The sequence below is a fragment of the Manis javanica genome, chromosome 7 (assembly GCF_040802235.1).
Source record: "Manis javanica isolate MJ-LG chromosome 7, MJ_LKY, whole genome shotgun sequence".
In the NCBI taxonomy this organism is placed as follows: Eukaryota; Metazoa; Chordata; class Mammalia; order Pholidota; family Manidae; genus Manis; species Manis javanica.
The window spans coordinates 13,525,823-13,670,001 of record NC_133162.1 but is presented as its reverse complement, the minus strand read 5'-3'; the positions used below and the strand labels follow the sequence as shown (position 1 = coordinate 13,670,001).

Below are 144,179 nucleotides of genomic sequence, written 5' to 3'. Positions count from 1 at the left end.
GCAACTTATGAAGTTATGCCATGAATAACTGGCAAATAAATAATATAATAACTTTCTTTCTTAATTAAAAGGTTGACACCAAGCAACTTCAACTATATAAGCCTAAGTATAAACTCAAAATTCTTGATTTTTTCATTTTTAAAAAGTTGTGATTACTTTTAATGTCTCTGTGTAATTCTGTAACAAAAGCTTTATCACATTTGTCATGAATAATTATCTTAAGTGTGGAAGTAGACAAAAGAGGTCATCATGTCTTTTGAATAGATCACTAGGCATTTTCTGTGGGGTAACCTGATTTTCTAGGGTCAGGTACCTTTGTAATGGGTTATTTTGTTCTTGAATATTCCAACTATTCTTGGACCTAAGGGCCTTGCACTTGTTGAATCCTCTGCCAGAAGTACTTTTTCCCGCAGCTACTAGTATTTTGCGTCTGCTCACTCCTTTTAGGTCTCTTCCAGAAGGGTTGTCAACCATTCTACTAGAATGTAAGACTTTGAGGTCTAACATCAGGACAGTCCCAAATAAATCTTGATGGGTACCTTAGGTTGCTGCTCAGTTACCACTGTGAAAGTCAGTTAAGGAAGTCTTACTGACATGGTGTTGGGAGGCCTGCAGGGGAAGCTCTCTTGCCTACCCACTCCTCATAAATCTCAGACCCCATACTGTTTAGCTACCTTTGTCCCCAGCAGGAGGAAGAAAGGCTTCTACCTTCTCCTTGCAAAGGCCCAGCCAATGAGAGACTGACTGTCACAACTCTGACAGTGATAAGCCATGATACATAGGACTCCCAGTTCACTCCAAGGGACTTCTTGCTTAGAAAAGACTTCCCAACTTTGCCCATTTCTCTATAAAAAAGCATTGCTCTCTTTTGTTCTCCAGATGTGCTTATGATTGTGTTGTAGCTTGTGTGTTCCAGATTGCAATTTTCTGTTATTTCTGAATAAACCGTTTTTGCTAGTAAAATAACTGACTTTTATTTTTAAGGTTAATAACATTTTAGAGTTGTGGTTCTCAAAGCTTGATCTGCAAATCCATAGGAGTCCCCAGACTGTTTCATAAGGTCATACTGTTTTCTTAATAATGCGAAGGCATTATTTGCCATATGCACATTGATGGTACAAGGCAGTGGTGACTGAAACTGTTGGTGTGTAAGCACAAATCAAGGCAGGGGCAGGAGACTGTGCTTGTAGTCATTGTATTCTTCACTCTCATGAACTCTCAGTAAAAACAAAACCCACCAGTTTCATTGTATGTCGTTGATTACAGTGTAAAAAGTGTTGTTTTGAAGCTGACTATCATGTATATGTATTTCTAATGTTGTGTAAAGAAATGGGAAGTTCACATAAAGTACTTCTATATTCCAGAGTACAATGATTTTCTCAAGGGAGTGCACTTGTGTCATTGATGGAATTGCAGTATGAACTAGTTATTCTTTTTCTGGAACACTGTTTTTACTAGAATAACTGACAGTCAAACTAGTTATTTAGACTTGAGTATTTGGCAAAATTCCCTCAAAAATGAGTGAAGTGACCCAGACATTTCAGGGCAACAACTGATATTATTATAATCACTACTACGATTACTATTGTTTTGCCAGCAATAATGTTCAACCTTTCAAACAAAAATTAGAGATTTGGAAGACTCAGATCTATCACTGTAAACTTGAGAGTTTCCCAATAGGTAAAAGATTTTTCTGATGAATTAGTTGATGATATTAATAAATGTTATTTTTTAAATGTCATTTTATGAAATGTATCAACATTTGGAGGATCTGAATTATTCAGCTAAGGAGTATTTTCCAAATGACCATTACAAAACCGTGCATGGATAAAAGATCCATTCAAAGCACAAGATAGACCAATGGATTTTTTTGTAACAGAGGATGAAAAGTTCATTGAAATTTAGTTTCAAATTCCACATTGCAACTAATCTTTAAGAACTACCACTTGCTGAGTTTGGGTACAGTATCAAAGAATACTCATAATCATTTGAAAAGGGTATTAAAGTACCACTCCCATTTCCAATTACGTATATGTATGAAACCAGGTTTTCTTCTAATACTTCAACCAAAAAACACATTGCAAAAGATTGAATGAAGAAGCAGAAATGAGACTCTAGCTGTGTTCTATTAAGCTAGACATTAAATAGATTTGCAAAACATGTGAGTGCAATAATTACTTTTTTTTATTGTTTTGAAAAATATTTTTTCATAAAAATAGATTTAACGTGCAATGGGTTTATTGTTATCCTTAAATGAATTAAATGTTCTTTAAAAAGTTTCCCAGTTTTCATCTTTGATAACAAAAAATATTGATAGATATAACACAAACACAATCCAACATAAAAGTCCTCAATAATTTTTAATATGAAATCTTTATGACTGAAAAGTTTGTGAATGGCTGTGGTAGAGGACCCTGCCTGACCTCTATAAATTAAATGGTATCAGTTCATCCCATCGATCTCTATGCTTAACACTGCTTTATTTTTCTTTGTAGCACTTACTGCCTCTGAACTATTTTATGTTGATCTGTTTATTATTTGTCTCCCCCTAGTGGAAGGTAAGCTCCACAGGATACAAATTCATCTATTTTGTTCACTCTGTTATTCCCAATAAGTAGAACAGGACCTGAATCACATAGGTATCAAATAAATGTAGTTGAATGAATAAATTAATGTAAAAATTCTCATATAGAATTCTGTTTTCCTCTTCTGTGACTTTTGCTTGTTTCATCTGATGGCTTTCTTACTAGTGGTCTATTTTCTTATGAGCTTTAAAATTTTTTAGTAAATTTATCTTTAGCAGGGATTATCTTTCCTAGGAGTACCACATATTCCTGTGGTAAAAAAGATGTCCCTTTGAAGCAGTTTCACCCCTGCTTCCACGACCTTACAGATTTCACCTGTTCAGGCCAGGTTTTTATAGTAATTTCTGAGCTCAGCATTTCTGCACTCACTTCATGGATGAGACTGAAATCTCACGTCCATGAACAGCTCAAGCTTGGGATTGGGGTTTCTTAGGTATGACTGCTCTTCCGTTCATGGTTCAGTGGAGGCAGCTTACATGCTGTATCTCTAAGCCAGTGGACAGAGTGTTGGTACTTGACTTGCCCAGCTGGCATTGACACTCCTTGTTCTTGACTTTATTTGGTGTTCCAGCTCCCTTTGGCCTAGATTTTTGGTCTCATTTGGACATAAAACCCCAGCTCCTAATGCCTGTATCCAATTTCAGAGATACCCTTGGGTCTGAATTCTAGCACACCATCCTTACCCCGATACCTCTGTTTCTGGCATGATGATTTCTTTGTCTTGCTTTCAGCTTAGCTATGTAAATGATACATATTTTTAATGTAGTTATATTATATCCAGCATTTCTCTATATTGAGTAGAAAGTGGGTCTTTTGCATATTTGTTTAGAGTGCTGTATTAACCAGAATTCTTCATTTTAAAATTCCTTAATGCCCTGACTTCCTCATTCTTGAGTTCTTACTTTTGATTTATCTTTTGGTGAGTTTATGTAATTATTAAAGTAATTTTTCAGGAAGAATATGTGCGTGGTAAATTTCCTAAGCCCTTAATATCTTAAATTTCTATTGTTTTCATACTTGAATGAAAATTTGTCTGTATATAGAATTCTTGACTCAAACCTGAGTTTTGAAAATTTTGTAGATCTAACACTATTGTCTTCTGAAATTTATTAATGCAGAAAAGAAGTATTGAAGTCAGCCTGGTTTTTAAAAACCCTTTTTAGGTAATTTAAGTTTTTCTTCCCTGTTTGCTTATAGAAATTGATTTTGTTTTTCTTATAATTCCAAAATTATGCACAGGTGTATCTATTCATTTTATCTGGGACATGAGTGAGCCTCCTATTACAACCTTACTTATTACCTTCTGGTTTCTTTTTCAAGTACCCCTAATTCTTATAGCTTAGGTCTTTGTGCTCTGCTCTGTGAATCTGTTTTCCTTTGGTATTTGCTAGTTCTCAGCAGTCTTACAGCATTCTTTATATTTTACATCACTGATTCCATCTTTTGCAGTGTCAGTTCTGCTATTTAATACCCTTCAGATTTTAATTGTGTTGCCTTCCTTTTGTTTTTACATTTTTCTGTCTATCTCAGCTTATATTTTTATCTTACTGTGTTATATCTGTAATTACTCCTGTTTTTTAGTGAACGTATCTTTGCATTCTTTTGAGGACATCACATAATAGATTTAACAACCTTTTTTTTTTTGTGCCCTGTAGTAATATATAATAGAGATACACAGGACTCTTTCTCTGTAATATTTTGGGTAATTCTCTTTTTCTTTTCTAATACAACATTTTTTGGAAGGGTTTATGCTGTTATTCTATGCAAACTATTCAGACTTACAGGTTTGACAACAGATGCAATATATAAATTGTTCTTTGTCCCATTTTTGTTTTCTGGAGTTCTTGAAGAAAGAACTGTCCTCCTAAAGTCAAACCTGCTGGTTGACAAGTTGATGTGAATATCCATCCCCAACCCAATTTCTAGTATTCTTGTAGTATACTTGACTGAGGTATGCTCTTTCCCTGCGTAGGTGTCAAGTTTTCTTATTATGAGGATGAAAATGTATGTTTTAAAGAATCTATGACATTTTGTAGTTCTGCCATTAAAGGCAGTACATGAACAATCACTGCCCTTAACAGTCCACTGTCTTATATCCTGACAGAACAGGAAGATGTAGTGATAAGTAAAATAAGGTACTTCCCCCTGAGTTGTCAAATAGCACAGCAGTCACCTTATTGAAAGTATCTCCCCAGCAAAAGTCTTTCAGATTTAAAGTATCATTGAATGTTCCTGACCTATCAGTATTTGTGCTTTTTATGGCTCTCGATTAATATCTAGCTGAATCAGCAGTTCTCTGGGAATGAGAGTGTTATTTGAGGAAAAGGGGAAGAATAATTTTGGAGCATGGGGTTATTTTGAGAAGGGTAGATTTAGGTTGGCTGTGGACTTTGAAATACCGGTTGGTTAAAAAAAAAGGTGAATAGAAGAGGTCAAAGTCAAACTGGCTACTTAGAGCTATGCCTGTGATCTTGATGTTGATGGAAAGAATTTATCATACAGTCTTTGGTGCTTTTATGGTCTTATGAATTGTTATTACCTGAGTTAATATTTCAAGGCAAGTTGAAAGGCTGCCTACCTCAGTTTCTTTGTTTTCAGACTAGTTGCAGGGCTTTAAATATAGTCCAGTTTCTCTTGGTTAAAATTCTAATTGATTCCTCCTGAGAGAAGACAGAAAAGAGGAAGGTATAGGAGATATGTGGCTGCCACAATAGGAAAATAAATCAGATTGTTACTCTAAAATGGTCCTTTTCTCTTTATTATAAGCTCCTGCTCCTCTCCGTCTGTATTAGAAACACTTGCTTATGTCTCTAGTGGAAGAATGGGATAATTTCTCAGGAAATTCTGAAGTCCTTCTACCATTATATTTGATGAACATGCAGTAGACTTTTCTGTGTGTGCCAGTTTGAATTAGCTTTATTGTTTTAACTCTTCATAAAAATAATACATGCTCATTGCAGATTAGCAGAGTGAAAACCACCCAGAGTGAAAACCATTCCACTGTATTGTTAATATTTTAATAGGTTTTCTTTCTGAATGTTTAAGTGCATGTAGTTTTTCTTAAATGATTTGTTCTTTTCCATTTACTATATTCTCTCAGTAAATTTATATCTAAATAAGCAATTTTTTAATGATTGCATGGTATTATTCCATTATATATGGAATATACTATATATGGCTATACCATATTTTAGTTAACCTCTTTCCTACTGATAAATATTTACTATTATTAATCAATACTATTATTCATATCACTATAAGACAATATTGTACATAAAGTATTGTGTACTTTTTTAGGATAAAGTCCTAGAAATCAGTTTGCTTTGTCATGGGTATATACTTTTAAGCCCATTATTTTATTTTATATACATTAATGTATTTATATACATTAAGCCTGGAGGATAATTTCCAAATTTTCCTCCAGAGAAGATGTTCTAGTTTATGTTCTCACAGTTTCACACTTATGCAACATTTATTTTTCTGCAAATATAGGAAAAGTGGAATATTTTTATAGTTTTAAGTTGAAATTTTTTGTTTACTTATATTTTTTCATTTTTCATAGATTGTTCATGTTTACTTTGTGTTTTATCTATTCATATCCTTTCCTTGTCTTTTTCTTAATTAACTTCTAGCTTTTTATGTTACAGATAGTAACCTTTCTTTGTCATTTGTTACAAACTTACAGCTTAGTTTTTTATGACATTCTTTTTAGTGAAAGTTTAGAATATTTGTGTTGCTAGAATTTTGTATACTTGTTTGTTTCTGAAATCCATTCCAGGCATAGGAAAACCTGCCCAACTTCAAGGTTTCAAACATTTTATTTTCCTGTACTTCTATAGTATCTTTTTTCTTTCATATTTTAAGTAAAAATGACTTTCCGACTTTCCATTTTCACCTGGGTAAATGTCAGATGTTCCCCATGGACTACATCTTTGAGATAATAATACATACATGATTTCTATCTGTTCCTATGTATTCTATACTAGCCTATTAATCTATTTGTTGTGATACCAGTTATCTGGAAGGACAGTTTCTGTTTCAGAATTCTTCTGTTTCTTTTCATAGTTTTTCTAGATAAATTTGAAAGTTTTGTCAAATTCCAACAAACCAAAACAAAATTACTAGGAGTTTATTTAAGATTAGACTAAATTCATGTGGTAATTTGGGAATAATTGATGTATTTATAACCCTGAGTCTTCACATTCAAGAACAAAGCACATCTTTCTATTTATTTGAATCTTCTTTTATGTTCCTCAGTGTATGTTTCTTAATAAAGGTCTCAGGTATTTCTAAAGTTTGTGTTTTGTTTATTTGGTTTTTGCTGTTTATGAATGAAATTTTGTCCACACTTTTCTTCTTATTTATTGTTGATGACTATAGAAAAGACACTTCATTTTTTGTGTTTATTTTGTTACTCGCCTGTTTACTGAACTTTTTGATTTCTAAGAGTCAGTAGACTTTCTTGAATTTATAGGTATATAATAAAGGCATTTGCCCAAGTAAACAAAAGAGGGAGAGAGTTGTGTGTCAGCTCTTTTGTTAATTGTGTATCTTTTTCCTTTTTCTTGCCATATTGCATTAAGGACTTCCAGACAAACTTAAGTAGTAGTAGTCTTATTAGGCATCCTGACAACCTTCAGTGAAAAGGTGAGAGATGAGCAAAGACTTGACTGAAGTAAAGGAGTGAGTCAACATAAAGAATCTGGGGAAAGAGACCTTGTACACAGACCTTGAGGAGAGAAGTGTGCCTGTTGTGGTTGAAGAATGCCAAGGAGGCCTGCATAGTTAGAGAGGAGTGAATGGAGAGGAGGCTGGTAGAATGAGGTTGGGGAGGGAATAAGGGAGTGCAGATTATGTAAAGCCTTATAAGCCATTGTAAGGACTGATTGTCTAATAACGAACCTTCCTTGCTTACTTTACCAGGATTACTGTGTTGCAGGGAGGTACTGTTTAAGCATCATGTCTACGGTTAAAAAATGTACTTAACAAAAAATATACTTAAAAAAACTTACTATCTGCTATTGATTCAATATTCATTGATGTACTCTAGTGTTTAAAATATATCTTACTATAGTCATAATAAACATATTCTTCCCTTCAGTTGCTGTATTAATTCTCTACTAACTCTCTGTGCTTTCTTAGGTAAACTTGCCTATTATTACACTGCTAGGCAGAACATTTAATTAGCAAATTGTCAGTTCTTAAAGGCTGAGATTATTTTAAGCAACAGCAACCACAACAAAGAGGAGCTTTGTGCCTTTCTTAGTTGGACCCAAACATTAATTTAAAAATTTTCAATTTTCAAGTTCTGGTAGAAAAACACCTAAAGGCATCCAGGCAGCAAGAGAAGTGAAAGCCACAAATCATGACTTTGCTAAAAACTGACCAGGTTGACCAGGTAAGTCAGCTAAGTGGGAAAATTATAAGCTCTGTTGAAAAATCAAATATCCCAAGAGGAATAAAATGGAAAGAAAAAAATAATTATTGCTGAGAGGATCAGAATTAACCGGAGTTTCGCACTGCTATAAAATACAATTTTCCGGAACAGCAAAAAATTTTCTGACAAAGCTTAATCCTAGAATGTAACTTTAAGGATGAATGTAAATATTTTCTCTTTGTAGTGAGAGGAAGGAGAGGTGAGAAAGAAATTTGTATCACTGCTATTAGGAACCTTCCACCCTTCTGTAGGTGCACCCCAGCTAGTGGGTGTGCCCCAGCTCTGTGCTCTCCTGCTGCCTTTCTGAAGCCAGTGCACGCCCCAGCCCTGTGCTCCCTAATTGCCTTGCTAAAGATTTAGTCCTGATCAGGCCAAGTTGTCGAGAAGGTGCTAATACCTTTCAGCAGGCATGCCCCAACCCTGTGCTTTCTCACTGCTTCTCTAAAGCTGGAGGGTGTGTGCAGTCCACAAAATCCCTTGATTGCCTGGCTTTGGTAGCCAGGGGATTATGTCTTTCTGGGTCCCCTGAGACTGAAACAATTGGAGAGACAATACTTGGCAGGCTACCACCTCCAGGGCACTGCACAGACAGACTGAAATACACACCTTTTCTTCTGTGAAAAAGGCCTATTTACTTGTCCTGCAGTGTCAGCTCACAGGGCAGTCTTCAGCTTTGCTAGTTACACATCTAGAGATTACAGAGATGCTCTCAGAGAGAATATAGGGTAAGGGGCACCATCTTTGCACTCTCCTTTGGCCTCTGCAGCTTGCTGGTACTTCCCAGAAAGGAACTTGTATATTCACCTGGAGCTCCAGTGTTTGCAAATGTTGTCCAGGGATACCTCCATATCTGTTAATCTGGAGGCCAGCAGAGTTTATGATTGCAGTCCCCCAAGACCTATACGTATTTGTATACTTTCAGAGCTTCTGCTTGAGAGTCTAACTTCCAGTCAGCCTGAAACTAGGGGCTGACAGATCCTCCTTTTGGAATATTGACAGCTCTTGGCACACCCTCAACAATTTGGACTAGTTAAGAATAAATCAGGTTGCTTATTCATTTACAATAGTTGGAGTCATTTAAGAGCTAGAGAAAGGTTAAATGACAAGGTTTATCTCCTATACGAGGTCATTTCTTTGAGTCTGGGAAAGGTACCTGTTTTGCCTATAACTTAAAAACACCAAGAGTCGAACTGAGGAAACAGGGGAACGTTAAAACAAAAGATTAAAAACTCAGAAAAAAAACCCAAAGAAACAGAGCAATTTATCTGATTAAGAGTTCAAGGTAATGGTCATAAAGATGCTCATAAAGTTGATTGCTGAACTTGTAAGAAGAATGTATGAACATACAACTTCAACAAAGAGAAAATATGAGAGTACCGAACAGCAGTCACATATCTGAAGACTGTAATAACTGAATTGAAAAATACACTGAGGGGTTCTACAACAGACTAGATGAAGTACAAGAATGGATTAGTGATCTGGAAGACAAGACAATGGAATTCACCCAAACGGAGCAGCAAAAACAAAAAAAGAATTTTAAAAAGGGAAGATAACTTAAGGGACCTATCAGACAATATTAAGCCAAATAATACTCACATAAAAGGTGTCCCAGATAGACAAGAGAGGAGAGGAAAGGACTGAAAACTTATTTGAAGAAATAACACTTAAATCTTTCATAACCTGGGAAGGGAAACGGACATCAAGATCCAGGAGACCTAGAGCATTCCAAAAAAGACAAAACCAAAGAGAACCACACCAAGACACATTATAATTAAAATGTGAAAAGTTAAAGAATCATAAAAGCACCAAGAAAAAACAACTTGTTATATGCAAGGGAATCCCCAGAAGACTAACAGCATATTTGTCAGCAGAAACCTTGCAGGGCAGAAGGGAGTGACATAATATATCCAAATTGCTGAAAGGAAAAACATTACTACTGGAAATACTCTGCTCAGCAAGATTAGCATTCAGAGTTGGAGGAGCGATAAAGAGTTTTCCAGAAAAGTGAGAGCTGAAAGAGTTCACCACTAAACTAGCATTACAAGAAAAGTTAAAGGGACTTCTTTAAGCTGAAAAGAAAAGGCACTTCTTAGTAATAAGAAAGCAAATATCTCACTGGTAGAGGCAATTATGTAGTAAAGATAGTGCATTAATCACCTATAGAGCTAGTATGAAGGTTAAAAAACAAAAGTAGTAAAAATAGCCATATAATTACATAACCAGATAGCTACAACTATTAGTTAATGGATACACAAAATAAAAAGATGTAACAAAATATTGCGGGTGGGAGGATTAAAGTGTAAACTTTTAGTATGCATTCAAATTTAATGTACTATCAACTTAAAATACTGATATATATATATATTATTATATATACTATTATATGTAAGTCTCATGGTGCAAAGCCTATAGTGTATACAAGATAATGAGAAAAGAATCTAAGCATATCACTAAGGAAAGTAATCAAACCACAAGTTATGATAGCAGGAGAAGAAGAGAGGAAGATTGAGGATCTGCAAAACAGGCAAAAAATAATTAACATCATGGCAATAATTACATACCTGTCAGTAATTATATTAAATGTAAATGGACTAAATTCTTCAGTCAAAAGATACTGTGACTGATGGATAAAAAAGCAAGACTATCTGGTGACTACAAGAAACTCACTTTAGATGTAAAGAGAAGGGATGGGAAAATATTTTTCATGCAAATGAAAACCAAAAGAAAGCTGGAATAGCTATACTTAAAAGTGAAGAACACTTTAAAACAAAGACTGTAATAAAAGACAAAAATGGGCATTAGATAATGATAAAAGGGTCAGTCGAGCAAGATAAGTTTTTTAATGTTTATGCACCCAACATAGCACATAAATATGTAAAGCAAATACAGACCTAAAGGGATAAATTGACAGCAATATAAAAATAGTAGGGGATTTTAATAGGCCATACAAAACAGTACAGTTTTGGTGTAAAAACAGATACACAGATCAATGGAACAGAGAGCCCAGAAAAGCCCATGCATATTAATTATGCAGTTAATTTATGACAAAGGAAGCAAGAATATACAATGGGAAAAGGACAATCTTTTCAATAAATGGTGTTGGGAAAACTGGACAGCCACATGAAAAATAATGAAACTGTGGAGTATTGTTTTACATATACACAAAAATTAAATCAAAATGGATTAAAGACTTGAATGTAAGACATGAATCTATGAAACTTGCAGAAGAAAACACAGGCAGTAAGCGACTTTACATCAGTCTGCAGTGGTTTTTTTGATTGACTCAAAAATCAGACAAAAGCAAAAGTAAGTGAAACTATGTTAAACTAAAAGCTTCTACATAGCAATGGAAACCATCAACAAAATGAAAAGACAACCTGCTGAAGAGGAGAAAATATTTGCAAGTCATATATCTAATAAAGGATTAATATCCAAAATATATAAAGAACTCATACAACTCAATAACAAAAAAACAATGTGACTAAACATGGACAATGGATATGAATAGACATTTTCCAAAAGAAGACATGAGCAATAGACATGAAAAGATGCTCAACGTCACTAATAGCCAGGGAAATGCAAATCAAAACCACAATGAGGTATCACCTCATACCTTATAGAATGGCTGTTATTAACAAGAAGTAACAAGTGTTGGTGAGGATATGGAGTAAAGAGAAAGGGAACCTTTGTGTATTGTTGGTGAGAAGGTAGAATGGTACAGCGCTATGGAAAACAGTGTGGAGGGTTCTCAAAAAGTAAAAGTAGAAATATCATATCCACTAGTTCTCCCTCTGGATATTTATCCAAAGAAAATGAAAACAAAATTCAAAAAGATATATTCACTCCTATGTTCATTGCAGCATTATCTGTAATAGCCAAAATATGTATAGAAACAACCTAAGTGACCATTGATGATAGATGAAAGATGATGTGTGTGCGGGTGCGCGCACGCACACACACACACACACACACACACACGGAATATTACTCAACCATAAAAAGGAATGAAATCTTGCTGTTTGTAACAACATGGATTGACCTTGAGAGTGTTCGCCTAAGTGAAATAAGTCAAAGACAAATACTAGATGATACCATTTATATGTAAAAATCTAAAAAAACATAATGAACAATGACAACAAAAAACTTGCAGAGAACAGACTGATGATTGCCAGAGGGGCAAAATATTGCAGGTGGGCAAAATTGGTGAAGAGGTCAAGAGGTACAAATTTCTAGTTATAAAATTAAATTTAAAACATGGGAATGTATTGTTCAGCATGGTGCCTATAGTCAATAATGTATATTTGAAAGTTGCTAGAAGTTCTCATTACAAGAAAAAAATTTTGTAACTTTGGTGACACATGGTGACTAGACTTACTGTGGTGATCATTTTTCAGTGCATACAAATATCAAATTATGTTGTACCCCTACAACTAACATAATTTTATTTATCAATTATGTCTCAATTTTAAAAGATATTTTTGAGTCATAATTTTACATCTCTTTTAGTATCTCCCCAATTCTGATCCTTACATTCCCTTATGACAAGTTGTGTTTCTGATGATAATTTGTTTTGTAAAATGACTTCATCTTGTGATATCAATATGGTCAGGGCTTTATTTAGGATAATAGTATAATTTTCTATAATAGTAGGTCTGGTTTTCAAACACAAGAATGTGAAAAATAATTTAAGAAATTGTGATAACAGAAAGAATAAAAGTTACAATGAGAAAAGCATTCTGCAGATAGATGGCGTTGAAAAGCTAGTTTAGTTTGTAAAAGTAACATGCTTGGTAGAGAAGATCTGGGTAGATCAAAAGTTTTTGTTCTTTTATTTCCATTAAAATATAAAGGTTTTTGTATTTCACTCTGTTATATATGTATGTTATATATATATTACTTTTATATATACATTATATATATATATTACTCTGTTACTATTAGAACTGTGTAGCTTCCACAACTCTACTTATTACTGTCTTCAACATGTGAATCAGCATATTGTAGTTATCTATTCTTACTTGACCTTCTTGACTTGAGATTTCCTAAACTCCTGCCTCTTTTTGTTATGCTGTTTCCCCTACTCGTAAATTCTTTTTTGTTTTGTTTTCATCACGGATTATAAGTGTTTAAAAAATTAATATTATTGTAATTTTTGTGTAGTTACTGACTGATTTTTTTATGTTGATTAATAAAAGGAAAATGTGGGAGCAAAAGTAAAGATAGAGTGTAAACAGAAAGTGGGAATGAAGAGGAGTAGATTAGTAATAGTAATAAAAGATGTAGAAAAGACCTCAACATGATAATTTACATAGAAGTTTAGGGAAGGAGGAAATTTATAAATATACCCTTCTTGTAAGTCTTGAATAGTTGTCTACTTTTCAGTTTTGACTATGTTTTATTTTTAGGTTATGCTAAAATATTCCAATTAAATGCCAATATATCTAATAGCTCTCTTAAAAAAATTTTTTTTTCCTTTTAAAGGAGGACATGAGTTCAGTGGTAATTTAAATCTTAGTTAGTGATAGCTGGAATGGAACACCTTAATTTCTGAACATGAATAATAAATTTGCTTAAGTCTTATTTGAAAATTCCTTAGTTTAGTAACTAATATTTTCTCCATTTTTAGTTTTGACAAGTCTTTTACAACAGGTAAGTGGTAGAAACAGAATCAGAATTTAGAAATTTTGACTCTGGAAAGCAAATACATGAAATTCTTTATTGGGTTAAACCAAAATTTATACAGCCTGCATTTGTCTCAAAGCATTCTTACTGGCTTCCTGACTTTCCTTTCCATTCATGGTCTCAAGAGATGCTTTCTTTACAGCCCAAATGAAATAGCAGTTATGTATCTAATATTAATGTTTATTATATCTTTTGCTAGTTAGATCCAAATGAGGTGTGAAATAAAAAAATGAGTTCTCAAACCTATTTGAAGACTTTAGCAGATTTGTGTTTTATTTAGTATAACTATAGTCATGGGACCAGGTTTTTGCCTGCAGTATGTAGAATTTATCTCATCATTTTATTAGTCATAATGTATACATGTTTAATTCATCTGTATCTTCCTTATAAGTGATGAGAATAGAAACTTGTTCTTTAAACAAGCTGTCTTGAAGCAGATTTTATTGTGTGTAATCGAAAAGCTTTAATACCTAAGCTTAGAAATGTGCTGGGTATTGGAAAGGAAAAAACACATTCTCTGCCCTTGAAGAGCCTGTAGTCTTGTTGAGAGAAGAGTTTATAAAAATTATAATTATAAAGCACTTACAAAATAATATATGATAGTACATATAATATGTTTTAATGTTACTTTTTTATTTTGCATTTTAAAGATTAATACAGAGATGTTTTACATTGTACAGATCTGTTCTATTAACTAACGCACCCTAAAATACCTAATTAATTGTGTCAATCTGATTTGTTTTTAACTTTATAAAGGTTCAGCAGCTTTCTGAAAAAGACTTCCTCTTACAGCTTTTGAGAACTTACGAAAATGCCTTAAAAAGACAGTGCAGTGAAATTACAAACCAAAGGAATATGCTTCTCCAAACTTTTGTAAGTTTCCAGCCAGTTAGAAAAATCTATTTCACTTAACTGTGTCAAAAAGTATAGGTATATATATACACACACACACACACACACACACACACACACACACACACACACACACATACATACTTACGTGTACTTTTAGAAAGTTATCCTATGCATATTGGCAGATATTCCTGTTCAGATATGGAAAAATATTAAGTGCTATTTAAAACCAGTTGGTAGAGTAATGTAGTTTGAAATAATTATATTGGCACGGATGCAATATAGAAACTATTTGCAATTGTAATAAGTGTAAAAGAAACAGTGAATCTGATTTGAATTGCTCAGTCTTTGAGAACTTGGTTTTAATGCTTTTGAAAGAGAGAGAGGGTCACACTTTATGCATGTTTATGGCTGTGAGGGAAAGAATGAAAAAAAACATTTTGTTTACCTTTCAGTAATAAGTGAGAATCAATAGAAAGAGTAGTTTCAAATGACAGGGCCAATTTAGGAATATGACTTGACTTGTAATTAATTGACATTTGAAAGAAAATACATTTTAAAATATTAATATATATATCTAAAGTGGAATCAGTAAACTTGGTGATTATGAATAACATAGCCAGTTTCTAAATGTAGTTCATAATTAGTTGATGTTTCTTAGAAAAATAGAAAAATACAGTAATGTTTAAGTTCTGGCAGTGTCAAAAAATTTTAAGTTCTAGCATTGTCAAGAGATTATGGAAATCCCTATTTCTTCTCCATGTGGATATTTCATAAAATGAAAACTGTTACTTAGAATTGAATTTGAAATAAATGTATAATTTTATCTTCCTTGTCTAGATTTTAAAAAGTATCCTTGGATTTCCTTATTTTTCTTTCTTTTTTTTAAATAATGCAATAATTCCCAGGAGTATAGATTTTCATTTTTAAGTTTGGTCATTTTTTATCACACAATTTTATATTGTGATGACAAAATAGTGCTATGGTTATAAGTTTACTACACAAACTCAGATATAGTGATGAGAAATAGAATTTCTACACTGGTAATTCTCCCAAAATATTAAGGATAAATTTTTCACATTAAATTGTGGGTGGTTGTTATATAATAGCTTCAGCTTTTTACTGATATTGCTGGAGAAGTAAAGCATTTTTGTGATAATACTGGGAAGTATAATTTTATGTTTTTGTTAATAACTCTGAATGATTGCATTTTAAATCACTAAGGAAAAATATTATTACAATTAACACCTGTGTTTTATCTTTTATTTCTGTTTTTCAGGATACTACAAAGAAAAAAATGACAGAGGAAGAGGAAAAATTTATTAAGGAAATTACAGACTTCAATAATGAGTATGCCATAACAAAGAAAAGAGAACTTTTGATGAAACAAAATGTCGAGATTGAAATATCTGACTTAGAAAACCAGGCAAACATTTTGAAAAAGGGTATGAGTACATATTACCACACCTAGCATTAAGGAAAATAATTATTTTGAATCAGTGGGTTTTCCAAGAATTTAACTTTTTTATAAACAAATTATAGATTACTGCAAAGCTATCCTTTTATCTTACTTGTCTTAATGGCAATGTATCTTTTATTGTGAGCATTTTCAAATTCTTTAGAAGTAGGTGTGACATGATCATTTGGCCATTTATTCAATAAGCAAATATCTACTTTTTTATGTGATAGACACTGCTCTAAATCCAGGAGATATAAAACTAAAAAGTGGAGGAATTAACTATGTAAGCAGATACTTACAGTACAATGTAAAAGAAGCTGTTAAAGGGGTAGTATTGGTGCTGTGATCCCCTTTTTACCATCAATACAGTTTAAATTACAAAACAAGGTTCCAGAGTGGGGTGGGAAGGATTTCATCTCGGGAACAGTAGTTTACAGGTTATTGTAATCTGTGATAAGATTCTGAACTCAAGAAATTGCTTAAGAGAGGAGAGGGTGAGTTAAAGAGATGTATAGGAAAAATGACAGGACTTTATCCCTGATTAATGTGGACAGAAATAAAGTCAAAGATGAATCACTATTTTCAGACTTAAGAGATTGGACAGAATGAGGTACCAGGAGGAAGAGCAGAAATGGAGAAGCCTGTCTGAGCTATATCCTTTTCTAAACAAAAAGGACTCTGTTTTGTTTCACTTAGTTTTATTTGGAGATGTCTATGGGATATACAAGTAGAGATTCCCAGGCAGTAGGTGGAAATTTGGTTGTGAGGCTGGTAAGGGAGATCAGAGCTAAAGTATTAAGTGCGGGACCAAATCCAGAGTTGTTGGTGACATCATTCAGAGGAAACATAGAAGGGGAACAAAGACCAGAGACAGAAACTGGGAAAGCATAGCTTTAAGGAAAGGAAGAAAAGAAAAATGAGACAGAGTAGGCAGAGGGCAAGAAGAGAACCGGCAGAGAGTAATGTTGAAGAGTAAAAATGTTTCACTCAAATGAGTGGGAATTGAAATCAGACATTAATTTGACAATCAGAAAATGTCAAGAGCAGTATCGTAAAGTGATAAAAGAAGACTGGTAGTAATAGATTGAGGAGTCAGTTGGACTTGAAGTATAGAATGAAAACATGAATATTAAATGGAAAATGCGTTTTTAATGGAAGCCTTTCTAAATTATATTGATACTTGGATGGCTTTAATAAATCGAGAATAAACATTGAACTTTTTATTGACTTGGAGCTATCTGTATGAATAATTTACTGGGTTTTTTTTACATATGAATTGTTATTATAATTATTAGGTAATATTTATTAGGCTTATACCATATAACAGCTACCATCTTGAAGATTATAAATGCTAAACTTAGGTTTATTTAATTTAAATCTTAATTTCACCTTTTAATAGCTGTGCAATTTGGGGCAAGGTGGTTAACTTTTCTTTGCCTCAATTTCCTCATCTGTAAGGATGAGGAGTAATAATAATGACCTTAACAAGGGTGTTGTGAGGATTCAATGAAATAATATTTAAGCACATAGAATGCTACTTGGTATATAAGTAAGCCCTCAAAAATATGAGGATTATACATTCTAATTATACTCATTTTACCAATGAAGGAAATAAGGTTCTTAAAGATTAATTGCTTGGGTAGAGTATTTACTTTGGGTAGAAGTACTTCACCATATGCACATCTGGGAACCTTTAAAAAAAATGATAAATGCTGAGTCTCTTCCCAAACCGACTGAATCAGAATCTCTAGGTAAATATAGGAAATATATATGTTTTAAAAGTTCCTTAGGTGATGCTGATGTGTACTTCTGTTTAATAACTATAAGTGTAGAATACAAAGTGAAAAAAGTACTAACCTGAGGAGATACTCTAAGTGAAACTAACTTCTTTAAAAAGTCATGGATATCACCACTTCTATTCAACATGCTATTGAAAATTTAGACAAATCAGTCAGGCAACAAAGAGAAATAAAAGGCATCCAAATTGGAAAGGATGAAATAAAATTATCTGCTACCTGATGACATAATCTTGTATGTAGAGCAGCTAAAGATTACACACACACACAAACACACAAAAAAACTGCTAAACCTAATAAATAAATATGACACCTAATACTTAAAGAGTGGAGGAGAAAGAAGAAGGAGAAAAGAAACCAAAAGAACCCTTAGATTCTGTATGAAATAGTGTAATAAGTGAGGTAAACTAGACTGTTAGATAGTAAGAAAGCTGTCCTTGAACCCTTGGTAACCATGAATCTGACACCTGCAATGGCAATAGTACATATTGATCGATAATCACCATAAATGTCAGTGGACTGAATGCACCAATCAAAACACATAGAGTTACTAAGTGGATACAAAAACAAGACCCCTCTCTTTGCTGCCTACAAGAGACTCACTTCAAACTCAAAGACATACATAGGTGAAAAGTGAAGGGATGGAAAAGATATTTCATGCAACTAATAGGGAGAAAAAAGCAGGAGTTGCAGTACTTGTATCAGAAAATATAGACTTCAAAACAAAGAAAGTCACAAGAGTCAAAGAGGACATTACATAATGATAAAGAGGTCAGACCAACAAGAGGATATAACCATTCTAAATATATATGCACCCAACACAGGAGCACCTACATATGTGAAACAAATACTAACAGAATTAAAGGGGGAAGTAGAATGCAATGCATTCATTTTAGGAGACTTCAACATACCACTCCAAAGGACAGCTCAACCAGATAGAAAATAAGTATGGAGATAGAGGCACTGAACAACACATTGGAACAGATGGACCTAACAGACATCTACAGAACACTCCACCCAAAAGTAGCAGAATATACATTCTTCTCAAGTGCACATGAACATTTTCAAGAATACATCAAATATTAGGCCACAAAAAGCCTCAGTAAATTCAGAAGGATTGAAATTGTACCAACCAGCTTCTCAGACCACAAAGGTATGAAACTAGAAATAACTTATGCAGAGAAAATAAAAAGGCCCACAGACACATGGAGGTTAACAACATGCTCCTAAATAATCAGTGGATCAACGACTAAATAAAACAGATCAGTATATGGAGACAAATGAAAACAACTCAACACCACAAAAAATCTGTGGACGCAGCAAAGGCCATGCTAAGACGAAGTATATCAAAATACATGTGTACTTCAGGAAAGAACAATCCCATATGATCAGTCTAAACTCACAGTTAAATTAGAAAAAGAACAAGTGAAGCCCAAAGTCAGTAGAAGAAGGGACATAATAAAGATCACAGCAGAAAAACAACAATCAAAGAAACCAGGAGCTTGTTCTTGGAGAAAATTAACAAAATAGATAAACCCCTAGCCACACTTACCAAGAAAAGAGAGTCTACACACATAAACAAAATCAGAAATGAGAAAGGAAAAATCACTATGGACACCACAGAAATACAAAGGATTATTAGAGAATGCTGTGAAAAATTATATGCTAACAAATTGGATAACCTAGATGAAATGGAAAAATTTCTAGAAAAATACAACCTTCCAAGGCTGACTCAGGAAGAAACAGAAAATCTGAATAGACAATTACCAGCAACAAAATTGAATTGGTAATCAAAAAACTACCTAAGACCAAAACCCCTGGACCACATGGCTTTACCACTGAATTTTATCAAATACTTACTGAAGATCTAGTACCCATCCTCCTTAAGCTTTCTAAAAAGTAGAAAAGGAGGGAATACTTCCAAACTCATTCTATGAGGCCTGCATCACTCTAATACCAAAACCAGGTAAAGACACCACACAAAAAAAATTACGGACCAATATCCCTGATGAACATAGATGCAAAAATAGTCAACAAAATATTAGCAAACCGAATTAAAAAATACATCAAAAAGCATCCATCATGATCAAATAGGATTTATTCTAGGGTTGCAAGAATGGTACAATATTCAAAAATCCATCAACATCATCCACGACCACAACAAAAAGGACATAAACCACCACATAATCATCTCCATAGATGCTGAAAAAGTATTTGACAAAATTCAAAATCTGTTTATGATAAGAACTCTCAACAAAATGGTACAGAGGGCAAGTACCTCAACATAATAAAGGCCATATGTGACAAAACCATAGCCAACATCATACTTAACAGTGAAAAGCTTCCTGCTCTCACCACTTTTATTCAACATAGTACGGGAGGCCCTAACAATGGCAATCAGACAGCACAAAGAACTAAAAGGCATTCACATTGTTAAAGAACAAGTTAAACTCTCACTGATTGCAGTTGACATGAAATTGTACATAAAAAAATCCGAAAGAATCCACCCCAAAACTACTAGAACTAATAGCTGAATTCAGTGAAGTTGCAAGGCACAAAATCAATACACAGAAACCTGTTGCATTCCTATACATTAATGATGAGCTAGCAGAAAGAGAAATCAGGAAAACAATTCCATCAAAAAGAATAAAATATTTAGGAAGAAACCTAACTGAGGAGGTAAAAGACCTGTACCTTGAGAACTACAAGACTCTCATGAGAGAAATTAAAGAAGACACTCAAAAATGGAAATATTACCCATGCTCATGGGTAGGAAGAATTAATATTGTCAAAATGGCCATCCTGCCTAAACCAATCTACAGATTCAGTACAATCCCTATCAAGATACCAATGGCATTCTTCAATGAACTAGAACAAATAGTTCTAAAATTTATACTGGACCACAAAAGATCCTGAATAGCCAAGACAATCCTGAGAACGAAGAATAATGCGGGGGGATTACACTCCCTGACTTCAAGCTCTACAAAGCCACAGTAATCAAGACAGTTTGGTACTGGCACAACAAAAGTCCCATAGACCAATGGAACAGACTAGAGAGCCCAGATATAAACCAAAGCATATATGGTCAATTAATATGTGACAAAGGAGCCATGGATATAAAATGGGGAAATGACAGCCTCTTCAACAACTGGTGTTGGCAAAACTGGACAGCTACATGTAAGAGAATGAAGGTGGATTACTGTCTAATTCCATACACAAAAATAAACTTGAAAGGGATCAAAGACATCAATGTAAGTCATGAAACCATAAAACTCATAGAGGGAAACTTAGTCAAAAATCTTTTGAATATAAACATGAGCAACTTTTTCCTGAACACATCTCCTCGGACAAGGGAAACAAAAGCAAAAATGAAAAAATGGTGCTACCACAAACTCAAAAGCTTCTGTACAGCAAAGAACACTATCAGAACAAAAAGTCATCCTACACTATGGGAGAATATATTCTTAAATGACATCCAACAGGGGGTTAACATAAAAAATACAGAAAAAACTCAGATGCCTCAACACTGAAGAAGCAAATAACCCGATCAAAAAGTGAGTGGAGATAGTAGGGATGGGATTAAAGATGGCGGCGTGAGAGGAGAGACAGAGGCTTCCTCCTAAAACTGGATACAATTAGAAAATTTAATTGGCATAACTAATCCTGAGAGAGCAGCAGGAAAGAGGATGGCGCCAGACTGCACACACCTGGAGAAAAGAGCAGACCTCACCAAACGGGGAAATGTACCAGAGCTGTGGCTCCGTGGGACCCGAGCCCCTCTCCCACCCCAGCTCACTGGTGGGAGGAAGAGAAATGGAACAGGGAGGGAGTGGAAGTCTTGGGACTGCTGAATACCTAGCTCCAGAGATCTGTGCTGGGAGTACAAACCTACATTTCATGGTGCGTTCATGAGACTCGCATGACTACCAGGTTGGAAAGTTAATACAGGCAGAGTTCCTGGGAAGACTGGGATTCCAGCTGCTTGTGGAAAGCAGGGATCCATATCCGGCTGCTCTGGGACAAAAGCATACCTGTGTGCCCGGCCCACTGGCTCAGGTAGTGGAGACAGGCATTGCAGCCGGGAGATGGGGAACAACTCTTTCCTCCCCCGAGGCACCAGTACCTCTCTGCTGTGACATCTGACATTGCTTCAGGGGCTGAGCAGCTCCAGAATAGAGCTTCTGGACACTAGAGGGCACCATATACAAACATGAAACGCCAAAGGAACCTTGTCAAGAGTAAAATTGTTAATACAACTCCCAAGAAAGATTTAAATGATATGGACCTCATGACTCTTCCTGAAAGGGAGTTCAAAATAAAAATCATCAACATTCTAATGGAGGTACGGAAAGACATCCAAAAACACAGGACTGAATTCAGGTCAGAGATCCAATCATTGAAGAGCATGATGGAGGGTATTAAAAGCATGTTGGATATGGTAGAGGAGACAATAAATGAAATAGAAACTAGAGAAGAGGAATACAAAGAAGCTGAGGTGCAGAGAGAAAAAAGGATCTCTAAAAATGAAAGAATATTGAGAGGACTGTGTGACCAATCCAAGCGGAATAATATTCGCATTATAGGGATACCAGAAGAAGAAGAGAGAGAGAAAGGGACAGAAAGCATCTTTGAGGAGGTAGTTGCTGAAAACGTCCCCAATCTGGGGAAGGAGGTAGTCTCAGGCCATGGAGATCCACAGATCTCCCAACACAAGGGACCCAAGGAAGAAAACACCAAGACACATAGTAATTAAAATGGGAAAGATCAAGGATAAGGACAGCCTGTTAAAAGCAGCCAGAGGCAGAAATAAGATCACATACAAAGGAAAGCCCATCAGGCTAACATCAGACTTTTCAGCAGAAACCTTACAGGCCAGAAGGGAGTGGCATGATGCAGAAGGGCCTGGAACCAAGATTTCTTTATCCAGCAAGATTATCATTTAAATTTGAAGGAGGGATTAAACAATTTCCAGATAAGCAAAAGCTGAGAGAGTTTACTTCCCACAAACCATCTCTGCAGTCTATTTTGGAGGGACTACTATAGATGGAAGTGTTCCTAGGGTTGGATAGCTGTCACAGGAGCTAGTAAAACCATGGTAGAGAGGGTGGAGCAGCTGATTGCGAGGCAAATGCAAACTTAAATTGACTATCCCCAAAGACAATCAAGGGATAGACAAAAATTATAAAATTTGATACCTAATATATAAAGAATGAAGGAGGAAGAAAAAGGAGGAGAAATAGAAAAGAACCTTTAGATTTTGTTTGTAATAGCATGCTGAGTTAAGTTAGACTCTTAGATAGTAACGAAAGTAACCTGGAACCTTTGTTAACCATGAATATAAAGCCTGAAATGGCAATAAGTACATACCTATTGATAATCACCCTAAATGTAAATGGACTGAATGCACCAATCAAAAGACATAGAGTCACTGAATGGATAAGAAAACAAGACCCATCTATATGCTGCTTACAAGAGACTCACCTCAAACCCAAAGACATGCACAGACTAAAAGTCAAGAGATGGAAAAAGATATTTCATGCAAACAGGGAGAAGAAAGCAGGTGTTGCAGTACTAGTATCAGACAAAATCAACTTCAAAACAAAGAAAGTAACATGAGATAAAGAAGGACATTACATAATGATAAAGGGCTCAGTCCAACAAGAGGATATAACTATTCTAAAAATATATGTACCCAACACAGGAGCACCAGCATATGTGGAACAAATACCAACAGAACTAAAGGAGGAAATAGAATGCAATTCATTCATTTTAGGAGACTTCAAAACACCACTCACTCCAAAGGACAGATCCACCAGACAGAAAACAAGTAAGGACACAGACACTGAACAACACACTAGAACAGATGAACCTAAGAGACATCTATAGAACTCTACACTTTTCTATAGAAAAGCAACAGGATACACATTCTTCTCAAGTGCACATGGAACATTCTCCAGAATAGACCACATACTAGGCCACAAAAAGAGCCTTGGTAAATTCAAAAAGATTGAAATCCTACCAACCAACTTTTCAGACGACAAAGATATAAGACTAGAAATAAATTGTACAAAGAAAGCAAAAAGGCTCACAAACACACAGAGGCTTAACAACACGCTTCTAAATAGTCAATGGATCAATGACCAAATTAAAATGGAGATCCAGCAATATATGGAAACAAATGACAACAACAACACAAAGCCCCAACTTTGTGTGGGACGCAGCGAAAGCAGTCTTAAGAGGAAAGTATATAGCAACCCAGGCATATTTAAAGAAGGTAGAACAATCCCAAGTGAATAGTCTAACATCACAATTATCAAAATTGGAAAAAGAAGAACAAATGAGGCCTAAAGACAGCAGAAGGAGGGACATAATAAAGATCAGAGAAGAAATAAACAAAATTGAGAAGAATAAAACAATAGCAAAATTCAATGAAACCAAGAGCTGGTTCTTTGAGAAAATAAACAAAATAGATAAGCCTCTAACCAGACTTATTAAGAGAAAAAGAGAATCAACACATCAACAGAATCAGAAACGAGAAAGGAAACATCACAACGGACCCAACAGAAATACAAAGAATTATTAGAGACTACTATGAAAACTTATGTGCTAAGAAGCTGGAAAACCTAGAAGAAATCCTAGAAAAATACAACCTTCCAAGACTGCCAAGGAAGAAACACAAAATCTAAACAAACCAAGTGCCAGCAAAGAAATTGAAGTGGTAAACAAAAAAGTACCCAAGGAAAAAAACCCTGGGTCAGATGGATTTACCTTGGAATTTTATCAGACATACAGGGAAGATACAATACCCATTCTCCTTAAAGTTTTCCAAAAAACAGAAGAGGAGTGAATACTCCCAAACTCATTCTGTGAAGCCAACATCACCCTAATACCAAAACCAGGCAAAGACCCAACCAAAAAAGGAAATTATAGACCAATATCCCTGATGAATGTAGATGCAGAAATACTCAATAAAATATTAGCAAACTGAATTCAAAAATATATCAAAAGGATCATACACCACGACCAAGTGGGATTCATCCCAGGAATGCAAGGATGGTACAACATTCCAAAATCCATCAACATCATCCACCACATAAACAAAAAGAAAGACAAAAACCACATGATCATCTCCATAGATGCTGAAAAAGCATTCAACATAATTCAACATTCATTCATGATAAAAACTCAGCAAAATGGGAATAGAGGGCAAGTACCTCAACATAATAAAGGCCATATATGATAAACCCACAGCCAACATTATACTGAAGAGCGAGAAGTTGAAAGCTTTTCCTCTGAGATTGGGAACAAGACAAGGATGCCCACTCTCCCCACTGTTATTTGACATAGTACTGGAGGTCCTAGCCACGGCAATTAGACAAAACAAAGAAATACAAGGAATCCAGATTGGTAAAGAAGTCAAACTGTCACTATTTGCAGATGACATGATATTATACATAAAAAAACCCTAAAAGACTCCACTCCAAAACTACTAGAACTGATATCGGAATACAGCAAAGTTGCAGGATACAAAATTAACACACAGAAATCTGTGGCTTTCCTATACACTAACAATGAACTAATAGAAAGAGAAATCAGGAAAACAATTCCATTCACAATCGCATCAAAAAGAATAAAATACCTAGAAATAAATCTAGCCAAAGAAGTGAAAGACCTATACCCTGAAAACTATAAGACACTCTTAAGAGAAATTAAAGAGGACACTAACAAATGGAAACTCATCCCATGCTCTTGGCTAGGAAGAATTAATACTGTCAAAATGGCCATCCTGCCCAAAGAAATATATAGATTCGATGCAATCCCTATCAAATTACCAACAACATTCTTCAACGAACTGGAACAAATAGTTCAAAAATTCATATGGAAACACCAAAGACCCTGAATAGCCAAAGCAATCCTGAGAAGGAAGAATAAAGTGGGGGGAATCTCATTCCCCAACTTCTAGCTGTACTACAAAGCCATAGTAATCAAGACAATTTGGTACTGGCACAAGAACAGAGCCACAGACCAGTGGAACAGATTAGAGACTCCAGACATTAACCCAAACATATATGGCCAATTAATATTCGATAAAGGAGCCATGGACATACAATGGGGAAATGACCATCTCTTCAACAGATGGTGCTGGCAAAACTGGACAGCTACATGTAGGAGAATGAAACTGGATCACTGTCTAACCCCATACACGAAAGTAAATTCAAAATGGATCAAAGACCTGAATGTAAGTCATGAAACCATAAAATTCATTGAAAGAAACATAGGCAAAAATCTCTTGGACATAAACATTAGTGACTTCTTCATGAACATATCTCCCTGGGCAAGAAAAACAAAAGCAAAAAATGAACAAGTGGGGAGATGGGATTAAAGATGGTGGGGTGAGAAGAGAGACAGAGGCTTTCTCCTAAAACTGGATACAATTAGAAAATTTAATTGATGCAACTAATCCTGAGAGAGCAACAGGAAAGAGGACGGCATCAGACTGCACACACCTGGAGAAAAGAGCAGACCTCAGCGAATGGGGTAACGTTCCAGAGCTGTGGCTCCACAGGACCCGATCCCCTCCCGCACCCCAGCTCACTGGTGGGAGGAAGACAAATGGAGCAGGGAGGGAGTGGAAGGCTTGGGACTGCTGAATACCTAGCTCTGGAGATCTGCTCTGGGAGCACAAACCTATATTTCATGGGGCTTTCGTGAGACTTGCATGACTACCGGGTTGGAAATTTAATACAGACAGAGTTCCTGGGGAGATTGGGATTCTGGCTGCTTGTGGAAAGCAGGGATCTATATCTGGCTGCTCTGGGACAAAAACTTTTACCTGTGTGACCGGCCTACTGGCTCAGGCAGTGGAGACAGGCACAGCAGCCAGGAGGTGGGGAACAGCTCTTTCCTACCCCCAGGCACCAGTACCGCTACCCTGTGACCCCCGACATTGCTTCAGGAGCTGAGCAGCTCCAGAATAGAGCTTCTGGACACTAGAGGGCGCCATATACAAACATGAAATGGCAAAGGAACCTTGTCCAGAGTAAAATTGTTAATACAACTCCTGAGAAAGATTTAAATGATATGGACCTCATGACTCTTACTGAAAAATGAACAAGTGTGACTATATCAAGCTGAAAAGCTTCTGTACAGCAAAGGACACCATCAATAGAACAAAAAGGTACCCTACAGTATGGGAGAATATATTCGTAAATGACAGATCCGTTAAAGGCTTGACATCCAAAATACATAAAGAGCTCATGTACCTCAACAAACAAAAAGCAAATAATCCAATTAAAAAATGGTCAGAGGAGCTGAGCAGACAGTTCTCCAAAGAAGAAATTCAGATGGCCAACAGACACATGAAAAGATGCTCCACATCACTAGTTATCAGAGAAATGCAAATTAAAACCACAATGAGATATCACCTCACACCTCACAATGAGATATGACTACCATCCAAAAGACAAACAACAACAAATGTTGGTGAGGTTGTGGAGAAAGGGGAACCCTCCTACACTGCTGGTGGGAATGTAAATTAGTTCAACCATTGTGGAAAGCAGTGTGGAGGTTCCTCAGAATGCTCAAAATAGAAATACCATTTGACCCAGGAATTCCACTCCTAAGAATTTACCCAAAGAATGCAGTAGCCCAGTTTGAAAAAAACATATGCACCCCTATGTTTATCGCAGCACTGTTTACAGTAGCCAAGAAATGGAAGCAAACCAAGTGTCCATCAGTAGATGAATGGATAAAGAAGAGGTGGTACATACACACAAGGGACTAATACTCAGCCATAAGAAAAAAACAGATCCTACCATTCGCAGCAACATGGATGGTGCTAGAGGGTATTATGCTCAGTGAAATAAGCCAAGCAGAGAAAGACAAATACCAAATGCTTTCACTCATCTGTGGAAAATAAGAACAAAGGAAAAACTGAGGGAGCAAAACAGCAGCAGACTCACAGAACCCAAGAATGGACTAACAGTTACCAAAGGGAAAGAGACTGGGGAGGATGGGAGGGTAGGGAGGGATAAGGGCAGAGAAGAAGAAAGGGGTATTACGATTAGCATGTATAATGTGGGGGCTGTGGGAAAGCAGAGGGCTGTGCAACACAGAGAAGACAAGTAGTGATTCTACAACATCTTATAATGCTGATGGACAGTGACTGTAATGGTGTTTGTGGGGGGAACTTGGGGTAGGGGAGAGCCTAGTAAACATAGTGTTCTTCATGTAATTGTAGATTAATAACAAAATTTTTAAAAAAGTAAAAAAAAGTGATTGGAGGATATGAATAGACACTTCTCCAAAGAAGAAATTCAGGTGGCCAACAGGCACATGAAAAAATGCTCCACATCACTAATCATCAGGGAAATGCAAATTAAAACCACAATGATTTATCACCTCACACTAGTTAGTATGGCCAACTTCCAAAAGACAAGAAACAACAAATGCTGGCAAGGATGCGAAGAAAGGGGAACCCTTCTACGATGTTGGTGGGAATGTAAATTAGTTACCATCGTGGAAAGCAATATGGAGGTTCCTCAAAAACTAAAAATAGAAATACCATTTGACACAGGAATTCTACTCCTAGGAATTTACCTGAAGAAAACAAGATCCCAGATTTAAAAAGACATATGCACCCCTATGTTTATCGCAGTACTATTTAGCCAAGATATGGAAGCAGCCTAAGTGTCCATCAGTAGATAAATGGATAAAGAAGGTGTGGTACATATACACAATGGAATATTATTCAGCTATAAGAAGAAAACAAATCCTGCCATTTGCAACAACATGGATGGAGCTAGTGGGTATTAAGCTCAGTGAAATAAGCCAGGCGGAGAAAGGCAAGTATCAAATGATTTCACTCATTTGTGGAGTACAACAAAACAAAATTCAGTGAACAAAACAGCAGGAGACTCACAGATTCCAAGAAGGGTCTAACAGTTACCAAAGGCGAGAGGTAGAGAAGGGTAGGTGGGGAAGGAGGGAGAAGGGGTTTGAAGGGCATTATGATTGGCACACATGGTATGTGTGTGGGTTCATGGGGAAGACAATGTAGCACAGAGAAAAGTAGTGACTCTGTGGCATTTTACTATGCTGATGGACAGTGACTGTCATGGGGTGTGGGAGGACTTGATAATATGGGTGAATGTAGTAACCACAATGTTGATCATGTGAAACCTTTATAAGAGTGTACATCAATGATAACCTTAATTTTTAAAAACTACATTTCATTGTACACACTATATATATGGCTATAAGCTTCTACAATATTGATAATATTGTTTCCTCTACCTAGAATGCCATTCGTCCCTTTATTTCTACAACAAACTCCAACTTGGCCCTCTTTTTGGGGTTTTGGTTTGTACCAGATTCTTTTGATGTTTCTTATTTGTAATGAATAATATGGAATAATAACATTGTGCAGGTGGTGCTCTCTAGTGCTCAATAGCTTTACTGTCTGGAGTTGCTCAGCACCTGAAATGATGGTGAGGGTTACATTCCAGTGGTCCTGGTGCCACCAGGAGGAATAATCTCTTTCCTGGTTCTCGGTTGCAGTCTCTCCCTCAACGGCTCTGGCCAGTGAGCCAACTGCACAGGGAGCAGCCTCTATGCTATGCCCCTGTAGCTGCTGTAAGTGGGGCCACCCTCTGGCTGTCCTGGCACAATGGTGGGCCAGCAGGTTTGCAAGCTGGTGCTGACTGGGAGGAAGGAGTGACTGGCTGCTTATTTCAGTGGGGGCGGCATCAGGTTGCATTGCCAGCTAGGGGGATGGAGCGCCTGTAGCTCCTGAAAGTTCACAACCTGCTGGGCTGAGTGTGCTGGGACAATTTTGTCCACCTGTCTTTTCTCCTCAGCAGCAAGCTTTGTGCAATCCTTGCCCCTTTAACATCCCTCTCATTGGGAAGTCTCTCAGAGTGCCTGCCTTTCTTTTGTCCCAAAGTGGCTGGTTGTGGGTACCTGTTCTCCACAAGCAGCTGGAATCTAGGTCTCTCTGAGTATTCTGCCTGTCTTTGCTTTCCAGCCCCACTAATCTCCACAGCACCATGAAATGTAACTTTGTACTCCCAGAGCAGATCTCCAGGGCTGGGTGTCCAGCAGTCTTAGGTCTCCCCTTCCTCTCTCTCCCTGCTCCGTTTCTCTTCCTCCTGCTGGTGAGCTGGGGTGGAGGAAGGGCTGGGGTCTCGCCAGATTATGGCTTTGCTACTTTACCCTTTTCCATGAGATCTTCTCTTTTCTCCAGATGTAGGCAGTCTGTTGTAGTCTTCTTTCCTGTTGCTCTTTCAGGATTAGTTTTATTTATATTTTCGTACTATATGTGGTTTTGGGAGGAGGTTTCTGTCTCACTTCTCATGCTGTCATCTTTATAAGTCTAAAGTGTATACAATGTAATTTTAAATATTCTTTTGTTATGAAGGCTGGAGTTTTCTTATCTCATTGAGGAACATGTTTTACTTAGTGATACTACATTATTTTGAATTCTTTTTGGTAGTCTGTCAACTGACATACATGTTTGTGTGCAGTTGTTACTTAATGAATCCTGGTCTGTTATTACAAACAGTTCCTAGATGAACAAAGGAAGATTGTTGGGGCTTAAAATTGATGGTATGCTGCTTAAATTTTTACTACACAAGAAAAAATTTATAATTGCTGACATATTTAAGGCAAAGCCTAAATAAATAAAGTATGTTTTTATTTGTCTATTTGTTTCTAGAAATGAAGTCAATGGAACATGAAAGTGGCCAGTTAAATGAACTTCAAAAAGAAAAGAGTGAATTAATAGAAGAATTATTTACTCTGCAGAAAAAACTTAAAGGTATGATCTTTGTGAATTAGTTTTATTTTGCTGATGAATATAGTTACATACACATGATTGGGTTGTGTTATTCTTTCAACATGTATTCACATATGTGGCTATAGTGCTATTATTGGTATAAAAAAGAAATAGGTAAAACACTGAATTGAAACGTTAAATCTGACATTTTTAACGTTACAAATTTTATTATCTTTTCTTGTGCTCTTAATTGCTATATTAGAGTAGGAAAATAAAAATCATTGGTACATACATTTTGCATTAAGTGCCACAAATTAGAGCATTATTTTTGTGAATGAATAAAGATAACTTTTATATTTTTAGAAGATTATAAAAGTTTTCTTAATTGTTTAGTTTTTGAAGATAAAAAGAATGAAGCCATTTGTACTACCAAATACCTAGAGGCAGAAAAAATAAAAATCAATGAAAAGCCTCAAAATGATGCTGAATGCTTAAGGTAAGAATTGCCTATTATACTTTGATAAAATCTGATAATTTTTCTAGTTGTCATAGATTTCAACATAAAGCTGAATGCAATAGTTTTTTTTTTTTAACTTCCAGATGAAAACATTATGTCTTTCCATGTGTATTCTCAAACATACTAATAAGCAAATGCTTCACTGGCTAGAAATCATGACCCATGGGTTTCATTATGTATCAGGTTGATAATACTGAAATCAGTTTTATCTTTTCTTCTACCTCATGGACTCAGTGTTATTCATAATCCTAGTAGATGAAGACAGAGTATTGGTTCCATAATTCTCCTTTCTCTTATTCCTTTTTTATAAAAATGGTTGAAACTGCTTTTTATCTTTCTAGATTTCAGGGGGAATAATAATAATCTATTTTACTTGAAATTTATTATTCTGGTTTTGTGCCTAAAGAATGGAAATGAATTTTCTTTATGAAATAATTTAGTTATGTATTTGGATATGAAGTATTTCTTATGTATTTGGGTAATGGAAAAATGGCTGATGTTAGAAATGACATAGTCATACACACAAGAAGAACCCCCCAGTTGATTAATTTTGCTATTTATTAATAATTCAATGTTACATTTTGCTGGCTTAATTTTAAAAAAGTTCTTTTATTTTCTTCACTTAATATAAGGAAAGAAACCTCATTACCAAATCTGTGAAGAAGGAAATTAAACCTTCTTTCACATAAATCATATAGAAATATGTCCAGTAGAGCTGAACAAATGCTTCATATTAGCAGTGTATTGCTTTAGGCCATAATTATAGAAGATTGTTAGAAAATATTTGCAATTTAATTTTGTGTTAAGTTTTATAAGCATGAAATATCAATCTCTTGGGTGATATGTGTGATGCAGATCGAGTTTTTATAATAACAATCTGCTCATTTTGTTTTTTACACTTTTATAAGTGGTAATGCCCACTGGTATCATTATAGTTAGTAATGTAAGGGCTTCCAATATGAACTCCATTTTTGTGGGTTTATCACTCAGTCATAAAAATTTGCCCTGGGTTAAAATTAAACACACAAAGTCTGTTAAAGAATGCTTTTTCCTTCAGAGATGGTAGCAGATTAAATTTGGATAGAAAGAAACATCAGTCTATATACCTAGCCAATTCTTTGCATTTTAGCAGCTATTAAATGAAATGCCATTATTTGTCAATTCCCACCTGAAATTCTTTGATATGTGTAGCTTGATTTCCTATTGTAAGTTTATGATATGTTCCATGGAAGTTATTTCAAGTATGAAGAACAGTAAAAAACACTGAGTATAAATATTTTAGGAAAGAGGGTCATTAGTCTTATAATTAATGCAATACCAAGAAGCTAATGATAGCAATAAATGATAATGTCACTTAGTCAACATCATGAAAGCCAAAATTATGTTGGTTTTATCCCTAACTTCTGGAGTAGTCTTTTTCATCTGTGCATTCAAATGTACTGAATTCTGTAATAGTTGCCTTTTTCTTAGATTTTCAGGTTTAACTGCTCTTTGGAGTGGATGCTATTTTTGCTATCATTAATGTACAATTCCATGAACAACATTATGGTTACTAGACTCCCCTTTATTATCAAGTCCCCACCACATACCCCATTACAGTCACTGTCCATCAGCATAGTAAGATGCTATAGAATCACTACTTATCTTCTCTGTGTTATACTGCCTTCCCCATGTCCCCGCTACCCACATTATATGTGCTAATCATAATGCCCCTTTTTCCCCCTTATCCCTCCCTTCCCACCCATCCTCCCCAATCCCTTTCCCTTTGGTAACTGTTAGTCCCTTCTTGGGTTCTGTGAATCTTCTGCTATTTTGTTCCTTCAGTTTTTTCTTTGTTCTTATACTCCACAGATTAGTGAAATCATTTGATACTTGTCTTTCTCCACCTGGCTTATTTCACTGAGCATAATACCCTTTAGCTCCATCCATGTTGTTGCAAATGGTGGGATTTGTTTTCTTCTTATGGCTGAATAATATTCTGTTGTGTATATTTACCACATCTCTATCCATCTACTGATGGACACTTAGGTTGTTTCCATTTCTTGGCAATTGTAAATAGTGCTGTGATAAGTATAGGGGTGCATATGTCTTTTTGAATCTGGGATCTTGTTTTCTTCAGGTAAATTCTTAGGAGTGGAATTCCTGGGTCAAATGGTATTTCTATTTTGAGTTTTTTGAGGAACCTCCATACTCCTTTCCACAATGGTTGAACTATTTTACATTTCCACCAGCAGGAGGGTTCCCCTTTCTCCACATCCTCTCCAACATATGCTGTTGTTTGTCTTTTGGATGTTGGCCATCCTAACTGGTGTGTGGTGATATCTTATTGTGGTTTTAATTTGCATTTCTCTGATGATTAAGGATGTGGAGCATCTTTTCATGTGCCTGTTGGCTATCTGAATTTCTTCTTTGGAGAAGTGTCTGTTCAGATCCTCTGCCCATTTTTTAATTGGATTATTTGCTTTTTCTTTGTTGAGGTGCATGAGCTCTTTATATAATTTGGATGTCAACCCCTTATTGGATATGTCATTTATGAATATATTCTCCCACACTGTAGGATGTCTTTTTGTTCTACTGATGGTGTCCATTGCTGTACAGAAGCTTTTTAGTTTGATATAGTCCCACTTGTTCATTTTTGCTTTTGTTTCCTTTGCCCAGGGAGATATGCTCATGAAGAAGTTGCTCATGTTTATGTCCAAGAGATTTTTTCCTGTGTTTTTTTCTAAGAGTTTTATGGTTTCATGATTTATGTTCAGGTCTTTGATCCATTTTGAGTTTACTTTTGTGTATGGGGTTAGACAGTAATTCAGTTTCATGCTCTTACATGTAGCTGTCCAGTTTTGCCAACACCAGTTATTGAAGAGGCTGTTCATTTCCCCATTGTATATCCATGGCTCCTTTATCGTATATTAATTGACCATGTATACTTGGGTTTATATCTAGGCTCTCTAGTCTGTTCCATTGGTCTATGGGTCTTTTCTTGTGCCAGTACCAAATTTTCTTGATTACTGTGGCTTTGTAGTAGAAGTTGAAGTCAGGGAGCGAAATACCCCCACTTTATTCTTCCTTCTCAGGATTGCTTTGGCTATTTGCTGTCTTCTGTGATTCCATATGAATTTTTGAACTATTTGTTCCAGTTAATTGAAGAATGCTGTTGGTAATTTGATAGGGATTGCATTGAATCTGTATATTGCTTTGCGCAGGATGGCCATTTTGATGATATTAATTCTTCCTAGCCAGGAGCATGGGATGAGTTTCCATTTGTTAGTGTCCTCTTTAGTTTCTCTTAAGAGTGTCTTATAGTTTTCAGGGTATAGGTCTTTCACTTCCTTGGTTAGGTTTATTCCTAGGTATTTTAATCTTTCTGATGCAATTGTGAATGGAATTGTTTTCCTGATTTCTCTTTCTATTTAGTTCATTGTTACTGTATAGGAAAGCTGCAGATTTCTGTGTGTTAATTTTGTATGCTGCTACTTTGCTGGATTCCAGTATTCTAGTAGTTTTGAAGTGGAGTCTTTAGGGTTTTTTATGTACAATAGCATGTCATCTGCTAATAGTGACAGTTTAACTTCTTTACCAATCTGGATTCCTTGTATTTCTTTGTTTTGTCTAATTGCCATGGCTAGGACCTCCAGTACTATGTTGAATAACAGTGGGGAGAGTGGGCATCCCTGTCTTGTTCCCCATCTCAGAGGAAAAGCTTTCAGCCTCTCGCTGTTCAGTATGATGTTGGCTGTGGGTTTATCATATATGGCCTTTATTATGTTGAGGTACTTGCCCTCTATTCCCATTTTGTTGAGAGTTTTTATCATAAGTGGTTGTTCAATTTCATCTAATGCTTTTTCAGCATCTATGGAGATGATCATGTGGTTTTTGTCCTTTTTGTTGATGTGGTGGATGATGTTGATAGATTTTGGAATGTTGTACCATCCTTGCATCCCTGGAATGAATCCCACTTGGTCATGGTGTTTGATCCTCTTGATGTATTTTTGAATTCAGTTTGCTAATATTTTGTTGAGTATTTTTGCATCAATATTCATCAGGGATATTGGTCTGTAGTTTTTCTTTTTTGGTGGGGTCTTTGCCTGGTTTTGGAATTAGGGTGATGTTGGCTTCATAGAATGAGTTTGGGAGTATTCCCTCCTCTTCTGTTTTTGGAAAGGAGAATGGGTATTATGTCTTCTCTGTATGTATGATAAAATTCCGAGGTAAATCCATCTGGCCCCAGGGTTTTGTTCTTGGGTAGTTTTTTTATTACTGATTCAATTTCGTTGCTGGTAATTGGTCTGTTTAGATTTTCTGTTTCTTTCTGGATCAGTCTTGGAAGATTGTATTTTTCTAGGAAGTTGTCCATTTCTCCTAGGTTTTCCAGCTTGTTAGCATATAGGTTTTCATAGTATTCTCTAATAATTTTTTGTATTTCTGTGGGGTCTGTCGTGATATTTCCTTTCTTATTTCTGATTCTGTTGATGTGTGTTGACTCTCTTTTTCTTTTAATAAGTCTGGTTAGAGGCTTATCTATTTTGTTTATTTTCTCAAAGAACCAGCTCTTGGTTTCATTGATTTTTGCTATTGTTTTATTCTTCTCAATTTTATTTATTTCTTCTCTGATCTTTATTATGTCCCTCTGTCTGCTTAGGCCTCATTTGTTCTTCTTTTTCCAATTTTGATAATTGTGACATTAGACTATTCATTTGGGATTGTTCTTCCTTCTTTAAATATGCCTGGGTTGCTGTATACTTTCCTCTTAAGACTGCTTTCGCTGCATCCCACAGAAGTTGGGGCTTTGTGTTGTTGTTGTCATTTGTTTCCATATATTGCTGGATCTCCATTTTAATTTGGTCATTCATCCATTGATTATTTAGGAGCATGTTGTTAAGCCTCCATGTGTTTGTGAGCCTTTTTGCTTTCTTTGTACAGTTTATTTCTTGTTTTATAACTTTGTGGTCTGAAAAGTTGGTTGGTAGGATTTCAATCTTTTTTAATTTACTGAGGCTCTTTTTGTGGCCTAGTATGTGGTCTATTCTGGAGAATGTTCCATGTGCACTTGAAAAGAATGTGTATCCTGTTGCCTTTGGATGTAGAGTTCTATAGATGTCTATTAGGTCCATCTGTTCTATGGGTGTTGTTTAGTGCCTCTGTGTCCTTACTTATTTTCTGTCTGGTGGATCTGTCCTTTGGAGTGAGTGGTGTGTTAATGTCTCCCAAAATGAATGCATTGCATTCTATTACCTCCTTTAATTCTGTTAGTATTTGTTTCACATATATTGGTGCTCCTGTATTGGGAGCATGTATGTTTATAATGGTTATATCCTCTTGTTGGACTGAGCCCTTTCTCATTATGTAATGTCCTTCTTTATCTCGTGATACTTTCTTTGTTTTGAAGTTGATTTTGTCTGATACTAGTACTGCAACACTTGCTTTCTTCTCCCTGTTGTTTGCATGAAATATCTTTTTCCATCTCTTGACTTTTAGTCTTTGCATGTCTTTGGGTTTGAGGTGAGTCTCTTGTAAGCAGCATATAGATGGGTATTGCTTTTTTATCCATTCTATTACTCTGTGTCTTTTGATTGGTGCAGTCAGTCCATTTACATTTAGGGTGATAATTGAAAGATATGTACTTATTGCCATTGCAGGCTTTAGATTCGTGGTTACCAAAGGTTCAAGGTTAGCTTGTGTACTACCTTACTGTCTAACTTAACTCGCTTATTGAGCTATTATAAACACAGTCTGATGGTTATTTCTCTCCCTTCTTATTCCTCTTCCTCCATTCTTCATATGTTGGGTGTTCTGTTCTGTGCTCTTTTTAGGAGTGCTCCCATCTAGAGCAGTCCCTCTAAGATACCCTGTAGAGGTGGTTTGTGGGAGGCAAATTCCCTCAACTTTTGCTAGTCTGGGAATTGTTTAATCCCCCTTCATATTTAAATGATAATTGTGCTGGATACAGTATCATTGGTTCAAGGCCCTTCTGTTTCATTGCATTAAATATATCATGCCATTCTCTTCTGTCCTGTAAGGTTTCTGTTGAGAAGTCTGATGATAGCCTGATGGCTTTTCCTTTGTAGGTGACCTTTTTTCTCTCTATGGCTGCCTTTAATACTCTGTCCTTGTCCTTGATTTTTGCCATTTTAATTATTATGTGTCTTGGTGTTGTCCTCTTTGGGTCCTGTCTCTCAGGAGTTCTGTGTGCCTCCGTAGTCTGAGCAACTATTTCCTCCCCCAGTTTGGGGAAGTTCTCAGCAATTATTTCTTCAAAGACACTTTCTATCCCTTTTTCTCTCTCTTCTTCTTCTGGTACCCCTATAATGTGGATATTGTTTCCCTTTTGGATTGGTCACACAGTTCTCTTAATATTGTTTCATTCCTGGAGATCCTTTTATCTCTCTCTGTGTCAGCTTCTATGCGTTCCTGTTCTCTGGTTTCTATTCCATCAGTGGCCTCTTGCATCTTATCCATTTTGCTTATAAATCCTTCCAGAGTTTGTTTCACTTCTGTAATGTCCCTCTGGACATCTGTAATCTCCCTCTGGACATCATCCCTTAGCTCTTGCATATTTCTGTGCAGCTCTGTCAGCATGTTTATGTTTTTTATTTTGAATTCTTTTTCAGGGAGACTGGTTAGGTCTGTCTCTGCAGATCCTCTCTCAGGTGTTGTCTGAACTATCTTGGACTGGACTAAAGTTTTTTGCTTTTTCATGGTGATAGCGGTGGCTGTAGGCAGGTTGCGGGTGTGTCAGCTCGGAGAAGAAAGTCCTTTCCTGCTTGCTGGATGCCTTGCCCTTCTCCACTGCCTGTGTCGGTTACCCGCACTCCTGGAGCAGCCACCGTGTTGGTCCCCGAAGCTGCTGTGGACGGGGTGTCTGTCAGAGCAGCACAGAGTCCTGCAGGGAGTTGCAGGCATGCCAGGTGCACTCTTCTGTGATAGTGGCGCCCCTGCTGGGCAGCTGTGCATTGAACTGGGATTCCGGTCTGCTGCTGGGAGCGCCCCTGCTCCCTCTGGCTCCGCTGCAGGTGTGCACGGGGCTCTCCCGCACAGGCCTCTACCGGGCTCCTCTGACTCCACTGCCACTGGTGCGTGTGAGCCGCACCCAGGCTGTTCAGTCGCGGCCACTGCGGGCTCGCACCAGCCTCTCCTGGTCCCCTCTGGCGCCATTGGGACACGCGATCTGCTCCTGGTCCCTTCTGGCGTCGTCAACCCTGGCATGCGCTGCCACTCTCCCTCTACTGGGCCAGTGTGTCGGAGTCCGCGCCAGTTGAAGGAACAACTGGCAGGCTGCTTAGTGCCATGACACACTTCAGAGCTGCGCTGCCTCCCTAGGGTTTAGTGCGCCTAAGGTTCCCCAGGATTCCCAGCTGCTGGCTAAGTGTGCTGGGACAACTTCGTCCAGCTATGGGTTCCCTGTCTCTTTAAGACTTGCAGAAAGCACTCGCTTTTCTTTTGTCTTGGGCGCCGGTTGAGGGCACCTGCCCACAGGTTTTGCTTTTCCATTTCTCTAATATACAGCACCCTGTGCACCTTGTGTCTACGCTCTGGGTGTGGATTTCTAGAGCTTGTTGTTTAGCAGTCCTGGGCCTTCACTCCCTCCCCGTTCCGACTCCTTTCTTCCCACCAGTTTCTGGGGTGGGGGAGCATTAGAGTCCCGCCTGGCTGCAGCTTGTATCTTACCTCTTTCCTGTGATGTTGAGTTCTCGCAGATGTAGATGTATCCTGGCTGTTGTACTGCATCCACTGGTGTCTCTTTTAGGAATAGTTGTATTTATTGTATTTTCATAAATATATATGTTTTGGGGAGGAGATTTCCTCTGAATTACTCACACCGCCATCTTCCCGTGATCCTCTGTCAAATTTTAAAAGATGTTCTTAAATGACATCAAAACTAGAAAGGATGTGGTACAGAGATAATTTATTCATTGCTGTGCAATATACACTGCATATATTTGGAATGTAACTTAACATATATGAACAATTGTATGCACCTTGAAAATGTTTATGCCATTTGACCCATTAGTTTTCTCCTTTGAGTTGTATCCCAAGGAAAATAAGTACAGAAGGAGCCTTATGCACAAAGGTGTTCGTAGAATGTTATTTATGGTAGAAAACAAGTAGAAACAACTTAAATACTGTGCCATAAATAAATGATTAAATTAACTCTGGGTAACCACTGTTCTACCTTTTTATGTTAAATGGTATTAATTGGCATATATAATTAACTGGAGGAAATGTGTATGATAGCACTAAGCAAAAGAAAAAACTAGGAGGCAAATTTACATAATCTGTATCATATGGAACAAAAGACCACAATGAAATATACTTAAATGTTAATATCACTTGAGTTTGTGTACTAGGACTTCAAGTGAAAATTTCCTTCTTTCTATTGAAATAGTACTCTACTTAAACTATACACTTAAAGTTACAGTTTTCTAGGTAAAAGAGTGTTCTTTCAGTTAACGCTTTGCTATGTATGGCACTTAAAGGTAACTGGAAAAAATTTGGAATGGTGAAGGAAATCATAAAATACATGGAGTGTAAATTTTGTGAAGTCAACTAGCTGTGTTACCCCTTCCTCATCATCATTTGGTGATTCAGAAAAGGGTGACAATAACCAGTATGAACTGCCCTTAGTTACTGTACAGTAGGTGAAGTAAGTCTTTCTTGATTTCTGTAGGCAGTCAGTCTATACATTGAAGCATGATATCTGCTTATCATATAGCTTTGGCTAGCTGCAAATGTATTAATATTGATTATCACCTTGCCTCTAAAGCTAGCAACAGCAATCTTTAAGTGCAGATCTAAATTCTGCAGCTTGATTATATGCTGAATAGTGAAATACTTCCTGTAATTCCCTCTAAATGCCCTCCTTAATTTCAGTAGTCTCTCATTCTTATTGTTCTCTAACTAAAAGGGAAAGTGGTCACTGCCCAGTTCTAATGGGCATACAAGATCCTACAGAACCTGCAATCCATTTGAACTGAGAAGGGGAAGGGGCAAGTATTGATGGTATAATAGGAAGAAAGAGCCCTACTATTCTATTTTTGAAAATACATATACTAAAATGAAGTCTTAAGAACAATGTACAGAAGCATCCCCAGTCCATTGTAACTCTCCATTTAACTTTCAACTTACTCTTTAAAAATATTTATTCCAAGGGGTTTTATCCTTGTGTAAACATCTAATGCTTAAACTTAGTAACTTGTTCAGTCTTTCCTACTTGAATATTCCTTCAGAATTCCTATCTACTAGTAAATTCCCAAAGTTTGTTTGCTATTAAATTCTCAAAGTTTAGAACACAATGAACTTCACATATTTGGGTTGTTATTTCCCCATCTATACCTGTGACTATTATGTTTTTCTTCAACTAACTGTATGTAACTTCTAAAGTGTAATAATATAATGAGCATCTATGAACTAAACTAGAAAATTACCAATAACTTGCATTAGCTATGGGCTCCTCCTTAATCCCATAACCGCTACCCTGCCTACCCCGTGCCTTATCCCAGATGTAATTGCTGCCCTACATAATTGTGTTTCATTTGTCCGTATATGTGTGTGTGTGTTAACTGATGAGTTTTCTTGCTTATATATAACTTTGTCACATTATGACTTATTTAAAATTCATGCCGTATATACATTATATATATACACACACACACATACACACACACACATATAATAGTCTACCTGCCATATATATGCATGCCAAAACAATATGTTGCTTATTTTTGCTTGAGTTATGTAAAAATGGTATTTTTTTTCTCTTTAAGATTTTTTTATTCAACTTTGTGTTTCTAAAATTCACCCATGTTGTTGAGTATAGAAGAGTGAATATGCTATAATTTTTTAAATCTTTTTAATTCACAGTTAGGTTGTTTCCTGTTTTTGTTATCACAAACAATGCTGTTATGATCATCCTGGTGCACATGCACAAGAATTTCTCTAGGATATATGCTTGGTGGAATTGCTGGAGTATAAGGCAAATGAATGTTGAACCTTATAAGATAATGACAAACTGTTTTCCAAAGTGATTAAACTGATTTATACTTTCAGCAACACATTACAAAAATTTTCATTGATGTCCATCCTCTTCAGTATTTTTTTCAGACTTACTAATTTTTGCCAGTCTTGTGGACATAAGATGTTATTTTGTGGTCTTAATGTACATTGCCCTCACTACCTATGTGATTATCTTTTCACCTGTTTACAGTCCATATGTTCCCTTTTCTATAAAATGCCTCTTAATTAATTTTCTACTGGGTTGTTTGGGCAATTTGTCCTTGTCTTACTGATTGCTTGAAGTTTTTTTGTTTAGTCTCTTAATAATTCTGGATTTTGTCTATTACACGTTGAAAATACCTAATCCCAGTTTATGAGATTTTTTTTTGTGTGTGTTCTTTTATGTTGTTGTGCTTGAACAGAGTTCCTACTTTTAGTGGTTGAAATTATCAGTCATTTCCGTTTACAGTTAGCATTTTTGTGTCTTGTTCTGAAACTCTTTCTCCACCCAAGATCAGAGGGATATTCTGTGTTTTCTCTAATAACTTCTAAGGTTTGCCTTTCACATTTAAGTCTTTAATTTATCTGGAATTGATTTTTTTTATATGTACAGGATCCATTTTAATTTTTTCCACAGGGACAACCAGTTGCCCCAGCAGCACTTATTGAACGGTTTCTCCTTCCTCTAGTGATCTGTGATGTCACATCTTTTATTAAAAATAATAACATATTTGGGGATCTATTTCTGGATTCTATTTTCTATTCTGTTTCAGTAGTCCATTCATTTCTGTTCAAAACTGCCTTAATTATTACTAAATGCATACTATTCAGTTGTAACTATTTAAGTACTGTAACGTTACAAGGGGTCTTGGTATAAGGTGGGACACCCCCCTTGTCCTATCTTCATCCAGAGTGTCTTGGCTATACTTGACCGTTTGCTTTTCACATACATTTCTGAGTCAGCTTGTTATATCCATGAAAATCTGTTGTGATTTTGATTACAATTCCACTCATTCTGTAGTCATTTTTGAAAGATTTAACATCTTTATTAAACTAAGACTTCCTATCTATGAATTTAGGATATCACAATGTCTGTCATTCTTAATATCTGTTAATAAAACTTATAATTTTCTGTTTGTCAATCTTGCACATGTTTTGTTAATTTTAATTTTAGATACCTTGTAGTTTTAGATAATGTGTAAATAGTGGTTTTTTGATGACATGTTCTGTTTATTGATGATGCATGGAACTACAGCATATTTTTTGTGTGCTGACTTTACAACCACGATCTTTGCTAAACTCTGTTTCTTACAAAAACTATTATAGAAGGTGTAAAGCACATACAAAAATTAAAAAAATATGAATACAATGAATCCCATGTACTCATTCAAAGGTTATCAACTTATTGCCAGTCTTGTTTCATCTGTATGTCCATTCATTTTTCTTGTGTAATACTTGAAGCGAATCATACACATCGTATCATTATCTTAAGACACCTCTCTAAAAACTAAGAACTTTTAAAAACAGAGTCCATTGTTACACAGAAAATTATTAACAGCAATTAGCTATTACAAATATCCAATCAGTGTTCAAATTTCCAATTTTTCATGTGTCATTTTATATTTATTGGAAGTAAATTCCAAATAAGTCCACACATGACAATCAGCTGACATCTTTCAAATTTCTTTTAATCTACAAGCTCTCCTCTTCTGATTTTTTTTAACCTGTAAGATATATATATATGTTGAAGAAATTAAGTTTTTTATCCTGTTTGGATAATTGGATCTAGAGGCTTGTTCAAAACAGGGTTGAAATTTTTTGGCAATTCTGTATCATAGGTGGTGCTGTGCTCTTCCATCTGAGGCTTATAATTCTTATTACCTCTTGTTTTTTGGATTGTTAGTGTCCTTTGATGCCCAATTCCTAATGAGTTTCTAATCATTCTTAATATTTTTTCTGTGGCTTAAACTAAATTATGCTTTAGAAGCAAATAACCCCCAAATTTTACAGCAGGTGTTTATTTCTTGCTCACACTACATATGCATTGGGAATCAGCCACATGGATCTTCATTCTTGACCAAGGCTTAAGGAGCAGCCCCTATTGGGATACAGTCGGTTTCATGACAAAGTAAAGGAGATCATGAGGAAGCATGTGTCTGCTCTTAAAGCTTCTGCTCAGAAGAGATACAGATTACATTTGCTCACATTTTATTTGCAAAAACAAGTCCCATTGCCAAGCCTTATATCAGTGGTGCAGAAATGTGAGATCCTATAGGAAAGGAACACTTTATGTAGGTGAACAGCAAACCATTATAGATTTTGTATGACTCTGTAAGTAACAGTTTTGTTCTTTCTTTGTAGTCATTATGCCTTCGACTTCTTGTCCTCTTCTGGTGGATTGGGGCTCCAGTACTGTGTTAAATAAAAACAGTGATAGGGAGCATCCGTGTCTTATTCTTGATTTTAAAGGGAAAGCTTCTTATTTTTTTCCCTATTAGGAATATTTTGTGGAGAAATTTTAAGTCATAAATAGGTGTCAAATTTTAATCAAAATTTTTTCTGCTTATATTGAGAAAATCTTACGTATTTTTCTTTAATCTGCTAATGTGGTGAGTGACATTTGCAAATATACAAATATTAAACTATGCATACATTCCTGGGATAGCTCAGCTTGGTCATAGTGTGTATTTTTTAACGTACTGCTGTTTTACTTTGCTAGTATTTTAAGATTTTGCATTTATATTTATGAGTGAGACTTTATGTACTATTGTTGCATGGTTTCAGTATCAAGTCTATAACAGGCCCCATAAAATGATATGGAAGATTATTTCTTTTTCAGTTCTCTGGAAGATTTAGTACAAGATTAGAATGATCTGTTTCCTGAAATTTTGATATTTATTAGAACTTGCTTCTAAGCCACCTGAGCCTAGTGTTTTCTTTGGAGCAACTTTTGGACCAGTTATTTGATTTTCCTTGAGGTATAGTACAGTTCAGTCTTTCTATGTCTTCTGGAATAAATTTTGAAAATTATCTTTTTTTCTAAAATTTGTCCATTTCACCTAAATTTGCAAATTCATGACATAAAATTTTTCATTGTATTTTCTCATTTTGGGAGAAGGGCACTTTTTTATCCCTTTTCTTTTAATTTAATTTTTTCAGATTTAATGCAGAGCTCAATGCACACCTGTAAATCCTTTATTCATCTATCTATCTGTCATTTATGTATTTATCTTGCTGCATCATTTTAGATTAAGTTGCAGATTTAACAGCACTTCATGTATCTCCTGAGAACTTGGTTATTCTTCTACATCACCACAGGATAATTAACACACTTAAGAAATTTAACACTGGTACAATACTGTTAATCTAAGATACAATCTACATTAGTAGTTCTCCTTTTATTGTAAGAGTGTTCTTTACAGTTACCTTTCCTTTTTAAGAGTCTGGGCCAGTTTTTTTGTAGAATGTCTCTCAGATAAATTTGAATTATCTGTTCCTTTGAGATTTGATGCAAGTTAAACACTTTTTGGCAAGAATAATGTATAAATGATATTGTGTCCTCAGAGCATTACATCAGGAGGCATATAATGTCTTCCTGTTTCATTTGGGGTAATGTTAGGTTTGATCCCTTAGTTAAGATTGTGTCTGCCAGATTTCTCCAGTTTGAAAGTACTCTTTTTCCAGTGATCATTAATAAGTGATTTAGGGGATGACTCTGAGACCTTGTGCAGGTAGCCTTTCCCCAGTCACCTTTTGCTCAGTCATTTTAGTTAACATCCACTAGTGATTTTTCTCTGAATCACTTATTACAATAGTGGTTGAAAAATGGTAATTTTCTAATAATGAGTTCCTTCTTTATTTATTAGTTGGTAAAATTCTGGTTTTTTAAAAAAGGAGAGGTTCCCTTCTCCCCACAGACACTTTTAATTCCTCTCTTTTAAGATTTTGTATGAACTCATGGATTTCTATTTTACTTTATGTGTTATAATCCATTCCTATTGTTATTTTTGATGCTGAAATTGTCCCAAATTTGGCCAGAGGCTGTCCCCTTGAACTCAATATCTGTGTTTTTTGACACATTCCCATCAGTTTTGGATCACTTTCTTTCTTGTGCAACTAGGTGTTTTAGACTCACCTAATATATTGTCTACCTTGGCCTAGGGATCACTTATTTCTTCAAAGAGGCCTAGTATCTTTTATTTGGGAATGGTATTTAGAAACTAAGATTAGCATGCTAGGTGTGCTCATTGCTACTGGATGTCATTGCTTCTGCACACTTCATATAGACAAAAATAAAAATACCATTTTTTAAAATCAGAAATTTATACTGATCCCTTCCAATTCAAATCCAAAATGACAGGATTTGTTTTCTTCTCCCTCCATTCTATGTGTATGTCTTCCTTCAAGTAAAAACTCTGGTTCTTAACAGCATCAGTGTAATTATACATTTCGCAAATCCTATAGTATTGCAAAAACATTTAGAATTAATAGCTGTGTACCCTCACTAGCAGCAGGTACTAAATAAACTTTAAGATACCTTGGTAATTCTTATTGCCTAACTACATATCCCACTGTGTTTGAAAATTACTTGAATTAATTCCTTTTTACTTTTCTCTGTGATTGTAAGTTTGAAATGCAGTTAGGTTTTTTATTTGTTCCTGTTTGTGTTTAATCCAATGTTATTTTATGTCAAACTTATTTTCCCTTCAACTTTATTGATTTAATTTTATTTGTTGAATATGTCAACCATCAGCATGACTCAAAAGTCAAAAGTATATAAAAGACGTACCCAGAAGAGTTTCATTTCATTCCATATCTATTCCACTGCATTTTCATTTATTGCTGTAGGTAACCATTTTCACTAGTTTCTGGTATATCTCTCATGTCACTTTTTTGCAAAAATAAATATATATTCTTATATCCCGTTTTCTTTTTCACATATGTTAACACACTACATCTTGCTGTTTTTCAATTAACAATATATCCTGAATTCACTGCATATTAGTTGAAATCATCTTCATTCTTTTTATACTGTATAATACTCCATTATGTGGATATATAGTAGTTTATTCACCCAGTCTCCTCAGAATGAACACAGGTTGTTTCCAATATTGTTGTTTCCAATATTTCCAAATAATGTTTCAATAGATAAATTTTTATACATGTTATTTTGTATTTATAGAATTTATTACTGATGTGAAATGGCAGGGTCAAAAGAAAAATATAGGTGTAGTTTTGTTAGATATTGCCAAATCCTCCTACATTGAGGTTTAACCATTTTGAATTTCCACTAGCAATGTTTGAGTACACTTGTTTCCCCATGGCCTTATCAAAAGAGAGTGTTACCAGGTTTTTGAAGTTTTACCAGTCTGAAAGAAGAACAGTTATATTGCATTTGCAAATCTTTTATTATGAGTGAAATTGAGCATTTTTCTTATGTTTAAAGGGAATTTGTCTTCTGCAACCTGCCTGTCTATGACTTTTCCCCATTTTTCTATAAGGTTTTGGTCTTTTTCCCTCTTGGTAATAAGGTTTCTGTCTATATTAGGGTGATTAGTTAGACCTTTATCTCTAATACAGGTGGCAAATATTTTCTTCCAGATTGTCATTCATCTTTTGACTTTATGTTCTTAGCTATGCAATTTTTTAAAATGTAATTGAATTTAATCCTCTTTTATTACATTTGTATTTTGAGTCAAATTAGAATGTCTTTGACCACAACCAGCTTATAAAGAAATTTAATTATGTATTCACTTTGTCCTTATGCAGCTAATTTTTTTACATTTAACTTTTTGATCCAGTTAGAATATACTTTTGTGTGTGCTGTGATATACAGAGCCAACTTTAGCTTTGATTATCCATTTATATTCACATAGCAAATAACTACCCAGTTTTCCTTACACAGCTTAATAAGAAGTCCATCTTCCTTTCCCCAGTGATTTGAAGTACCACCTTTAGCATATACTCAGTGTCCATTTGTACTTTGGCCTATTTCTGTCTTCTATGTCCCACTGCTCTATATATGCCAGTACTGCACTCTTTTAATTATAAACTGTTAATAGTATTATTTAGGATCTGATAGAGCTAGTCACCCTTCTTTGTTATTTTCAGGTAAGACCTGAAAAAGAAAACATTCAAGAGCTTTCCTAGAATGTTTATTTTTTTTATATGAATTTTAGAATCAATTTGCCCAGCACCAAGAAAAAAAGAGTGTTGGTGTTTTTATTGGCATAAAACTAACTTTTATTTAACTGGGGAATAATCAATTTTTACATTGTCCTATCTGAGAAAAAGTCACGTAAGTTATTACTGGTAACAATGAAGAGTTTATTTTTGTTTGTTAATGTTGTATCATGCTTCCCTTGTAAGTTATTTTATTGTTTGAATTGGTTTTATTATTGATTCTCAGGTTTTCCAGGTATATTGTCAATCACCTGAAAAAAATGTGCTAGCTTTATTTCCTCTTTCAAATTCCTATTCCTCTAATTATTTTCTCTAGACTTAATTTATTTCAATGGCTAGTTCTTCCATCAAAATATTAATAAGAATTGATACAGTGGGTATCCTTGTTCCTGACCTTAAGGGGGTTTACTTTAGGACTGACGTATTTTTTTTATCATGTAAAAAGAGTCTCTGTCAATTCTGATTCTTATTGAATGTTTTTATCAGAGGCAAGTTTTATATATTTCAAAGCTCCTTTAAGCACTTCTAGAGGTAATCATATTATTTTTCTTCCTGGAAATATTAATATGGTCAGTTTTATTATTGAATTTCTAATATTGAGCCACATGTTGATTCCTAGAATAAATCTTTATTGATCATAAAATATCATTTACTTAATGTGTATTAGATTCTTTTTGCTAATATTTTATTTAGAATTTTTGTATCAGTATTTATTCATAGATTCATTGTGTGTGTGTGTGTGTGTGTGTGTGTGTGTGTGTGTGTATGCAACAGTCTGTTTACTATCTGTCAGTTTGCCTTGGAGAAACAGGAGTCAAAAAATAAGAAACCACAACTCTTACACCCCCAAAAAAGAGCCATTAATTTACAACTTCCTTCAATTCTACAAAAGCCAGTATTCTCAACCATGAGGCCTCACACCTGTTCTCAGTGTTTTTCCTTGCAGGGCAGGACTTTCTCTTTCTGAGGGTCATTTAATCTGTGATTCATCACCACATGCCTCCCTTTCCCTTTTTCCTCTCCCATTTAATTGCTGTTTCACTCTCTGCATTGATGCAGACTTCAGAGCTGGTTCTGCTGGATTTAGATGTTCTATTTCTGTACCTCATATAAACTCAAGTATGTAATATCCTGTTTCCTAATTAGCTTACAGGTATGACTTATGGGTGGCTTAATTTGTCTTCTTATTGATAGTTTTTTATAGGTGGTGGTTGTTATGCTGTAAAAACCTGGATTATTGTCATTGTCTTTTTTTAAAGACAAGCTTATTGAAGTATAATTTACATACATTAAAATTCTTTTTTGTATACAGTTCTATTAGTTTTTGGCAAACATATTCAGTCATTTAACCACCACCACAATCAACCACCATCATCCCAAAATATTCCCTCTTGAGCATTTATAACCAGTGCCCACAATCCATCCCTAGCCTCCAACTTTTTTCTCTTCCTAGTTTTGTCTTTTGAAATGTCATAGAAATGGAGTGATATGTGATGTAGACTCATAGGTCTTGCTTCTTTTTTTAGCATAATGCATTTGAGATTTATCCATACTGTTCCATATTTTAAAGATAATGGCTGATAATTTTCTAAAAATGATTAAATAATTTAAAACAGATACAAGATGCTCGGAGAAATCCAGTCAGCATTTAGAATTAAAAAAACACATTTCTACACATCATATTCAAACCTCTGAAAAACAAAGATAAAGAGAAAAACATGAAGAAAGAGAAAGAAAAAACTAAAAAAAATTACATGCAAAAGAATAAAGATAAGCAGTACAGTACACTTCTCATCAGAAATGAAAGTCAGAATACAAGAGAATGACATTCCTTAAAGATCAAAAGCTATCAACTCAGATTTCCCAGTGAAAATAACTTTCACAAATGAAAGTAAATTAAGATATTTTTAAACAAATTTAAGTTGATAGAATTCTTTGTCAATAAACTGCGTAACAAAAAAAGGCTATAGTTAGTTTTTCAGGAAGAAGAAATATAATACCAGATAGAAACTTGGAGCTACAGAAAGAAAATAAAGCCCCAGAATGGTTAAAATGAAGGTAAATATAAAAGCCTTTTTTCCCACTTTTAATTGCTGTAAAAGATAAATGACTAAAGCAAAAGTAGTAGCAATATATTTTCTGTTTATAGTATATGTAAAAGAAAAATGTGTGATGACAATAGAACAAAAAACAGGAGGCAGAAATTGGAAATACACAGTTATAAAATTCTTATACTTTAAATACATCAGTATATTTGCAAGTACATAGTAATGAATTGAAGATGTATATTATAAACCAAGTACAAGCATTACAAAAGTTTTAAAGTATGTATAAAAAAGTCAGTAGAGGAGATAAAATACAATCATTAAAAAATCAACTAATAGAAAAACAGGCAGAAAGAAAGGGAAAAAAGGAACAAAGAACAGATGGAACAAATAGAAAACAGCGGGCAAAAAGCTCTATTTTTAATCCAGCCATATAAATAATAATGCTATATGTAAATGGTTTAAACACACCAACTAAAAGACAGATATTATTACATTAGGTAATAGAGTAAGGCACAACTACATAGTTTCTACAAAAAAACTCACTTTAAATATAAAGATGTATAGAGGTTAAAAGTAAAAGAATGGAAAATAAAATCCTATGCCAGCAGTGTCTTGAGGTTTCTAATTTTTTCATAACATTGTCAACATTTGAAATTGCCTGTATTTTCATTTTAGCTCATCAGGTGGATGTCTTTTAGTATTTCATTGTGTTTTCCTTTTCATTTCCTTGATAACTGATGAAGTTGAGCACCTTTTCATATTTGTTTTAGCCATTGGATACCTTCTTTTGGTAATAATCTGATAAAGGATGTTTGTGTGTATTTGTCCATTTTCCATTGTGTTGTCTTTTCCTTATTGACATATAATTCTTCATATATTATCGATATAATCTGGTGTTTATTGTCTCTGCTGACTTTCACTTACAATGGCTTGTCTTCTTGGGTGCTTGGTGATCTTTGATTGTGACCTCTTTGTTTGCTCTTATTGAAAGGTCTGGAGGTCTAAGTATGTTAAACTTTCCTCCAGAGAGGATTTTCTTTTGCTTCTGCTCATGTACAGGGAATGCCACTGACCTAGGAACCCTTCGGTCTCTCCTTAAGGGTTGGGGCTCAGCAGAGGATCAAGTTGATCTATACTTTTCACCTTGTGGCTGGCCCAAATTGCTTAGGTTTATGAGAGCAATACTGCTCTTAGTATCTGCCCTCGGGGCAGCCTCACCCGTCTAGTTGCTCAGTCTCTCCAGCCGCAGCTCATGGCTTTTGCTTATGTTTTTCTTTGTGGAAGGAACATTAGTCATAATGCTAGAAATGAAAGACTGCTTCTTTACTATTTTCCACATTATAGATAGACATAAAATAATTTCTGAAAAAAATAATTTCAGCATATTCAAAGAATTAAAGCCTTAATTGGGGAAAAAATGTTGATACTACTTTTTCACTCTCAAAATATTTTAATTACATATGTGTATTATAAGTTGATGTTTAATTTTAAAGAGCAAGAAGAAATCTCAGAGATCATTTTTTTTTCTGAACTTAAATGTTTTCAGGTGAGATCAGAGAGGCTAAATGAGTTAGCCAAGGATATTCAGTTTGTTGGCAGCCAGGATTAAAACACAGGTCTTCAAACAGTGCTATATTTTTTTCCACTAAACCAAGTTGCTCTTTTCATTAACCTAAAATTATTAAGTGTCTATTATTTATTCAGTCTGTTTTATCCTCTTTATAGGAGTTTTTTGTTTCAAAATTTTATGTAGTTCTTACAGAATTATAAAGAAGTAAAATTTCTTTCCAAATTCTTTAGTGTTAATTTGAAGTTCTAATGACACAAGCTGAAAATCTGCCACTATCCATGTAATAAAACACTACTATAAAAGTGTATTGCTTAACTGACAGGGTGAGTTGTTTCTTTAAAACAGGCTTAAAAAAGAATTAGAACATTTTAAGGACGATGACATGCAAAGTGTTTATGAAGCTCTCCGAACAGAAACAGAATCTTTGGAGTTGGTAAGACATCCTTGATTCTTTAACCTCTGTTCAACATTATCTTACTTCTTGGTAAGATTGGTTTTACTGGTACACATATTGGTGAACTACTCTTTGCCCTGTGTATGGATTTGTAATAGATTGAGAAAAACAAATAGAACAGCAATAACAAATGAAACTCAGGTCAGGATATAAATCTGGGATATGTTGTGAGTTCCTGGAGGGTTAGGTGCTACATAAAGCAAGTTATATTCAAAGAGATTATGTACCATTTAAAACTAAGTTGAAAAAATTCACTCCTGCCCTCACAACATTCCCTTGACTGAAATTGTTATTAGAGAATTAATGCACTGAGGGAGTTTAACTATCATAAAACTTAAAAGCTTTTTGTTTTTGATAGGTATAAATTATACTTTTATTACATTTGAGCCTAAAACTTTCTTATTACAGATTTTTATGATCTCAAAAACTTTGGATTCAATTATTAGAAACTTATTTTCAGATTGTGTGGGAACACTTTAAATTGCTTTTAACCTCTCACTTTGGTTGTTTATAAAATGAACACAGTATTTGCTGTGCTGTGTTTCAACAGAAGACATACATAGCTAGCTTTGAAGTATGTTAAAATATAGTCTTAATTTATTACATTTTCTTTCATATTTATTTTCTGTAAACATTTTCTTGTTTAAAAATGTTCCAGTGGTTATGATAGGATTTATGTTTTTATAAAAACTTTCAAAAATAAAATTTAGAAATGCCCAGTTATTGTTGTGTTAAATTGAAATAAATTTTATGTAATTCCTTTATTAAGAATTTCATTTTCCTTAAGAATAATGGTTATGCTTTCTTTTCAGACACTGGCGCAGAAAGATTTTCAAGAAAACAAGTAAATTCTTGAGAATTGATCAGCTATCTGAGATTTGATCAAACCATTTTAAAATTAAAACTTTTTGTGCTCTTAGTGGTGGATATTTGAATGATGCCCATTACAACAGATCCTTCTGAAAATGTGAGGTCTAGAATGTTCAAATTGATATTTAGAATTGGTATATTAGCACTTAAGATAAATAATTTTTTGTGTAGTTACTTGCTGGAACTTTAAGGGTTCTTGTGTGGTTTGATTTCATTTCTAAAGGAAAGAAAAAGGAGAAGTAGATATTTTGTACTCAGGCTTCTTCTAGCCGCCTGACCCTTAAGCCGATCTGTACTTTCTGATGCTCTTCGTTCTTTGTCGCAGCTTACCGTGGGTCCAGCCAGACACATGTAGGGACAAATGATCAGATTACTGATCCAGTTTTGTCAGTGCCACGTACACCGACGAAGATGCTCGCTTTCATTGTATTCCTTCTTTAGTCATAACATGTCTGTTGACAGAGGGTCTCTGAGGCCTATCATCTACAAAAGCCAGTTTTCTCCACTTTTCTTTAGATGTTGTCAATAAAGTTAAGTTTGGGCACCTGCGGCCGTCTTCTAGCAGTTGGTGCCTGCCAGTTTTCTTCCTCAGGCCAGTGTCGGTTAGAATAAAATAAGTCATACACTTGGGAACTTGCGTAATCTCCTTACAGCCATCAGGATCCATTTTCGCTGTTGGCCCAAAACATTACAACTGAAAACAGAGTACTTATGTTCAGATCAAAGTTGGTATTGCTATCAGATTTCCAACTCCACATACCTTTCTGCTCTTAGCAATCCTGACTAGGAAGAAAGGGGTATTTTCAATAGTTTCTAAAATAGTATATTGAAACTAACCAGTCATCAAGGCCTTTAATTGTGGTAGGTGGTGGAAGGAAAACAAATCCTATTTGGAGATATATTTCAAAGTACTGAGTCCAAGTGTTAGAATCATGTTTTCTTTTGTGGTTGTAGCCAAATTAGCCTAATCAAATATGAGATATTTGCCTATGTCTTTTATCTACTGATGTTCAGGTAGTCTAGTTTCAGAGCAAGTCCTATATTGGCATAGCTTTTTGTATATATTGTTTTACACCCTTATTTTTTTTTAATTTGCAAGGTTAAAATTCTCCTTTGAGATGTATAGCAATTGCCATTTGTTTAAGTTAGTTGTATTTTCAGAAGTGATTTCTGTTTTGATTGTTTAAATATGTAACAGTAAATTATTTTTGCTTAAGAAGAAAAAAATAGAATAATCTATTTTATGTGCAAGTATAGAGTGGGAAATGATTGGTTATTCGGATTAGTCATGATTTCAGTTCTGTCTTATTTTAATCCATTTACCCACATTTTAAGTCTCATGAATATCTATTACTAAATGTGCATCATATTATTAATATGCAGATTGAGTTTACACACAAAGCCCTTTTCACTTAACAGAAATTTTTATTCATTATTGGTTTTGTAGCTAAAATATTATTGTGAACTAGAGATCTCCCACTTACTTGCATAACTGTCACACAATGGCTTACATGAAGAATAAAACTCTCACTCATACAATGTGTCTTTTCATGTGTGTCATATAGTATTTCTAGATTAAATGTCCAGTGATGGAATCAGGATTCATATGAATTGAATTGGACAAAAAATGGAAGGTTCAGTATTTCCATTATTTCAAAATGTTAAAAATGCATATTTTAAGATTTAAACTAGTTTCCAAACAATCAAATTATTATTTTAACACAACATGGTAGAATAATACAAAGCACTAAGCCATGTGATGTCAATCAAAATAACTGGGACTGTGAGAGTCAGTTTAATCAAAGGAACAAGTTTACTGAACAAAGGAAATACAATAATCAATAGAAATCACAGTGTATGAAACTAAACAGTACTGTCAGTGTAATCTATCAGCAGTAGATTAGGTCCATTTTTCATTTTTTTTAAGATTTTAAGAGTAATTCATAAAACTATATAGGAAAAATAACTGAAATTATCTGGATAAAAATGTGTCTCAGGCTGCCTTTAATTATTCTGGAAGTAAAACTTTGGCTAAATAGAAAGGCAATTTTAATTGAATGCCCATTCATTAAGTAAATTCACTAAATTTTCCTGTCCTTAGAACCAAAGCTCAAACTAACCCAAAATAACACTGATACTGCTCTGAGGTTCCTGGCATGCTACCACAATTCTGTACTGTAACAGAAGCTCTTTTCAGAAGCAACTTTCTAATTCTCAACTCTCCAGTAGGGTTAATATTAGGAGGTATAGATAGTTCGCTGCATAATTTTCCTGCTGATTAATGGAGCTATTTGGCTAGGGGGAAAACAGCAACAAAATTAAAAGTGTGGAGCATGACCACTGGAATAGAAATTCCTTTCTTGCTTCCCTGGTGTAATTATTGAAATGAGAGGAAAAAGCAAAGCAAAGGAAAAGCTTTAAAGTATGTACTATCAGAATAATTTCTGTGCTACTCAATATTTTGTCATAGTAGTTTTTTCTTCTGTAAAAGAAACAAAACTTTGAGGAGCACTTTGTCTGCCTGTCTTTTTTCCTTGACACTTGAAAAACCAATATGAGATTCTTGAAAGTCCAAGACAAAGTTGAAGTCATTGTATTTTAATGAATTATAATCTAGAAATGTTCTGTCTTAAAACAGAGTCAACTGGGATTGGTAGTTTACTATGGAGTAGAAATTATAATGTGAAAAATCTTTTGAGTCTCATACCAGAAGGGCAGACAGATGTCCAGCTGCAGAAGGACAGACAACTTGCATTGGACAGGCCCTCTTCTAAGCTTATGCTGAGGACAAAGTCCCTTTCTGTTTCCTACCAATCCATCATACTAACTGTGTCACATTATTATGAGTAAGTAATTTATTTGTAGTCCAGAAAAGAGTGGCAGTTGAGTGACATGATTAGAAATAAATACAATTTATTTCTAATTTTTAATTAGAATTTTTAATCCTGAGTGTAAAAGTCTAAGATGTTCTGTCATTCAAATATTTATAATATAAAACTTGAAATCTGAAGTTGCTCAATATATTCAAAAATAGTTTCATATTTGAAGCAGATCTATTTTAGGTCAACTTTTATGTTGTTCTTGATTCCTTTGTCATCCTGAGAAACTTACATGAAGCAAATACATTTGCCTTCCAGAGTCTAACTCAGAATATTTTCTGTCAAGGGAATTTTTTTCAGGATATGAACTAAAAATGAAAAATATTTTTGTCATTAGCCTGAGCAGGGATTAAGTCTTGGAGTTTTGTGGCCCTTTAATTTTAAGGCTTTTTTAAATGGAAGAATGGGAAGGATAAAGTTATCTTTGAAAAAGTTGGAGGTAGGAGTGTATAGTTAGTTGCATTCGTACTTTTGAAACATATTTTCAAGTTAAGTGTTTGCTTGGCCTACTAACAGATCAAACCATCATACCAGTGAAGAAGACTTTGTTTTTTTATTGAAGTATCATTGATATACAATTTTATATTGGTTTCAAGTGTACAACACAGTGGTTCAACAGTTACCCGTATTATTAAATCCACATTCCCTCTAGTACAGTTACTATCTGTCAGCATAGGGATATGTTACAGAACTACTGGCTGTATTCTCCATGCTATACTACCGTTCCTGTGACCAACTTATATTATGATTGAGAATTTTTGTGCCTTTAATCCTCCTTACCCTCCCCATCTAGTCATCCCAGCCCCTCCTCCATGGTGACCACCAGTCAATTCTCAGTGTCTATGTGAGTCTACTGCTATTTTGTTCATTTTGTTTTGTTTTGTTTTTATATTCTACAAGTAAGTGAAATCATACGGTATTTGTCTTTCTCCACCTGGCTTATTTCACTGAGCATAATACCCTCTAGGTCCATCTGTGTTGTTGCAATAGCAGGATTTCCTTTTTATGGCTGAATAATATTCCATTGCATCTACTTTATCCATTTATCTGTTGATGGACTCTTAGGTTGTTTCCACATCTTGGAAGCCTTACTTTTTACTTTACCGACATTGACAAAAGAATAATACTGAGACAGCATTGACTAATAGATGAAGAAAGTCATGTTCAAACTCTCCATGTTCTGTGAGGGAGAATCAAGATTTCATCTGTTTGTTCATTTGTACTGAGGGTCACATTCTTTAACATAAAGAAAAAATTTTCAAGGTAATGCTGGTTATAAGAACCTATTTGCTTTGATAGGAGGGAAAAAGGAAAGCATAACAAAGAAAGCCATGAGTGATGGCAAAATGCTCTCCTAGCTATTGCACTCAAAAGTATCAAAGCAAAGCTGTCAGAACTGAATGCTTATTTAAACAGCTGCTTTTGATACATAGCACATTTATCTCAAAGTCCTTTATGAAACTGACAGCACCAGAATTCACATGTCTTGGAAATAAAAAGTAAGTAAAATTGTGAAATTAATAACAATGACTGATATAAGTGGTTGTACAAAATGAGGCCCACTGAGTGGAAGAAAAATTATTTTATTTTGTTCTTACAGCCAGAAGAGCTATACTATTCTACTAACTCTAAGTTAATTATTTTCATACTTGTAATAAATTGTCATTCTAATTAGTTGGTAAATACAATCTTATTAAAATAAAATCCTCTTAATCTACATGTAATAGATGCAAATACAATTACTAATGATTATTTCTGGGTATGGCTTTATGATTGCTGAGAGAAGTAGTTGCAAATTCAAACCACCCGTTACATGGTGCGGTTGTTGACAGATTCTGTGGACTTTAGACAAAGAGGCCCTTAGTTGGGAATGGGTGACATGGGAGTAATCACAAGGTCAGTGTAATGTCAGTTCTAAAATCTGGTGCCAATTAAAATTTGTAAAATACCAAGGTCATATTTATAAAAATATTTTTATCCCATAAAATTAAAGCTCTTTATTGAGATTCTAGTTGGAGAGCAAGCATATATTGCAGGTTTTGCAGGAGGAACTGAGATTTTGATTGATGATCTGATCCGTGTGAGGTTGCAGAGGGCAGTGGTCCTCTTTATTTACAGTTTAATTGCTTGGGCTTCATCAACAACTTCCAAAATACATTGCTTTCGAAATTTCCTTATTATAAAATTTTACACGACAAGTAAATATTAGAGAATGAGAGAAATCTGAAAATCATTTAAATCACCCTTTTGTGGTACCAGAAAACAATGATTAATCAGAAACAGTGAATGTGTATCTTTAATTAACTAAGTATATCTTTTATACTTTATGAGGAGAAAAGGGCAAATCAGACAAAACAGACTCACATCAAGTGTTACTGAGAATTCACCTTCTGGGTATCTCTTGAATTAATACCTATTCATTACACCAGATGTATTTTTTCAGTTCTACCACTGTGGTCACTGATAATTTAAGGTGACAACCTGAGCAATGGCACTTTCCTCAAATACCAAATAATAACGGTTTCATTCATTTTCCAGTACTTGCTAAGGTAAAAATGTGAAATAATAGAAAACTTCCAGAAAGATCAACATGTAAAAGCATCTATGATTAACCTGAAATTACCACTCTTGTTCATTTCTTTCTTTTCTCTTCCCGTTCTTCCTTCCATTCATTCTTTCATCCATCCATCCTGGCTCCTGGTCACCTCTTAGAACTCATGTCATGCGACTCTCCAGCCACAGTGGCCTTCTTCCTGTTCTGCAAATAGGCCAAAGTCCCCCTAGCTTTTGGATCAGATGGGCAACCTGTTCCCTCTGCCTGGGATGCTCCTCTTCCTCATCTTTGTGTGGCTGTCTGATTCTGTCATGCAGGCATCAGCTGGTGTCACCTCAGAGAAGCCTTCCTTTAAACAGTCAATCTTAAATAGCCACTTGGTCACATTATCACACACTCTAGTTTAATTCTCTTCGTACTTTTTGTGATTTCTGGTATCTTTTCTGTTTGCTCTTCTTTTCCATTTATCACCACTAAAACATAAGTTCCATGAGAGCAGGGGTGTTGTCTTATGCACCACTTTTTTTTTTTCCAAAGCCTAGAACAGCACTGACATACAGGAAGTGTGCAATAAACATATATTGAAATATGGTTTGAATTAACTTGTTCATTTAATCCATACTTAGTAATTGAGGATTAGATATAAATTATTAATTTCCTTGTTAAGGAAACTATTCATTTACTGTTGATTCTCTTTCTTGGTTGAATTACTCTACCCATTTCTTACTCTTTCTGAATTGTTTACTTAGCTGAAAACTGGTAGTAATACTGTTTGCTAGTTTCAGAACGTATCAATGTAGAAAAACCAATAAAAGCATTGGAAAGAAGTGAGAAGAAAATAATGATCCCTATTCCATCATGGAAAAAGTTTGTGGGTCTCTCAGTGGTCACTTACAGCTTTCTATTATTAAGCAGTTGATTGTCAGGTAATGGTTTTGAATGCTTACTTTCCACCAGCTGCTAGAACAGGAAGTGAAAATTGTAAGTTGCTTGCAAGCTATGAATGTGTATCAAAGTAGCTTAAAAGCATTATTTCTCCATTGGTAATAGAAAATTTTGAAATGTGTTTGTTTCTCACTATGATTTATTCAGTCTTTCTGGTTTGAAATACAGAGTTTAAGCAATCCTGTTTTTATTCAGCACCATATTTAAAAACGTGAGTGCCATCTGCTGGATATCTCTGGTAGCACCTTGAACAAGCTGTAACAAAATCGGAGGAAGTTTGGAAGTGAAAAAGTGAGCCTTCCCTCCTTCCTGCCTTCCTTTCATCCTTCCTTCATTTCCCATTTATGTAAATATAAATTGTAAATCTCCACTTCATTTTCAAATATGTATTTGATACTAGTTTTCAAATTTGCATCCCATGTACCCTTATGATAATATAAAGTTTAAGGGATGTAAAAGGGAAATGTTAGTAATATTACAGTATTTCTACTATCACTAACATTACAAAAGCCTAATTGGTTTAATCAATACATTTTCTTTATTTTCAAGTTAAATAATCTAAGTAACAGACTTTCATCCTGAGATCATAAGAAAAGTTGCTGTTAATTGAAGTTGTTGATTAAATAACTTCTGGGTGTGTTGACCTTGCTTATTTAGTGTTTATCTTTAGTTTTCAACAATTCATTTGTCAATCATTGGTCCATCAAATAAAGTGAAGTCATTCCACTTAGGATCAGCTTTATCACCACATATGTGTTTCCTTTAAAGCTTTACTTAAAAATTCCTGTCTCCTTGTCATTTAATATTTACAGAATTCATGTCATTTCATCATTAAGCGATTAAAGTATCTTCTAGCTCAATTCTGTTGAAGAGAAATTGGAGTGAATCTCTACTGACTCCAAGACTATCCTAGTAGCTGAATATTTGGCAGTACCTCATGTGTCCGGTCCATCAGCAGATCCCATTATTTCCACCTTCAAAATATACTCAGAATCTGGAAGCTCTTCTCATCACATCTTTCCTGTGTAGGCCCTCTGATACTTCCTGCCTTATCTGCTTTTTGTGTCTTTTAATCCTTATCCTATATATTTTACTTATTTGTAAATTTTGTCATATTCACTAGTTTGCACACTAGAATGTAAGACTAGACAGATTTCATGAAGATATTTTTGTCTTTTATTCACTGTTACTTCCTCAGTGCCTAAAATAGTGCCTGACACATAGCAGGTACTCAACTAGCTTATTTCATAAACAAATGGGTTTGCTTTGAGTGATTTTCCTCTTTCTCAAATAAAATATTTTATGAATTATCCAAGTAGGGACATATTCTTCATGCTTTTGTCAACTCTATAATGCCCAAGTAAGCATCACTGTCATTTATGTACACTCAGTTTGAATAAATATATCACTACATTTTTAAGGTAAAAACTGAGTACTTACAAACAGGAGGTACTCACATCATATTTGTGGTATGGGACCAAAGGTGACTGAGACATGGTCCTTGTGCTTGTAGAAAAATACACTTTTTCTTCTTGAGGTCTCAAAGGGGTTGTTGTGAAATAGCAAAACAATTCAGACTCAGCTGATAGACTTATTTTTCAGTAAAATAGGAGATGGTTTTGTTGCATTTTGCTTTATTTTTCTAAACAGTCCTGTATTATTTCCTGGTACACGTGTGTATATGTGTGTGTATTGGTGAGAGTTCAGATGAGGAATTCCATTCTTGATTTCTCATGCTAAGTGCTTTCCATACATCATCTTCATTCTTCATTACTCTCCTAAAAAATTGGAATACTGATGATTGCTTTATAGTCAGGGGAACGAGGCTGCAGAGCTAATCAAATTACCAAGATAATACAATGACAGTTTCAAACCAGATTTAAACCCAGGACTACCTGAACTCAGTACTCTTTAATAAATGCTGTATTTCCCAATTCAGAGTACTGAGGGAGTAATTTGCCTGAGTTTAGAAATGTAACAGAGAGACATTTCTTTCATAGATGCTGAGGAGCAGTTTACTAGGTCCCAGGGATATTTAAACTGTCTCTTCCCTGATGGAAGCCACTACTTCCTCCTTCCCAGAAAGTGTGCAGGTAATTGGAATAGTTATATTCATTCTTTTCAGATATTGTCCAAGTGTTCCTTCCTCTGCCTAGGTGTCTCCTCATACCATCAGGCAAATTGAGCATGCTCTCTGTGCCCCGCAGAACTCCTAAATGTGCATTACAGTATTATCCTGCAGTGGAATAATCATTAGTCATCTGTGGATTGTGAACTATATGACAGCAAGAATTTTCCTTCATCTGCCTTTGTTTATCAAATCCATGCCAAAGTGCTTTGCACATAGCAGGTACCCAGTAAATTTGGAAGACTTCATGCATATGATTAACTTCTGCTTCACCTACTTGATGGTTGATTAGGTTTCTAGATTGGCCTGGAAGCTAATCATCATCGACTGTTGGTGAGAGGAGGTGTATTCTAAGATTTAAATAACTTAATTAACATTAACTTTTGAACACTAGGGGCTTACCTTTATTTCTTTCTCAAATCCTTGTTCCAGTGATTCCTTTTCCACCGGAAATTCATATTTGTACTCAGTACAGCTAATTGCCATTTGCCATTCACAGCAGTGCCTTGATACTGTTAAAAGGGAAATTGGAAATACTAGTGTAGGGACATTTTAAAAGGAAAAGAGGAAGCAAGCTTAGCTGATGACAGACTGCCAAGATTAAAGAATTAATGTGTACATACAAACCAATGGAAGAAGTTCTTCATGGGGAAGGATGTTCTGCTAACTCCACTCTGTAGGCTAGAAAGAAGCACACTTGGCCAAAATACAAATCATTATGCAATGCTGAGCTGAAAAGGCTCCATATATGTGTTCAATTCAGTTCTAATCCCCGTTTTCATAAAACCTCATTCATTTTGAGAATATATTTACTTGAAACAGATGAAAGGCGAGTCAGTTTTTCTAACAAAAAAGGTGATGTTTTTATTTTGTTCACTTAAGTTAAATGGTCTCTTGGCTTGCTTTGGAGAGTAAGATAAAACCAACAATGCATTTACATCAGCTAGGCAGTTGTATTAGCTTCCTATTGCTGCTATGACATAATACCACATATTTCATGGTAAAACAACACACATTTTTATCTTGCAATTCTGGAGGTCAGAAGTCTGATATGGGTCTCACTAGACTAAAAGGTGATGATGTGCATTCCTTGTGGAAGCTCTAGGGTAGAGAATTCTTGCCCAGCTTCTAGACTGCTTGTGTGCTTTGGCACATGACACATTCCCCTATCTTCCTCATCGACCCAAGTCCTTCTCATGTCATGTGTCTCTGAAAAATTCAGTATTAATGTCATTTTACTTTTTAGGATTCTGAGGCCCATCTTCTGGCCTGCAATAAAGTGAAAGCATAGTGTAATTCAGTGATACTCTTTTTTCCCCTCGCAGGAAACTGGTCCTGTCACATTCTCTATCAAAGACCTTTCATGGGCAGTTTTAACTTAGCAGTTTTTCACTTCCTTCTCCATCCTCCTCCTAATTGTTAATCTCTGCTTTTCTCTTCTGAGCTTCTCCCAAACACACTTGTATATTTTTTCTCCTCTGTTCTTGTTGCCCAGCCTTACCGTGTTCATCTGTTTTACTGGATAACTTCTCCTTTCAGTAGTAAGTGAAGCTTACTACCCCTTTGTGCTCCTTTGTTTTTTAGCTTTTAAAACTTGATGATTACTCCCTTGCTGAATCTCCCTTTCCTGGTAAAAATCTTCATTTGGAAGTCTCCCTAACACAAAACCTCACTCAGTGACTCTTAAAATAAATACAAAAATATCTACCTTCATAGTATCCTTTGGGAAAACGTTGTTTCAAATGTTTAGGCTCTGTTTTTATTTAAACAGACAGAAAATATTGTAAAGTGATGTTAAATAACAATGTGTGTCTCTGAATGGTTTCTGTTGTCGATTCCTTTGGCAGAGATCTGGCCAATGACTTAGCCGTACTTATTTATAATAATCTTGAATGAACTTTTTCTTGTGCATTGTTCATGGAGCTATTAAATGTACTGTAACCATCTTCAATTTAATGAGTATGTCTTGGGATTTTGCTCTGGTGGACACTGTATGGGTCATGCACAAAAATAAAAAATAGGATTCAAATCTGTGAAAACTTAAATTCAAATGCACTGTGTTACATTATGAAAGCAGCTTGGGTTTTGTGTTCAAAGTAAATATTTTTACTTGCTTTTAACTCACCTTATTTCCAAATGGTCATATGGTGGCTTTAGAATATGCTAGACCTGCAGTACTATTCTGACCCTGCCTTTCCTAAGTGGCCCTTGGCTAGTTACTTAACTCTTTTGGATTTGTTTCCTAATTGGTAGTTAAAGAATAAAATAATGCCCATTTTGCTAGGTTGTTGTGAAGATTCTATGAATCATGAGTTTATAAAGGGAGTAGCATTTAATTCTGACATTGGGTATATACTCTGAGTCACGGTCACTCACATTATTGTTGAGCAGAAGATAGTATTGAACAGATAGAGTGTCTTAGAGTGGTATTAATGTTTTTAGCATTGCTCTTTGTCTTGCCAGTGGGTTTCAGCCCTGGGCAAGTTCACTATGGATTCAATGAGACCAAGGAATGACAATGGAATGTTCTTGGGGTGAAAGGGTTTATTACCCAGTTTGTTCTCCTGGCAATAGGTCAGGCACTAGAATTGCATCTATATCCAATAATAGTCTGCAGGTCTGTAATCCTCCTTCGTCTCTGCCTCTGACCAGAGCACTGGGCAGAGCTCTTTATATAGTGACTCAGTCAATAATAGCTTATTGCCTATGGTTGTGGAAGCAGTAGCCTAGCAGCAGGCCAGTTACATCATCAAGTAGTTTAGGGTCAGGTGAGGATCCTGGCCATAGGAACCTTCCCTTTATCCACACTCTTCATGCACAGAGATGAACTTACTGGTTCATATACTGTGATTTCTTGCTTTGAATCACCAGATGTTGCATATGTGGCTTGTATCCCAGACTCATCATGACACACTTGATTGTGGGAGAGGTATCATTCCTTGGTGTCTTGCCAATGGGCTTCAGCCCTAGGCAAGTTCACTGTGGATTCAATGAGACCAAAGAAATGACAGTGGAATGCTCTTGGGCTGAAAGGATTCATACCCAACTCTTGTTCCCATGGTGGCAGGTCAGTCACTAGAATCTCATCCACTCAGAGCAAGTCTGCAGGCAGTAAGCCAGTCTCTGCCTCTGGGCCTCTCTACTCCCGCAGCTGTCTCAGTCTCTGTCCTCGGCACTGCCACCACTCCAGTCTTGTCTCTGCTCTCCTGCAGCCTTGCTGCCATGCCACCATGACTCCCAGAGCACTGGGAGGAGCTCTTTATATAGTCAATAATGACGTGTTGCTCACAGGTGAGTAGTGAGCAAGCTGACCAGGACCAGAGGAGCATCCTAGTCATAGGAACTTTCACTTTATCCACACTTGGTCTCATCGAATCAATAGTGAACTTGCCTTGGGCTGAAACCCATTGGCAACGCAATGGTTGAATTTGTTTCCAAGTAGATCTGTTTGTTTTATATTCTGAGATATAACCAGTCAAGGAACATGGTTTTTTGGACACTAAAGATTCTTCTCACTTCCAGTTGAAGTGGCAAATTGAATACAAACCTTCACTGCTGCTTCCCCCAAACTCTACTGATATGACAGTAAAATGACTTTCTTATAAAGGCCTAAAGGCAAAGAGAAGATAATATAGAGGAGTTGGTAGCAATTTTGGAAGCTGGGAAGTAGATGGATGAGTGGGAAATGACTTAGCAAACTTGAGAAAGTGGATCCCAAACTAGCAGAGAGAAAAATGAAAAACACCTTGATTTGCCCCTAAAGAATTCTCTCAAATGCTGTAATTGGCAATACTGTGTACCTCTGAAAATGGAGGTGAAGGTGGGACTGAGAACAAAGGGATTGGTTGAGTTTATGTTTAGGAAACACTGAGATCCTCAGATACTATTCTCTGTTCTAGCTAGGGAAGAGCCCCTCCCCAGCTCTGGCAGAAAATTTTAGGCTAATTTTCTGGAGACTATTAAACAGAGGGTCTCTGGGCAGAGGACGCCAGGCACGGTTGAGGATAGAGTGTAATTACTGAAAACAAGGGATTAAGGAAAGTTTACATTCTAAATGTTGTAATCCGAACTCTTTATGGTAACTCAGGCCTTGTTTTGGGCAATCAAATGTATATCCTCCAGGTCAGCCAGCATCATCAATCCTCAAAGTATGGTTCCAGGACCAGCAGTATCAGTGTCATCTAGGAACTTGTTAGAAATGCAGATTTTAGGACCTTATCTCAGACCTACTTAATCAGAAACTCAACAGGTAGAGCCCAGCAACCTGCTGCTTAACAAACCATCCAGATGATTCCGGTGCACACTGCCTGAGAACCTCACCAGTCCAAGCAGAAGGTTGGAATATCCTTCTCTGAGGAACCTCACAAAGACTTAAAGAAATTTTTCAATGAAACAGTCCAGCCAGGTGACCCTAGAATGAAGCTCACAGTTGACAAGCACCACCTATACATCCAGAACTTTCAATTAATGTTTTATAGTCTTACTCTTAGATAGAAGTCAATACTCACAGTACATGCCTTTAATGTGAAGAGGGCAGACCCAAATAAATAGCAATGTGGAAGAAAGAGATTACCAGGGAAATTTAAAAAAAAATGATCAACATCCTCAGAAAGATATTTGCTATTATAGGATTCAAATAAATTAAATTAAAAATGATAGCAAAAATTATTTAAAAAGAATTAAAAGATAAAGTTAAGGAAGTGTTACAGGAAGTAGAAGAAAAAAAATGGGAGAGAACCGTAAGATTAGAAAATCAGTTCATTTTGTTTAACATCTGAATAATAGTAGTTTAGAAAGACAGAAAAAAATTGCAAGAATTAAAGAATCTGAGTTTTTAGATTGAATGAACCCATTAAGGGCCCAGAGGAACAGAAGCATTAAACTCACTGTCCAAGTGATATCATCACAAAATTTCAGAATATTTAGGATGAAGATAAGATCCTATAAATTTTCAACCTGAAAAATAGATCACCTCTAAGGGATCAGGAGTTAGAATGCTTTGGATTTCTCAACAGCAATACTTGAATGACTAATCCAACACTTGGTTTACCAGTTCACAAGAGGTGATGAGAATCTCTTAGATGTGGGGAAGATAAGTCCCAGGATCTTAGCTGTGCACCAGGCCTAGAGAGCAACCGATCCAAACAAAAGCCTCCAGAGAGGTGTTCCCAAGAAGATGGAACTGCTGGAACACTTGATATGCTGCAACTACTGAGAGGAATTTTAAACAACTGGGGTAGAGTTTCAGTATAAATCAGTGATAAGAAGATAGAAAACTAAGCAAATGAAACAAACCATAAGAATGTCACCAACTCCAGAGAAAATAAAAAGTTGCCCAAGAAAATTAATACTCATATAATACTAGACAGCTCAGCTGTGGATATTGGCATAAGATTAGTGTGAACACTGCATATTGATCTGACTAAAGTATGACACAATATTGGAAGGAGAGAGCTGGAAAGATGAGTATTTGTGATGGTGGCAGATATTTTGTGGGAAAGAAAACTCTTATTTGTATCTTCCATAGTGAAAATCAGCAGATAATACCAAAACTGAAAAAAAAAAAAGAAGTAGTAGTATGAGCATGTCATTTAGTGACACGAAGCCAAAAGAGCTGAAATTATTGATTAGGAGTAGGGTTGATGGGGAAAAAAAGGGAACAGGGAAGGAGTCTCCAATAAGTCTCCAATAAGACAAATAATCTTTGTAGATTATAGTTTGGAAAGTTGGGGTTTTTTATTGAACATAACTCTAAACATGGCATGCAAAGCAGATCTTTATTTTAATGTAAACCGTAAATCCAGTGGTGTACAAGTAAACCAGCTCTCGGGTGGAAGAGAGGGAGCCCTGATTTGTCATGTGTTGTAAAGACTCCTCCCATGGCCAGTTTCAAGCTAACAATACTTCAACTCCTGGCTTGCAAAATTCCTAAAATTTAACAATTGGCTCTTGCAAAGGAGCGTAAATCAGCTTATAATGACTTCAGTGAAAGTACATTTTTAAAAATTAAAGTCCTCTCTGGTTTGCATGAAAAGCTCGGTATTGCTCATGAAATATGGTTCTGTATTTTTCTTTGCTGTTGTTTTTTCTTTAAATCAGTTTTTAGATGTAATTTGCATATAATAAAATGCATAGATATTAAGTGGACCGTTTTATGAGTTTTGATAAAGGTAAACACCCAAATAACCACCACCCAAACCAAAGGATAGAGAACAATTCCATCATTTCAGAAAGTTTTCTCTGTCCCCTTGCAGTCAATTCCTGCTCCCACCCTGCCTCTGCCTCACTGTTTTGATAATTTTTTACTGTAGATTAGTTTTTCCTGTACTTGGACTTTATATAATAAATGAACTGTACAGTATGTACTTATTTGAATCTGGCTTTACGCAATGTCTGAGATTCACCTGGGTTGCTTGTTCATTCATTCGGTATACAGAATATATTTTATTGTAGGTGTACACCTCAGTGTTCATGATTTTATGCTGGATATTGTGGATGATGCATTATAATGAATTTAGGTTATGACATCTTCCATTAAGAGTGTTTCTTTTTGTCCTGATAGGCATTTAGATTACTGGTGAATTCTTTTGATCCTGTTAATCTTGGTTTTATTCTTTGGTGGTTCTATTTTCATTCTGAATTCAGTCTTCGGGCAGAACCCTTATTCTAGGGTGTGGTCCCTATACTAAGGTGTGGCTTTTCTGAAGTTTTAACCCCACTTCAACCCCCCAAACCCCACACAGACCTCTTTACTCCCACCCTGACATCCTCTTGGGGAGCAACCTCTTTTCCAGGACCCTGCCACAAAAATACCAGCTGTTTCTGCTTCCTGGAACTGGGGTCTGTGCAGTCTCAGCTTAGGAAGACCACCCATCTCACCTACTGATGCTGGAGACTTACCTCCCTGTGCAACATGAGCAGAAGTGCCCTGGGCTCAGCTCCTGTGGTTCCCGTCTCAGAGATCATGATCCTGAGTGTCCTGTCTGCCCTCAGTGCCTGAAAAAGACTCATATATTCTGTCCCATTTTTCTCCCTTGTTTTCAATGGGGGAGCAAGTCCAGGGCCCATTACTCTTTCCTGATTGGAAGCAAAAGTGTACAGAAAGATTTAACTCTTTAGGCTATAACTTGGATAAAACTAAACACTGAGGAAAACAACCAACATCTCTCCTTTTCATTGCTCTTTGAAAAGAGCACTCAAGTGGAAACTGAGCTGGAAGAGGGAGAGATGGTGCCTTACCCACATGTGTAGTGCCTAGCTCTGGACACAGCACTGTGAGCTGTCAATGAATGATATAGAAATGAATGAATGAACAAATAACTGAATGAATGAATGTGCTGCTGTGCTAAAGACTTTGAAAAATATTAAAGCATGATTATTTGTCCTTTGATCTCCCCTTCCCCACTCCATATGATAAAGAAAATAAGGGACTAGCTAATGTAGGTAGGGATTAGGTATAAGTGGTGGTAGGAGGTAAGGGAACTAGTCTAAGTATCATTTATCTATTAGAAGAAATAACAACGTTGTTTTGTTCCTCATAGTGTGGGAGGATTAAAAATAAAAGTCTTGGCTAACAACAGTAGCCAGGTGGGGCCCTGGAATCTGGGCCTGCATTTGGCCTCTGTAGCATCCAATAAAAATTTCGTTTTACTAAAGAAAGTGATGAGAGTGTCAAAGGAATCTCCTTGGAGGAGGACATCATCAATGTAATCTCATACCTGTGCTCCTAGGAATGTGGGTGTAGTTAAGATCTTGATCTTATCTGCAGAGATTGTGTGCAATGGCAAAGCTGTGGAGTTCCCCACAGCTAGCCTTTACAGGTCAGTGTGTCCCCTTGGAGGTGAGGCATACCATGGTTGAGAGCTACGGAACAGACACTGTAGAACATGTCAGCCAAACCTGTAAGAGCAAAATACAGTTATTGACAGGATGGAATCAGTATTTTTAATGATATTGGGTATTGGGTATTAGGCCTTAATAGATGGAACTACATAGCATTAAGGATGTAGTAATCCACCATGGGGTGTCCTTTATTTTTTTCCAGGCAAAATTTTAAGAACAGTGAAATTGGGATGTTGAATGGAGAAGCAGTAGGGACGATCAGCCCTTAATGAATTAGGTTTTATGTTATAAGTTGGTATCCTTGAAAGCTCTGTTTTAATTTACATTGGGGCATATGAACTATTTTAACTAGGAGCCACGGATTTCATTTATCAAGCCAACTTATAAGTGCCAAAAACTTACTTCAAGTTCAATTATTATTCACTGTGTTAAAGCACTTTATACCCAATATGAGTTCTTTTAGGGCAGGGGGTACCAGGACTATGGGAAATTTAAGCAAGACTACAGTTAAAGTGAGGCAATCTAGTTTTCCTTTATCTTATATTTAGTTATCTTCTTAACATTACAGGGGGCCTAATGTTTAAATTTAGTTGGATTCCCAGATATAAGTAAAATCTGAGCACCAGTATTGATGACATCTATGAACCTCTGTAAGTTAGTGCATTTTAGCAAATGCTACAGTTAATTTAGAACCTTGATTGTAGAGGTACAGAAGCCAGTTGGGTGCCCATTTTGTATTTTTTCTATATACATACTTTAGTATATAAATTTATTTCCAACTTTTAAAAAAAGGAAGGTGTGCTGGAAATAAGACTGCCTAAGACAGAACTGTGTTTGAATTATAAGAAACAGAAGTGAGGTTTTATGTGTATAGAAAAGTTGCAACATTGAATTTACACAAGACAACTTGATAAGGCTAATTCAGTAGGTGTGTAATTTGATAATGCCGAAGAGGTAGATAAATCATGTAACCATGAGTTGGCACTGCTCTAGTCATAATGCATGCTCTTTAACTAGAGCAGATTATGTAAGTCTTTTGGTTATAAAGACTTAGAAATTGTTTCCTGCTGCTTGTCAAGAAGAGTGACATCATAGTGGTTTATGTAAGAATTGATTCTAATAGCTGAATAGAGATATAATAAATGGTTCTGTAGCATTGCCTTGAATCTTTTTGCTCAGAACAAAACTGGACAAGTCAATCCTTTATGTTGTACTTTGATTCTTACGTATGATGATTTGAGTGATGAAGAAGGAGCCTTCAGGCAGGTGTCTTAAGAGACATCAAATATCTTGCATCTGTGGAGTGCTGAGAATAGGAATATGTATATATTATGGAGGAGAGTATATATATATACACACACAGACACTGTCCTCCATTTTTTAAGAAAGGCTAAGGTAGGCCGTCTAAAACTTGATTTCCTCTTTTGCTTATGCTATTTATTCCTGTGATCTAGTACCTTGTCTCATGTTTTCTGCCCGTTAACTTTGTATATTTTGCAATAGATACTCATTGAGTGCCGAGTAAGTTGGGACACTTACTTGGGAAAGACCGGGTATCCAACTCATATCAGCTTAAAAACAGCAAAAAAGGAATGTGTTATCTCACCGAACGAGGGAGGCCGTAGCACGCCTTGGCTGTAGGCACAGCCGGAGCGACAGTGACGAGACCAGTCTCTCTCTCTCTCTCTCTCTCTCTCTTTCTCTCTCTCTCTCTCTCTCTCTCTCTCTCTATCCCAGGGTCCATTTTTTCACTCTTAACAGCTTCATCTTCAGGCAAACTCTGCCCAGGTGGTGGAAAAGTAGCTACTTACGGCTTCAGGCTTTTATTACCAGTTTACCCTCATGGAAGGAGAGCCAAGAATTAGATTTCTGTGCCTGAAAACCACTGTCTTTAACTCTGATTGGCCATAGCAGGCTGACGAGGGGGGACAGGGAGGAGATCATCTTAATGAAAACCTCATGCACTGAGAAAGGGGAAGCAAATTGCTCCAAAAGAAGATGGGAGTGCTGTTACCCCAAGAAGGAAGTGGACGCTGGGCCTTATAGCCAAAGCACTGTCTACATTCCAAACACTCTGAATGTCGGCTTACTCTCCAGGCTTTGGTTCAGATGTCATTTTCTCTATGAAGCCTTTCTGAGTCCTTTTCAATATAGGCAAAATTAATCAGTCCTTTAATTCTTTTTTAGCTTTTACATATACCCACATTGTGACACATAATTTGAGCCCGATTATAATCAATCACTTTGCCTTTCTGCTTCCTCCAGATTCTTTGAGGGCAGAGACTATCTTATTTTTGTTTGAATCCCATTTATTCATTCAATCAGTAAATATTTATTTATTGAGTGGCTACTATGTAGCAGATATGGTACTAATGCTAGAAATGATGGTGGAGTCTAATATACACATTGTCCCTGCACTAACAAAGCTCATTTTTAATGGAAAGAAGGAATTATGAAGTATGTGTTGAGTTTTATGATATAGGTTTTAAGGGTGTTGTGGTAACAGACCTGGAGAGAGTGAATGAATTGGAATGATAAAGGTGGAGTGGAGATGGGAGGTGACTGTTCCAGAAAATGGAAAGAGCCTGTGTGAAACCCCTGAGATAAAGATAATACCATGTGTGTTCAAGGAACTTAATGTCATACAGTATGGAAACAGTAAGCATAGGCCAGATCTTGGAATGCATTATAAACTGTTCGGCTGTTTGGATTTTACCTTTAGGACAATGGACATAGGCTTTCAATAAGAGGGAGAATGTGACCATATTTATATTAAATCATTCTTTCCTATACAGTATGGGAAAGAAATTGAAGAGGAACAAGACTAAAAGCAGGAAGACTAGAGGTTATTGCAGCGAGAGGAGGTGAAAACTGATAGAGGCTTGGCCCAAAATCACTGTGGAGAAGACTGGAAGAAGGAGACAGGTTTGCAGAAGTTTCAAGCCCTAGAAGTAAGAGGAATTTGCGACTGGTTGGATGGGAGAAAGAGGAAGGAAGAGGCGAAGAAGCAAGGAATCAGACATGACTCCGGGTTTCTAGCCTGAGCATGAGGTCGCACAGGAGCACTGTTTGTTGAGATGGCACGTTGTGGGGAGTGACAGGTTGAAGATAGATGAAGGGGAAAATGATGTGTTTGAGTTTGATTCTGATGGAAAATGAGATATCTGCAAGACATCCGAGTGGAGAAGCCCAGAGACAATTAGATAAATGATCTGTCACTCGAGAGACCTGGGTGGAAATATTTGTAGTCAACATATAGACAATAATTAAAGATTTGAATATGATTAAATGACCTGGAAAGAGTGAAGAGACATAGAAGAGGCCTATGACCAGGCCGAAGACCTGGAGAAACTACCAAAATTCAACGATTGAGTAGAGGAGAAGGAGCCAGGAAAGAACAGTGAGGATTGCCCTAAGAGGCCGGAGAAAAAAACAGGGGAGTGTGACGACATTGAGGAAACCTAGGAATAGAGCTTTTAGGAAGAAAGGAATGGGCAACTGTTTCAAACGCTGTCAAGAAAGGTTAAGAATTAAAACATGTCTGTACTGCCTAGCACAGCACTTGATCTCATGCATTCGTTTATTCATTAATTCATCAAATAAATGCTTATTAAACATAGACAGTTATGCCAGGCTCAATGCTAGCTACTAAGAATGCAAACTTGGGTAAAAATTTTTAGTAAATGATTAATGTTTGTTGAATAAATGAGTGATTGAAACTACTATGTCTGTTAAAAATATAGATGGGATGAAACATAGAAGAATACATACACATCATTATGATGCTAATATTCACCCAACTTTCTACTTCTTCCAGTGGTTGAACAATCTCAGCGACACTCTTGGTTTGGTCGGGGCTAAAGGAGGGTGTTGTTGGTTAAATAAATGACTTTTAGTGGAGCATACAGGAGTGGAGTCCCTCACTTGAAAGGTTTTGTTTGTAAGTACAGTTAACTGCCAGATCTCACACTCTTGATTCTCCCTACAAACTCTATCACTTTCTTCATCTAGGTTCACATGAAGCCTGTGATTCTTTTTTAAAAGTGCCCATCTTCTCTAACAACGCCTACAGAAATTGTTTATATCATTAAAGCCTAATAGACAAGCCAAGCAAGATGGTCCATTCAAATATTTTCCTGTGGCAGAAGGTGCATAGGAAATACAATGATTATGTTAGGATTCTTCATTTCTTGTCCAAGGTACATTATTTCTCATCCAGGGAGCATGAAACAGTGACCACAAGGCTGACTAACACCTGTTACACCTCTGTTTCATGGTCTGAGGACATTTTGTTCACGGATGAGTCATAAGAATTTTAGATTGTGTTCTGATGCTTGTCATGGCAAATGGTATCAGAGTTTCAGTGCGAGCTGCATTAGATGAATTAAAACTCAATTTGTTGTAGAAGATTTAAATTTAGCTGGTTTGTTAGCAGAATGTGGGAGTAAGAAAACAGTAGTTCTCCATGACTCGTCGGGGAAGGGAAGGAGTCTCACATAAGTCAGAAGTGTATAGAAAATGAAGTTTAGTTTCCTAAAGGACTTTCATAGTACAGGCAGACAAGGTAAGCCCATAGTGTCAACACAGGACAAGATTAATCACAATAATTCCATGCATTGAATACCTACTGTGCATTGGGCATTGGGCACTGTACCAGACACTTTAGAAACATTCATCTGATTCTAATACTTATAAAAAAAAGCCATCTGAAACACACACAAACACAGATTTGCAACAGATAGTAAGTGAAGGGTTAACCTGAATAACATAAAGGAACTTCAAAAAATTAATAAAAAGGGAAAAATGGGCAAGAGATATCAATAATTAATAGAAAAAAGATACAAAGGCTAATATTCATATAAAAAGATGCTGAAACTCATTTATTATTAAATGCAAATAAAAACAAGATAAAGTCTTCCTATGTAAATTGGCAAAATTAAACAAAAAGGTTATGCCAGTATTAGAGAAATTAAAGCAGAAAAGCATGCTCTTACATTACAGTATTTTTGGAGAATGTATCAACATTTTAATTTCATAATTTATAACCTAGTGGCACTACTGGCTATGAGCATGGGTTGTGTGAATGTGAACAAGGATACATCACTTGTAGTTAAAATAATTTGGAAATGTCCTAAAGATGGAATTAAGGGCATATTATACAAGTATTAAACATTGACTATCTATATATATATTACATATATATATGATCAATTCTGGAAAATTTCCAGGAAATACTGTTAAGCAAATAAACCAATTTAGAAAATATAGTACAGTAACATTTAAAAAACCTGTAATGTGGAACTTGTATATTTGCATATAGATATATGTACGTAGAGAGAGATGGATAGATGGTGATATATTTTGTTTCCTATTGCTGCTTCAACAAATTTTCAAAAACTTAGTGGCTTAAAGCAACATATATTTGATATATCACAGTTCTGGAGGTCAGAAGTAAGAAATGGTCCTGCCTGGACTAAATCAAGGTGTTGGCAGATCTGCATCCTTCTGGAGGCTACAGGGTAGAATCTGTTTCCTTGCTTTTTCTCGCTCCTAGAGGTTTTTTTCAATTCTTGGCATATGGCCCCATTTCTCCATCTTCCAAGTCAGCAGTGGCAGGCTGCATCTCTGTTCTTTCTCTTCTACTTCCCTCTTCCACTTATAAAAATAACCTTTATGATTACATTGCCCCCTACCTCCCACCCTGCCCCCAGCATGGAAATTCAGGATGATTTCCTTATCTCAAGATCATCTGATTAGCAACCCTAAAGCCATCTACAACCTTAATTCCCCTTTGCTATGTGTAACATAACATGTTTTTAAGTCCTGGGGTTAGGATCTGGGCATCTTTGCAAGGAACATTATTCTGACTACCACACATTACACATATCCATATTTGTATAAGTATCCCCCCAAAAAGTCTGGAGGTATATACACTAAATGACAGTTTCCTCCAAGAGACTGTTTTAGAATAGCTTGAAATTTAAATACCACACACATGTTAAATAAACTTAATATTTAATTTGTAATTAATGTAATATTGTAAGTAATAAGTCTTGGTGGCAGCATATCCACTGAAGAGTAATATCAAAAGAATTAAACAAAAATATGTCCCTGGGTTGACCCATGACACTAAAGAAGGAAATAGATAAAGCTACCATCATAGCTGAGGACTTTAACATCTTATCTCAGTAATTGATAGAACAAGTAGACAAGAATTGGTGAGGAGACAGATGATTTGAGAAACACTTTGATCAACCTGACCTACTCAAAATGCATAAAACTCTACACCAAATCACATCTGAATACACAGTCTTTTCAAGTGCACATAAAGTGTTCACTCAGGTAGAGCATCTGCTAGGACATAAAACAAATCTCAATATATGTCAAGAAATTGAAATCATACACAATATTTTCTCGAACCACAGTAGTATAACTAGCAATCAATTGCAATAAAATATCTAGATAATCCTCCCAAATATTTAGAAATTAAATAGTATACTCCTAAATAAGCCATGGAACAAAGAAGAAATCAAAAGGGAAGTCAGAAAATGATTTTAACTGAATGATAATAAGCACATAGCCTATCAAAATTTGTGGGATGCAGTGAAAGCAACACATAGAGGGAAATGTAAAGCTCTAAATGTTTATGTTAGAAAAGAAGGGAATAAAATCAATTACATAAGTCCCCAATTTAAGAAGCTCAAAAAAATAAGAATATTAAGGCCAAAATAAGAAGACAGGAAATAGCAGAACTAGCAGTAGAAATCAAGGAGATAGAAAATAGACAAATAGGAAAAAAATCAACAAAACCAAATATCCTTTAAAAGATTAATAAAATTGATAAAACCCAATATGCCATCAAGAAAGAGAGGAAACACAAATTGCCTATTTTTGAAATGAAAAGGGGACACCACTACAGATTCTTTAGACATTAGAAGAACAATGTAAATATTACAAACATCTTTATACCAATCAATTTGGCAACATAAAAGAAAAACTTCTTGAAAAAATATAAATTACCAAAAGGTATACAACAAATAATAGAACATCTAAATGGGCTCATAATCTATTAGAGAAATTGAATTTATAATCATAAACACTTCCTACAAAGAAAACTACAGTGCCAGGTAGCTTCACTAGTGAATTCTACCAAACGCTGAAGGAAAAAATAAAACCAATCTCCACAAACTCTTTCATAAAATAGAATAGGAGAGAATACTTCTCAGTTTCTTTTATGAGAATAATCTTGATACCTAACAATCATATTAGAAAAGCAAAGACCAGTAACTTCCAAGAACATAACAAAAATTGTAGTAACTCAGAAATATACACAAAGGATAATATATCGCCATGAAGTGGGGTTTATTCCATGAATGCAAGGTTGATTTAACACTTGAAAATCAAACCAATGTAATACACCACTTAACAGAATAGATGCAGAAAAAGCACTTGAAAAAGTTCAATAGCCCATCATGATAAAACCTCTCAACTAACTAGGAATAGACAAGAGCCTCCTCAGAGTGATAAAGGGCATTACAAAACAACCTACAGTTAACATCGTAATGGTGAAATGTTAACTCCTTTCCCTTAACACTGGAAACAGGGCAAGGTTGTTTGTTCTCACCATTTGTATTCAACGGTGTACTAGAGGTGCATTAAGGCAAAAAGAAGTAACAAATGATAGCCAAGCTGGAACAAAGTTGTAAAATTCTCATTATTCACAGATGACATCAGTGAGTATGTAGAAAATTCCATGGAATCATCCAAAAACATAGTTGAACTAACAAGTAAATTTAGCAAGATTGCAAGATACACAGGACAGTTGTAAAATGAAAATGATACTAAGTACAAAGGCATCAAATACTTTGGAAAATACCTTGTGAGTATATTATAATAGATGTACAAGACTTCTACATTGACAAAGGAGAAATGTTACTCAGAAATTATAGAATGCCTAAATAAATTGAGACATATATTACGTTCATGGCTCAGTATTATCTGGATGTCAGTTCTTCTAAATAAATCTATTCACTCAATTATATCCCTATGAAAGCACTAGGATTTTGGAAGAAATACACAAACTGATTCTAAAGTTTATATTGAAATGCAAAGGATTCAGAATAGGCAAAACAATCTTGAAAAACAAGCAGAGTTGGTAGAATTACATTGCCTAATTTCATGACTTAGTCCTTAAAGTTTAAATCAAGACATTGTAGTATTGGCATAAAAATAAACATACAGATCAATGGGACAGAATAGACAGGCTATAAATAGTCTTACATATATAATGATCAATTGGTTTTTGACCAAGGCAGTCCAGTGGGGGAAAGAAAAGTCTTTTTATACAAATATCACCGGAAAAACTGGATACTCCATATAGGAAAAAATATACTCAAACCCCTCTATCACTACATAAAGTTTAATTTGAGATGGATTATACATCTAAATAAAAACCCAGAAACTGAAACTTTTTAGAAAAGAAAACACAGAACATCTCAGCAACTCTGGGGTAGGCAGAATTTTTTGGACAAGGCATAAAAAGTGCTAACCATTAAAAAATAATAAGACTGGTAAATTGATTTTCATCAAAATTAAAAATTTCTGCTATCAAAAGGTGTAATTTAAAAAAATGAAAAAACTACAGACTGAAAAAAATATTCATGCTCATAATTCTAACATAGGACTTGTATCTGAATATAAAAAGAATTCCTCTAAATTAATATTCAAAAATGAACCAAGAAAAAAATTGAGAAGCTAGACTTCATTAAAATTTAAAGTTCTGCTTTGTGAAAAACAGTATGAAGAGAATGAGAAGAAAAGCCATAGACTAGAATAATATATTTGCAAAAGAAACATCTGTTAAAGGACTGTTATCCAAAATATACAAAGAACTCTTAAAATTCAATAAGAAAACAACCCCATTAAAAATGGGACAAGGACCTTAATAGGCACCTCACCAAAGAAGATGTACAGATAGCAAGTAAGAATGTGGAAGGATAATCCACATCACAGAGGAGTCAGTGCTTAACAGGTACAGATATGATTTTGCAAATACTAAGTTCTAGAGGTGGATGGTGGTGATGGCTGTACAACAATGTGAATGTACTTAACATCACTGAACTGTACACTTAAAACTGGTTAAAATGGTAAATTTTATGTTATCTATACTTCACCATAAAACTCATTGAAATGAACATTGATCTGTATGTTTTATTGGATATTGAATAATACTTAAATTTAAAATATTTAAAAGAGAGAAAAATGCTGAATTAAGAAACAAAAAACAATGCCAAGGCTTTAAATCCTCCCAAGTAATTCAGCTAAATGGAATAGTCAGCTAAGGCTCAGAAATACTTGGGTAGTTTGGCTTTATTGAGTTTCTTGGGGAAACCATGTTCCAGTTGGCTATTCCAGAGCTGTTGGCCCATCTGCACATTGTACTATGTATTTCAAGGTTGGATTCCTACTGGAAGAAAACAACCCAGTAACTCCACAGTTCTTTGCAAAGACCAACTTGTTAAAAAAAAAAAAATGAGGAAAGGGTAGGTACAGGCAGAGAAGCCTTTAGGATTATTTTGTGAATTCTCAGAGTTTGCTTGGAGCGGTCGAAGCCCGGTGAGGCATCGAGGCATCATCCTTTGTCTTCACCTGACAGTCTGATTTTTACTACGGGACATGTGAGCCTGGAGTCATGAGAAACCCTGTGAGTCTTGATAGCAGTCTTCCTCCTTGTGATAACTGTTATCTGCATCATCCTTTCTGCCTGGCCATTTGCTGGAAGCAACCATGAAAGCAGTTCAAATAATCCCTTAGTTTACAGACTGCCTAATATCAACCACGACAAACTGATTTGTTTATTCACACTCAGCATCAGAAACTGTTCTGTCTAGTGATCTGTCAAATGCAAGGAACTACAACTATGATTGTGTCATAAAGGTCTATTTTGTTGCTGGTGGCTCAGAGCCAAAGATAATTATTATATTTTTCATACATTTGGACTGCACTCCTTCCATAGTTTATTGTGGAAATTTGGGAAATATGGATTATACTGATGTATCTGGCAGCTTGTCCCCCACCTTTAAATCTCTAGTGTTTGGTTCTCTTGCCCCTTCCTAGTCACCTTTCCATTTGGAAGGGGAACAAAAATCACCGGACATAGTCCTGGCTACTAAGGGACATATTCCTAAGCCTGGATGTTCTCTGCTGGGTACCTCTGCTGGATCCATCAAGGCACTGACACCTGACACCATGTGAATGCGGCTGAGATGCTCCTCGCTATTCCTACCAGAAAATTCAAGTCCTATTTATCCAACTACCTATTTCCTACTCTTACCAGGCTTAACTATTTCAAACTAAACCCATTACTGTGGCTTCTCTCTGTCCAAAAGTCCAAAATACATGCATCCTCTTTGTAGCCCAGAAGGTGATTTGAAATGAATGTCAATTAGGTAAACGTGATTCTGAAACTTCTTGACTCTGAGATAAGATCAAGGGCTTCCTTTATTTGGTTCCATTTTGTAACTGACATTGTCCTTTAGGAACGACCATTTGCTCCCTCAGCTCTGTCTGATTTCTTAATGTGAAGCAGAAGAAATTGTGGTTTGTGCTGGTAATGTTCTGGCACAAATTCAGGACTTAGTACCTGCTCAGTATTCCAGAAAGCATCTCTGCTCTGGTGAATTTAATATCATTGAACAACATTTTTCTAATGGCCTATAAAATAATTTGGCAGTAGTTCATATTTAGTGAACAAAAATATGGTAGAAACTGAGTAGCTTGTAAGCACTGAATACGAGTGCTGAGGTTCTTATTTGATGAATCACTGGTGGCCTCTCAAAATGTTCCTGCAACTTTAGGTTTGGGACCTTGTCAAAAGGACTTGGTGTAGCCCATAGGGGTTGTCCCACTAGTCTGAGACTCTCTTTTTTCATTCTTAATTGGTTTTCAGTTTTTTCCCTTTAGAACAAGACACACATTTTAGTTTTCAAATAAACTAGTAGAGTATCTGAATCCAGGTGGAATTATACAGTCTTCTTTATAATCTCACAGTTCCCCAGATTATATTTTAGGAAATTTGTCAGCAACATGCAGAGGCCATATTACCAGTTTATTGTGCTTGTATTCTCAATGGTTGAACCACTTACTTTCCAATACAATTTTGTAAGCTGTCCTCCTCCATGAGTTTCTCTTTCCCCTTTCTGCCCTGTTTCCAGCTATATCAAATATGATGCCTATCAGTGCAACAGACCGTGTGAGGAATTATTCACTGTTGATTGACTCCTGAGAAGGCAAGGGACATGGCCAAGTCATGGCCATTTCTGAGGGCTGCTGCTAATGTCTGCCTTCCCAGAGGTCTGTGCCTCAGTGTAGGCACTCTGAGTAAGACTCTTTCACAGTCAAGATCACATGAATATTCACATCCAGGCACAAGCTTTATTATAACCTTGCTAAGTCTTCATCCTAATGGTAGGTTCACGCCAAGTGGCACTTCCTGAGAAAATGTACATATTGTGTTTGAATTCATAGATAAAGCTTTAGATACGACCCAGTCAAAGCCAGATTTGGCTTTTCTCCTTGTATTCTGACACATGCATTTTTCATTCTGCTGACTCTGTGGGCAACAACCTTCTGCCTGTGTGATATGGACATTAGTATAAGGATGTATTTCTTCAGTTATAGAGGCTTGGTTATGTGGTCTCACTGGCTGGGGATTTTAATTGGGCTGAGTTCAGTCACAAAGTATCTTGAGGGGATTTTATTGGTAACTCCACATATGATTTTGTCCCCTGTTATCTGAGAAATGCAAAAAATTGAAATACTGGAATAGATATACAGATTTTTAAAACCATAAGCTACATAGTTCTTGGTTCATTTTTGAAAGGATAATCTCTGAGCAATATCTGATGTTATGGCTCTAATAGTCAAGGTACTACCCTAAGTGAAGAAATAATGGTGGAAGGCCTTATTAAAATACATGAGCAGGTTCTGTAAACTGCTCAGGGATATCTACTTCTTTTGTGCAAAGGAAAGCCTTGGGGAATCTTGGGACATACACTGATGAACACCAAACCCATTAGTGTGTCCCAAAGTGCTCAATTTAAACAAAGAATCTACTTGAGTACCAGGATGGAAATCAGGAATATTGAAGAAGAGTTCAGTAAGCCCTTTCTTGTCCAGTTTTCTTTTCAATAGAATCTTACATTTGTCTCCAGAACATAGGAAGATTAAGAAAATTAATATTTCCATATAGGTCTTCATTGGGTGAAAAGCAATTCTTTCTAAAATATTGCTATATGCAACATTCAAAATGAACAAAAATTCTAACAAGTGATTAAAATGGTCACTGACATGCAAAATTTTTGTTTAATTTCTAAACTAACGGAATTTCTTTCATCCTTATAAATGTATTCCTAGAGCAAAGGCTAAGAAATAAAATCAACTACAAGCAGGATAATTTTTTAGTATATTATTTCTTAATTGATAATCTCATATTCAATCATAAGCCAACCCATCCTTTCAGATGTCTTCAGATGAATGCAAATTTTTGAATGGCTTTTACTCATTATTTTCTGTATTTAAAATAATCTATCATAATGAACACTCTTATTTTTCTTTGGGGATTACCCTACAGTCCTACCTAATGAGATACTGTTTCATTTCTCTTCCAAAGGGACTTATGCCCATGGCTACAAATAGAATCTTAACCATTGGCTTTTTGCCCATTCATTAATTCCTTAAACACTCTTTTAGTAAACTCCTGTTTCTAATTCTCTTACACTGTGCCATGTGCTAGGGGTAAGAAGGGGAATAAAACAGTCCCTGCCCTTGAAAAACTCGCAGTGTAATAGCAGAGTTATACTTGTACACAATTGTTTCCTACCAATTAGGAGCTTACAACTGAGAGGTGACCAAGAACACATCATTTTATGAAAATTGGCTAGACTTGGCTTAATTCCCTGCATTCGTATATTGCTTTTTTCCCCACACAACCCTTTCAATTAAAAAAAAAGAATGAAATTTATTTTGTGAAGCTATACTTAGCTGTGGAAATGAGATTACTTCCTAGAGTAATAAAGTAGGGAAAAGAATAGTCTGTTTTAGGTCCACACTTGATTTTTGTAGAGGGAGATATTGCAGTTCCATTTAGCATGAAAGCAACCAGATGTTTCATCCTGTTTCTTAAATGCTTTGCTTAGCATTAGGTATTTCGTATTTTAATTTTTCATATTTCATAAATGGACATAAATGCAAAACTGAACAGACGAACTGTATGGTATGGGCTGGAAACCCAAATTTCATTTGTGATAATTTACAGTTTGAAACAGAATCTAAAATAATAATATAATTCTAACCACTTCCATATGTAATTCTTTATTGAAAATGTGTCTGTGTGGAATTTTAATTTCATGTAGATAAACTAGCAGAAGTTAAGGTAGGAAAAGAGGAGGCCATAGGCTATATGACATAGTATTCTTTTCAAGAAAAAGAAAAAAATCTAAGCAACAGTAGCTAAGCAACACATTAAAGATGATTTTGTGGAAAAGAGACCTGTTCATTATATTATGAAAGACTCTTAAAATTTTAGAAAACAATTGTTTAAGATCAGTGTGTTATATATTGATAATATATTGCCATTTTATTCATTTGATAGTTACTTTGACTAAAAGTCCAAGTCTATCCTCCAGGTTAATGAAAGAGAAATTTCCCATTTGAATAAAAATATCATTTTAAAAGATGTTCAGAAATATCCATGTTTCTCTACAGCAAAACATGCTGAAATTATAAATTTTCATATTTTTTGAGCTTAGACTGGCTGAATTCATTATTAATTTTTACACAGTTAAAATTTAAATGTCATTTTTTCATTTTTATGCATTAATAGCTCACAATTAATTGAATATGAGATTACCAATTAAAAAAAGATATAGTATGAAGCTTATCCTGGTTGCAGTTGATTTTATTTCTTAGCCTTTGAACTCATTTATTATTTTAAGGTGAAACATTTCATTACAATGACTACTGTTTTAAATCAGATTTGATCTATTTTGTTAAGCAGGCTGGATTACTTTCTTATACATATTCATCGTCATGAAAACTACTAAAATCTTTTAAAATAATGCGTTATTTTAAAAGCTTATTATGTACTCTTCATTAATTCATATGAAACTTTCAAGAAAACATATGAAGTTGGTTCAATAGGTAATACTGTATCCATTTTATGTGTGAAAAACAATGAGCCCTTAAGTGTGTTACCTGAGACCAATGACCTACTAAAAATGTCATCAGTAGAACTGGGAAGGTTAGTCACCTGACTTGTAGGATATCTTCCTCTGTTCTTATGAATATTTTGATTGGTTTCAATTTTGCAACCATATTGAAGGTTGCGTATTGCACAAGGGAGTTTGTGAAGAGATTAGAGAAAGACAAAGGAGGAGCCAGAGAGCAGGGACACCTGGTCTCAGGTTCCTCAAATCTGGAGTAATTTTTCCCTATTTTCCAAAATGCGCAGCGTGACTGTATTTTTTGTAAAAACTAAATTTTTTATAAACTTGGTTTTCCTTGATCATTTGTTTATCCATTCAATAATTGGTCGTAAGCTGCTATACACAAGCACTGCCCCTTGGTGCTGGGGTCACAGTGACAGGGAGACTTTGCACCTGATGGAGGTTATGGTCTGCTCCAGTGCCAGCAGTATACAGCCTGCCTGCCAAATCTGGCTCACAAGCTAAGAATGATTTTTAAGTAGTTGAAAAGAATCAAAAGAAAAATAATATTTCACGATGTAAAATTATATGAAATTCACATTTCAGTGCCATTAATATAGTTTTACTGTAAGACAGCCACAATCATTTGTTTACATACTGTCTATGGCTGATTTCACACTAATAGAGTTGAATTAGTTGTGACAGTCTATCTGGCCTCAAATGTCTAAAATATGAACTATCTGGCCCTTTACAAAAGAAGTTTTCTAAGTCTAGCACATAAAATTGATGTTAAGTAAGACATCATGATTAAGTGCAGTAATTACAATAGAGAAAATACAGGATTACTTGGACCAACTCAGACATAGTGGGTAATATTAGTTATCTGTATAGTCAGATAGAAAGTCAAGTCTCTTTGCTTGTTACAGAAATCCACCCTAAACCAGCCTAAGCCACAAAGAGAATATATTGGTTTCTGTAACTGAGAAGACCAAGGAAAATTTTGGTTTCAAAAATGACTGGATTAAGCAGTCAAAGTGATATTATGACCAACTTCTCTTTTCTTCCAGTTTTTGGCTCTGATCTCTTCTTCTATGTTGGCATCATTTTGAGGTAGACCCTTCCTATATGGTGACAAAAACAACCATAAACAATTCTAGACTTCATTGTACTTTAAGGTAGTAAGCCCAAGGAATGAGATTATTCAGTTGTTTAAACAAAAACCTGGGGATGATTCTGACTGGCCTGGCTTGAGTCATGTGCCCATCCATAAATCTCAGAACTGTGACTAGGCTGATCACATGACATCCTCTCCATGATGGTGAATGCAGGGCTATGTGAATGAAATAGGGAGAAACTATTGGGACACAAAAATTAGAGATTCACTCTAGAAACTCACATCAATAAAATTTTTTGCAGATGTTTGAGATATTGGGGAATATATAGCATTCAAATCACAATGGTTGATGTAGTCTCAAAAAAGTAAAATTCTATGAAAATACCTACCATTTTAATACAGAGATTGCATACTGATTGTCTATGGGGCTAATCTAGCTTGCTGACCTGTCTGGCCTATTGATCTATTGTGCTTTTGTTGTTTCTTTTTTTTTTTTAATCAAGCCAACAGTTTTCAGTTTCTCTTTTTAAAAAATTCAATTTTGGCAATATTAGACCTGCATTCTGCGTGAAAATAATTAGCCACCTTTTTTATATGGAGCAGCAGCAACTATTCCTTCAAATGGAACATTTCTCTTTCATTAGCCTCAACCACCCTTACTCCCTCTTGTCTCTCTAACACCAAAGCTGATTTTAGTTGCCACTTTCACTTGAGTCTCCTAGACTAGAGAATCACTTCTTTATACCCCTATCTCCACTGAACTTGGAGAAAAGATACTTGATTCAAACACAATGAAAGCGATCGCCTTTCTTTAATGAAGAATATGCTTCCATATGTAATATGCAAATAAAAGATGTCCATATTGAAAGAACCACAACTTAAGAGGTTGTAAACTATGAAATAAACCATAATAAAATCTGTGACTGGTATAGGTATATGGAAATGATGAGAAATGAAAGATTTAACCTGAAAATAAGACTGAAATGTCAACAATTGTTCTTGAATATGAGTAAAATATCTGATGCTACTGCAAATGAGGTTTATGTTAAGTACAAAGGTGCCCAGGCAGCAATAGCTTTTATTTTTATAGTTGGCAGGTGATAAAGCAGCATCACAGAATACACAGAAATTATGTGTCTTAGAGACAGCATTTATAAATGTAGGACTACTGGAAATACTATTGACCAGCATACTGAAGTTATGTCTTAGCATTTGGAGAAAAGTTGTATAAAAATAGTTGATTCAGTTGTAGTATTTTTATTGCAGATGAGAGCACAGATAAAATAATATCACATAGTTATCTATATTGAATCGGTGATATTGACAAGAATTTTTTTGTGTCAGAAGTGAAAGACTCTGGAACTCAGCATATGACTTATCTTTGTTCATAAGAATATTTGAAAAACGTAATACAGTTGGTCAAAATCAGTTAGTGTCATTCAACTCCTGCAATGAACATGTTAATATGACAACTTAAATTCAAGAAGGGAACATTTTCCAAGAAACATATAAATTAGATCTCCTGATTGCATCATTTGCCAGAAATTTCTTTATGCCAAAGAATTTAATATGTAATATACTATGAATGTGCAGTAACTAATGCTGTGCACTGGATAAAATCCCATTGCATGAAATCAAATACTCCAGGGCTTCTTTTCATGAATTAGTTGTATATCCTATGGTGGTCTGTTGTAGTATGTGGACTTATGTGGCGGAGTGCTGAGAGATATTTTTGGACACTTTTACATCATTCAAGAGAAAGTCCTTACTCAATCTCTAACAATGAAAAGTGGATCAAAGTTGGGTGATGTTAGAATCTATCAACTTCGAATAGTTCTCTAAAGAGGCATTCAAAAACAGCTACACCAGTGTGTGATTCAATTTGCTTGAAGTAAAATCATGTCTTTAAGAAACTAATTTGGCAATGAATAATCTGGATGTTTATCCTATACTGAAATCATTTTTCTGAAATGAAAGTCATAGCTTGAGCTACCAAAGCTGTAGAGTTGAAAATGGAATATCAAAAAGGTTCTCTGATGTTAAACTTTATGAAAATAAACTAACAGTGAAACATTAATAAAGTTACCATTATAATTTAGTATTGATAATATGAAAAGAAGTGCTATAAACTGAAGTTACTTCAAAGCAATAAATAACTGAAAATTAAATAAAATGATGTTGGAATGCCAGAATGAAAAACATGTCTCCAGGTAAAAACCGTCATGTAAAGAGTCTATATGTGTTAAGTAGCACTGATGTTTGTGAACTCCCTTTTTGCATATGAAACTGAGTAAATCAAATTATTGTACCCAACTGAAGTATCTGTGGTTCAGATTTATATGGCCTGATGGTGATATCTTATGTTAGGTTCAGTGACAAGTCAAGAAATAAATTAGAAGACTTAAATAAAATACTTCTATTTTTTCAATGTTTATTTTAAAATTTCAGATATCTGTAAAAATACCATACACACCTGTTTGTACTATGTTCAGGAAGCATAAAGTAAATTTGATTGTTTTTCTGACATTTGACTTCTCTCACACCTCATCTGTTTCACTTTCTGTAACTAGCTGGCCCCTGTCCCCATTTGAATAAAGAATCTGTGCCTTGACATAAGCCTCTATGTAATGCTCAATCATCCTTTGATGAAAAATTATATTAAAGAAAATGACCTTTGTGGTGTCTATAAACACAGACTCCAAAAAGCAAGAATTTGTCAGTGTCTCTACTTTTGTCTACAGGGAAAATGTACTCAACCAGTGGCCTCAAGTATTTGTTATTGTGGAGATAAATGCATTGGTCTTTCCTAGTGGGTAATAGTGGCCCCAAGTATCATTCAACCAGTCATCCTTAATCAGATGCTAAGTTCACCAAACAACAGGAACATTATTGATCTGGCCTGGGGGAGAGACCATAATTATCAAGCACACAAGTATATTTTCTCCTCAGAAGTGAGTTTTTCCCTTACACATTAATAAATTTGCTTCCAGTTTACCTAGCAGCCTCTTGTCAGTTTAGGTGTAAGAATAGAAATAGGTTAGCATAAGCATAGCCATCTTAAAGGCCTAGAAGCCATTTTCTGAGTATGTGACTTAGAAAGAAAAACTGGAACTGGGTAAGGCCTTGAAAAACAAGCTAATCATGAACACCAGATGGTGGGCAGCTGTGGCCTTTAGTCAGCTAACCTTGGTCAGCTAATCCTACATACCAAGCTTATCGCGCAGAACCTCCCTGACAATTGAGGAGTGGTCTTATCTTGCTCCTGCCTAACCCCAGGATGTATGTCTTGCAAGAATAATGTGCAGCTGTGGAAAATTACTATGAGTTAAGTGTTTTGAAAATGCTATATAAACCCTTGGCTTTGAGTGCTCGGGGTCCTTGTTGAGATCCGCTGCATCGGGCTGACATTGGACCCCAGCTAGCTGGCTAAATAAAGACTTTGCTTGAATTTACATCTCTATGCCTGTGTAGTTTGTTCTCTGGAGAGGCCTCGGAAGCCCGGACCCTAACATAGGTAGCTTAATCAGTTGCAAGAGCCTTATCACCCATGAGGGTAGCTACAGAGTATCCTGACCTGTAAACAATGGGCCAGATGTTGCTACTTGTTTATAACTCAGTATTCTAAAAATGGTTGGATCATTCCCATTACTTTCAACTGAATTTATGTACGAGTATTTACAAGCAATAGTGAGAGGTTCCCTTACCACAATAATTTAGAAATAAAATTACTCTTCAAAGTCCACATAAAATTAATGAGCTTAGGCATTGGTGAAGACTTTTGGAGAAGCTTTGGTACTATTTAAAGTGCTAATCAAAGTTGCTAGTGGGAAGTTTCAGGACAAGATATTTCTCCTAAAGTTTTTTTATTTATTTTAATCCAATCCAGTGACTTTACATTTTGAAAAATTTACCCAGTAGGCTAGTTGAATATGTTACCATTAACAGAATTCACATTAAGGAGGAGTAGGCTAAGCCTGCAGGACTCCCAACCATGACCTGTAGCTGCTAGCACTTCACTATGTAAAATAAAGGCAAAGTGGTTAATGGCCCTGATAGGCTTTTCCACAATAAACTAATTAATATGGGTTTATATTCTCAGAGGCGAATCGGCATTCTCTGACAAGCATCCATTAATATAAGTTATGAGACAAAAGTCTTTTAATTATATATCATGCCACATAAGGCTTTATGTACTGAGTCTGTCAATACCAAAGTCAATAAAAGTTGAGTGACTGTGAAATAAGATTCTGAACAATTAATCTTAAAGCTAAAATAGTATGAAAGTGAATGGAAATTATAGATATATATTAGTCCCATTTTTCTGGTTTGTATTATATATACAACTAAGCTTTCTCTTAAAAAAATCCATCATGATTACATTTGGAAAAAAATGTTTGTATTTGTCTTTTAGAAACAGTTTTAAATATTGGCTTTTTCTAACTGATTGAATCCCCAGACATGTTTTAAGTAAATTAATTAAAAATGTTCTAAGAACTAGTGTTTGAAAGTAATGGTATATAATAGAGATACATTTCTGCAAGAAAAAAACAGAACTGAGATGTGAGTGGAACAGAAAATCAGACAATCCTGTTTTTAAAAAAAATCCTTACTATAGTGACAGTCTTCACAAAATCACAAGACATTTGTTGAAAAGGATCTTGAAGGTCATGTACTTTAACTTCCTACCGGATGTATAAATCTCTCTTACATCACCCCAAATAGTCATGCAGCCTGTCCTTGAACATTACCACTGACATTGGATTTATTACCTTTCTACTCAGTTCATAAATTTTATCTTCTATCTGATAGAGTTCTTTATGTATATGTCGTTTGACTTCTATTAGACTATAATCTCCTTGAGGGCAGATTCAGTATTTAAATCCCTAATATCCTGTTTACAACAAGTGTTTTCCCTGTTATAAAGTTCATTAATTGAAGTAATCAATTAATAAGTTCTTATTTGGGGACATTCTGTTTATTAAAAGATTCCACCTTAAACTGAGCTCTTTTCTATCAACTGGTCCTATTCCTTTCTTAGAAGTCTCTCAACCCAAGGGTAGAGCTTTAACCTTAAGGTAGAGCTTAAAGGTATTTGGCATTTATTATTGCTGCCCTGTTATCTATCCCTTTCACAATGGGGAGGAAACTGATCTCAGTTTGTGTTCTTTTAAAAGAATAGTGGTGTTCATTTTCCTCAGCCACTACAAAGTCTCAGATTTGACTGGACCTAAATCAATCCCTTTACTCATCAAGACACACTGATTCTTTGTGGGGTTTTTTTTTAGTTGCAATTCAAGTCATTCTCCATTCTTAAAATAACTTAATTATATCCTGCCCCAAGAGAAGAGCTCCTTTCTGGGTGGTGCCTGGAGTCACCACCTGACCATGACAAACACTGAGTCAGCATAGACGGAAGAAACAGTCACACTGCGGGATGGTTTAAGCATTACAGCACCAGCATTACTGTGATGGAGGAAGCCAAACTGGTCATTTCTGTTGGTTTTCTCAGAAGAAGAGCTTACTCCAATATCTAATGAGTGATCCTAAAATTCAAAGCTTAGAATGTTTTAGAACCAGAAAGGACAAAGCTCAACTTCCACATTGGATAAACAAGGGAGTTAAACTCAGAAAGAGTGTGTTGTCTTAAGTCATAACTAGACCAAGATCCTTTATTTCTATTTATTTCTCTGTGCCCAGACAGCTTTCTCCTACAACTCAGAGGGGAAAGAGACTTAAGAGTATGAAGCAGTTAGAGTCAAAATGCTTTAGTGAGTCAAAATTTTCATAAGACCTCTTCCAGGGCCTTGAAAGTCCCTGTAGTGGTGAGGAGCCTCGAGACTCATGGTAAATTCTTTTATGGATGAGTGTTTGAGTTGTTTCAAAACCTATGTTTACACTGATCGACTTCTGCTCTGGTTTTGCTGGGGGTGGGTGGAAGTGTCTCACAGAACTATTTGGCAAAGGTTAAGAATGCTGTTGGTCATGAAACAAGAACCTAAATTTAATCCACACTGAGACAAATCACCAGCCTCCTCCCTCTGCTCTCTTACCTGCAGGTCGCCTTCAAGTGCCTGTCCTTGGGCCTACTTGTGACTGAAATCCCCACCCAGCAATCGTCCGGACGTTTCCCCACCGACATCTGAGTACTCACATTGCTTCCTAAAGAGCCTGTTTTCTATGACTCTCTCTCCTTATGATTCATTCAGGACCCACAATTCCTTCATGATGACACAAGCTGTTCACATTCAGACTTCCCTATTGTTATTTCTCTCCCAAGGACGGTTTACCCACTGATGACCCTCCCTGACAGTCCTGCCTTTTCCTCTGGGCTTGTTTGGAAAAGTTACCCAGTCTCTTCCAGTGATACTCATTGAGTACCACTCCACTTATAACAGGATAGTTGAGCCTAATAAAGTAATAAATATTCGTATAGCTCCCATTTATTGTACACTGTGTGCTTCATGCTGGGCAAAGAGCATGATCTCATTTTGCCTTCACAGGAATACTCTGCAGTGCATAATCCTGATACCACTTGATTGTGGTAATCATTTCACAGTGTAAATGTATATCAGATCATCACATTGTACACTTTAAATATATAGTTTTACTTGTCAGTTACACCTCAATAAAGCTGGAGGAAAGAAGGAAAGAAATCAATAGCTGGATAAAGGAGAAAAGGGCAAACTAATATTCAAAATAAAATCTGTGCAGGCAAGATAATGAGACATTACCTAATCAGTGGGCAGAGGGAATCCGGGGCTCAGGGAAGTTAAATAAGCTGCCAAAGATCATACAGCTAAAGAGGTCCTGCCTGGCTGTGCATTCAGACCCAATTCTGAAGTCCAGGCTTCAAATCATCATGCTATATTCCTTCTCTGAGAGCCAGTTTCTAGAATTTAGGCCTTTCCAAACTGTACTGAAATCCCATACGTAATTTGCCAATTTTAGACATAGGTATAAATCCTCTCAAACTCTCCTTTCCTTGCAATTGCCTTTTTGATGGTGATATTTTTCTATATTATATTATTCCAATTTCTTTGCTGAATGTGGAAGAATTTAAATTTTTCAAGGTATAATTTTAACAAACCACATCCTAATGTAGTAAATTACTATTATGGAAAGTGTGCTACTTGAAAACTTCAAGTAGCTTTCCAGAATAACTTGTAGTTATAATGAATTGTGTTGATACTATTTGCATTTTTATTGTGTATAATTTAACAAGCATGTGATGACTTATCTAATTATAGTATATAGTTCACAAAGCAATAGTTTTACAACAATATTTCCTTGGTAGAGGTTATAGTTCCACATGAGATGTTACTTTATGTCTGCACAGAGTGGTGTATTACTATAAAATGTGCATGCACATAAAGCCTTACTAAAAAGACAGACTTTAGAAGCATAATCTGTTTTAGACACACATTTCCAAAAATTTGCAGAAAAAAATTACTTTTCTTAAACCAATCAAGCTAAACAAATTCATAAAATATTTTTGTCCTGTCAAACATCATAAGAATTATTCTGATAATGCTCATGAGAGAAAAATCCACTTATTCACAAATAAATAGGGGAGAAAAAGTAAGTACATTTTTTTACCTCTGCAAGGTGAGGACTTTCCTATATTATTGCATCCTTCAAGCTTGAGGTTGAGAATAATAACAAAGGAATCCTGCTGGCTCTTCCTTCAAACTATATCCTGAGTCCATCCACTTCTCATCACCTCCGCTGCTATCCCTTTGGTCCAAACCACTTGGATTACAAAGACAGCCTCCTACCTGGTCTTCCTGCCTCCACCCTTGCTCCACTTCTCTTGGCAGCAGAACAGCCAGAATGATCCTGTTACAACTAAAGTCAGACCAGGTGTCCTCTCTGCTCAGAGCCCCCCAGTGGGCCTCTTTTTTCTGATAGGAAAAGCTGAAGTTTTCACAACGAACAAAAGGCCTTAGCCACTCTGACCCCCAAGTGCCTCTGTGACCTCATCCGCTTTTCTTACTCATCTGCTTCCACCACTCTGGCCTTTTTGTTTTTCCTCAAGACAGGAGGCATACTCCTGTCTCAGGGCCTGCAACCAGCTGCTCCTCTGCCTGGAGAGTTACCTAGTTACCTCTATCACCTCCTTTGAATCTTTGCTCAAACTTCACCTCCTTAGTGAGGCCTCCCTGGACCACCCAAATTAATAGCAAACTTCTGATCCAGTCAAATCCCAAATCCCCCAATCTCCTTTACTTTTAATATTTTTTTCCATAACCCTTAAACTACCTGTTCACAGACTCTGTAATTTACTTGTTTACTGTGTTTATTAGATGCCTCCCCCTGTAATATCCAGGAGGGCAGGGTTTTTATTGTCTTATTTGTTCACTGATGTATCACTAGAAACTAGAATAGTTCCTGGCACGTAGTATCCACTCCAGTATTGGGTGAATGAATGAGTGAGTGCTAGGATTAGTCAGGCAATTGTCTTCATATTTCACTCTTTCTTTGCTTGTCAAAATGGTCATGACGCCAGCCTCCTTGAAACCTTGGATAATTTAAACTGCTTTGCCTTAAGAAATAGCCTAAAAAGTGATTTTAAAAAACTCAGCCATATTCTTCAGGGTTCTGATGTTAACATTAAATCATGACATCTTGAACGGGTCTCTGCCTTATTAAATCCTCAAAATAATTGACCATGTCAGGGACAAGATTAATTGAATTACTGTCTACTCTTGAATCAAGAATCAGCTGATTTGCTGTTTTCCCTCATTTTGGTGTGCTGTCATTTATAAGCATAGCTTTGATTTTGTGATGACTTTTAAAAGCTATAGCTAACTCCTCTGTGTGACATTTTCCAGGCAGAACTGCTATGATTTCAGCATCATCTATGGATTCTACAGTCTCTGTTGTTGTTAAATATAATTATTAAAGTATAATGAGTCTTCAACTCTCAGAATTATAACCTCTTAGAGTAAGAATTTCCTTGAATGGTAGGAGAGCAATGAAATCTAATGTAATTTTTTTCTTTCAACAAATATTGACCATGCACCTGCTATAATAGACCTATCGCTAGATGCTGAGTACCCAGAGATAAACAAAAACCAGTCCCTGTCCCAGAATGACTCAGTCTAAGAGAGAAAACGGATAGGTAAATATCTAACAGTTCTACAATATGCTAAGTGCTGTAGCAGATCGTTGAACAGTGCTGTGAAAATATGGAAAAGAAAGTGACTTTAGAAAAATTCCTCTGTTATCCTTCTAGATCTCTGTATTTTTTCCGTTTAAAATTCCTCTATTATCCTTCTAGATCTCTGTATTTTTTCAGTTTAAAACGTTGGTTAAGTACCTACTAAGTCCCATGCATCATGCAGACTGAATTAAGTTGCCGTTTTCTGAGAGGTACTGCTCATGATTATATTATTCATGCTGCTCCTACATGTAAGACTAAAAACCTTGCTGCTTGCAAAAAAATGGCCAGCTGTAACTGAGAAAGCTTTTAGAGCATGCTTTTTCTATGACATACTTACTTGATGCTCAATGTACCAGACACAGAGCTTAGGGCTGCTCAATAGTCTATTCTCTCATTACCGCATGCTTGCATACCAGCATGGACTGGCTGCTACGAGTTCCAGGAAATATTTCGACCAAATAAAGTACCCAAGACGTGTAACTACTCTTGTTTATAATCTTTTCTTTGTCTGATTCTTGCATAATGTAACAAGGTTTGTGGGAAAGCGCCAAATGCTTCATAAATACTTAAAATTTTAATGCTACTTGATGGGAGAAAAAATATTAAGAAAAACCAGGACATATTTTCAGCGATCTTCTATGAACATTTAAAAATTGGGAAACTGACTAAGGATGTCTGTGATTGAATTGCTTATCACTCTGAGTCAATGTAGTAACCAAAAAAGGCAAGTTTGCAATATATTAAAGTGTATTATGAAGCTTATGTACAATGATGTAAGGGTATATTTAGCTATATGTGAAAATAAACTTGCTCTTATAACCATAAACATAGCTGAAAAATGACAGAAATAACATTAAGACTTAGTATAGTCCTTAACTATATACTAGGTGCTGTTTATGTCATAAGTAATTCAATCACCCTATGAGGTAGGAATAATGATTATCCCCATTTTATAGGTGAGGAAAGACACAGTGAGACTTAGTAGCCCAAGGTCACTGTTAATAGGTGGCAGAGACAGCATCTGGACCTAAGTAATGGGTCTCTAGAGTAGGTGACAGCAACTGCTATGTTATAGTATAACATATACACAGGTAAGATGGGCACATTAACTATGTTCATTATTTAACTCATGTTTTAGCAGGGTCTGTTCAACTATGTGGATGTTTGCACTCAGAAATGTGTTAGGAAAGAAATACTTAAAGTGTCTAATCCTGGTTTGGAAAAATGTAACCTTTTAAATGTTTGTTATCTAACATCCCAAAGCCTTAAAATAACTTTCAGGAATGACTAAGTTTGTGCTTAACCAAAATATTACTAATGATGAAACAGTAAAACCTCAGAAGTTTTGATTACCAATCACATAATACAAGGCACACCCTGCTAATTATATCCCTAACGTGAAGCTAGGAGCCCAGGCAACAGCACATTCACGTTGCAGGGCACAGGAATCAAAGGTGGTATGAACTCCGTGCTCTTCTGGAGCTGGAATTGAAATACAGAGCATTGTCATTTGAAGAAAACCTGCTTAATATTTGATAAAGAGGTACTTTTATAAATCAACTGGGATTTTAAAAATCATCTTAGATGTTTAGAATTTGGATTGCTGTACTCCTTGTCTTTGGCACATCAACAGGTAAGATTCATAATTTATAAGTTCCTTAAAAATAATGAGTATATTCACATCCAAAAGGTAATCAATATGGAGTTTGAAAATTGATTCTGTTCATGTTTCAATTTATTTGCCATAAAATTGTCTAAGGAAACTGCATCAGTTTCATAATACTGAATGAATCTAATGAGCATATGAAAAGCATCTATTTCCAATAATACAGAAGCTGTGGACAGTCTTGTACTGTGCTTCCAGCTCTGGCACTTACCAGCCTTCTGTCCTTGGTCAAGAATCTGATTCATTAAAGTTTCAATTTCTTCACTTCTAAGTTGGGTATGTAGCAGTAAATGAGAAAATGCATACATAGTTCTGATTTCAGTACTTAACTCACAGATGCTCTGTAGATGTTTGAATGAATAAATGAATGATTAATGCTGATTGGCTTTTTTCCACTTGGGTCATGATTTTGCGAAGGGACATTGGTCTGTCGACATTTCTTATGCATTAACTCAGTATTGATTGACTTGTGCTCTTTATACTGGGGACTCCTTATGCTTGTAGTATGTGCACAGTTAGTTACTGTTTTGTCTGATCTTAGCAGCTTGGTCAGTATTGTACCTCTAAGCACAATAAAAGTTAGTTGATATGTTTTAATCAAAATAGAATAGAAAAATTGCAGTGGTTTTAACTTGCAGCCCTCCAGCTCTCCTCTATAGCGTAAAGAATGAAGGGGATGGAGCTATCATTAGATTTAGCATATGCCAGGAACTATGCTCTATTTTCCATGATTTTCATGCCCAGGACAGTCCTGACTGAATGCTGAAGGCAAAGAGATGGATGAGTTCTAGAACAGAAGTTGAGAAATGAGTGAAGTCTGCCCTGGTCCATTTTCTCTTACTGTCACTTTCCCTGCTCAGGTGGTGTCTCCTCCTCCCAGAGTTCAAAGGGCCCTCTTTGCTCTCTACTCACAGCCCACCACTTAAAATCTCTGAACAATGGTGCTAGTACATTTTTTAACCAACAAAAACAATCACGTACTATGTGCCAGGTACTGTGTTAAGTTCTGGAGACACAGTTATGATTAATAAAGCTTCCCTAGAGTCCATCAGAAATATTTGCTTTTCATTAGGGATTGATTTCTGTTTGAAAGCTCATTGAATTAACCAAAATTGTAAACTGGTGGGTACCAGAGGACTAAATACAAATGGACTCTGTTACAAATTTAATAGATACAACATAAGTAATGCACACACATACACACACACATACACACACACACACACACTTTTTCTGTGTATATACATATATATATAATTTTAATTTCAGATAATTTACATTTAAAAAAAAAATCATATTATGTAGCAGCTAACTCTCTCCTCAAACCCTTCTTACCCAGTTTAAATCTCATGGTCAGTCATGACACTTCATAGTGTGCACATTAGCCTTCTCTGCTACACTTGCATCATTTGGCTTAACCACAGCCCTGATTAGATTCCAACACTTCACCCACTTTGCACCTGCACCTGTAGGCACACATACACAGAGAAACACATGCCGTGCTGATTGTCTCACTGTGAATTCACCGTCATTATCTAAAGTAGACCCTGAAGCTGCCAAGCCTTTGGCGTTAGGATTCCCTAATCCATTCATTCTCCTACACTCCTGGGCTATTTCATTCTTTTTTTCTCTACTCAAATCTCCAACGCCTCTCTGCCAGCCAACACTCTTGGCTTCTGGCCTTGTTTCCTCCTTCAATAAGAAAATAGCAACAAAGAGAAGAGACCGTCCACACGCTCCCAGCACCACACCTATCCAGCTACCTGTGTATACATGCCCCTCTGCCTCCTCTCTTTCACACGATACGAGCTGTTCTTGCTCCCTGCAAAGGCCAGGCCTTCCTCCTATGCAGCAGACTCCATCTCTTCCCACTATCTCAAGGATAACACTCAGTAATAGTCCCTTCTGTTTCTGCCACTTCACTATTTCTCCTCCTCTCTGCTGGATTGTTCCCAGCAGCAGACAATCGTATGTTATTGCTCCCATCCTAAGAACTCCATTTCTCCCCTTCTTTCTGGAACACACTGCAATCAAGCTTTCACCTCCGAAACTGCACTTGTCCTGGTCACTCCCATGTTGATAAGCCAGTGCAGTTTCCCATCTTCACCTCACTGGACTCAGCAGTATTCGGTACTTACTCTTGATTGCTTCCTCCCTGGCAGAATGTTTTTAAGTTGGTTTCCAGGATGCCACACTCTCCTGAACTTTCTCCTAGTTCTCTGACCACTTCTTGGCAGTTTTCTTCTAGTTGCCCCTCCTCTTCCCGATGACTTAATGACGGCGTGCCCTAGGACACAGTCCTTGGACTGACCCTCTTCTTTGCCTGCAGTCCCTCCCCCGGTGACCTTATCCATACTCACAGCGTTAAACACCGTCTTTACGCTAACAACCTCCAAATTTATTTCTCCAGCTGAACTTCTCCTTGGGATTCCAGTCTCATATGTCCCAGGGCTTCTGTGACATCTCATTTAGGTACCTAATTCATATACAATGTGTATACCCAAAACTGACTTCTTGATCTCTACCCCCAAATTGGTTTTGAGTACTGTAGTTCTTTCTAGATTTTTCCCCATTCCAACAAATGGCAACTCCAGTCTTTCAGGAGCTGCAGCAAAAAAACCTTCACATTAACCCCGACTTTTCTATCACATAATTCACTGTCAATTTATCAGCAGTAAATCTCCTTCCAAGTGTATCTGGAACGTGCCCACTTCTCCCCATCTCACCTGCTGCCACTCTGACTTTAGGCACCATTTTTGCTTGTCTAGTTTACTACAAATAGCCTCCCAGCCGGTCTCTCTGCCTGTACTCGCTGGCCTGCTTCAGTCCCTTCTCAATGCAGAAGCCAGCCTGCATCAGTCTGTGTCACTTGTCTGCTCAGAGTGCTCCAGGGGCTCTCCATCCCACTCAGCAGAATCAGAGACCACCCAACAATCTGCCTGGTGCTGCGTGCTTTAGCCCTGTTACCTCTCCAACAGCATCCCCTGCAGCTTGTCCACCACCCCTTATCCAAATCCCTGGGGGCCACATGTGCTCCAGAATACAGATGTTCCTGGGATTTTAAAAAGAGACTATGGTGAGCAAACTATAAAATAAAATAAAAAAAACAGAGAAATCCAGGGCAGCACCCCGTAGGAACCACACATATATTTCTGTAGTGAAATCTATGGTATTCACATTGAGATAGAATGTGTGTGTGTGTGTGTGTGTATATATATATATATATATATATATATATATATTAGCCTTAGGTCAGTTTTTGCTGCCAAATGAGTTTCTTGCAAACTGGAAAACAAAAACACCAAAAACCCACTTTTTTCCCCAGAGGTTTTTAGATTTTGGAATTGCAGGGTGAGGTGTGGCCCCATCTCCCCCTCCCCGGGTTCTTCAGCTCCAGGCAGCACAGCCTCCTCCCAATTCTGTGGCCGCACTGGGCATGCTCCTTCCTGCTGAGTCTTGTATTTTCTCTTCCCTCTGCCTGAAATGCTGCCCCAACCCCAGCCCTGAAATCCTCAAGGCCTGCTCCTCACTCCTGTCAAGTCTGGATTCCAAATGCCTTCTTTCGTGGCGAGGTCTTTCCTGACAGCAGCCGCCTCCTCACCTATAAAACCCCACACCAGCACTCCTGCCGTAATCTGTGTTCCTCCCAGTGCCAGCCACTATCTAACAGAAACCATGTTGTATTCACTTATTCTAGCTCATTGTCTGCCCCCCCAAGTCCCACTAATTCTCCATGAAGGCTTGGCCTGTGTTTTCCACTGCTGAACCCCCAGTGCAGAGAGCAACATCGGCACCCAATAGGCACTCAAATAAATATTTCTCTAATATATTAATGACTCTACTTTCCAGTTCTTCTACATCATTGGAAAAGGCTGCTTATAGTGAGATAGAGACATGACTCACTTAGAAAGTGGAAATTAGGAAAATATGAATAGGCCAATTTATATGATTTCTTAACCAATTTGAACTAGCTTCATGTAATGTGCTGTATGTCAAATGCTCCTTTAAAAGACCTTTTAGGTCAAAAAGGAAATAAAGTATCTTAGTTACAGAGTATATCAAAATATAATGACTAATAATTAAAGAAACTATAAAGAGAACAAGTTACACTGAAGAAAGAATTTAATTAATAAAAATAGAGGTTAATGCAGTAGAGAAAGAGAAAAAAATATAATTGATAAATCTATGTGGTGGTTGCTTAACAACACTAAAAAAATAGAAAACTGTTGGCACATTTAAATAAACAAAAGGAAATAACGACAGGTGCAAAATACATTAAAATAATTATACTTTGTATGAATTCATGCTAAAAGAATTTAAATAACAGATGAAAATCTTACTCTTTACACCAAAATATATCTCAGATAGATGAACACTTAAAAGTAAAAGAATGAAATAAATGTAAAAAAAGTGAAATTGTTAATAATCTTGGAGTGAGGGAGGTTTTTCTAAATATGACAAAAACCACAAAGCCATAAATGAAAAAAATGGATTATTTTGTTGAATAAAATGGGAAATTCTATACAACAGAAAATAAAATATATAAAAAATATATAAAACGAAAATACAAACAACAAAGTAAAATGGCTTTTCTAAATATCTGACTGAAAAAGGGAAAATCTCATTAAGAAAAAAAGCAGACTTTAGAAAAATGTGATAGGACATGAAAATCTCATCCACAGAAGATGTCCAAATGTCCAGAAATGCACAAAAAGATGTTCAAGTGTTTAGGTAATTAAAGAAATTCAAATGAAAATGACAGAAGGTTTTCATTCCAGCGGTACATATAAGAATTTAAGTCTGCATACCTTCCGCAGTAGTTTATATTATTGTTTCCATTATTTACTCTCCTTCCCTGGAAGAGGATTCTAAAGCCCCACCTTTGGCCACATGACATGGCAGAGAGCAGTGCCAAGTCTCTAAAGGCCTGCTTGAGGAACCTTTGCATGATTCACCCGTCACCTGCTTTTCCTCTGCCCCAAGAGCACCATGTTCTGTACAGGGGCTTTAACTTCAATCCTGGAATGAAGAAGAATAGTAAATCAGAGCTACGTTCAACCTAAAACAAAATACAACATGAACAAAAAACAAAAAAGCCTTAATTTCTGCAGACCAGTGGGATTTAGAGGCTGTTTGTTACCACAGCACAACCTACCAAAAGCTAATGAATATACCTCCCAATCCTCCTTAACATTATGGTTCGTTTGTTTCCTACCACTTAATAGCAAGGAAACATCGTGCAAGATGCTCACTTTTTCTTAGTCTTCATTTGTCCATAGATAAGACACAGAGGGCTCAGTCTGGTTTTGCTGTTTTAATTACTATTAATAAGACAAAGAAGCCAGACTGGATATAATTTAGTAAAGAAGTACTCCTTTTTTTTAACTTTTGTAACTTTTTAAAATTATGAAAGTAATTTTTATTCACTACTGAAAATTTGAAACCATAGGTAAGTGTAAAGAAAAAAATAAAGACCATGTGACTTGACCATTGTTAAGATGTTATAATACTTCCTTTGAATTTTATTTCTTCCCACACATTTGAAATGAAGGTATACTCCATATAGTTCTATAACCTGCCTTTTTCACTATGATTATATCATTTTCACTCTCATTACAAGTTTCTTTATGAATTGTCTATAAACATTTTAGATGGCTTCATAATACCCTTAATTCTATAATTTTAAAACTGCATCTTTGGTTGTATTGGCCCAATTTCAATTTACTAATTTACAGCAAACATGTTATTTTTAGAGAACTATTAATCTTTTAATTTTTTCCTAAGTGGTAGTAAGTCTCCTCCATCACATCTTCTAACTTTATGCCCTTTCTACAAGTATTTCCAATAACCCTGGTAAACTACAAACAGAGAAAATACTTACAACAGTCTTCATTTCAAAATCCAAACTCTCCTCCGTAGACTGGATAATGGAGATGAACACTTAGGGAGGAGGGAGCCGTGGGATTCAAAATTTAAAGGCAAATGGACATTCTAGGAGAAACAGAAAGTTGTGTTAGAAAGGCATAATCCAAATGTGCAATCAAATTAGAATTGGATGTATGTGTGCTTCAAGAGAAAAAAACGGAGTGGGTTCCAAGCAGAAGAAATATTGCTTGAGAAACCCCACTGAACTAAGGATATACTGAAGAAGGCACTTGTTTAAACTTTGAACAAGAGAAATCAAAGGCAACCAGAGAATCCAGGAAACAAGAAAGGCATGATCCAAATATGGCGCACGCTAAGACAACACTAATCTCTAGCAATTCGCGTATAAGAAAAGAATTCATTTAAAGTTTCTCCTTTGAAACTACAATGGAATGGAATGAAATCTGTACAAAGAAGTGCAGAGGGCATGTAATTAGAGCACACTAGCTCTAATATAAATTCTGTTTATTGATTTTCAATTTTTTGGAGTCAGCATACAGGCAAAACATGGAAGAATTATGTTTATAGAACAAAGTCTGAATGTTATCAGTCTTGACAGGATGAAAGTGTAGCTGGTAGACCATAGAAAATGGAAAGGTGTAGGAAAGGAGAGGCAGTATTGCCTCAAACTTCATCTTGCAAAGGTAGGAGTCAGGGTTTAGGGAGTATGAGGTATAGGTCAAGAAATAGAAGATCACTATTTCGGTTTACAGTGGAAGCCAATAAATGGGCCGAAAACAGTGTTACTGTGTAGGAGGAGTTGAGATGAGGTGGAGAGCAGGCCATGTCCCTCAGCCTCAAGAGGGCCCTCACTCTGCCAGCTCAGGGACACAACAAACACAGTTCCCCACTTGGCCACTCTCTGAGAGGTGCTGTTGGTAGGGACGTAAAAGGCACACTGAGGCTCTGGGAGGGAAAAGGGAGGTGTTTCTTCCTCTTTACCCCTGGTTCCGGTCTGCGCAGCTTTTCACCCCAGCATGAACAATCATCCAGTAGCAACAGCTGGTTTCAGTTGCAGTTTTTTTTAATAATCCCAGAAGCAGACAGCATGGTGCCCACTCAGAGATGCCAGCACTAGCCATCCAGGAGTCCTCCGCGGGGCCCAAACCCCAGCGCTGCTGTTCAGCACTCCCAGGTCTGGCAACCCTTCCTCCAAGTTTCTACTTTTGAATAACTCAGCCTGTTCATGTCCTTCTCTGCTGGGAGCTGCGCCCTGCAGTCACCACCGCTGAACTACTGCAGGGTCCCCTTCTGTCATCAGTTTTCCAACACCTGATTAATAACTCTTACGTGTTAAGCTCTCACAGTTAAACTAGGTAATGTGGTTTCTGTTTCTTGTCCTGATCCTAGCTGATCTGGGGAAGAGATAGGTTAAATCCTCATTTATTATTGCCACAAGTTAATAGATCATGTGTGATTAAAGTTGATAAATCAAAACTTGGTAGTGTATGCACATTGCATATATAGATACAAAAGTATCTAGAAGTACTGCACACATGTTTAAAGGTGGTCACCTCTCAGGGGAGTGATTAGGCTTGGGGTGGGTGGGCACGGTATATTAGCTATCTGCACAAATTTTTTTAAATGTGTAAACATTTCTTTGATTAAAAAAATTATTTTAATTCCCTGATCTTTCTTTTCATATTTATTGTGGGATCTCATTCCTTGGGGATGGAGAAAATGCAAAATCTCCTAAAATTTTGAAGCTTAAATCTAGTGGACTTGAGTCTCAAAGAATTACTAATTTTAGCAAATGATAAAATCTTCCAATTCAAGTCTTCAAACAGCTCTAACCTATACTAATGTATAATCATAAATTGAATAAATTATGATCAATATAATAAATAACAATTGAATAAACACTTCAATAATAAATTGAATAAATAAGTTTAAATTATAATAATTGAATAAATTAAACCATCACTCTATAAAACAGCATGAAGTTATTTGTTACTGACTTAAATGAAAATGAAGTCACAGTGAAAGAATAAATCAGAAAATGACAGAAAAGATTAAGACTCAGTTTCCCCAAAGCCTCTCATTTTACTGATGATTGAAGTGAGCTCTAGAAAGAAGAAACTTGGTTAAAACTAAATGAAATTTTGCTCTTACTTATACTCTCCCAACCATATATTGGACCCCAATTGTGCGCCCCCATGGTGCTAGGCTCTAGGCACTGAAAGATCCCTTGTATCAAGAGCTTTCAGTCTAATAAGAAAAACCAGAGCTCAGGGAAGACACAGTAGGGCATCTTACCTCTCAGGCCCATTAACAAGGGCTTTCCTGAGTAATGGTTCCTTTTGTCTTCATAATAAGACTGTAAGATAAGACGGCAAGATAAGATAAGGTGAGGTAAGACTGTAAGATAATGTATTATCTCCATTTTGCAGAGGAGGAAACTGAGACTCAAAAGAGGTGAAGTAACTGCCCAAAGCCAGAAATGTCTGATTCCAAAGCCCAACCCTCTCTTGGTCTCAGCGCTACAATCTACACAGTCATGGTCATACTACTGGGGGTGGGGACATTTGTTTAAGAGAATCTCCCTGAATCAACTTAATCTCCTAGAGTTAAAGACTAATTTCATAATCCTCGTAGTGGGAAACACAAATCGTCATCAGGCCTGGTTCCTACAATACTGACACTCCATCTTTCTACTGCAGGAAACGAAGTTTGCTATGAACGGGTGGGATGCTTCAGAGATGGTTCACCATGGACGGGGACTTTGTCAAGACAGTTCGCAGGTCTACCCTGGTCCCCGGAAGAGATAAACACTCGCTTTCTGCTCTACACTAGACGCAACCCCAAAGTCTATCAGGTAAGCTAACTTGCTGCCTTCACAAAGTGATTATTCTAGAATATAGATATAGCTATAGATTTAGAAGACATAGACGCAGTAGCCTATTCTAGAATAAACCATTTGTTTAAATGCCAATGTTTCTTTTTAGTATGGTCAGACAAATTTTTTTCTCATATTATTAGCCCTAGTACTTAAATATAAAAGTTGCTAGGATTATGCTGTTTCATATGAGGTATTGTTGATATTTTGTTCAGTTAATATGTTGATGGAGAACCTTCCACATTTAAGGTTGTGAATAAGCAGCAGTACCTATTATGTATTAAACTGAATAAATACAGTGCCTTAAATTTTTTAGAGGAAATGGGCTATGTAAACAAATACCTTTATTGCAGCATAAATTACAATCTGTTGTGTAAGAGACAAATAAAAGACTCTGGAAGCACAGTGATTAAGCGCTTACCTTCCCTTTGGGCGTAAGGGTGGGAACCAGGGAAGGCTTTGTATCTTCCAGAGAAGAACATGTACTTGAGGCATGTCCTCAGGATGGGCCACAGGCAGGGAAATGGCAAAGGAGGTGGCATGGACATAAAGGAACAAAACTGCAAAGCACGTCTCATGAATGACCTGTTCCGTTAGATGGGGACAGGCAGGAGGCCCTCACACGTGGAGTTACTCAAAAAAGTAGTTTGAGACAAATTGTATAACTCCTTTCTGCGGAGCTTGGAATTCATCCTGTGAGCCAGGAAAGTTTTGAAAGAGGCTTAGGATGCTTACTCTGGCTCCAGTGTACCTCCTTGCCTGGAGCTGGGAGAGCCTGGAGGTGACTGGGTGACCATTCAACACTGTGCTGTCCAACCCAGTAGCCACCAGCTGCCAGTGGCTGTTACAATTAAATACAATTAAATATTTAGTTCTTTGGGTGCACCAGCCACATTTCAAGTTCTCAACAGCCAGTGTGCCTAGTGGCTACCATGCCAGGCAGTGCAAATATAGGCTTTCTCATCCCAGCAAGTTGTGTTTGACAGTGATGAAGAGGAGCCTGTAGTTCAGTGTGGATCAGACATGAGGGACTAGTCTGAACCAGAGTAATGAGAGTGAGTATGATAGCAGAGAATTGACATGATAAACTCATAAACTGTCCTGAGATTTCACACATCAGTGATAGGAAGAATAATGACCCACTTATCAAGAAAAATTTGGGATTGAAGAGAATGAGTTAAATTTTGGACTGGTAAGGTTTGGGTAGGCTGTGGGAGGTTTTAGCTCGGTGCCCAGCTGGAAAAAAGAGATTCGGCCATCTTTACCCAGAGGTAAGAGTTGAAATCCAAAGAATGATGTGCTCTTGGGGCACAGAAAAAAACATGATACTAGACCAAGGGGGAGCATATAAATTCAGGGAGCAGGTGGGAAGGGAACCAGAGAAGGAGCAATCCCCTGTGCAAGATCATTTCTAGTCTTGACCTGCCATCTGTACATAACTTTGAGGTTTGCTTTTCATCACACCAGCCAAGACAGCCTTGTCTATGCCTTCACACCATACAAACATAATCTGATTTTAGCTGTCTACTTATCAGACACAAACATACATATGGACACACAACATGCTACTGATATATGCTTTTGCTCTGAAATGATGGCTTTATTTACAGCAAAGAAGAAAAGTCCTTATTTTGGGCATAGAGAAACCTATAAAGAAAGTGGCTGCAAAAGTTTGATTTTTACAATCATCAAAATGCAGAGAGAGGACTCTTTCTCAGCTTTAAAAAGAAATGAAATTGTGGTAAATGGTGCAACACGGATGAACCTTGAAAGCAATCCGTTAGGTTAAATAAGCCAGACACAAAAGGACACATGTTGTATGACTCCAGTTATACGAGGCACCTAGAATGTTCAAATTCATAGAGACAGAAAGTACAATAGTGGTTACTAGTGGCTCGGGAGATGGGGGAGAGTTACTGTTTAATTGGGTTGATTAAAAAGTTCTGGAGATGAATGGTGGTCTTGGTTGCACAATAATGTGGATGTACTTAATGCCACTGAATTGTATACTTGAAAATGGTTAAAATGGTAATTTTTATGTCATGTATATTTTACCGCAGTTTTTGAAAATTGTTATATTGTTGAATCTGTTCAATATAAAAGATTCAGGGCACCTTCATTGCCCATTTAGGACTTTCGGGGTCTTTGTGTGCATTCAGGACTAACTGTGTTCCCTGCTCTTGACCATCAGTCCCCAGTCCTCATGGACTCATTGGTCTTATCCTCCTGCACAGTATCCATGCACTTGAACCCTGTAGAGCACAGGCACTAAAACAAAAGGTGAGGAAGACCAGTCATTAGGCAAAGCCGGCCCAAAAGACAATGAAGAGAGCACTGGAGACCAAGTACTTCCCTAAAAAAGGGCTGTAAAGACGATCCTCCCCATGTCCTCCCCACTCCATTCTGTTTGGAAAGGACCATGTGTGACAAATCAGATCTTTACCTGAATTTTGCTATGGAAGGAACCTGAGGGTTTGCTGTTAAAGTTCTTTTTAACAACAGCAAGGATATAGGATAAGTCAAGTGCGATACTAAAAACAAGGATGGTCCCAGGCCTGACTGAGATGCTGTACTGAACATGACTTTGTTTATGAGAAAGAAGTAAGCTATGCGATGGTTTAGCACACTCTTCTCAGAGGGAGGAATCGTTGAGCTTAAACATGACGCAATAAATTTGGTCTTCTGAGAGTCATGGGTCTTCATGGCTTATTTCTACAAAAATAAAACCAACCCACTTCCCCTGCAGATCCACCACTCCATAACCTAGAGTGGTTCACACTGTTGCTACTGGGAAGGCCCATTTTGTGTAATTACAGTAGTTTCTGTGCGTGCAGCTTCTGTCGCACCTAAATGGTGGCCATTTTAACTTACTAGAAATGAAATCACCTGGCAAGCAGTCAGCAGTTGTAGAAAGGGGTAATCGCATACCAGTTAGACTCCATGGCTCCTCAAAAATAAGAATGTTAAAAGGCCAAGCACCCAGCTAACCACTGATACTTTAACCCTTTCTCTGGCTAGCCTGTTCTGTTCTGACACCCTTTTTAGTTTTATTCTTGTGGTAGCAGAATCCGAATTGTCTTCTTTTGATTCCATGATGTTGTTTGGAGTTTCCCATTTTCTAGGTCAGTATGCCATTTTGCAGGGGTGTGCCAGATTGAATATGAAGGGAACAAAAATGTTTTCTCTACCTTTTCTACTTAATTAAAACCCAGTGACTTTTGTGATGATGGGGTGTTGTCGCGACCCTTCAGGGACCGAAGCAACACGCCCAAGGTCTTGATTCTTCTCTAGGCTTTATTGTCTAATCTCTCGCGGCGGTTACAGCAGTTGTCGGGAAGCTCTTCTCCCTCCCGGCGGGCTCCCTTATATTCAGTCACCCAACCAATCCGGGACAGTATTATGCTTGACCTTTAAGCGGATAGGTGTCACGCACCACTCTAAGCGGGCAGCACGAGCTGTGCACGGGTACGAAAGTCTGCTGGGCCAATCCCCAACAGGGAAGAGGGGAAAGGGTGGTGAGCAGGAAGCAGGCGCCATCTTTAGGGCGTTGTCCAGCTAGAGTGGGGCTCAGCCTTGGCCGTAGGCCGGGCCCCCACATTTCCCCCTTTATTGTTTTATAACCAAAGGGCTGTCGGGATCATGCCTGTCTTAGGTCGTCCGGAGTCTGCGGCATTCTTACCCGTCCTCAGGCAACAGACAGCTTAGGTCTGCGCCCTGTCTTAGGTTGATATGCGCAGCTCCCGATCTTACCCGTCCTTGACTACTGATCCAGCATAAGCCATACTCTAGGGGAGATGCCTTCCTCTAGCGCTGCCATGGCCTGCAACAGGACCTTCCGTTCTCCCCGTTGCTGTTTTTGTATGGAACAGCAATATTCCTATGACACCTACACCTGACCAGGCTTTGGTGGCATTTAACATCTTGCCTAACTGTCTGGACAAGTTGGCAGCTTTAGAATAATTATGAAAAGGAATACCAGTAATACACCCCCGTATAAGAATGGACGCAGCCCACAGCCGTTGATGACGTTCTGCGTTGTCATTGCCGAGGCAGTGGCCTGGGACAGACCATTCAGCGTCTCTGCCGTAGGAATGGTGATAGTCAGCGCAGCGGTGGCTGCAGCTGCAGCTCGGCTCCGCCGTCGCCTGCTGTAGGATCCACAGCAGGAGCAGAAGCAGTGTGATCATCTTGTACCTCTGCTCCGGGGTTTTCCACTCTGCGTATCAGACGTTCAGGCACCCAAACGGGGTTCTGCTGGTCCTGTGGAAAAATACAAACCGAGCCTCGGGTCCAGATTATCACTGGGTCCGGGCCTTTCCATGTTCCTTCCAACACATCCTTCCACAAAACTTTAGGCATGTGTTTTGGATTGGATTGTTGGCCGTGCCACTCTGCTGCACTGCGGCCATTTTTGTCCAGTGTTAAAAAGTTTAAAATGAATAATATGATGTTTAATTTGTCTCTGGGGGATCTAAAGTCTTCTCCTATTCCCCCTTTTTGTTTATATAAGGCATTCTTGAGGGTGAGGTGGGTGCGTTCCACCATACCCTGATCCTGAGGGTTGTCTCTAGCTCCCTGCTGCTCTCATGACACAAAAGGATGTCATCCATATAATGATAGATGATTATCAGGAGAAACTGTTTCCTGAAAGTTTGTAAGGCCTTCTTTACATACACATGGTGGGGCTATTAGCCATGCCCTGTGGCAATAAACCTTTGACAGTCTCTGGGGTGAAGCGGGATGGAGAAGAAACAGTCTTTGATATCTATCACTATTGAATTCCATCCTCTGGGCAGGGCCACAGGGAGAGGAAGGCCTAATTGTACAGGTCCCATAAGCTCCATCTGTCTGTTCACTGCCCTGAGATTATGGAGTAATCTCCACTTGCCAGACTTTTTCCTAATTACAAAAATAGGTGTGTTCCATGGCGAGGTAGAGGGCTGGAGGTGGCCAGCTGCTATCTGTTCTTGTACTAAAGTGTGGGCTGCTTCCTGCTTTTCTTTGGTGAGGAGCCACTGAGGTACCCACACGGGCCTTTTTGACTGCCATGTTATTTCTATAGGCTGTTTTCCCTCAGTGGCCCCGAAGAAAAACCCAATCCTGGTCCTCCGGGCCCTTTGGGCAGTCTCCCTGCTAAAAGGATTGGTTGTCCTTTCCCTTGGAGATCCTTCCCTAGTCCTCTAGTGCCCGCGTACCCCTGTTTTTTCATTATGGCATTAGACTGCTCACTGTAAAGAGTCTCTGTGGTTAGTTTAACTCTGCTATTAAACCTGTTCTCTAGCTCGTCCCCCGAAAGTTCCCCGTCTTCATCCTCATCAGATGGCAGTCCCTGTTCAGATCCCCCTTCCGATGCCTTCGCAGAGCGCTCTTCTCGTACTTCCTCTAATATTTCCTCCCTGTCTTGGATGGCCTCTCGGCAGCTTGGCTTCTGTCCCTTCAGGCAATTTTTTACTCGACCCCAAGTAGGGATTGTCCCTGGTGGAAGGGGCTCCCTCTTGTCTGCCCGGCGTAGGTCATCCCCCAGCCTGTCCCATAAAGGGCTGGTGATCTTTCCTTCATCTAAGAACCATGGGGCATGATTCTGTATAGTGTTCAGGAATGCCCTGGCAGTCTTCATTTTCAAAGAGGTTCCATTAGCTCTAAGGAGCGCTTTCAGAGGTTCCTCGGCCTCCGTCCCCATCCTCTCTCTAAAGGGGCAAGTATCCTAGTTATGATTTAGATGGACTATGTCGCTAATTCCGCGAATCTTTTGATTTCGTCACCACTCTGCGAACCTTTTGATTTTGTCGCCGCTCTGCAAACCTTCACTGGCGCCTCCTCATTCCATATATTATAATAAACAATGTCACAAACACTAACAGGACACACACACTACACATAATATCACAAACACTAACAGGACACACACACTACACATAAACACCCACCGCAACTGTCTGCTGTCTGCCCTGCCACGTATACTTTCAGTTTGCTCGCCAATCCACTCACCCTCCTCGGTTCCCTCTCCCGGTCTGGCCAGCCGACCGAACAGTGTCCAGCAACGTTCCTGAAGAGTTACAAGCTCTACTTCATCGGCAGGTGCCAGGGTCAGCTGATCAGGTCGCGACGAGGTTTAACGATTCCCGGGTTTTGGCACCACTTGTCGCAACCCCAAAGGGACCGAAGCAACACGCCCAAGGTCTTGATTCTTTTCTAGGCTTTATTGTCTAATCTCTCGCGGCGGTTACAGCAGTTGTCGGGAAGCTCTTCTCCCTCCCGGCAGGCTCCCTTATATTCAGTCACCCAACCAATCCGGGACAGTATCATGCGTGATCTTTAAGCGGATAGGTGTCACGCACCACTCTAAGTGGGCAGCACGAGCTGTGCACGGGTACGAAAGTCTGCTGGGCCAATCCCCAACAGGGAAGAGGGGAAAGGGTGGTGAGCAGGAAGCAGGCGCCATCTTTAGGGCGTTGTCCAGCTAGAGTGGGGCTCAGCCTTGGCCGTAGGCCGGGCCCCCACAGGGTGTGCTGGTCAGATTGCCACTTGCAAGCTTTCACAAGGTCCCACTTCTTCAAACTATTCTCATGATGGGGAAAGAACAAATTTTTTCACCTAAATTATCTCTCCAGAACAGATATTTTTGGTGTAGAAACTAGAATACAAAAGGTGTCCAACGGACTCCAGCTAGAGTTGGAATAAGCATCTAGATTCTTTTAGAAACACAGATGGACATATGTTTTTGCACTTGGAGTCCATCATTTAGCAGAAAAGTGCTTCCGAGAAAGCCTGAATACATTTGATTTTATTACCTGCTTCATGAATCTCATATCTGGTCCAGGCCCTATCAGCAGAGAACGCTATGATCACATCACAACTTGAGAGCCCAGTGGTTAATTAAGCGTGTGACTTGAGAGAAAGACCATGTGGATTGGAACTCCTGCTCCAGGGCTCATTAGCTGCAGTACTTTTGAACAAGTGACTTGACCTCTCATTGTGTTCCTTACTAATTTGTAAAATTAGTACCTATCTCACAGTGCTGTGAGTTAAATGAGCTACTCTATAGGAATTGCTTAGAACAATTCCTGGCACATAGGCAGATATAAGTGTTAGCTATATTATAATTACTGTGTAAACCAGTTTACGATTCTCGTAATTATTTGCTTATAGTCTTGGAGATACTTCAACTAGCCAGTAAGCTGTATGATTAATTGCATATTACTGCTAAACACAAGTAGCTCATAATAGGCTCTTTGTTTGAATTTCATAAGTTTCTAAATATGTTACTTTCTAGTTGTAGGATTCACCATTGTCAGACTTGCTATATGCTGATGACTTTTTTTCTCAATAGAATTGCTTATATGTGTGCCTTTTGATTTTTCTCTTAACAACAAAAGCGCTTAAATTCATAGTATTCTGAAGTGTTTGAGAGTTTGGTTAGAAAAACAATCCAACAAAATGCAAGAAATACTGAAGGATATTTAGCATAATCACATTAAATTATCTTTAATGTACTGTTGTATTTCATGTGGTGAGACCCTAACCTCTGTTCCTCACTGGTAAAGTGGAGGCACAATCTATTTTGCCACCTTTGTAGCAAACTTCAAAGCCTCAAGACAATTCGCATGAATTACATTGACAGCTTAGAAGTGCTAATACAAAAGTAAGGTTTACTCAAATTCTGATTGAACTGACCCAACATTGTCTTACAAACATTGCCTTAAAACCAAACATTATTATTTCCTTTCCTTGTCATTAAGTTTGTATATTGCAACTTATAATGCAGTAATAATTTCTAGGTACTTTGGCAATATGTAGCAGTAACTATTTCTTCAGTAAAAATTGTATTAAAGAAGGTTGTTAAAAATCAAATTTAGTGGAAGGCTTTTGATCAGATTTAGAACAACTCTACTAAATGTTTAATAATTTTGAATCATTATTTTACCTTAATCTCTTTTCCTTTGAAACAGGAAATCAGTGCAGTTAATCATCTAACTATCCAAGCCTCATACTTTGGAACAGACAAAATGACCCATATCAACATACCTGGATGGAAAACAGATGGCAAATGGCAGCAAGACATGTGCAATGTATGATGTGAATAAACTCTTCTTTGCCTCAGTATAAAAGCTTCATGTTTAACAGAAACGATATTTACATGCTAGTAATGCAAATTCATAGAAACCCTCCCCCTGGCTGTTCACACTGTCCATATCCCAAGGTCTCAAATGAATGATCCTTTTCCCATTAATTTGCACTTATCATGAATTGCATAGATTTTAATGGGAAGATATTTTTATAATTGTTCTTTTGTAAATTCTCACCTTTGACAAAAGATTGAGTGGTGTGATAAATTTCTCATTTAATGTAAGGGGAAAATATTTCCAAGTTCACTCCAGGAAATTAATTTTCCTCTCAAGAATAAAAGCTTGCTAATGTAGTGAGCAGTTAATTATTTATAGGTCTGTAGAGTGTAATGGAGTCATGCTGTCTGAATTTATATCATGGTGCTACTCACTATAGCTCTGTGATCGTGGACAAGTTTAATTAACCTATCTGTTCCTCAGTTTCTATATCTATACATGAGAATTAAATAAGTTAATACATGTAAAAGGTTAAGACTGAGCCTAACATGTAGTAGGTTCTCAATACCTGCTACTGTTATTTCCTACTATGGAATCAATTGTTCAGGCACTTTGGTTTTCTTCAATTCTTATTTTTTTAACATGTACAATAAATCGTTGTACCAGGTGTTGCTAAAAGTGGAAGATGTGAACTGCATTAACTTAGACTGGATTAATGGCTCCATGAAATATATCCATGCTGTAAATAATCTCCGCGTTGCGGGAGCTGAGGTAGCTTATTTTATTAATGTTCTTGAGGTAAGAAGAGCTGATTTTTAAAAATTATATGTAATTGGGTTTGCATCCTAACATCAAGAACTTGGGACAATTTTATGTTCTTTTTATTAGCCTACACAAGTATTGAACATATGAAATCATAAGCATTTGTGTGTGTGGTAGCCCAAAAAAGGGAAGTTACTTCTTGTGAGTCAAGTGCCTGTGGTTCTACAAAGCGCCACTTGGTGGCAGTGTGCCTTCACAGGCTCCTCATCAAAGGCTTGCCCTCCAATCCCCGCAAAAGTCGGTGCCTTGGTCAGCATGTAGGATGGTTTTCAGCACATTGTGAACCTACCCTTAATGATTATAAACTATTCCCATCCTTTGAATGTTATTCGTCTAGAATGTGAAATGCATTTTCCCCAGAAATTGTGTTCTATGGCAGTGAATTAGATCTGTATGTCCAACCAGGCACAACTCTTGAACCTACACATTTTCCAAGAGAAGAAAATAGACTTTGCTATTTATGAGGGAATATACCCTAAGATCCCTATAAATTTCCAAATGCTCTACCATTATAGAAAGTAATTTCTCCTCATAAAACGTAGTGAAGTAAAAGCTAAAGATTTATGACCCTTTCAGGTTCTTAAGAAGGGTTCACTTACTCATTCAACAAATATTTTTCTCTGTGTTTGCACGGGCCAGGCCCTGTTTGAGGTACTGAAGCTACAGTGTGAGCAAAACAGGGTTTCAGCTCTGACACAGAGTAGGGACAGTACTGGGAAGAAATCCAAGGCAATGGGGTGTGGAGTGACTGCAGTAACCCCGAACTCAGATGGGGGGCCAGGGAAGGCAGTTTGGGAGCCCTGAGCCCTGGAAGGGAATGGGGGGAAGCAGCTGGAGGAATCTGGGGGCCAAAGGCATATCTCTGCCCCCATACCTCTCTGTCTGTTGCTGTCAGAGAACAATGGAGTGTAAAAAGGTAGTACTTAGCGTGGGTTTTTGTGTGCAGAGGATAAAATCGATTCATCTCCTCTTCGGAGAACAACCAATCATGAGCTCTTGTGAATTCTTTGGTTGATCCTTGCACCTGAGCTGTGGGCTCCTCTAGGCCCAGGAAATAAATAGTAGTGGCCTGTGGGAAGCTGGGAGATGTTTGCTGAACTGAAAAGGAAAGTGTTTGCTGAGTTAAATGTTCAGTGAATTGATGGGGGTGGTGGTGAGGCTGAGAGCCATCTCAGATGCCAGTCATAGATTTAAAATGGGGGCATCAGTGGAGGGAGGGGCCCCCTAAAGACTGGCAGCTGGTCCTGGGCAGCCATTCACATGTAAATGAGGTAGAAGATGCTCTTGGTAAAGCACACATAATACTGTCATTACTGGTGGGGAAAAAAATGGACATTTGAGCAAATGACAAATTTTATCCAAATGAAGGTGATTGCTTGATTTTCGCTATTATCTTGAAGAAAGCCTAAAACTTAGATGAAACTAAAAATGCTCATTTGTTACCCACCAACTTGGGAGAGGGAGGTATGAACGCTTCGGCACATAGTCTCTTTGTGAGTATTCTTAAGTACTCTTCTTTGAAGACTAAAATCACCTCAGACACTTGCTAGAGTTAACAGCATAGGCGTGAGCTGCCTTTGACCTGTGTGGGCCTCAGGAAGAATGGTCATGGGCTGGAAGCCACGATACACAATCGCTGGGCTGCTCCCAAGGACTGTGAGGCCCCTGCGCTTGGGGAGAAAAATCTCTGACAGAAGGCAGCCTCCTCCAAGCCTGCCTGCAGCCCTCTCCTTCAGCCAGAAGAGGATGTAGGTGGGTGTGGGGGTCACTTGGTCACTTCACCAGTCCCCATCCTCTGTATGAAAAGGAGAAACCTGTCAGCTTTTTAATCTTAAGCATATTTTAACCATTCTACCTGCTCCTTTAAAATTATGTGTTCTGTTTCCCTTTTAAAAAATCCTATCAGAAAGAATTTGGATATTCCCCTTCTAAAGTGCACTTGATTGGCCACAGCGTGGGTGCGCATCTGGCTGGGGAAGCTGGGTCAAGGATTCCAGGCCTTGGAAGGATAACTGGTAAGCCTGCCCTGGAGTCAGCCTTGAATTTGTTTCCATATTTGTTCTCACACAAAATCAAGTATCTGAACACCAAACGAAGCAGCAGGAAAAACGTAAGGTAGGTAAGGTAGGAGGAAATAAGATTCACCTAAATTGAAATGTGAAAGGGCTTTCAGTGCATGAATGTGCAGATCCACGTGGAAGTGTCTGCAACACAGCATTATCTGGGGTGGCAAAGTGATGGAAACTGTGACTGTCCACCTGTAGGGGATGGGGGTGATGATGACATCTGCCATGCTTAGGAATTCCACACTGCCACACAAGGAGGGGTTAGACCCCCACAGGGGATCCTGGGATTGTAGCCCACCCAGCGTGTACTGCCACTGTGGGATGACTTGTTGAAGGCTTGTGCCCAGCCTGTGCCAGTTGCTAAAATCTTGACTATTATCCCTGGCTAGACTGTCAAATCTAAAAATAAATTGCAGAGTAAAGTATATACTATGACTTAGGTTTTTGAGAGTGATAATCATATTCCTTCTCTGTGCTCTGACTTCCAAAACAAGCGATTCAGATGCCTGGAGATCAAACTCTCTGCTTCATTATTGACAAGCCACGCTGACCTCCCCTCCTGCATATGCCCCACCGACAACAGGGCAGCAAGTCCCACGTCTGCTCCATCCGCACGGCGCTCCTCCAGGCCACAGCCACTGTCCCAGCTCGATGCCTCTTCATCTCTTGCCTGGACTTTGGCCCTACCCCAGCCCTGTCTTCATAGGCACTCCCACTGTCGCCATCTTTTGAAATGCAGCCTCAGTCACTCTGCTTCTTGGAACTTTCCATTGCCTAAAGGTTCTTAGCCTGTCACATAAACATTTCATGTTTCCTCTTGTTTTTACCATATTCCTGTGCCTTTGCACGTGCTACTTCCCCTCTACACATGCACCGTTCACTCTTGAAGACTTATCTCAAATGTGTCTTCCTCGGGCAAAGCTGATTCTCTGTGCTTCCCATACCCTTTGAAACATGCCTCTCAGACAGGGACCATGGGTGTAGTCAGAGTAGGGTGAGGGCCTCGGGAAAAACAGCCCTACAAAAACTCCATATTAAACAATTAAACAAAGTCAGAGTCACATTAATTCTCTAAAGTAAAATATCAAACTAGGAATATAAGCATTCTTCAGTGAAGATTAGGTAAAACTAAAAAACCAGGAGTAACTTGGCCTGGATTGTTTGAACATCCTCCAGATAAGAAAATACCTCAGCATAGCCCATGTCTTGTTTGCAAATGAGGCTATTGTTAAATTTACTTTAGCCGCTAAAAGGCCCAGCTTATCTTTAACTTTACCCAGATGCTGCATTTACTCCTCCAGCCCTTGATCAAGTAATATATAACCTGGGCGGATAATAAAGCAAGGGAGCCCAGCTGTAAGCAACATCATGAAAGGCAGGAAGGATTCCATCTTAAAGATAAGATTGCATTTTAACACCCAGGAAGTTAAGAAGTAAGATTTCTTAACTTACTATTTAGCAAACAGACAATACCCCAGCCCACCTTGGGGGCAGGACAGGCAGTCTTGATTGATATGCCCCCAGACCAAGAAGCTACTATTCTGGGAAAGAATCAAAGCGGTACATTTCTTATGTTAACTCTGCAAAATAATCCGGAAAACTGATAAGAAACGTAGTGTCTCTTCAAAGATAAACATTTAGAGACCGTTTGGTGGGTCTGCATCCCTAGCCCTTTGTCTCTCAACCGCCTGTAAATTCCCTGGACAACGGCACCACCCGGGCTCTCTTGTCCCCTTGTGGCGTGAGCCAGGACCTCTGTCCTCTCACTGTATCTCTCAATAAAAGCCTCTCCTTGGCTCTCCTACCTTGACTGTATGCTAAGTTCATTTTTTGACTCCGCAAACAGGAACCCCTGGCATCACCACTGTTACATTTGAAAATACAGCTATTGTCTCACATGGTCTCAAAGTTATTACACATGCGCACACACTATAAATTCAAACTTGAATTTAAAATACTTTTTCTAAGTATAGTTAAGAATTCCAAATTGCATTTAAAGTATTTTGCCTCTGCAGTCTCTTGGTATAACAGACTTCTCCTGCTCTTAGCTTCCTCTTTCCCCGCTCTCTGATCCCAGCTCCACCCACCCCACAACCCCCATTCTTACTTAGAATAATAAACTTGTATTTTTAATCTGAAGTCACTGTGTGCAGAAATACCACTCCCCTGCCTGGTTCTAAGTTTCAAGCCCAGAGGAAAGAAGAGATGAAGCAACTTGTGAAGATGGAAATGCCCATGGGTGCACACAGCCTGTGGGGCATGTAGGCCATAAATTAAGGGTAGAATGTTGCCATACATAAATTAAAACTTCACACTGGGTTACAACAGATTCAAGAAGATTTTGTTTTTCTTAATTCTTATTTAAAAAATCAAATTCTATGTACTACATTTTTTTTCTGCCAAGTGAATATTTACCTGTTGGGTAAATAGAAAACAAAACATTTTTAGAGGCTATCTGCATGTCCAAAGAATTTATGTAATTTGGACATTGCAATCTCTGTTCCTTCCAAGTGGACCCCCGGGCTCTTTGTCCATTTTGCCTCCAACATATGGTGACTTTGTCAAATCACTTCACTTTACTGGGCTTCAGGCTTTTCATTTGCAATATAATGAAGTGGACTTAAATGATCCTTAGCTGAGGACTAAGATTCTATTAGTGTTGCTTTGTAGATTCATCTTTATAAATTAAAGAATGAAACTCTTATCTTGAATTCATTTATTTATTTTTTGCATACAGATACTGCTTTCGAGATCATCTACAACTCATAATCTTAACCAACCCTGGAATAGCCACTTCGATTTTTCTGATTTTGTTAGAGGGTTTGGTATTGTCTAGTCACAGCCTTACTCGTGTGTAGAAATGTGACACTGCGAAAATACAGACCTGCATTAAATACTCAGTTTATGTATCTGCACTTTGTCTAGGGTACTGTTTGACCTATAAATCATGTAGGAAAGAATACCTTGCCTTCATCATCTGTCCTTCCAAATTAGCAACACTATCAGTGTTCTCTTGTCTGGAACATGTCTTGGTTTAATAGACATTATGCTGTTTCCCAGGGTTGGATCCAGCTGGGCCCTATTTCCACAACACTCCAAATGAAGTCAGGCTGGACCCATCAGATGCAAACTTTGTTGACGTTATTCATACAAATGCAGTTCCCTTTCTGTTTGAGCTTGGTAAGTTTTTAATACAAACAGAAAATACTCTAAAGCATAGAGGAGAATTTTAAAAGGTATCCTGCTTTTATGTATTTCAGGTGCTGGAACTATTAATGCTTGTGGTCACCTTGACTTTTACCCAAATGGAGGGAAGTACATGCCAGGATGTGGAGACTTAATTACACCTTTATTTAAACTTAATTTCAGTGCTTACAAAGAAGGTAAAATATGTTCCAAAATATGAAGCCTGATGTTATACATTTATTCAGCTCCCTCCTAGGACAGGATCCACATCCTCTTGTGTATAATGTAACATAAATATATTTTAGCCCACAATAAAGCTGCATGTATGAAGCTCCCACCAGTTGTAAGATTTGCAAGGTCAGGGTCACTTTCTTAGTTACCTTTGTGTCCCTAGGGCCTAATGGAATGTCTAGCACAAGGAGGATGTGTTCATTCATTCAACATCTATGTACTGAGTGCTTACTATGTGTCAGGCATTATTCTAGGAACAGCAGCTGTAGGAGTGAATACAAAAGATATAAAAAAGAATTGCTTAATTAATATTCTAATTTTCTAGAAAAACAATAGTAGAGTAAGTGCTAAGGAGACAAAAATAAAGCATAGAATGGGACTTAGCCATGTGGATCCCTGGGGAAAAGGCATTCCAAGCAAAAGGGACTGTGCAGCGAGTGTAAAGGACCTGGGGCAGGAGCTTTCATAGCAGTGAGGAGGAGCCTATTGTGGCTGGAGTGAAGTGAAAGAGAAAAAAGTAGTAGGGCATGAAATTAGAGAAGGAACAGGGGCAGAGAAAGCGAGAATACAGGGCTGTACGGACTGTAGGAAAGACTTCAGCTCTTAGTCAAGCAACATGGGAGGCACGAGAGGATTGTGATCAGAAGAGAGACATGGTTTGACTTACTTTTTAACACAATCTCTCTGGATCGTAGATTAAATTAATCATAAATTAAACAAATAGTGTTTAACTTTTTATAGTAGCTACCAGTAATAATAGTAATATCTATAGGACACCTAGTAACAAGGCATCAAAATGTGATTTGGGAATTCCATTCCTCTCTATATCTACATATCATCTTCATGTAAATAATGAAATATACCTAATTAATAATATACATAATAATATGATGTATGATGATATTATAAAAAACATCTGGATGATTCTAAATAACTTACCACCTGATCCCATGTGTTCAGAATACCTAGATGCTATAGTTATTTGATCTTTTACTTGGCTGATGTAGACCAAAGATGCACAGATCATGACACTAAATTACCTCTTCTCTAGAGACAAATTACGAAGTTTTCATATTTGTTCTGAAAAGTAATTATATGATTGAAAGTAGCTATTTGCTAAGACTACTAAAGAAAAAACAACTGGTGAATCTAAAGATACTTAAAATGAGAATTAAAGCCAATTCTGCCTAGTGCAAATAAACTAAATTCACTCAAAAAAGGCCAATTATAAAACTGAGTCCTCTTATTATTTCCCATATTATGATTTAAAAGCCTTTCTATTAGGATAAAATATGGATCATAAGACCTCTTTCCATAACTGTATTTAAGTGTTATACACAGAGCATTTTAAATTCTGGAAGAATTAATTCAAATAAAATATATATTTATCATAAACTATCATTTTGAGACATAAGATTTCTTATAACTTTATTGTATTAAAAGCATGTGTATCTTTTATGTTATGTCCTTAGATGAATTTTAAGACTTCAAGATACTCTATTTTACATTAGATTTATTACTAAGAAGACATTTACTTTTAAAATTCATGGTTCCCCATATTCTAAAGAACCATCTTCCCTAAATCATAATTAATTGTGAATATTAATCTAGATATAAAGAGACCTGATATAAGAGAACTCCTGGTTTTTTAAAAAAGGATGATGCCAATTGTTGATCTCTGCTGACTGTTGCATTTCTGAAATTATTCTGTCTCAGTTATCTACTGCATATCAAATCCTACTGGCTTAAAAGAACAATGGTTTGAGTGTCTATGGTTCCGAGTGTCAAGATCCAAGCAGAATTCTGCCAAGACTCTGCTTTGTGACTCGTAATGGCATCCATCTGGGGGCTGGGCTGGGCTAAGCTGCATAGGAGGGTCCAAGACGACCTTCCATGTCTGGGGTCTTGGTACTGGCTCTCCTCCCGAAGCCATTTGCTATGCTTCAGGGCCTCTCTCCCCAGCCAGTTAACCTGCGTTTCCTGACATGGTTTCTAAGAAAGCAGGAGTGGATACTGGAAGGTCTCAGGAACTTACAGTGTCAGTTCCTGCACATTTTGTTGGTCAAAGCAAGTCACAAGACTAGCCTGTAACCTAGGGGAATAAAAAAATAGGCTCCATCTCTTGAAGGGAGGAATGGTATCCTGATATTGCAAAGAAGTAAGCACCTAGAAAGGTTCAGCGAAGGCAACTATTATAAAATAGCAATCTACCACATTATACAAAAACCAAAATCTAGTTTCTCAGAGAACCAACCAAGGATATAGGGCATTAGAAGGATAGTCCATGACATACGGTAAAAATGTTGCTGTGTAAGGTAAAGAGAGCATAAATGACTAGAACTCTATAACCTGAGTGTGTGAGTATATTTAGATCTTCTTTTTTATTGCAGTAATCCTATTGGTGGCAATAATGTCATCCCCGACAATGACAAAATTAGTTCATCTTTAGTGTTCGTTATTTTACCTCCTGCCTGGCATACCTTGAAGCTCAGCTGAAGGTGTGCACTGGTTAACATTGCTGGCTCTTATGTGACTGAATAGGAGGGAATTCAGTCCTTCCTATAGAAACAGGCAGACAGAGAATCCACTGGTATAAGGTGGAGATGCCTTGTGCATAAAGATGCTTTAAAGCTCTGAGTCAGAGATCCAGGAAGTGTTGGGGATATTAGTGTCAGAGCACAGAGGCTTCTGCATTTACATTTGTTTATTCACCCTGCTTGTGTCCCTTTAGATTCACCCAAAGAATTCTTTAGTACAAAGGGAACAGCATGTACTGTTGGTAAATGTTGGGCAATATCCAAGCCTACATACAAGGTCTGGCTGTCTGGACCCTCCGAGTCAAGAATCAGGCACTCAAAGTTACTTTTCCTAAGAAATGATTCATACTATCAGTTATCAGCTCCTCAGTTCACGGCTATCAATTAATTGGAAATTTTTTTCACAGAAGTGACTTTCTTCTTTGATTGCAACCATGCCCGAAGTCATCACTTTTACACTGAAAGCATTCTCAATCCTGATGCGTTTATTGCTTATCCTTGTAGATCCTACAAAGATTTTAAAGCAGTAAGTAAAGCATTTTGCAGTGGAACTTAATTAGAAAGTCATTTCTTGAAGTATGACCTGCCAATAAAAATTAGAGCTTTGAGTATGTGGCAAAAAATGCATCTGCCGTTTTGGGAAATAGATTCTTTCTGTGCTGAGTACTGAACAGTAGCTGCGTTTGCTGAAGAACTTAAGTAGCTAAACCACCTGTTTGCATTATGGTTGTTTCAGCTCTTTTGAAGATTATATCCAGTTGAGTTTTAGGCCATTTGTTTTTCAGTAATTAGATGCTACTGTGTAACAGGCATAAGTCCAAGGCAAAATGTTTTCTGTGTGTGTATTTTAAATGTCATCTTCAAAGATGCCCCAAGAAGGCTGAACTGATCAATAGCTACAATCAATCATACTACTATTTACTTGGAACATGAAAATTATTTTATTAAAATTTAATTATTTATACAGAGCAGAACTAAGGCATAGATAGCTCACAGGTGTTGCACACAGATCAATATGTGACAAAATACCAAATCTGATTTTGCTTGAGTCATAAAGCATGGTGTGCCAGATCTAAGCTAAACTTATTTTTCCTTTGGTTATCACTATGAAGGGGAGAAAGAAAATCTATTTTTTTGTGGGAAATGGAAAGATTTTCCTTCTTGTGCTCTAGAGACCTGATCACCTGTTTCATCATAGTACAAAAATGTGGGGTTTGCCACTGAAATTTGTTGTAATAGCACTTTGTGAACAAGTGCAGTGCTGGGACGGTAATAAGCACTTCGCTCCTGTTACGGAGCAAGGTGAGTGGATGCCCGTGGGCCATCTCCTCAGTTTCCGAGCCAGTTGTTCTTGCTCACAGTGTGCCCTGGTGAACTGCTGCTCTCAGGAAGCTGCCCGCCCAAAACTGGCATTTCCCTCATAACCTCCTTCTGGCATCACCTCCTCCTCCTTCAGGCCCCATTTGCCGCTCTGAGTGGTTGAAGGCATTTCCCATGCCGAAGGCAGGTGGAAGCAGGTCCTCAGTGTCCCAGTCACTGATAATGACTCAGAAATGATGTCAGAGGTAATGGGGTTCAATCTGCCAGACTGGAGAACCTGAGGCTCCTGTGACACATGGATGCTAATTATGGCTACAAACCAGAGAACATCCAGTTTCCTTTGCATGTTTCACTGTATTTTTACCTAAATAGTCATAAAAATGAAGTGAAATGAAATAAATAGATGAAAATCAAATCAAATTAAATTAAATTTTAAAAAAATGAAATAAAATCAAAAGGAGGGATACTAGTGCCAGGCTGCCTGCTTCACATTCTTGCTCCATCACTTTCAAGACATGCAACATTGGACAGAGTACATTTTCTGTGCTTCCGTTTCTTCATCCCTTAACTAGGGTGACTAAATGCACTATTATAATAAGGGACTTTGTGAGGATTAATTGAGAAAAATGCAGATTAAGTGCTTAGAACAGTGCCTGGCACATGGTAAGCACTCAGTATATATAGCCCTTATTCTTTTTGTTAGAATTTTCCTTCATTAAAAATGGAGTTTTAAATGGGATGCTTTAGTGCAACCCCAGCCTAAATTCCATGGTTTTTAAATCTAAAATCTCAAAACCTGAGAGAGCAAATACTCAAACACCTCTACCTAGATTTTTTTTAAGTTAACATTTTGTGAGTTTTTAGTTTCTAAAACATGCAGATAAAAATTGAAGTACCTTATATTCCCTTCATACCCTCCCCCAAGGCAGAATTTGAAGTGAATCTGATATATATCAAATAAATACTATCATCCTGTATGTTTCTTTCTGGATTTGCTTTTTTTTTTTCTAATTTTATGAATTTGAGCTCTACGTTGATATGTATAGCTCTCATGTATTTATTTTTTAGGAATCCACTATAATTTATTTACTCATTCCCTTACTAATGGGCTTATGGTTGTATTATAATTTTGGTTGCTGCCAATTTTTGTTATTAAAAGCAATTCTGCAATAAACACCTCTGTGTCTCTTTATGTACTTGTGTGCAGGTTTCTTCATGGCATAAAACAGGTGTGAAATTGTCCAAGCATATGTGCATGTCTCCCTTTATTAGACATTACTGAATTGCCATCTGCAATATCTGTCAATTTACATTCCCATCAGGAACAAATAAGAATTCTCCCACCCCATGTCTTCACCAGTACTTAATATTGCCAGTTGTTTTAATCTTTGCAAATCTGCTGAGTATGCGATTGTGTGTTGTTTTAATTAGCACATCTCTGACTATCAGTAAGATCAGGCTTGTTTTTACATAGTTACCAACTATTTGAGTTGCCTCTTCCAAGGATTGTCCCTTCATAACCTTTACCCTTTTCTTATAGGCTCTTTTTCTTTTCCCCTCAGTTGTTTTTGTTTTATTTTGTTCTGTTTTTTAAAACAAGCAGTGTGGCCCACTAGGCAACTTAGTCATTTTCAGGTGCATGTACTTTTATTTCAGTTCCAAAGATGTATTATAATTTAGTAATACATCTGAGTTTATTGAAGGTCAACATTTCTAATTGCATTTCTAATTACCTCTTATTTTCTGTCACCAGGGGAATTGCTTCCACTGTTCCCAAGAAGGTTGCCCGACAATGGGTCATTTTGCTGATAGATTTCACCTAAAAAATATGAAGCCTAATAGACCATACTATTTTTTAAACACAGGGACTCTTTCCCCATTTGCTCGTAAGTACTGTGGCTAAGTTTTACTGTAATGCTTTAAGGTACTTATTTTTAAAATAGTTGTTTTTTTTTTTTTTAATTTTTACTGAGTGTTCCAAATAACTGGCACTGGTCCAGATTCTGAGGATGCAGTGAAGAACAATGCCATAAGCTTAGGCTAGTTTTGGGGAAGACAGCCAAAAAGATCTGTTTCAATTCTGAATCATAAACTTTCCAGTAGACATTCCAAGAAGAAACTTCCCCAGCCAGGTCGGCTGGGCAGGCTTCTGAGGGAAAGTGGTTTCTAAGGTGACTCCTGAAAGATGAGTTGCAGGGAGAAGGAAATGGGAGTGTTCCAGGCTGAGGGGACTGCAGGGCAGCTGCCAGCAGTGAGAGAGCAGAACTGAAAGATCTTGCCAGAATGGCAGCCAGGGAGTGAAATGGTGCACGCAGAGGGGAGTTTGGGCTTCATCTTTGGGATAATGGAAAGCGCCTGAAGGGTATTCGGTGATTAAGTTGGCCTTTTAGAAAAATCACTGTAGTTGCTGTGAGGATGATGGTGGAGGGGGGGGGCAAGATGGAGGCAAGATGTCCTGCTGGAACAGCTGCTCCTCCCCAGTGCGGGAGGCGATGGGTGTGCTGACCAACCTTATTGCAGCAATCTTGCAATATATGTATATCCTATCGTCCCGTTGCACACTTTAAGCTTACACACTGTTATATGTCAGTTATAGCTCAATAAAACCCAGAGGAAAATCGACAGTTGTTGCAACAATCCAGGCAGGAAGGTCAAAGGAAGTGGAGATGACAGAGATGGTTGGGAGGTAGAAACAAAATGGCAGTTGGTGAATGGATTGGAGGGGGGCAGAAAATTGAAAGTCAAGGGTGATTCTCTGAGGATGTGCCATCCGCTGAACTTGGGAACCCAGGAAGAGAGGCTACTCTAGACTAAGTTGATGCGCTCAGTTTCTAACATGTTAGGTTTCGCAGTGCCTTTGGGACTTGGGAGCATGTGTGCCCACTAGGCAGTTAGATACATGGTCTCAGCCTCTCAAGATTGATGTGGCACAGAAATTTGAGAGCCACCTGCCTTTAGATAGTAATTGGAGCTGTGAAAGTGGACTATATAATTACCCAAGAAAAGTGTGTCAAATGCGAAAGAAAATAGCAGAGAAAGAGGTTCCTTCGAAGGAGACTGGGGATTGGCAGAGAGAGAGAAAGTTGATGTGAGACAGTAGTTAAAGGAGTCAAGAAAAGAAAGATGATGAGGCAGGCAGGCTGCACCCACTGCACCAAATGTGTTGCAAAGTCCGAGCAGACAGCAGCCCGCAGGGGCCAGTGGGGTGGCTCTGACTGCACCGTCACTCCACTTGGGGACAGGGGTTCCAGTGAGAGGTGGGAGGGGCTGTGTCACAGAGGAATGGGTAAGCAGGGAAAGAGAGCTCTTTGGCAATGATTAAATTAAGAACTAAAAATCTTCTCCCCTTGGTTTTCTCCCCTTTTCAGGTGCTTGTAAAACAATTTTAGGAAGAATTGCATGTTTTCATTGTGTTATTAAGCATACCACAATTTCAGAATGCAGAATGAAAGATCTGTTTAGCCCTAGATTTTTTAAAAGCTACAATTGACCATTTACAATGGATTTATCCTGTTGTCAGGCTTTGTGCTGACCCAGACATGTCCTGAGCAGACATTCCCAGCACACAGCCCTGCAGAAGAGGCAGGGACAGTTCACTTCACCTCTAAGTGATGGTAAAAGTGTAAAACTCTCTTGCCCGGTAGGTTTTCTAGATTTTTTTTTTCTGGATTAGTTATCAAACTATGGAAAATAAAAACTTGGTTATGGAATGTATACATGCCACAGAATACAAACAATAAATAAAAAAAGACACACTTCTTTTTTAAAAAGTCACAAGAATTACTACACGTAATTCTACATGTAAAAAATACTTATTTTACAAAATTAAAGTGTGAACATTTATATCCATGTTTAAGTGTAGTTTTCCACCAAATTAAATCAAGCTATATAAAATAAATTTTTGTGAACATGAAAAACCTTGTTTCACTTGAACCCTGAGAGTTTCATTTGTATTAAATTGCTTCGGGTATCATGTCTTTCTCATGTTTTTCAACTCGTCATTTTTTTTCTTTATTTCTAGGTTGGAGGCACAAATTGTCTGTCAAACTCAGTGGAAACAATGTCACTCAAGGGAGCATATTTCTCCACGTTGGTGGAACAACTGGGAAAAAAGAGGAGTTTGTGATGGCCAGGTAGGCAAGGACGAGGAACTGGCCTGTGAAGGTGCTGGGCAGTGGGACAAACCAGCTCTTTAAACAGCTCAATCTTTATTTTCCTACAATAAATACCATAGGCTATCATGTTAAATTTAACCTTTTTTTAACTTCATGTTTCCAGATGTTAAACTAGAAATCATAGTATCTCTTTTCCCTGCACTCCCAACTACAAAAGAAAATGTTAGGAAATGATGACATGCAATATAAATCTAGATTATAAAGCAAGTGGGAAGGAAATTGACAGTAAACAAAATATATTGTTAGTCCATTCCATTAATATATAAATTTGAGCATATATTTTTATTTGTTTAGATCCCAGATAACTTATGAACTAAGACTCTTAAGTAAATTGGAAAGACTCAAAGGTAGGAATAGTTCAGTAGAGACATTCACTGTGTATCTTAGAAAGTCTCCTTTTATCTTGTTTTCCTTAATCTTGTCCTTGAACAGCTTTAGCATTTTTGTATTATGTATTTCATGTTCACCTTTTAATTCTGTAATGCATTTAATTCTGTAATGCATATCTGATGCAGACATAAAAGAATGTAATGCATTTCAGAATTAGCATTATGCACACTAATTAGATACTACCTTTTTGCAAACTAATGAATGGATAGATATTTTGCCTCTGTGATTTCCATCACCTTCAACTACTGGGCAGAGGCATAAAAAGCAGAAATTTTTGTGGTTATTTTGTCAGTTGAGGGATGCATCAGATTAACCATTCTGGCAGGTTTGTGTACGTCACCTCGCTTTGGTGCAAATGTCTGTCAGTGGTCGTCTGGCTGCTGGGTGACGCACAGGCTCCATACCTCTCTTCTAGACGTGTCTGTCACCACTTGGCTTTGTTCAGCTCAGCTCAGCCTTGTTACCCTCATTGCACTACACGGCATTGACCAGATCCCACTCCTTCCTCCCTTCCTCCCTTCACCCACGCTGTTCCTTGGTTCCAGATACCCTTTCCTGCCTTAGCACATCCCATTTCCACCCATTCTTCATGCTCCATTAAGCTATTCCTCTGAGAAGCAGTTCAACACATTTGCAGCCTGTGCACAGACCATTGGCTAACACCTCATGGTTTGTGTCCTGCACAGAGGCGCCTAACCTGGGGTATGCAGGGACTGAGAGGCAGTTCCCTGACCCTTTTGAGATTTGTGAGAATGTTTTGACCTCTCTGTATTTCCTTTACTAATGTCTGAAGAAGCTGAATGTCATCACATACTTAACCCGTCCTCTTTCAAGAATAATTCAGCATTTCAGGTTCATAGCAGATATCTCATCTTAAAATGAGATCAGCTAAAGAAATGTGTATGCTAGTCTATTCCCCTTCTTCAGTCAAGTTTTAAAAGTCTAGCTTCCCTGCAGATTATATTTTAGTTATTTGGGTTCTAACGACACTGTTGAGAAGGGCCACACTGCATGTGCACTGAGTGAAGGCAGTTTGGTAGCAACAGGAAGATGATCTGGAAGAATCTGGAAGAAAAGTTGCATTCTGGTAGTTAAATCAATTAATTCTACATATAATGGAATAAAAGAGGACCTAGGAATAGCAATATTCATTCATTCACTCAAGAAATGTTTAAATACTAGGGTGTGCCAAGAGTTGTTCTAATTGCTGGGAGTATAGACACAGGTCCTACTCTCATGGAGCTTATCCTCCAAGTAGAGGACATAGGTAGTAAATTAACAAAGGAACAGAAAATAGCAAGAATAAAAAAATCTCATCTGGGCTAATTTTGGCTTGGATAAAATATGCCTTTTGCCTCAAGATAATCCACCTCTCTGTTTTATTGCCATGCTTATGAAACATCTTTTGATCACCAGCTTGGTTACCTAGTTCTTTTTATACAGATAAAGCAGGTACCAGGGCAAGAGTAGGAGGGCATTTTGTTAATAAAAAGGAAGCATTTCCCCATTGTGAACTGGTAAACAGACCTGTAATTTATAGGTCAGTTTTGTGTGGATTTAGTTCATCATTAACAGTCTGATCATTTCCTAGTGTCAATAAACCTAGTTTCTGAACTACATAAGCCACAACCAGACTTTCTGTTACGGAGAACCCATTAAGACACTGCCTTCCTAGGCATCCCCTAAAAATCAACACGTCAAGCTTTCCTTTTACCTCACCCTTCTTTCAGGCTCCAGGGCCATGCTAGTCTGAGATGCTAATCAATGTGAATGGAAAAAATAAATCGCCTGCAAGTGAATGCCAGCAAATGCGGCGTTCTCTTCCACGGTACACACACAGGTGTCTCTGACTTCAGCATTGTGAAAACCCAGTGCAAGCTTATGTGTCTTATTTTCTGTTTACAGTGGAACACTTAAGCCAGGCATGACTTACACAAAATTAATTGATGCAGACATTAACGTTGGGAACATTTCAAGTATTGAGTTCATTTGGAAGGAACATATGTTTGGACAGTCTCTGAATAAGCTGGGAGCAGAAATGGTAAAAGATATATCTGGAAAATATGACTATGAGTAAGTATTACTTTTTCCTCTGCATTTTCAAACATAGCTTATATCTTTTTAGTGGCATTTAAAGACCACAGATGACTTGAAATTTGCAAGTAGTATAAAAATTTGTTTATCCTAGTATTTTGCAATTAAAGGAAAATTGCATAAGAAATCAATATTATATTTGCAAAAGTGTTTACAAAACAGTAATTACTCATTAGATTGGAAGACCTAACAATGTCTTTTTCTCTCCCTGGAATCATATTAATATCTTTTTTTCTTTCCCTTATAATTTTTCAGATCTACCTTCTGTAGCCAGGACATTATAGGACCTAATATTGCCTACATCCTGAAGCCATGTTAATCCCAGAAACAGTCTTGAAGGATTTATTTAATGGGAGCAATGAAAAAGAGAATCTCCTTCTAGTTGGCATCCAGGCCAAATTTGGCCCTTGTGAATGAGATAAAAGTAGGGTTGTGTGTGTGCTTTTCTTTACAGAATGTTTTTCCCATTGATAAACTTTTTTTTTATTGAAGTTATCATTGATATACAATCCTATATTAGTGGATATACAATCCACTAAAACCAATATAGGGTTTCAGATGTATAACACAGTGGTTTAACAGTTACCCATATTATTAAATCCTGACCCCTTCTAGTGCAGTCACTATCTGTCAACATAGAAAGATGTTACAGAATAATTGACTATATTCTCCATGCTGTATTACTGTCCCCATGACCAATTAATACTGATAAACTTTTATATATCCCTTAAAAACAGAGTGAGTCCTAGGACAGAGTAAAGTACTGTGATCTGCAAGAGTCTGATCTCAGTGACAAAATAGTGCCCTGGATTTCCCTTAGTAGGAGGAAGCAATGAAAAATTACAGTGGCATAAACTCACTGGGTAAAGTGAGACTCTGGTTGATTGTTCGAAATACATTTTTAGTATTTCCAGGTAGAATAATCATTGTTCTAAAATGGTTTAAAGAATATTTATTATGTTGTTAAACCTTGCTAGGACATATGATGGCTATATTTGATGATATATAGATTATAACCCTGTTACTAATGAAAGCTAGTGAGAGTACATTCTTATTTCCAAGGTGTTCCTTGGTCTTCAGGGTGTGTGTGAAGTAAAAGAGATTTGAGAGCTTATCTATGATGTACACATCAGTTAGCAGTGGGCCCTGAGGACCATCAGCCACTTCTAGAAGCTCCCTGGCCACAGGAGAATTAGTCATCTCCCTGGGCCTTGATAGCCCCATTGCAAATTGCACTTGGTGTAAAGGCAGCATTTCACTTGTAAATCATTTAACTAGACCTTTATGTATGCAATAATGATGTTGCAATATTTAATGTGTTGATGTGGCTTTTTTTATTTCAGTTTCTTCTAATTCAGTTGTCCTTATCCAGTGAAAATTAAAGATGACTAGTTTTTTCTTTTGCACATTTTGAATTTTATTTTTGTTTAAAGTTTTATTAAGATATCAATGATGTACACTCTTATGAAGGTTTCACATGATCAACATTGTGGTTACTACATTCACCCATATTATCAAGTTCCTCCCAAACCCCACTGCAGTCACTGTCCATCAGCGTAGTAAGATGCCACAGAGTCACTACTTGTCTTCTCTGTGCTATAGTGTCTTCCCTGTGACCCCCTGACACCATGTGTGCCAATCATAATGCCCTGCAAATCCCCTTATCCCTCTCTTCCCACCCACCTTCCCCACCCCCTTCCCTTTGGTAACTGCTAGTCCCTTCTTGAAGTCTGTGAGTCTGCTCCTGCTTTATTCCTTCAGTTTTGCTTTGTTCTTATTCTCCATAAATAAATGAAATCATCTGATACTCGTCTTTCTCCACTTGGCTTATTTCACTGAGCATAATGCCCTCTAGCTCCATCCATGTTGTTGCAAATGGTAGGATTTGTTTTCTTCTTATGGCTGAATAATATTCCATTGTGTGTATGTACCACTTCTTTATCCATTTATCTACTGATGGACACTTAGGTTGCTTCCATATCTTGGCTGTTGTAAATAGTGCTGCAATAAACATAGGGGTGCATGTGTCTTTTTGAATCAGGGATCTTGTTTTCTTTGGGTAAATTCCTAGGAGCGGAATTCCTGGGTCAAATGTTATTTATTTAGGATATTTTATGTACAGTATTTTGTCATCTGCAAACAGCAATAGTTTGACTTCTTTACCAATCTGGATGCCTTTTATTTCTTTGTGTTGTCTGATTGCTGTGGCGAGGACCTCCAGTACTCTGTTGAATAAAAGTGGTGAGAGTGGGCATGCTTGTCTTGTTCCCTATCTTAAAAGAAAAGCTTTCAGCTTTTTGCTGTTAAGTATAATGTTGGCTGTGGGTTTGTCATATATGGCCTTTATTATGTTGAGGTACTTGCACTCTATACTCATTTTGTTGAGAGTTTTTTTATCGTGAATGCATGTTGAATTTTGTCAAATGCTTTTTCAGCATCTGTGGAGATGATCATGTGATTTTTGTCATTCTTTTTGTTGCTGTGGTGGATGATGTTGATGGATTTTCAAATATTGTACCACCCTTGCATCCCTGGAATAAATCCTACTTGATCATGATGGATGATCATTTTGATGTATTTTTTAATTCAATTTGCTAATATTTTGTAGACTATTTTTGCATCTATGTTCATCAGGGATATTGGTCTGTAATTTTCTTTTTTTGTGGTATCTTTGCCTGGTTTCAGTATTAGAGTAATGCTGGCCTCATAGAATGAGTTGGGAAGTATTCCCTTCTCTTTTAGTTTTTGGAAAACTTTGAGGATGAAAACTTTAGATTTTCACTAAATATTTGATAAAATTCAGCCATGAAGCCATCTGGTCAAGAGTTTTATTCTTAGGTAGTTTTTTGATTACCAATTCAATTTCATTGTTGGAAATTGGTTTGTTCAAATTTTCTGTTTCTTCCTGGGTCAGTCTTGGAAGGTTGTATTTTTCTAGTAAGTTGTTTATTTCTTCTAGGTTATCCAGTTTGTTAGCATATATTTTTTCGTAGTATTCTCTAATCATTCTTCACATTCATGTGGTGTCCAAAGTGATTTTTCCTTTCTCATTTATGATTCTGTTTATGTGTGTAGACTCTTTTTTTCTTGGTAACTCTGGCTATGAGTTTATCTATTTTGTTTATTTTCTCAAAGAATCAGGTCCTGGTTTCATAGATTCTTTCTATTGTTTTATTCTTCTCAATTTAGTTTATTTCTGCCCTGATCTTTTTATTATGTCCCTCCTTCTACTGATTTTGTACCTCACTTGTTCTTCTTTTTCTAGTTTCATTAATTGTGAGTTTAGACTGATCATATGGGATTGTTCTTCTTCCCTGAGGTAAGCCTGTATTGCAGTATACTTCCCCCTTAGCGTGGCCTTCACTGCATCCCACAGATTTTGCAGTGTTGAGTTACTGTTTTCATTTGTCTCCATATATTGCTTGATCTCTGTTTTATTTGGTCATTGATCCATTGGTAATTTAGGAGCATGTTGTTAAGTCTCCATGTGTTTGTGGGCTTTTTTGTTTACTTTGTGTGATTTATTTCTAGTTTCATACCTTTGTGGTCTGAGTGGTTGGTACAATTTCAATCTTTCTGAATTTACAGAGGCTCTTTTTGTGGCCTAGTATATGATCTATTCTTGAAAAGAATGTGCACTTGAGAGAAATGTGTATCCTGCTGCTTTAGGGGAAGTATTCTCTAGATGTCTATTAGGTCCAACTGTTCTAATGTGTTGTTCAGTGCCTCTGTGTCCTTACATATTTTCTGTCTGGTCGATCTGTCCTTTGGAGTGAGTGGCATGTTGAAATCTCCTAAAATGCATGCATTGCATTCTATTTCCCCTTTAATTCTGTTAGTATTTGTTTCACATATGTAGGTGCTCCTATGTTGGGTGCATAGATATTTATAATGGTTATATCCTCATGTTCGGCTGACCCCCTTATCATTATGTAATGTCCTTCTTTGTTTCTTGTTACTTTCTTTTTTTGAAATCTGTTTTGTCTGATACAAGGAATGCAATTCCTGCTTTTTTCTCCCTATTTTGCTTGCATGAAATATCTTTTTCCATCCCTTCACTTTTAGTCTGTGTATATCTTTGGGTTTGAAGTGAGTCTCTGTAGGCAGCATGTAGATGTGTCTTTTCTTTTTTATCTATTCAGTCCTCTATGTCTTGGTGCGTTCAGTTCATTTACATTTAGGATAATTATCAATAGATATGTACTTTCTGCCATTGCAGGCTTTAGAGTCATGGTTACCAAAGGTTCAAGGGTAGCTTCTTTACTATCTAACAGTCTAACTTAACTCAGTGCACTATTGCAAACACAATCTAAAGGTTCTTTTTTTCTCTCTCTTCTTTTTCTTCCTCTTCCATTCTTTATATGTTAGGTGTCTTGACTTTTTTCCCCCCCACTGCATCAGGCAAAACCTCAGCCAGAATGCCCCAGGGCCTCTTTCTCTAGGCCGGCTCCCAAGCAGTTGGGCTCCCAGCACAGTCACGTGACAGGGAAGACTGATGGAAACCAGTCATCAACATGGTCTTGAAACTCTACCTATTTGGGTTTTTTGTTGTTGTTATTGTTTCTACACATCCTACGCCAAACTGTCCTCCTCCTTTATACAGAAACACATCATCAGAAGGCAAATCTCTCCTCTTTTTGACCCAAACATATCAACTACCTTCGCCTACATCCATTTTATCCTTTCTCTTTCTAAAAGGGAAGTCACCCCTTCTCTTATCCAAGGTCAATGCTGCCCCAGTGCCTCAGATCCCAGCCTCTCCTGCTTTCTATTCTGGGTAACGTTTTTTTTCTTTTGTATATGCGACTTCCCATTGCATCACATTTTTAAAGTGTAAGTCCCTCCCGCAGGGAAAAAACCTCTCAGTCCTAAATTCCCCCCTACTCCCAGCTGACCTCAGAACCACTCTCACCAAGACTTGGAATGACTGCTAAGTAGAACAGGCATTTTTATTCAGTTATTTCATCCTTCAGCAGAATTCAACACTATTGTCAACTCTTTCCTGCTCTTTTTTTTTTAATTAAAAAAAGTTTTTTTATAACTTGTAGACATTTTCACATATTCACAGCAGCAGAGAAATTAGATAAAAATTAATTTAAAAAATACCCTTAGGAAGGGCAGAGCCAAGATGGCGGCATGAGTAGAGCAGTGGAAATCTCCTCCCAAAAACACATAGAGCTATGAAAATATAACAAAGAAAAATCTTCCTAAAATAGAGACCACAGGACACAGGACAACATCCAGACCACATCCACACCTGCAAGAACCCAGTGCCTTGCGAAGGGGGTAAGATACAAGTCCCGGCCCGGCCGGACCCGAGCGCCCCTCCCCCAGGCTCCCGGCGGGTGGAAAGAAACCGGAGCGGTTTTTTTTTTTTTTTTTTTTTTGGCGAGTGCTTTTTGGAAGCCTTAAAGGGACAGGGACCCCATTGCTAGGGAGGCAGGGTGGCGGGACAGGTGAGCGGGTGCCTGGGACCGGCACTTGAGGACGGAGGAAATCGCGCGTTTTTCCCCTTTTTTTTCTCTTTTTGGCGAGTGCTTTTTGGAGGCCTTAAAGGGACAGGGACCCCGTTGCTAGGGAGGCAGGGTGGCGGGACAGGTGAGCGGGTGCCTGGGACCGGCACTTGAGGACGGAGGAAATCGCGCGTTTTTCCCTTTTTTTTTCTCTTTTTGGCGAGTGCTTTTTGGAAGCCTTAAAGGGACAGGGACCCCGGTGCTAGGGAGGCAGGGCGGTGGGACTGGTGAGCGGGTGCCTGGGACTGGCGCCTGAGGACAAAGAATATCCCGCGTTTTTCCCTGCGGGACCAGTGGGCGGGTGCTTTTTGGAAGCCTTGAAGGGACAGGGACCCCGTTGCTAGGGAGGCAGAGTGGCGGGACAGGTGAGCGGGTGCCTGGGACCAGCACTTGAGGACGGAGGAAATCGCGCGTTTTTCCCCTTTTTTTTTTCTCTTTTTGGCGAGTGCTTTTTGGAAGCCTTAAAGGGACAGGGACCCTGGTGCTAGGGAGGCAGGGCGGCGGGACTGGTGAGCAGGTGCCTGGGACTGGCGCCTGAGGACAAAGAATATCCCGCGTTTTTCCCTGCGGGACCAGTGGGCGGGTGCCTGAGACTGGCACTTGAGGATGGAGGAAATCGCGTGTTTTTCCCCTTTTTTTTTCTCTTTTTGGTGAGTGCTTTTTGGAAGCCTTAAAGGGACAGGGACCCTGGTGCTAGGGAGGCAGGGCGGCGGGACTGGTGAGCGGGTGCCTGTGACCGGTGCCTGAGGACAAAGAATATTGCGCGTTTTTCCCAGCGGGACCAGTGGGCGGGTGCTTTTTGGAAGCCTTGAAGGGACAGGGACCCTGGTGCTAGGGAGGCAGGGCAGCAGGACCAGTGAGCGGGTGCCTGAGACTGGCGCCTGAGGACAAAAAAAAAATCACGTGTTTTTTCCTTTTTTTTTTTTTTTTTCTGTTCCCTCTCTCATTGTTGCTGTTGTTGTTTTGGTTTGGAGAGTGCTTTTTGGAAGTCTTAAAGGGGCAGGACAGGTCACTTAGACCAGAGGCAGGGAATCTGGGGATCTCTGGGCACCCTAAACCCCTGGGCAGCAGGGAGCACAGAGGCCCCTTACGGAGATAAATAGCCTCCCGGCCGATCCCCCTCCAATGGGGCTCCACCACTTTGGAGGAGCAGCCCCTGCCAGACCACGCCCACAGCAAGAGCGGAGATAAACCCCATAGCAACCGGGCAGGAAGCAGAAGCCCTGTCTGCACACAGCTGCCCAGCACAAGCCACTAGAGGTCGCTATTCTCCCAGGAAAAGGCCACAAACCAACAAGAAGGGAAGCTCTTCCAGTGGTCACTTGTACCAGCTCTGCACACTATCTCTATCACCATGAAAAGACAAAACTACAGGCAGACAAAGATCACAGAGACAACACCTGAGGAGACAGACTTAACCAGTCCTCCTGAAAAAGAATTCAAAATAAAAATCATGAACATGCTGACAGAGATGCAGAGAAAAATGCAAGAGCAGTGGGATGAAGTCCGGAGGGAGATCACAGATGTCAGGAAGGAGATCACAGAAGTGAAACAATCCCTGGAAGGGTTTATGAGCAGAATGGATAAGATGCAAGAGGCCATTGAAGGAATAGAAGCCAGAGAACAGGAACATATAGAAGCTGACATAGAGAGAGATAAAAGGATCTCCAAGAATGAAACAACACTAAGAGAACTATGTGACCAAGCCAAAAGGAATAATATTCGTATTATAGGGATACCAGAAGAAGAAGAAAGAGGAAAAAGGATAGAAAGTTTCCTTGAAGAAATAATTGCTGAAAACTTCCCCAAACTGGGGGAGGAAATAATCGAAAAGACCATGGAATTACACAGAACCCCCAACAGAAAGGATCCAAGGAGAACAACACCAAGACACATAGTAATTAAAATGGCAAGGATCAAGGACAAGGAAAGAGTTTTAAAGGCAGCTAGAGAGAAAAAGGTCACCTATAAAGGAAAACCCATCAGGCTAACATCAGACTTCTCAACAGAAACCCTACAGGCCAGAAGAGAATGGCATGATATACTTAATGCAATGAAACAGAAGGGCCTTGAACCAAAGATACTGTATCCAGCACGACTATCATTTACATATGATGGTGGGATTAAACAATTCCCAGACAAGCAAAAGCTGAGGGAATTTGCTTCCCACAAACCACCTCTACAGGGCATCCTACAGGAACTGCTCTAGATGGGAGCACCCCTAAAAAGAGCACAGAACAAAACACACAACATATGAAGAATGGAGGAGGAGGAATAAGAAGGGAGAGAAGAAAAGAATCTCCAGATGGTGTATATAACAGCTCAATAAGCGAGCTAAGTTAGGCAATAAGATACTAAAGAAGCTAACCATGAACCTTTGGTAACCACGAATCTAAAGCTTGCAATGGCAATAAGTACATATCTCTCAATAGTCACCCTAAATGTAAATGGACTTAATGCACCAATCAAAAGACATAGAGTAATAGAATGGATAAAAAAGCAAGACCCATCTATATGCTGCTTACAAGAAACTCACCTTAAACCCAAAGATAAGCATAGACTAAAAGTCAAGGGATGGAAAAACATATTTCAGGCAAACAACAGTGAGAAGAAAGCAGGGGTTGCAGTACTAATATCAGACAAAATAGACTTCAAAACAAAGAAAGTAACAAGAGATAAAGAAGGACACTACATAATGATAAAGGGCTCAGTCCAACAAGAGGATATAACCATTCTAAATATATATGCACCCAATACAGGAGCACCAGCATATGTGAAGCAAATACTAACAGAACTAAAGAGGGAAATAGACTGCAATGCATTCATTTTAGGAGACTTCAACACACCACTCACCCCGAAGGATAGATCCACCGGGCAGAAAATAAGTAAGGACACAGAGGCACTGAAAAACACCCTAGAACAGATGGACCTAATAGACATCTATAGAACTCTACATCCAAAAGCAACAGGATATACTTTCTTCTCAAGTGCACATGGAACATTCTCCAGAATAGACCACATACTAGCTCACAAAAAGAGCCTCAGTAAACTCCAAAATATTGAAATTCTACCAACCAATTTTTCAGACCACAAAGGTGTAAAAGTAGAAATAAATTCTACAAAGAAAACAAAAAGGCTCACAAACACATGGAGGCTTAACAACATGCTACTAAATAATCAATGGATCAATGAACAAATCAAAATAGAGATCAAGGAATATATCGAAACAAATGACAACAACAACACTAAGCCCCAACTTCTGTGGGACGCAGCGAAAGCAGTCTTAAGAGGAAAGTATATAGCAATCCAGGCATACTTGAAGAAGGAAGAACAATCCCAAATGAATAGTCTAACATCACAATTATCAAAACTGGAAAAAGAAGAACAAATGAGGCCTAAAGTCAGCAGAAGGAGGACATAATAAAGATCAGAGAAGAAATAAACAAAATTGAGAAGAATAAAACAATAGCAAAAATCAACGAAACCAAGAGCTGGTTCTTTGAGAAAATAAACAAAATAGATAAGCCTCTAGCCCAACTTATTAAGAGAAAAAGAGAATCAACACAAATCAACATAATCAGAAATGAGAATGGAAAAATCACGACAGACTCCACAGAAATACAAAGAATTATTAAAGACTACTATGAAAACCTATATGCCAACAAACTGGAAAACCTAGAAGAAATGGACAACTTCCTAGAAAAATACAACCTCCCAAGACTGACCAAGGAAGAAACACAAAAGTTAAACAAACCAATTACGAGCAAAGAAATTGAAATGGTAATCAAAAAACTACCCAAGAACAAAACCCCAGGGCCGGACGGATTTACCTCGGAATTTTATCAGACACACAGAGAAGACATAATACCCATTCTCCTTAAAGTGTTCCAAAAAATAGAAGAAGAGGGAATACTCCCAAACTCATTCTATGAAGCCAACATCACCCTAATACCAAAACCAGGCAAAGACCCCACCAAAAAAGAAAATTACAGACCAATATCCCTGATGAATGTAGATGCAAAAATACTCAATAAAATATTAGCAAACAGAATTCAACAGTATATCAAAAGGATCATACACCATGACCAAGTGGGATTCATCCCAGGGATGCAAGGATGGTACAACATTCGAAAATCCATCAACATCATCCACCACATCAACAAAAGAAAGACAAAAACCACATGATCATCTCCATAGATGCTGAAAAAGCATTTGACAAAATTCAACATCCATTCATGATAAAAACTCTCATCAAAATGGGAATAGAGGGCACGTACCTCAACATAATAAAGGCCATATATGATAAACCCACAGCCAGCATTATACTGAACAGTGAGAAGCTGAAAGCATTTCCTCTCAGATCGGGAACCAGACATGGATGCCCACTCTCCCCACTGTTATTTAACATAGTACTGGAGGTCCTAGCCACGGCAATCAGACAAAACAAAGAAATACAAGGAATCCAGATTGGTAAAGAACAAGTTAAACTGTCGCTATTTGCAGATGATATGATACTGTACATAAAAAACCCTAAAGACTCCACTCCAAAACTACTAGAACTGATATCGGAATACAGCAAAGTTGCAGGATACAAAATTAACACACAGAAATCTGTAGCTTTCCTATACACTAACAATTAATCAATAGAAAGAGAAATCAGGAAAACAATTCCATTCACCATTGCATCAAAAAGAATAAAATACCTAGGAATAAACCTAACCAAAGAAGTGAAAGACTTATACTCTGAAAACTACAAGTCACTCTTAAGAGAAATTAAAGGGGACACTAATAAATGGAAACTCATCCCATGCTCATGGCTAGGAAGAATTAATATCATCAAAATGGCCATCCTGCCCAAAGCAATATACAGATTTGATGCAATCCCTCTCAAATTACCAGCAACATTCTTCAATGAATTGGAACAAATAATTCAAAAATTCATATGGAAACACCAAAGACCCCGAATAGCCAAAGCAATCTTGAAAAAGAAGAATAAAGTAGGGGGGATCTCACTCCCCAACTTCAAGCTCTACTACAAAGCCATAGTAATCAAGACAATTTGGTATTGGCACAAGAACAGAGCCACAGACCAGTGGAACAGATTAGAGACTCCAGACATTAACCCAAACATATATGGTCAATTAATATTTGATAAAGGAGCCATGGACATACAATGGCAAAATGACAGTCTCTTCAACAGATGGTGCTGGCAAAACTGGACAGCTACATGTAAGAGAATGAAACTGGACCATTGTCTAACCCCATATACAAAGGTAAACTCAAAATGGATCAAAGACCTGAATGTAAGTTATGAAACCATTAAACTCTTGGAAAAAAACATAGGCAAAAATCTCTTAGACATAAACATGAGTGACCTCTTCTTGAACATATCTCCCCGGGCAAGGAAAACAACAGCAAAAATGATCAAGTGGGACTACATTAAGCTGAAAAGCTTCTGTACAGCAAAAGACACCATCAATAGAACAAAAAGGAACCCTACAGTATGGGAGAATATATTTGAAAATGACAGATCCGATAAAGGCTTGACGTCCAGAATATATAAAGAGCTCACACGCCTCAACAAACAAAAAACAAATAACCCAATTAAAAAATGGGCAGAGGAACTGAACAGACAGTTCTCTAAAAAAGAAATACAGATGGCCAAGAGACACATGAAAAGATGCTCCACATCGCTAATTATCAGAGAAATGCAAATTAAAACTACAATGAGGTATCACCTCACACCAGTAAGGATAGCTGCCATCCAAAAGACAAACAACAACAAATGTTGGCGAGGCTGTGGAGAAAGGGGAACCCTCCTACACTGCTGGTGGGAATGTAAATTAGTTCAACCATTGTGGAAAGCAGTATGGAGGTTCATCAAAATGCTCAAAACAAACCTACCATTTTACCCAGGAATTCCACTCCTAGGAATTTACCCTTAGAATGCAGCAATCAAGTTTGAGAAAGACAGATGCACCCCTATGTTTATCGCAGCACTATTTACAATAGCCAAGAATTGGAAGCAACCTAAATGTCCATCGGTAGATGAATGGATAAAGAAGATGTGGTACATATACACAATGGAATACTACTCAGCCATAAGAAGTGGAAAAATCCAACCATTTGCAGCAACATGGATGGAGCTGGAGAGTATTATGCTCAGTGGAATAAGCCAAGCGGAGAAAGAGAAATACCAAATGATTTCACTCATCTGAGGAGTATAGGAACAAAGGAAAAACTGAAGGAACAAAACAGCAGTGGAATTACAGAACCCAAAAATGGACTAACAGGTACCAAAGGGAAAGGAACTGGGGAGGATGGGTGGGCAGGGAGGGATAAGGGGGGAAAAAAGGGGGGTATTAAGATTAGCATGCATGGGGGGGAGGGAGAAAGGGGAGGGTGGGCTGCACAACACAGAGAGGACAAGTAGTGATTCTACAACATTTTGCTAAGCTGATGGACAGTAACCGTAATGTGGTTTTTAGGGGGGACCTGATATAGGGGAAAGCATAGTAAACATAGTATTGTTCATGTAAGCGTAGATTAAAAATCAAAAAAAAAAAAGAAAGAAAGAAAGAAAGAAAAGGGGGATTACTCCTTGGTAGGATAAAACTATTGGTAAATCAAAGATCAATGCATGTTTTAAATATCCTTAATGTTGATCACTTAAAGGGTGTCAGATGATCAGCTATGGAGGTACTCTTTTCTGATAATATTCCTTTCTCTTAATAAATAAAAAAAAAAAAAAAGCAGTTACTGTGTGCTGACCTCCAATGAGTTCTGCACAGTGGTATAGAGGGCATGTCAAAGTGTGGGCAAAGGGTCTGTTTGTTTCTACGCAGAAGATCAAGGCCTAGCTTGGATACCCAGAAAATGAACTAAGATACCATATGAGGAGGAGCTTCCGGCATCAGCACTCTCTGGAGGACTTGTGCCGGGGGATGATCATCAAAAAGCCTCCACAGGGATCCGGGCGATGCTGCGGTTGTGGCTGCATCCAGCCCACCGTCTCCTGGACTTGCCATAGGAATGAGGAGGGAGATGTCTAGGCTGGCATGTGCATACAGTGAGACAACGAATTTGACCGGATCTGTACTGTTGGAACTCAACCAGGAGTTGGGAGGGGTGCAAGGTGTAGCACTCCAAAATCTCGTGACTATAGACTATCTACGGTTAAAAGAACATTTGGGATGTGAACAGATCCCAGAAATGGGCTGCTTTAATTTGTCTGATTTCTCTCAGACGGTTCAAGTACAGTTGAACAATATCCATCATATCATAGACAAATTTTCACAAATGCCTAGGGTGCTTAAATGGTTTTCTTGGCTTCACTGGAGATGGATGGTAATTATAAATTTGCTTTGTTTATGTCACCGTATTCCTATTATGTTAATATGTGTGTACAAATTAGTTAGTAGTTTAAAACCTATACATACTTAAGGTACTCTACAAGAAGATATGTCAAAGAAATAATCAATCCTCCCATGTTTCCTTCATATGCTACGTCTATAGCTTTTCTTCTTTCTTCCTAATTACAACCCTTAAACAGAATTCATGCCTCATATCGAATTTACTGAGTATCATAATTCCTCCAGGTGGTAAAGATACCTCGAGACAAGTGCTGGGCATAGAAGCCACAGGGCATAAATCTGCAAAGAAGTAAAAAGCTAACCTTTTCAAACAATATGGCTTCTCTCTCACTTACCAACTTTACATCTCCCTGTATGGCCCCGGAAGATGACTGGTTAGCCAGAGACGGGTAAGATTCCTCAAGGGAGGAACAACCTAAGACAGGCACAGTCGCAGGGGGGCCATCAGGTGAGAATTTGGGGATCAACAGAGGTGAGGCTCAGAACCTCACCCCCCCTGCTTTGAGAGAAATCTTCTGCATCCGTGGATGTTTTGCTGCCCTTGTCTAGCCTGGATTAATACTTAGTCCATAGGCACACACCTGATCATCTGATCATCTACATTTGCCCTCTTACAGCACTAAACTATGTTTTCTACCTTTATCTTGCATCTACCTACCACTTCAGCATTTTATTAAAAATAAAAATAATAATAATAATAAAGGGAGAAATGTGGGATCAACATATAAATCAAGTACAAAAATCAAACGAATATTCATATTTGACCTGATTGTTTATAGGTCATAATGCGTGATCAAAACCAAAAGTTTCTGTGATGAATGCCCTTGTACTGTTCACCATGTAAGAATTTATTCACTATGTAAGAATTCGTTCACCATGTAAGAACTTGTTCGTTATGCTTCAGAAGTTTGGAGACTGACGAGAATTAGACTTGAGATGGATTAGTGATTGTACATTCAGCATTGACCCCCCTATACTGAATTTTATTGTTGTTAACAACCATTTGATCAATAAATATGAGAGATGCCCTCTCAAAAAAAAAAAAAAAGACAGACAACCTAATTAAATATTACCTTTTGATGTAAAAAAAAAAAAAATACCCTTAGGCACTTGCCAGCCAGTTTAACAATTTTCAAATTTTGCCAATTTTTATTTTATGAGTGTATACACAAACATAATTCCCATTTTTGTTTTTGTTTGTTTTTGCTAGAGTAATTTTGAACCAAATTCTAGACATAATACTATTTCTCCCATTGACACTTCAGTATCATCTCTGATCAAAAAATTTGCTTAACATAGCTATAATACCCATTTTATAAAAATTAACAATAATTGTTTTTAAATGAACTTTAGATTAACTAGAATAATTAACAAGAATTCCTCAATATCATCTTATATTGAGGATGTTTCCAAATTTCTCGGATTGTCTGAAAAATGTCTTCTGGCAGTGAGCTTGTTTAAATTGGGAACTAAGCAAGAGCCATACATTGCCCTTGGTTGACTTGTTCCTAAGTCTCTCTTCATCTTTAACAACTCTTCCTCCCCTTTCTTCCACACCAATTGTTAAATAAACCAGTTCACTTGTCCTGTAGAATTTCTGACATTCAACTCATAGAATCCCCTTGGTATCATTTAGCACATTTCTCTGTCCAATGTATTTCTTGCGAAACTAATTATTACCTGGGTTGAAAGACTTTATGAAATCCAACTTCCACTCCACTAGGCAGAGGGGATGGACAAACTACATGCCTGCCTGCTGGATGGGCAATTTCCACACCTTACAGCCTTTAAGTTGGCTGCTGAGGTTTATGGTTTATAAATTTAAGAGCCATCCCACTTACAGTTAGGTGAAATGGATTATTGGGTGGCTTGGAATATAGTTGCTAAGAAAGCAGGCTAAGAGGAGAAAAGTTTCTGGAAGGTTTACTAGAGTTTGTGCTCTGGGAGGAGAAGAGCACAGGAGCCAGTGATGGTATAAAGATTCAGTTACAGATGAGGTATTGAGCTCTGCGCAATGTGTAAGGCAGGAGGAGGTAGATAATACGCATCCAGAAGTTAAGGCAAATTCAGATACCTGGCTGAGTTGTGTAACTCTTTCCCAGGCTCCTCAGATCAGAGTGAATAATAGAAGTTACCTACTTAATAGAGCCCTCAAGGTTTTGCTGACTGCAGTTCTCCAGATGAACAGAAAGCCTCGGGAATGGAAATATTCATGCCAAGTGATTGTGTCCCAGCCTTTTAAAACCTAAGCTCGTGTTAGATGAACATAAAAATCTCATGTGCCTCCTAAGGTCTTTACTCCTCCACTTGGGGAAATCAATCTTTTTCCATATACCTTCTAGCCAAAAAGATTTTGTAAATCTTAACTTTCTGTAGATTGTGTAATAAAAATGATAGGTGAGCTTTGTGTTATGTCATGTTTTTTCCCCCAAATACATACTTATATGATGATGCTTCTTTATTCACACATGCTTCTCTAAGAGTTCTGCTCTAAATGATTTAAGTCTTATACACTCAGGAGAGTGGAATCTTTCTACTACGTTTCATTCCAGTATGAAAGGCCAAATTTCCATGCAGCCTGGGCCAAAGGTTTTCGGCAAGTGTTTTCTTCCCTGTACAGCCTATTTTCTGTGTTTGAGTTGTGCAAACATTTAACCTTTACATGATCATATAATTTTCTTTTCATGGGCTTTTTTTCCCTTCACTTATTTAACACACATTTATTGAGTTACCTTATGTGCCAGTCATTGTGCTAAGTTATGAAGTTATATAAAGAAAACAGGACAAATCCCTGCTCTTGAGGTATATACAGCATTGGGGAGGATGCAGAATTATAATACTCAATTATAACTATGTAATTATAAATCCTCAATTATAATACATTATGACAAGAACTGTGACAAAAGCAGGCATGGGGTGAAAGGAGCATAGAAAA

At 37.3% G+C, this 144,179-nt stretch overlaps 2 protein-coding genes and 1 long non-coding RNA gene across 6 annotated transcripts in view; 2 read left to right on the top strand and 1 right to left on the bottom strand.

Annotated features, from left to right (window-relative positions):
• The window catches only part of CCDC172 (coiled-coil domain containing 172), a 66,764-nt gene extending 13,068 nt beyond the window's left edge, over positions 1-53,696 (top strand). The window contains exons 4-9 of the mRNA XM_073241672.1: positions 14,461-14,577; positions 15,836-16,001; positions 30,527-30,628; positions 30,980-31,082; positions 51,240-51,327; positions 52,161-53,696. Coding sequence (XP_073097773.1) covers positions 14,461-14,577; positions 15,836-16,001; positions 30,527-30,628; positions 30,980-31,082; positions 51,240-51,327; positions 52,161-52,196 — 612 coding nt within the window. The 3' untranslated portion in view covers positions 52,197-53,696. The remainder of the gene's footprint in view (positions 1-14,460; positions 14,578-15,835; positions 16,002-30,526; positions 30,629-30,979; positions 31,083-51,239; positions 51,328-52,160) is intronic.
• A 6,527-nt stretch (positions 53,697-60,223) lies between these two features.
• LOC118971061 (uncharacterized) lies at positions 60,224-96,935 on the bottom strand. 2 transcript variants are annotated; one of them, XR_012132997.1, is made up of 3 exons: positions 96,852-96,935; positions 61,127-61,236; positions 60,224-60,374 (listed from the first exon to the last, which is right to left on the bottom strand). It is a non-coding gene; the product is annotated as an uncharacterized lncRNA (long non-coding RNA). The 2 variants fall into 2 exon arrangements; XR_012132998.1 differs by lacking the exon at positions 96,852-96,935 and adding an exon at positions 89,935-90,034.
• PNLIPRP3 (pancreatic lipase related protein 3) lies at positions 94,437-129,764 on the top strand. 3 transcript variants are annotated; one of them, XM_037010953.2, is made up of 12 exons: positions 94,437-94,680; positions 103,299-103,453; positions 111,424-111,543; positions 112,204-112,308; positions 114,266-114,374; positions 117,486-117,605; positions 117,686-117,808; positions 120,787-120,905; positions 123,453-123,585; positions 125,721-125,832; positions 128,170-128,337; positions 128,614-129,764. In XM_037010953.2, exons 1-12 carry the CDS (start codon positions 94,632-94,634, stop codon positions 128,675-128,677), a joined length of 1,377 nt encoding a protein of 458 aa, XP_036866848.2. In that variant the 5' UTR covers positions 94,437-94,631; the 3' UTR covers positions 128,678-129,764. The 3 variants fall into 3 exon arrangements, with proteins under 3 accessions (XP_036866848.2, XP_017518743.2, XP_036866849.2); XM_017663254.3 differs by having other exon boundaries at positions 112,204-112,335; XM_037010954.2 differs by lacking the exon at positions 112,204-112,308.
• Positions 129,765-144,179: the final 14,415 nt, after the last annotated feature.

Bases quoted from the DNA above. Each gene is read 5' to 3' on its own strand.
- PNLIPRP3 (XM_017663254.3), top strand. From the start codon at position 94,632: ATGTTTAGAATTTGGATTGCTGTACTCCTTGTCTTTGGCACATCAACA. The intron at 120,906-123,452 runs GTAAGTAAAGCA...TTCTGTCACCAG, and splicing joins CCTACAAAGATTTTAAAGCA to GGGAATTGCTTCCACTGTTC. The intron at 125,833-128,169 runs GTAGGCAAGGAC...TTCTGTTTACAG, and splicing joins GAGGAGTTTGTGATGGCCAG to TGGAACACTTAAGCCAGGCA.